Consider the following 144,179-nt stretch of genomic DNA (forward strand, 5'->3'; position numbering starts at 1 on the left):
GATGTAAAACCTTTTTATTATTTAATAACTATTTTCTTAATTTTATTATTTAATCTCTTTCAAGCATTGCAACTAAAATTAATGCACTTTTATTATTTTGTCATGACAATTATTTTTGTTCGTTGCAACTGTAAAATTCTATAGTAGCTTATCAACACTTACCTTCTTTTAGGAAAATGTACTTGTCTTTCTTCAGTGTAATTATTGTGGTTCATAAAAACTGTGTTATTATGTTGGCTTAGTATAATGTGCTTTTTACATAAAAATAACTTACAGTTATTCTCTCCTCCATTGGTAATTATAACCCAACTCCACTGCAGTAGTAAACTTGGCCTGAGTACTTGATGAACCACTTTATTTTATTCTAACTACCCTTTTTTATTACAACTATTTATTATGTCTTCATAAATGTGATACACAGCGATAGTAAAGTGCAAAGAAACTGACACATCTAACTCTTTTCCTGAGGTGTGCTTTTTTTTTCTTTTATTCCGTTAGTCCAAGGTCCCAAGTTGTTATTCATTTGAAACATTGGAAAGTATTCCAAAGCGATATTCTCTCAGGTGTTTTCACCATGACAAAGAGCTGTGTGAACACGTATTATTATTGAACAGCACCAACATTCCCAGTGACACATGGCATTGATGACTGTGGTGGCTTCCCTCCTACCTTTGCTGAAATGATGAAAAAATAAGCAGTGAGATTGAACACAAAGAAATTACTTGAATAGGTGGAAATAAACCTAGTGGTGTTTGTTACTGGGGTTGCGAAAAGCTGGGAAATAAGACAGTAAATTTTCTTTCTTTTACTGACAATGGAAAGGATGAAATATATTCATTATACTTTTATATCTCAAATGTCCCCTTCTTTCCACTCCGAAAAGTGTTGTTGCTTATTTCCCCCCCATTTTTGGTATATTTTATAACTGTATAAAATATAAAAATTTATTTGCAGAGATACAGCATTTCTTGTAACTGAAATTGCACTAAACATTTGTGAAGTCTTCTAAAAGGCTTGTGATAATCTCTCTGCCACGACCTCAAGTCATAATTTTACATAAAGGACACAAAAATGCTCTTCAACTATATTGTGCTGCTATCTCCAGTTTATAAGCCCATTGTGTGGCAAATTTAGTGAAACAAATTCTAGATCTAACTAATAATATTGTTATCCAGATGTTTTACCTATTATGATAAGGCCTAATTTGATTTAAACCTATGTTTATTTGTCCTTTCCTCAATAAAAAAACTGCTCATTAAATATATAAAAATGTTTACATTATCCTCTCTCTTTTGCCAAGGTTGAATTTAACTTTTTATGCTATACCTAAATGATTTGTTGTATGTGAGTGTTTGTTATGCTTTCCACGTATGTCCTGTGCTCCTTGCAGCCCTATCATTCTAGGAGCTATGGCCTTACTTATGTTGGAAAAACACCAAACCAAACCAAAATAAATGAAAAAAAATAAGACCTCATTTTATTTGTATAAATTTATTCAGCTGGATCCATGATCTACCCATTCACATTCAGAACAAGAGATATGTTAGTCTTTATTTCAACTCTCTTTAGTGGTAAGGCACCCTTTCTCTAAGCTGACCCTTCTATTTTGGGACAACTGAAATTATTAAATATATATATGTATATATATATACATATATACATATATAAACATACATATATATTTTATATTTACAAATATAATATAGATATATAATACACATAATTTCTGATAAAAATAAGCTGTCATTCATTGAAAGAAATACATATTTTTTAAAAATCTGGCTGTTTATAAATTTTACTCCTTGTCTTTCTTCTATACTTTCACTTAATGTACCCTATGGTGTGTGTGTGTGTGTGTGTGTGTGTGTGTGTGATTTATTCTTTTTTTTCATTTACTGAGGTGTCATTTGTTAATAAAATTATATAGGTTTCAAGTGTACATTTCTGTACTACATCATATGTATTGCACTGTGTGTTCACCAACCAGAGTCAGTTCTTCCATCACCATATATTTGATCCCCTTTACCCTCTTCTAATTCTTCCTCTTACCCTCTGGTAACCACTAAACTGTTGTCTGTGTCTATGAGTTTTTGTTTCTTTGTCTTGTTCATTTGTTGCTTTCAGTTTTATACCTCACATGAGTGAAGTCATACGGTTCTTGACTTATTTTGCTTAGCATGATAATCTCAGGATCCACCTATGTTGTCACAAAGGGCAGTATTTTATCTTTTCTTAAGGCTGAGTAATATTCCATTATATATATATATACATACATATATATATATATGTATGTATGTATGTATATATATACGTATATATACATATATATGTATATATATAAATATACATACATACATATGTGTGTGTGTGTGTGTGTCACATCTTTATCCAATTATAGGTTGAAGGGCACTTTTGTTGTTCTATGTCTTAGCCACTGTGAATAATGCTGCAGTGAACATAGGGGTACATGTATCTTTACAGATAAATGTTTGCAGAATTGGGGTGTAGATACCAAAAAGAGGAGTTGCTGGGTCACATGGTAATTCTATTCTTAATTTTTGGAGGAAACTCCATACTGTTTTCCATAGTAACGGTACCGATTTACATTCTCACCAGTAGTGTATGAGGGTTTCTTTTTCTCCACAGCCTCTCCAACGCGTGTTATTTCTTGTCTTGTTCAATGATATCCATTCTAACTGGTGCAAGGTAGTATCTCATTTTGGTTTTGGTTTGCATTTCCCTACTAGCTAGTGAAGTTGAGCATGTTTTCATGTATCTGTTACCGTTTATTTCTCTTCTTGGGAGAACTGTCTGTTTAGTTCCTCTGCCCTTTTTTTCTTAATTGGATTGTTTGTTTTTTTGTTGTTGTTGAGTTGTGCATGTTCTTAATATACAAATATTTTGGACACTAGCCCCTTATCGGAGGCGTTGTTTGCAAATGTCTCCTCCCATTCAGTTGGTTGCCTCTTTGTTTTATTGTTGGTTTCTTTTGCTATGCAAAGCTCTTTAGTTTGGTATAGTCCCATTCATTTATTTTGTGCTTGGCATTTGTATGACCTTTTGAATTTTTCATCAATTTTGGTAAGTTCTCTTCCATTATCTATTCAAATATTGCTTGTGATACTACATGTCTTACATATGTGTTTAGAATTTCAATCACCTATATTAGAACTTTCATTGTATTCAATAATCACTTTACATTACTTTTTGTATTTTTCTTCTTTTTCCCTTTTATTCTTCATTTTGAATAATTTGTCCTGATCTAGAAATATTCTGGTCTTCTACTGTTTTTCTTCTGTAATGTACATCAATTGAGTTTTTAATTTTAGTGATTATATTTTTGTTTTAGGACTTCCATCTGTTTCTGTTTTATAGATAGAGACTCTGGTGAGAAGCTCTAAATTCAATCTATTTCTTAAACATATTAACCACAGTTATCAGAATGTCCATGTCTGGTAACTATAAAGTCTGAATCTATTTCTGGTGCCTTTACATTGTATTTTGTTTTCTATTGGATTTTGATCATAATGTATTGTTACGTGACATACCTGCCATTTGTTTATATTTAATTTTGGATACTGTGTATGGTAATTTGCTGAGCCTCTGAATGACGCCACATGTCTCTGAAAAGGAGTTAGTTGCTGCGATGGAGCACATTGAGAACACGGTGATAAGCAATCACCCCAAGAGCAATTGTATTTATTTCAAGTCCGTTCGGTAAGAAGGAAGAGGAGAGGAGTCATGTCTAATGCGAGTTGACCCTCACTCCTAAGTTATAGCTCATCAATTGAAATACTAGCATGTTGATCAAGTACACAATTCCTTATTAAACCCATATATTCCATTGTTTTTCTTCCTTAGCTCTGTGAGACAGATTTATGGCTCCTTGCTATGTCTCTTGCTCTCTTAGAATTTGGCAATAAATTGTGGTCTAACTTCACATAAAGGTCAGACGTATTAGGTCTGTAGTTTCCTTTTCTCCTAACATCTGCTTCTCTAGTTTTTATCCCAAGTTTCAGCAACATTAGTTGACCTGGATTCCAATGTACTTTTCCCTAGACCTTTTAGACTTTTGAGAAACCTCTAGGTTATTGCTTTTGACTAGGCTGCAAATTTTTGCATCAAGAATCAACAAATAACCTGAAAGAGGAAAAGATACAGGGAAGGAGGCTTCCTTCTTTCCCTCTCAGGTCTTGGATTTATTGCTTGCTCTCGTATGCCTTCAAACTTTTGGAGTTTTTATTTTATTCATATATTTTATTTAGTTTTATATTTCTTCTCAGGAGAATTGGTCTGATACAAGTGAAGTTATCATAGTAAATAGTAGAAGTCTATTTCATTTAGTTATAATTCCTTCTTATCAAGTACTATAAACATTTGAAAACATATATTTACCTTACAGCTCTTCTATAGTCAAATAGCATAGCTTCTGATATGTTTTTTATTTTCTAGATTACGAAATTTTAGTTTAACTAAAGGGAGTATTTTAAAGGGAGTTTACAATTTTCCAGTTATCAGAGTGATTTGTCGTATATTTTATTATCCATTTATAATTTTATTGGGTTTCCGTAAGAGAATGCCTTGTTATTTATATTTTTATAAATTTATTAAATCTGATAAAATCAAATATATGACGACGTAAAAGTTCTGATGGCATCTGAAATATTACATTTTTTATATGTCTGTATAACTTACAAATTGAAAGATTCTTGAGGGTACTCCATAATTTAGTCTTCACCTCTGTATCTATAATGCCTGACAAAAGAAAGGTGCCCAATGAATTGTGCTGATTGGAATGCTGAAATAAACACCGTTGCCCATAATTGAAACACTCCTTTGGATTTATTAGAGAAAAAGCCCCTTTAGAGAAGATAAAGAGTAGTATTAAAATATATTAATACCTCCAAAAAATACATTTCCCTGTCAGAGGAGGCAGCATTCTTATATTATAGTTCCTTAATTAACCTATACCAAAATAATTAGACATATTCTTTTAAAATGATTTTGGTTTTGAATTAATCATATAATTAATTATTTTTCTCTTTTTCATTTTCTTAATTTTGGACACTTTCAAATTTCATCCACATAGTGTAGAGAATTTTTTTAAAACACACAAAATAGGCATTAAATAGTGCATAAGATTTAAAAATTATGATCTTGTCAGAGGACTCAATTAATTCAGAGGAGTTTGCCTCTTATTGTTTCTTCCCAAAGTAAGAATTATAAAGAATTTGCTTATTGCAAAGCAAAGTCACAAAATTGTCATGGGGATATGAAATACAGCATGGGGATAATAGTCAATAATGTTGTAAAAACTGTGTATGGTGTCAGATGGGTACTACTAGGCTTATGGAGGGGATCACTTCATAAATTATATAAATACCCAACCACTGCACTGTACACGTAAAACTAATATAAAATAATATTGAATGTCATCTATAATTTTATAGATGACATTCAATATTATTAAAATTATATATTTAGGGAATACATTATACTCCCACTTCCTGAGATGGGAATACACACACACACACACACACACACACACACACATATATGATGTCAAGCACAGCACAGGGAATATAGTCAGTGGTATTGTAATAGCTACGTATGGTGTCAGAGGGGTAGTAGACTTGGGGTTATCACTTTGTGAGGGGTGTAAATGTCTAATCATTATGTTGTTTTGTACACCTGAAACTAATGAAAAAAGAAAAGAAAGAGAGAGAAGGAGAGAGAGAGAGAGAGAGAGAGAGAGAGAGAGAGAGAGAGAGAGAGAGAAAAGAAAAGATCCTGATGACAATAGGGCAATCAGTAATATTGCTAGTAATGTTTTGGAACTATCTATCATCTACCTGTTGATCAGTCCAGCTACCTACCTATCCATATATCATATGGACCTCTGCAAGTGCATAATTGAGTATTTTTAATATACAGATTTATTTATATATACTTATTGAGTTTCCTTGGATGTGTTATTAATTAGTATAATAAAAACTTTATGCTGTTTCTAAATTTCTTGAAGCAGAGTAGGGGAGAAAAGCTATTGAAAAGTTTGTTTTAATTCCCATTGTTCTTATAAAGAAGACTGCTGTTTAGCATCTCATACACAATAGGAAATGTTCTTGTTTTTATGTAAGTTCAGAATTTTAAAATCTCACTACCTTTCAACATATTAGTAGTGAACAATAATAAGCAGTAATCTTGAATAGTAGGTGATACAATGAAATGACTGCTTTTATTACATGTATTTGAATACTCTTAGTGACAAATTCAAAATAAAACTGTGCCCTGACCCATAGATTTAAAAAAAAGATATTATAAGTTTAACTGTTACTTCTTATAAATGTGCTACCTCAAGAGTGGTATAAATGGTTCTGTTTTCCTTAGTGACAAAGTCAAAAGCAATAACAGCAATAAAGGTACAGAGAATATTCCATTTTAATATTTAGGTATTTGTTTATTTATCAGCCCAAAAGCAGCTGAAGTAAAATGACAGGATAAAACAACTAATCATACATTATATGCTCAATACTCTACCTTTATAAATTAACACACTCCTATTAATACAATAGTAGTAATTTAATAAATCTTTCTGATACACTGATTAATTACTATTTAGGGAATACATTATGCCCCCACTTCCTGAGATGGGAATAAACACACACACACACACACACACACACACACACACACTCACACACTCACACAGTACTATTTTAATAGTAAACATTTAACAACTGAAAGATGCATTCAGTTTGAAAGTTCATTAGCATATATTAAGCCCCCACAATAGGATAAATAATTTCAGAAAGGTATAAAATTTAAAAATCATAAAAAAGAATTACAATGTAAAGTAATATATTTATTTTTAGAAAGATAATTACTTAATGGGAAATCATTCAAATGACTTCTCAATGTCACACAGCTGGTAAATGGTGAATTTTGAATTCCAGCTCTAGCCTGTGTACCTTCAAAATGTATGTCACTATTTTCCGGCTTAAATCTAAAAAGAAGTACCATTGAATACATTGGGATGGAAAAACAGATCATGGCCTTGAAGACCAAGTAGGGGAGATTGTAAAATATAGGACAGAATGATAGATGGATATGGTGCTTGGAAAATTTGATTCCATTATTTGTTCATAGGATGCATAGAAGCAGATAGAGACAAAACAAGCAAGGAGCTACACATACCTACGGTGGTTCTGTTCTAATTGGTTAAGAATAAGCCAATGAGCTTTAGAAAAAAATGTCATTGGCCATTGTTGAAAAAGTAAAAAAGGGAGAGCATGGAAAATGCTAGGAAGAAAGAAATTAGGATAAATTGCATCCAGGAATAAAAAGATAGGAAATTTAGACTGAGGAAATTTAGACTGCTTCATAGGGAAATTAGAGACAGTTTGAATATTAATAATAACTAACTTCAAAATGCATGTGAAAAATGTTAGGGGATTATATTTAATCCTTCACTTATGATCAATATCATTCTTTTAAAAAACATATGTGTGCAAGTGTTAGTGTATATTTTGTAAATAAAATAGAATATTTGTAGGATTTATTGTCAGGCAATCCACAATGTAAAACATGTTTCCTTATTTTCATTTGTGGTCATTAGGAGAAAACTTTATTTTTGTCAGCTTTTCTTACTAAACTGTAAAACAGAAATATAAATATGTATTTGGTATTATTATTGCGCATGTTATAAAAGATGGATGCAACTTATGCCCTGGGTAGTGTAGGCATTCAGTGAAGAATTCTTGTGGCTTATTACTGTATTATTATTTTGGCAGTGTAGATCATTTCTTTTCAAAATACATTTAAATATTTGGTTTTGTTTTTATAACCAGATTCAAAGGAATTATTTAGACATCACTCCTCAGCATTTATTAAGTTTATACATCACTAGCTTATATGTTTTCCTTCTACAGTTGTTTTCTAATTGCTGAAAGAAACATACATTAAAATGAAACTTTTTGAATACACTGAAGGAGTTTATTTCTTTTTAAAAACAAACATATATAGGAATATCTTTGCAAATATATAGAACTAGTTGGAGTAAATGTTTTGAAGTTCATTCAGAAAACAATAGCATTGTATCAAGAAATCAAAAGTTAATTTGATTGTCTTTTCTCTACTGTTAAAATTATCAAACTTTGCAAAAATAAATTTGGATTTTTTTTTTAATTGATTGTATTTGTCCAGGAATGAGTCACGACAAAATTCATATAAGACCTTCCTTAGTAAAAATAAGTAAAGATTTATTCATTATATCATTCATTATAACTTGTCATTTTGTTCTTGTCATCAATTCATCAATTTTCCCTTCATATCTGTTACCTTAACTTTTTGTCCATTAAAAATGTGAATACAGGAAAAATCTCCTTCTTTGGCACTATTAAATCAGTCTTTTACTACTGCATATGTAGGTTCTGTAAATTTAGCTTAATTTTCACATATTTTATAGCATGCATATTTATTTCTTCTTTCCCCATTGACTGTTTCTTTCTAAGACTTTATTTCTTTTTGACTTTTTTGTTACTAATTTACAGAAGCTATATGTTCTTACATTCTAGAGGATATATAAGTGTTTATCCCGAATCTCGTATCACATACTTTCAAAGACATTCTTCTCTTTCTTTGTGATTTTCAACGTTTCCAACATGGGCAGATGTACAGTCAAGAGAAATAAGGAGACTGCATTGCAATTGGCCTTATTTACTATTTATTTCTTAGTATTAAGATCAAACATTTCTTCGATCAACAGAGGAAGTAAATGTTAATATGTAGAATCCAAGTCAAGTTATAGGTTTAAAGATCAATCTTTACCAAATGCTGTTACCTGATTTCTTTTAACATCTTCCTCTTTCCTATAATTTTACTCAAGTTGATCAAATTAGAAATTATAATATCAATATGCTTGGCAGACTATAAAAATACTTTGAAAATTTAAGGGATTATTATTTTAATTTTTTCATCTTACAGTGTCTTGTTTCTTTTACTATGCCTTAAAACAAAGATAGCATCTGGATTGTCGTAGTGATGTTGCATAGAAAACAGACTCAAATTTCTATGCATGCAGTAATTATCAGGGAGAGCTTTGAGGAAAAATGCACCTGAGACAATAAGGAAAGCAGGATTGGTTAGAGGAAATATTTTATTATGATTCAACTGCCAAAGAGTAGGAAATTAATCTGGCTCCCAAATCCCTATTCCAACTGTCATAGGTCAGGTCTTCTGCAAAACAGACTCAGAAATGGAGATTCACTTGCAGGCACTTTATTGAGAAGAGCTCTCAGAAACACCACCTGTACGAAATGGGAGAAGCAGGGTTCCGCAGAGGGGAGGTTGAAACCTAAAAGGACAGGGTTCAGAGAACTTCCAGGTTGCTGAACATGTGGAGATTCTGAAAGAGTAGTGCTCTAGGAGAGGGCATGGAAGCTCTGTGCCCTTTCCCTATATCTTGCCCTGTGCATCGCTTCTATTAGGCTGTTAATGAGTTATATTCGTCTGTAATAAACCAGTAATCGAGAAAGTAAAATGCTTCTCCAAGTTCTGTGAGCCACTCTAATAAATTAATCAAACTCAATGAGTGGGTCCTTGAGACATCGGATTAATAGCCAGTTAGTCAGAAGCACAGGTAACAATCTGGATTTGCAACTATCTTTTAAAATGGGGGTGGAGGCAGTCGTATGAGACTAAAACCCAAACCTGCTGGATCTGACATTATTTCCAGATGGATAGTGTCATAATCGAGTTGAACTGTAGAACACACAGCTGGTGCCTGAGAATTGTTTGGTGGTGTGGGGAAAACACACACACACACACACACACACACACTGATAATTGGAATTAGAATCATTTTAGTCTCTCTTAAGGAGGGTTCATAACTTTAGTGAGACTGCTCTGGTCAACCAAGATCAGCTGATGCAGAGGGACCCAGTCTTACACCACCAACAGGGAATATTCCTGGCAGGTGAGGAGAATGAGTACCCCTATCTTAAAGGGTATCACTGTGTCTACTACAAGGATGTAAGTCATTAAAATGTGTGGAATGGTAAGGCATATTGTTTTTAATGTAGACTCATTTAATCTATGATTCTGTATACCTTTTTGCCTTATAATTCCATGCTGACTCTATCAACAGATAGGTGATACACCTAGAAATAAAATGTAATTAGTTACCTACAAGTCTCAAACACCTTTTGTGTGATCACAACAATACGATTATTTTAAGTATCATTCTTTCTTGAGAGAAAAGAGCAGCTTCTAAATTCTTTGACATGCCAGTAACATAACAGGAACAAGAATGCCAGGGCTTCATCTCAGGGCTTCGTGGAATGGAAGTCTACTTATAAAAGGGAAAAAATAATATGAAGAAAGCAGATGATTTCCACAACAGAGGGCTACAGTTAAGACAAGAGACAGACGTGCCCATCTTTGCTTATTTTTCCTCCATTTCTCCCTTGCACAGAACTTCAAGGAGAGAGAAAATTTTAGACAGTCCCAATAAATCAGGCAACCAAGGACAAGTAATGCCACACTTGGATTGGGAGGCATAGCTTGAGATATTCCAAGCCTCTGAGCCACATTCAGTATGTCCCGAGAGATAATGTATCATTTGCTGTGAAATGTGGCCTAAATTAATGGCCTTTCTGAGCAGTATAGGCTCGACAAGTTCTGTACAATGTATGCACACATTCCAAACATTCAAGAAAATACAATAAGAGCACTTGCAAGGGCTGAGAGGGATGGACAAGAGGAAGCAGGCTGGGGTAGAAATAACAAATGAAGAGTGTGGGTACTTTTATTCCAGTGCACATTTCTGAGGGCACAGACTATGGCAGTAGGTACTGTTATGATGCCCCAAAGACTATATTGAAGTGGTTGCCCGTTAGAGGTCATGAGTTGCGTAACCAGATTGGCACAACCAGCACACACCAGAAAAACCACTTTGCAGCCAGGATTCTGAGACCTTCTTAGCTATCCCAAACACTCAGAAAGTCATCCAGGAAATGAGCAGGCAGTATAGGGAATCTGAGCACTCACCTGGAAAAGACTGAGTCATCAAAAAGAGACTATTTAACCAAGCTCAAAAAAGGACTATGAATCTGAATTGATTGCAAATTTCAGTGACAGTTCAAACAGGAGGACATTATGAGATCATTAATTAGCAAGTTACTACAGTTCCCCAGATAGGAGAGGACAATGGAAATGATCATTCGGTTATGGGATATAAAGATGCTACATGTTGAGTAGCATAAGTACTTTGAATTTGTAATGCTCTTTCAAATGTGCAGGTGAATTGAGTGCAATTCAGAAACTTCATTTAACACCCTGCCTTTCTTTCATTTACTTCCTATAGTTAGCACGTAAAGGCCAACAGAGTTTTAAAATAATTTCCTCGACTGAGACACATACTGATCAAAATCCACAAATATTTATCAGTAAAAAAGGAAAAGATCTTCTGAAACTCAATAAATCCAGGGCAAATTTGCAGAAAAGTGAAAATGAATATAAAAGTCATTTTATATTGTTGCAAATGTAGTTAAGAATTATTGTGTCAGAAAGAGGAGCCAATTTTAATCCTAAATAAAGAATCCAAAAATCAGAAACTGATCTTTTTCATCCTTCATTTTCTGGCAGATTTGAGAATCTCTGTCATAAGTAAAGAATAATCTACTTGAGGTCAAAAGGTATATTTATGCATTTATTCAATCAATGAATTCTTGAGGGCTTACAATAATTGAGGCCCTGTGCTATGCATGAGGCACTCCAAAATGTGGACACAGGCCCTGTCTCTAAAAACTTCAGTCTTCTGAAAATGGTTGACAAAAAAAAAAAACAGCAAGTATCACATCAAGGGTATTACATTACATAATAGAGGTTTATGGAGAGATATAGGAAACATCTGGCTGACAATGGTGATGAGGGACTTCTCGGAGGATGTGGTACCTCATGTTCAAGTTAAGACGCGACAAAATCATAAACAATTGAGCGAAGTTATTGGCAACACTATTTCTAGCAGGAAGAATAAAATGTAAATGGTGGAAAGGTTTGGATAGCGTATAGCACATTTAAAGAAGGATAGATCTTTTACATACGAGTAAAATAGCATGTGTTATGCTGAAGTTTAAGGTATTAATCTGAATTGTAGATAAAGACTAATTTATAAGGAACATTTAATATGTAATAAAACATTTGAATTGTATCCATAAATAAAGGGAAATTGTTTCTAAATCTAAAGCAGGAGCATGGTCTGATCATATTTCTTTAGTAAAAGTGACATTCTGGCATATGGTAGAGAATGGTTTGAATAAAAACAAGATCAGATCATGGGCAAATATTAGGGTAATATTCTTCGTTTTGAAAATACAAATATGATGAATTAATCTGAATAATTTAGACAAAGAGTAAGGAAAACCATGTAAAAGTTATTTAAGTTATTGACCAAATTGGATTTGCTGATTGAATATCGGGAAATAAAGAGAAATGACAAATCAAATCTGAGGCTTCTGCCTTATCGACTAGATAACTGTTAGCGCCCCTACTTGAATGTAGAATATAGGCGGAGAAGGAGCTGTTTGTCTGATTGGTTGTTTGCTTTCTGGGTCAGAGATGGTGAGAAGGTGAGTTCAGTTTCCATTTGATCCACCCTGAATATTATATGCTTAGGAGATACTCATATTGATCAAAATGCATAAAAGATTACCAGCTGTACATGTCAAAGCTCACGAGAACATTTAGTAGTAAAAATGTTGATTCTGCTATTCTTCAGATGGTCAGTGATATGTGAAGCAACGTGTGTGAGTTAGAACAACCTGAGGAAATGCTTAGAATTAAAACTCAAGAGGGTCTAGAAGGGAAAACTAAAACAGAATTGGTGACTTTTAAATGGGGACTGAAGGGGAGCTGTATGAGAAAAAGAATAGAAGTGGATGGATATTAAGAGGAGTGGATGGGGGGAGGAGGGTTAACACAGTGTGAGGGATATAAATGATAAACGTCTAAGTATTACTTTGTCTTGTGCACCTGAAACTAATAAAAAAAGAAAAGAAGGAGAAATCCAAAGGCAAAACAACAACAAAAAAACAACAACAACAAAAAAGAGAAGATGAAATAGTCTCCATTTTAGAGCAGTGCTTTAAAGACAAAGAGGAGGCATAATTCTAAAATAAAAATACTTATTAGTACCATTCTACATCTCAGAGAAGGTAAGTCAAAATTGAAATGTGCCAAATGAATGCATGGGCATCCTGAAATTGGTGAAATTATTGAAAAATAAGAAAAATACACAGGATAATTTAATTTTTCAAATAATTTAACTACAAATTAGGGAATTGTACTTTAAGTTACACAGACAGCATCGTACTGAATTTCATTCTTTTTAAGATGGAAAAAAAATGAGGGGGAAAGCCTGTTCATGAAGAAGAAGTTGTGATATTTAAGATAATGAGGAATTATTGACCAAGAATAATTAGCAGATTATGGATTTACTGGCTTGTGTACAATAGGGTATAGATTTGATAGAAGATGGGGTGAGTAGGGAGACTTAAAAGAGGTTTACGTTTAATGACTTTCTCTACCACAAAAGACTGTTGTCCTCTGTTGAGAGTATAAAGAGAATACAAGGGTGGGGCTTGAAGACAGTGGAAAACATTTGGGAAAAAAATTTTTGAAAAATGGGAAAGTCAGCACACTGAAAACTTGCGAGTCAGCAGGGAGGACCAAACTAATATCGTGGATTTTGAATTTTTATTGGATCCAATTCACATGAAATTCCTTCACAGCAGTGCTGGGTAAATTGGTTGCAAAGGCAGATCTACAGAGTTTTGGATTAATACAAAGTGGGGTGAGGGCAACATGGAGGACACTAGCTTACTGGATTAAGTATTTAGGAAAAAGTAGAGGTCACAGGGGCTTTGAGTAAGTAGGAAAATAATAAATTCATACCAGATATACTAAGTAGGAAAAAATGGAGATGTCAGGAGACAAGAGGTCTTATCCCATAAGAAAAGAGCAATACTGGGAGGAAGAAAAAGAAAGTGGGCAGATTCTAGGGATTCAGGGTGTCAGATAGTCTTCAAAATGTGAGAAATAGACTTTCCTAGAAATCCTACACTTTAAAACAATTTCATTTGCCTTAGTCTAACACGGTGAGGATGGTACGTCTGATTCAAACAATCAAACCAAAGAGCTGACACATTTTAAGTTTCTGAATCCACTTAGCCTACCTTTTCAGTATCACATTCTGGTGTAAATATTGTGTTTTTGTTTTTGATTTTTTTTTAACGTTGGACAATCCACAAATATCCTTTGCTTCAGTTTCTTATTCATACAACTTGAATTCATACAATTCTTGAAAATTGTAATAACCCAATATTACTGAATATTAAACATTTGTAAATCTTTCACCCTCACTAGAGTTCAGAAGATGAGTAAATGTTGCCATTTCAGCTCTTAAATATGTAAAATTAAATTGACTTTTCTTAAATATTACCTAACATGTGGTATATAAAATATAGTAAATATCAATAAGCAATAATTCATTCAAATGATCATATTACCAGAGCTTAGAACCTCATAGTTTGCAAATATAACCAGAAAATCTGGTTCCATATTTTAATGCAAGTAGGGTCATTTAAGGGTAATGGAAACAAATACTGACAGTGTTTTCAAGCTAATTTGAGAAGTATTGCCTATTTAAAAGGTATCCGTAAGATAATAGCCTCCTGTTATTCATTTGAAGTTTCATATAATTAGTTGTTACTGTGGAAGTGAACAAAACATACAAGAAAAAATTCACATGGGTATTCTTGGAGAGGCTTTTGTATTGGATTAATTGGAAGCTTCCAGGGTAATACAAGCCTAAGTATTTTTCTTTAAAAGGAAAGAGAAATTACGGAACATGTAGCTTCACTTAGTTTTTTAGTTCCTTATTGCTACCAGCATCCTGATGTTACATTCAATTCTTAATCTTTTTATGCCTTTTGTCTAATTTAATGGATCCTGTTTAGATTTCAAGCATTAATCTTAAAACTTCATGAATTACTTCCTTTTCATCAATAAAATCATCTGGGGATAAGCTTATAGTATTTATTAGGGAGTTTAAAAAAACACACACTAATGCAATGCCTTAATTAAAATCCTATAAATTTATAGTGATAAGAATCATATTAATTTATTATATTTTACAAATGCTCTGTCTAAAAATCTTTTGTGTCAAACCAGCTTGAAAACTGAAATTTTTTTGTACATCTAAATTTCAGAATTGAAATTACAACAATCAGTGATTGAAGCATATCTAATGGGCTAGATATTAGATAATGGATAGTGGGTAGTGTCTTCACGGCATCTCATAAACACTACCTTTTATTTTTAATATTCTCTTGTTTTCCATTATGAAAGTAATTCCAAAATTGTTACTAAAATTAGGAAAATAAAAATAGAAAACACACAAATTATGCAGTTTTATCACCCTAACACACAGTGTAAATTTCTGTATTTATATTTGATAAGAAAAGCTCCCTCATTATTGTCTAAGCAGTTCACTGAAGAAAGATAATCTTCAAGTACTACTGTAGGAATTGAACATCCATAAACAAAAAACAAACAAAAAAAAACAAAAAAATCAACTTAAACCTCACATCTTATAAAATTCACTAAAAATGGACGATAGATTTAGATGTAAATCTTAAAACTTTAGAAGCCACCATAAAAGAAAATGTTAGGCACCTGGGGCTAGTTGAAGACTTCTCAGACATGGTACACATGCATAATCCATAAAAGAAAAAAAAAATGAATAAAGTAGACTCCATCAAAATAAAAAGGAAAGATTTGCTATGTGCAAACTGAAAAGCTAAAGATAGTTAAAGATATGCAAACCACACATCTCACAAAGGATTTATATCTAGAACATATAAAAGAATCTCCCAAAACTCAACAGAAAGAAATGGGAAAAAGACATAAACAGACATTTCACTAACAATTAGATAGGAATGTCAAAGACGCACATGAAAATATATTACATATTATTAACCACTAAATGTGGGTTAAAACTGTAAAAAAACAATAAATGCTGGCAAGAATTTGAAGAAAATAGTTCTTTCATATATTCCTAGTAAGAATGTAAAATGGTACAACCACTCTAGAAATTATTTGAAAGTTATTTAAAAAAAAAATAACCTGTACTTTTTATATGACCCAGTAAGTGCAATCTTGGCCACTTATCACAGAGAAATGCAAACCTATGTTTACAGCAAAACTTGTACATGGATGTTCATAGAAGCTTTATTTGTCATAGCCAAAATTGGAAATCAACTTTTCTCTGAGTGCGTGAATGTCCAAATGACATATGACACACATATAACGTGACATATTTGTGAACCATTAAAACAAACAAACAAAAACTGTTGATACAGGTAACAACTTGAACATCCAATGGATGGATTGGATCTCAAGGGCACTGTCTTTAGTGAAAAAAGCCACACGAAGCACAGAAGGTTATACGCTTCGTAATTCTATTTACATAATAGTGTTTAAAAGAAAAAAAAAACTATAGTGAACAACAACAGATTAGAGATTTCCAATATGACAGTAAGGTGAGGAGAATGGGTACAACTATAAACAGTAGGAAAAAGGAAATTTCTTTGTGGTGAGAGAACAGTTCTTTACCTTGGTTGTGGTAAATATTACATAAATCGTTCTGTATATGATAAAATTGTGTCAAACTACACACACACACACACACACACACACACACACACAGAGAAGTACACATAAAGCCTGATGCAAATTGAATAAGACCTGTAGTCTAGTTAACATAATACACCAATGTTAATTTCCTGGTTTTGTTATTATATTACAATTATATTAAGTTACCGTTGGGGAAAGTTTAGTCAGACTGCACAATGTTTTATACTATTTTATAATATCCTCAAAATTATAATATTTTCAAAATAAACAAGTTTAAAAATCAAATAAGTAGAATAAAAGAAATAATAAACAATGTGGAAAGAAATTAATTAATTGAAAACAGATACATTAAGAAGTTAATAATACAAAATGTTGTTTAATTCAAAAAAAAGTAAAATAGCCATATATCTGACAAATAAGAAAGTAAAAAATTAAATAGATTTTATTCTGGAATTAAGGAGGCAGTGTAGAATATTTTCTAAATTGTAAGTCTGGGGCCTTTTTGGAGGGGCTCCAGTGCAGGCCCAGGTCACCCACTGCCCGTGACTGTTCAGGGGCTACTTGGTAGGAGCTACAAAGTGACCCATAGTTGCTTGCTGCCTGTGCTAAATCTGAAGGCATGTGGGCTATGAAATGAGTATGTCTGCAGTAGCTCTGCCAAAAACCAGGACACCCTGAGGCTTGCTGCCACCTGCCAACCCATTAAGGTTCAGCCACTGATAGAGTCTCCTGTGGTATGCAAGTTGGGTGAAGCAGCGTCTCAGGGAGTCATTAGAGTGGGAAGAGTTGTGGTCACCAGGTTAATGTAAATTCTGGTTTGGTGCCAGTTTTGATCCTGGAGCTACTCAGTGAAAGTCTCAGAGTACACAGAGGCCAATTGCCCCCTGTTTGTGCCTGCTGGACTCCAGTAGTTTTCCAAGAAAGAGTGCAGTGCATGCTGGGCTTTCTGCTGGTGAGAAAGTGCCTCCAGTGTTGGGGGAGTTGGGTGCGCATGGTCCCAGTGAGTCAGCAGAGTGGAGCAGGAGAGCTCAACAGACCAATCAGATTCAGATTTGGCAAGAGGGGTTGGGCTTAACGTAGAAAAGATGGTGCCTGCCTGCTGAATGGGAGGAGCTCACACAGGGAAAATGCTGACTGTCCTCCAGTCCTCCCCTCAAAGCCACACACCTCAGGCTGCCCCCGCCCCCCATACGTCTCCAACACCTCCTGAGTCACAGTCCCTCTGCTGGAATCCAAGGTGAGTGCCTACGAGAGAGGGAATCTGTGCGTGGGCTGTTTTAAAGGACTTCTGGGTTTCCTGCCACCTTCTGTCCCACCTGTATGGTCAGAATCCCCACTGTTTTCACAGCCAGATATTGTGGGGGCTCCTCTTCCCAGCTCTGGTACTCCTGGTTGGGATTCCTGGTGTGGGGGGCTGGGGTCTCTCACTCTGCCGGGGAAATCTCTGTGGCCGAAATATTCCTCCTGATTCTGAATGACTACACCAAGTTTTGAGGCCTTTTCCACATCTTTGCCCTTCTACCAGTCTCACCGTGGCTTCTTCTTTATATTTTTTTAGTCATAGGACTTCTATTTGGCTAGACTTCAGATGGTTCTCCAGGTTGACTGTTCTATAATTTAGTTGCAATTTCGATATGTTCATGGAAGGACACAGGCACAGTGTTTATCTACTCTGCCATCTTGGATTGCCCTCTAGTTATCTGGGTTTTTTAAGTTATTATTAGTTTATTTCACAATATGGGGTTTCGTTTTAAGTCCGTAGAATTTAGGTAGAGAGGAATATAAATACATTTGCCTTGACTTCTATTTTTAATCAAAAGTGTTTTTAATTTTAAGTTATTTTTTAATTTAAAGATTTATTTAAATGACTATTTCTTTAGTAGAAAGATTGCAAGAAGGAAAACAAAGAAACTAGGTCCTATTAATTATAATAATGGCTAATAGTTTGAAGCAATTAATGTTTGCTATGTATAATGTTAAATGCACCTATGAAAACTTATTTAATCCCCACAATAGTCATGTGAGGTATATATAATTTTGCTAATTATTTTTCTAAGAAAGAAACTAAGGCTAAGAAAGTTTAAGCAATTTACTCTTGATCCCACAGCTAATATATAGTAAATGAGAAAAACTATATCTGGCTCTAAAAAACTTTCTTTTTATCTGTGCAATAATTTGATATAGTTAGCTGGGGCATTTTAGCCTAACATGGATTTGGAAATATTGTTGTTGGTTTTTTGTGTGTGTGCATTTCAAGCAATAGCCATATACGTCTTTAAATAGGAAACATATAGAAAACCCAAAATAAAATGGCTGCGGATACAGAAAATGAAAGTGGAGGGAAGAAGGAGAGGGTAACCAGCATTTTGGTGAAATAAGAGAATGACCATGGATTTCTGTTTTCTAAGAAAGCTTCACAGAAGTTCACTATTACTAGTAAAAATGAAAACTACACACACACACACACACACACACACACACACACACACACACACACACCGATACAAGGGTTCCCTGATCTCTTAAACCACGTGTAATTGCACTTGTTCTGATCTCTGTTGATTTCTGCAAACTGGTTAAAAACGTCTTCATAAAATTGGAATAGCCAATAGGTGTCTGTCCGTAATCACAGGAGACAATGTATCCAGCACAAGTCTGAACTGCTTTACATGCACCATTGATGTTCAATGTAATTTTGTGATTAAATCCAGATGCTTCTTTCCACTTGTAAAATCATACTAAAGAAAGTATAGTGTACAACATCAATCATGTCATTTTACTTGATAAAACATAAGGGGTTCTTCTAAATAATTAAAGCCACTAAATAATCTAAAAACATAAATGTCATTAAGAGAGGGTAAGTGAAATTTTCCCTTGGCTTAACAGTTCAATTAAAATGGATATGCTTCATCAACACCTGAAATTTTCAAGACAGGTAGATTCGGTAACACCATCCATAAAGTAATGGGAAAAAAAACGTCCGGGGAGCAGTATCAGCGTAAGGGGTTTAGAGATGGATGCTAAAATTTCAAATATCCGAGCTTAATGTAGAGCAAGCTCTCTTTATTTAAAAAAACTTTAGGGTATAATTCCAGTGATGCAAAGTTTTTTATTTAATTCCTACCTAGCATGTGGTGTTGAATGAAAGAAGTGTCATATTACAAGTCCATATGTACAGAAACCTCTTTGTTCACAATCTAATTGGGAAAATAAATATGTAAATGAACATGTAAGTTAAAACACAAATCTTAAATTACGTTATAGACACATGAACAAGATTATACTTAAGCACAATTGCTGGATAAACTCACCTGTGCTTGAGGCAGCAGATGCTTTACAAAGAGTTTTCTGGGTTTTAAAAGAAGCATGGAATTTTGTGAATTCTATTCCTTTGAGTTCATGTCTACCACAATTAGTAAATGTCTACTATTTTCAGGGCCCCTTCAAGAGAAAAGGATAATGCTACAAATTATTTTGGGGTACACATACATTTGTGAGAGTGAGATAGAGAAACACATTCTCCCAAATATAATATGGTATTTTGAGATGTTAATATAGCGGTGTTTATAGATGGGATTATGAGGGATGGCAGGAAAAGAGAAGGGGGGCATTAGAGGTTTACGGAGCAGTGTTTGCGAAATCATGGAGGCATGAATGAGCAACTCGTTCTACTCCCAGCCCCAAATAGTCAACATGGTGGGCACCGTGAGTGCATCTAAAAAGGGTGGCTTCATGAAGTCTGGACTTTTTCTGTGACGATTAGAAACCATGGATTTTAAGGAGAAGAGTGGTAGAGTCGACATTGTATTTCAAAGGCTGATAAGGATGTCATGGAGGAGAGGAGGTTGGTGGCAGGGAGTTAAAGCTGCGCTCATGCCAGAAAGAGTGTCTATAGAGGAAAGCCAGGATTTTTAAGACATTTTGCAATACAATTAACGAAGGCTGGGGCAGAAATGGATGTAAATGGGGGAGGGTCAGAGAGAAAAAAGTAAAAAATAATTTTGAGTTCATAGCATTGGTCTCAGTGTCATAGCTGGATAGCATCACTCAAAATATAGTACTGCTAGGCAGTGACCTTAGAGGGTGGGGGCTGGGGATTTTACAAGGTCTAAACTGTATGCCATTTGTGGATAAAAAAAAAAAAGTTTGAGATATCTGTGAAATATATAAGTGGAAATATCCTGTAGGCAACTGAAATTCTGCAAATAAATGACAGGTTGAAAAATTAGAGTCATCACCATTTAGATACTAGGAGAAGCTGTAGAAATATTTCAATCAGTCAGGTAGAAATTATGAATCAGTAATAGGATGTCTCTTCTATTATTTATAGGGTTATGAATATATACTCAAGATATCAGTTTAAATATGTTGAACAACTTGAATCCTCATGATCAATTTGAATCAAATAGCAAGTGTTTTCCTTTGTAGATTACAAAGTGGGAAAATGTTTTTCTGTATTAAAACATGTAGATAATATTCCACATTCAGTTTACCAGAAGAGTTTCCCCTCAAGACCTAATCTATCAGAGATCAGGAAAAGAAAGCAGTAAAATTGTTTGCCATTTATTTTATTTAGGGACTAGCATTTAGGCAGAAGCTGGCTATATAGTTTTCATTGTTTGTTATTATGAGAGAAGTGAAGAAAAAAAGAAGAAGAAGGAGAAGAAGGAGAAGAAGGGGAGAGGGAGGGGAAGGATGAGGGAGAGGGGGAGGGGAAGGAGGAGGAGGAGGAGGAGGAAAAAGGGAGAGGGAGAAGGAGAGGGAGAAGAAGAGGAGGAAGAGGAAGAGGAAGAGGAAGAGGAAGAGGAAGAGGAAGAAGAAGAAGAAGAAGAAGAAGAAGAAGAAGAAGAAGAAGAAGAAGAAGAAGAAGAAGAAGAAGAAGAAGTTGACCATTACAAACTCAGGGTGATATCAAGGCCCAAATTAGAACTGATGTGAATAAAGTGTCGTTTGCAGAGAAATGTTAATTCCCTAGATAGGAGTACCTTTGCTTTGGCTCTCTCCTGGTTTCTAAAGAGAAAAGGAAATAACAAAGGAGAAATCTTCTAAGTTTATGTCATGTCATTTCATAGAGATGTGTAAAGGGAAAAAACATTGATAGAGTACAAAATGGCATTTCAACTATTTGCTTCTCCGACGGGCTAACTGTATCTAGCTTCTTATTCACAGTCTATATGCCCATCCCTCTTCTCCCAACTCACCAGTTGTCTGGGCTTCTAAATAAACAATGTGTGCTTTTTGACATGTAAACTTTGATTCAAATGCTGCTTAATTTTCAGAATCTTTTCAGGCCCCTACAGCTTACTTAGATAATGATCCTTTAGCTTGAATTTAGCCATGTTCCATTCATTGATTATTTACTTGTTTGCTCCTGGAGTTTAATTTAATCCTTCTAGTTTAGTTCAAAAGGACAAATAGTTTTCCACACAGTGTCTGGGTAAGAGATCTATTTGATTATGCCCTTACTCATCACTATTCCCTTTACAAGTTCTGCTCTTCTTACTCCTCTCTCTCTAACATCATTCTAGGGAAATTCCATTAAGCCCACATTTCCCCAGCATCACCCCGCCCCCACCGTCAGAAGCACACATATGCACTTAGCCATCACTCCCTCCCATGTGTTAAATGCTAGGCTCATGCTGCTATTGTATGCAGTGCTATTGTAACACTCTCCATAGTAGGGGACTTCCTTTAGGGACACTAACCAACTTGGTTAAGGTACATCCTTCCTCCTTGATACTATGACGCCCTTAACCTTTGCAAGACTTAGATGCTATATCATCAGGTACATATATTTTGATATTTTACATGTAGACCCTTAATGCCACAGGAGATATTATTATAAATTCCCACAAATATGAGAAAGGGAGAAAGGGAGCCTCTGACATTGGGAGATAACCAAACCTCTGACAGAGAGAGAACAAACAATGAAACAAATATAAAGCAATGCAAATGTTTAAGGCTTCACAGAGTTGTGCAGGGTTTTGAGGCTAAGAGTACAATGGACAGGTCAACACTTATTGATTGCCCAGGGACGTAGAGCACATTTTCAAAGCCATTTTTGCATGGCTGATTTCAATATGTGAGACAACAGCTGATACTGGTTGGTGTTCCTGATCTCAGCACACAAGCCACTAATTCTGCTGATGAGAAAAATAGTCTTCCATTCTCACATTTATATTACATTTTCAATTGTTCTAATTTTCCCTCCCTATTCCCTTGCATATAAAGTTACTTTGATTTGTAGGTCATATTTGTTAATCAGCTGCGTTAACTTACACACCTTTGCAACTACTTAAATATTAACAATTGTTTAGTAGTTGGATTTAGTTTTCATATTGCCTCATAAGTTGAGTATATAATTCAGTATTTATCAGTGCCTTTTGAAAATGAAGAATGACTGCTTTCTAGTCCATCGCTAATGATATATATTAATGTTTCCTATTAAGCCTCTCTTGCCTTGCCCTTCACCTTCATTTTCATGAATTCTGTTCTTTCATTCCCCTGCAACTTGTTTGGTGATGACAAAAGACCTATGGTTCTTTCATTTTGTGAATTGTTGTTCAAACGATTTGCAGAATATTATTTTTCTATAAATAATGATATTGATTTGTCCTATTCAGCACGGGCTGCCGTAACAAAATGTCATAGACTAGGTGACTAAACCACAGAAATTCATTTCCTCACAGTTTTGGAGCCTGGAAGTCCAAGAGCAGGTTGCTGGCCAATTTGATTCCTACTGAAAGCTCTCTTCCAGTCTTGTGGATGGCCATCTTCTCCCTTACATCCTGACATGATAGGGACAGGGAGGGAGGGAGAGTCCTCTCTGGTGTCTCTTCTTATAAGGACACTAATCCTATCGTGAGGGCCCCAACCTCATGACTTCATCTATCCCTAATTACCTCCCAAAGACCTCATCTCCAAATACCATCACATTGGAGATTAGTGCTTCGACATATAAATACAGAAACACAAACATCAGCCTATGCAATATCTGTATTCAATTTTGTAGTAAATCACATAAATTTAATTTCATCACTCTTTTAACTATTTCCAGAATTCTCTGTCACACTTGTTTATAGCATGACTTTGCATGAATATGAGCAAATAGTTCTTACTTATCTTTTAGCTATTTCTTACATATCTTCTCAGGATTCTATTCAATAAGGTGTATGAGCACTATTTATGAGTCATTTCTTATTTGAGATATTTTCTGGTTTGCATCCATGTGAGCAACAATTTAATTTGCTTTGGTATAAGGTTTTCCAAACACACTTACTCCCAAAGGTTTCTCCATTGTTTCTTGGCTTTTGCTGAAAGAACTGTTAACAAGAAAGAACTGTTAACTTAATCTGAATTATGTGTGGAATTTCACCTTTGCTTTTAAGTGTCTCAGTGCCTTTAGGACCTTAATTTGTGCCTCTATGACCACCATGAGCTACAACAACACACTCAAAAAAAAAAAAAAAAAAAAAAACCTCTTGGGAAGAAAGAATATCTTTTGAATACTTTGCCTGAGATATTTTAAATACTTGCAGTGGACATACATAAGCTAATTTCAACTCAGAAAATACTTCCTCATGCTTAGTTCTTGAGAAAATACTTCCTTATGCTTAGTTCTTGAGTTACTCCTCTCTATTTGTTCTTCGGCTCTTTAGAACCACCTGTTCTGTCAGTGGTGGCTCTGAGTCCTTGATTCTCCACATATATCAACTTCTTTTTCTTGCTGTAATCCTTCTGTTTTTATATTCTGTGAAGAGTTTTGTGTTTGTCCACATCTAGATTTGATTTTGGAGAGCAATATTTATTTACTGCCTAGTGTTCTTCAGAGTTTTGCTATTGTGTTTTATTTTCTGGAAAGTTCTTCCTCATCTCATGAGTCTCACTCTTATCTCATTATTTGGTATTTTTATCCCTGGGCATCTGTTCATCTCCACTTCTCTTGTTCTCTGCTCATGCCTTTCTTCCCTTGATTTATCAAGGTCATTCTATTGGAGTTTTACAATCTCTTAAGGTCAAGTGATTTTCCTGAGAATTTTCCCCCTGAATTTGCAGTACTTCACTTGTATTGTTATGCAATGCCTGTCAGTCTTAAAATAAAAGTTTACTTTACCCCTCCCCACCTGCATCCATTGGCAGCTGAAGTGCAATGAAACATTTTCTTTTAAAAAAATTAGTTAGAGACATGACCAGGTATTGTTCTGGATGGTGGTGGTTGGGTGGCACTAAATCCATTTCTAGAATCCAAGTTGATTTTCTTGTCCTCTTACTAGTTTCTAGTGTGTATTACCTTGCTATAGACTTACTCTTCATTTCTCACTTTCTTTTATTTCCTTTATTGCAGATTAATTTCATCTAGTTAAATTTAATGATCTACTCCCTTGAGCTACTTTTAATTGTTAAATGGACCTGGCACTTTCCTCTATCCAAGTAATTTCGTGTACCTGAAATTCTCATCTTTCTCCCTTCATTCTGAAAATTCTGCTCATTATTGACTCTATCTCTTCCAGCAACACACTTTGCATGTGTGTACTAGCTTTACTTCCCAGAAGGGATTGTGCCATCCTGGTCTGTCTCCCTGTTTGTTCCCCATTGGTGTTTTGTGATGCAGTTTTAGTGTGGTGGAATCACAGTGCCTACCTAGACTACCATTTCCTAACGTGTGCCTTACGCAAGTTTTTTCACCACTCATGTAACCTCTTTAAGTCTTGAGTTCCTTGCATGCAAAGTTAGTATTTTAATACTACTTCCCCATTGGTTGGGTTTTAAGAGCAAATGAACAAATTGTGCAAAGCTGCTTACATATAGTACCTGACATATGATATAAGCTTAGCATGAGTTAAGCTAGTATCATTCCTGTGAGTTGCTGACTTTCAGGGACTATGGAAAAGGGTGCCAAATACTTCAGTGAACTGATGATCACAGGAACAGAAACAATTAGCTTGGAGCAGAGCCTCCCTTTCTGAGTTTAGACACAAACAACAGAGTAGAGGAGGTAAGTCCTCTTACTATGAAATAGTAACATGGTTTAAATACAGCTCAAAAATATCAGTGTGCAGGTAGTTCGTCCAAATTAAAGTATAAACACCTCACAGTTAATATAAATTTTCCTCAATTAAAATTGGGATTAGTGGTCTGTCTTTTTTTCCTTTTTGTATGTGTTTTTATAAAAAATGATTTTACATTTCAAAGATAAGCTGAATTAGAGGTTCCTGTTTTGCTTTTAGTCCTCAAAACCCGCCCTTTGTGCTCACCAGCTCTTACCATCTACCAGTCCTCATTCTTCTCTTTTATGTTTCCTTCCTTAATCCTTCAATTTACCTTATATAGTTTTTTGTAAGTAACCTTTTCCTTAACGCGCTCCCTCTTTAGACTTTGAGACTCACTTATATAAGGCTGTGTTAAGCATATTTCTTCAGTTGCAAGGGATAGTAAAACTGAGACACAAATATGTACATGCACAGACATTCCACACTCATATTTGATTGAAAGGACATGAATGATCTAGATAGATGTGTCATGCCAGTCTGCAGTAAACAGGAGGGTTTTTAGAGAGTTGATGTTTAAAGGAAGAGAAGAAGAAACAATTTCCTATTTTTAAAACAGCTTTTTTGTTAAACTAAACTAAAATTGTCCATGAGTTATCTCTTCAAATTGCATGTTAGTTTTTGTTTTTGTTTTATTTTAAGAATTTTAATATTTTACTGAAACAAACAGCAGGGCTGTTGAACTTACTTTACTATAAATTCATCAGTTAACATGCAGTTAGTATCCAAAACAAATAGAATATGTAAGATTACACTAAAAAGTGAGTAAATGCTTAATATATTGCTATTGATATTCTTAGTATATAAAAAATTTTATTATAGTAGGTATACTTTTAGCTAAGTCTTCATGCTAACCTCTCTGTTTCTGGTTCTTAGCACAGTGGCTAACACGGAATAGTTATTCAAATTCAACTGATGATTCTTGAATGACTGAATTAATAAACAGCTAGATAGGCATTATAAGTATTAATTGTCTTATCTAAAAATATTCACCTGGTTCTATGATTAGAAAAGGTGAATTCTCTTTTATAATTTTTTGAATAATTTGGTCCTGAGATGATATTAATCAATGTCTAGTATGGTGCTAATCAGAAATCATAAACTTATTGAAGACCATCAATTGTTGGTGCTCAACAAGTGTCCTTCAGACACTTCTGGCAAATGAACTAAGACTACGTGTACAATGAAAACAGAGAGGCAAAACATATATAAACTATATTTGCCTCAGACCAAATTAATAAACTCATATTTTGCAATATTATTTTGCAATATTATTTATGCTTCCACCATAAAATACGCATTTCATTTAAAAATAAGTTAAAAATTAAAATCAATATTGAGAATGTGTAAGTAGATTTTTTGGGATAAATGACTTTTGAATAAACCAGAAAAAAAATTACAACATATCTCAAAAAAATATATGCTTCTGAAACAACAAAGATACAAGTCAATTGATCTCACATTCACTTGTTCAACAAACATTCCTTGTAAACCTACTATGTGCCAGGTATTCATCTAGTTGCTAGGAACACATCAAAGTCCATATCTCACAGAGTGAGCAAAGCTAATAAATATGTAAATAAATAAATAAAATTGTGATATAGATGATAAAAATATAAAGTAATGAAGCAGAATGTTTCCTTTACTTTAGTGAGGAAATTTCTGAGGAAGAGAGTTGAGTTCTGGTCTAATTATCAGATACTGTGCTTGGAAAAATCCATGTTTTATACATAGAAAGCAAGTATCTGTGGAGCATAAAATATACATTACTCTGGAGTTACAAAGTTACAAGAAATAGTCTCTTCCTTCTAGGAACTTGCAATACAGTAGCAGAGACCTGGCACTTCCACACAGGTCTAATATAAGGAAATATGCTTAAATAAAGTCACTCATTTAGGTCATGCTCGCTGATGTTCTGGTCCTGTTCTGAAATTTTTGCCTTATTATAATAGCTAGAATTTCCAGTTCTAAACGATAATGGGCATTGTTTTTCTATATTCCTCTTTTAGAGTGAAAATATTAAATATTTCTCAACATTAAACATAATATTAGCACTATATTTCTTTACATACCTTTATTGAGTTGAGGTAATTTTCCTCTATTCATAACTTGCTAAGTTTTTTTTATTATTATTATGAATAGATGCTCCTGGAATTCAGTGAGTGATTTTTCTGCATCAATTGATATGATCATATAATTTGTCTTTTTAACCTATTGATATGTTGAATTACATTGATTAATTTTCAAAAGTGAGATCAGCCTTGCATACTTGCAATAAATCCCACTTCGTCAGGTATATAATACTCTCTATACATCGGTAGATTCATCTTCTTAATATGTCATTGAGTAATATGTCAAAGATCATGAGAGATATTGGTGTGTAGTTTGAGGTATTTTGTTTTGTGTCGGTTTTTTACTGTCTGCCTTTTGGGTTATGGTAATTTTGTCCTGATAAAATGAATTGCTAAGTGTTTTCTCCTCTTTTTTCTAACTTGTTCATTTTTCCTAAATTGTCAAATTTAGGAGCATAATGTTATTTGTAGTATACTCTTATTATTCTTACAATGGTGCAGTATTTGCAGTGACACACCTTTTACTCCTGATACTGGTGGTTGGTACCTTCTTGCTTTTGCTTTTTCTCAGTCTTGCTAGAGATTTATGAATTGCATTGATTTTTTTTTTTTTTTTTTTTTTTTTTTTTTTTTTTTTTAAGAATCAGTCTTGTGTCATTTATTTCCTCTATTAATTTCCTCTTTTCAGTTTATTTGATCTGGTCTTATCTTTACTATTTCCTTTCTTCTGCTTTCTTTTGGTTAAAATAAAAGCTACATAAAACAGCTTGTCCTTTTCTAGAGACTTTAGGAAACTAGATGGCTGATTTCAGACTTTTCCTTTTATTCCCCCTAGATATTTAATGCTAAAATTTTCCATCTCAATACTGATGTAGCTGCATCTTACATATTTTGATATGCTACATTTGCCATTTTAATTCCATTTAAGTATTTTTTGACTTCTGTTTTTTTCTGTTATAATTTCTTTTTTTTTTTAATGTTCAGAGAATATACACTGCATGACTTCAGTTATTTAATTTTGTTAATGATCATTCTCTTGTCCAGGATATGGACTATCTTTGTGATTATTCCATAGTGTTTGAAAGAAAATATGTATTTTAATGTTGTTGAGTAGAGCGTTCTACAGATATCTCCAATTAGAATCTCTTAGTTGATTGTGTTTTTTAGAACTTTCAGATGTTTGCTATTTGTTGTAGTTCTATCAGTAGCCAAGGAGGGGTTGTTGAAGTCACAAACTATTATTGTGAACTTGTCTATTACTCCTTTTCTCTCTATCAATTTTTGCTTCAGGTATTTTGAGGCTCTATTGTTTTGAGCACACATATTTTGGATCCTTATGATTTCTTAGTGGATGAACCTGTGTTTGTTGCATAGCCTCTCTCTTTGTCTCTAGTAAATATTTTTTTCTGAAGTGCATTTTATCTGAGATTAAAATACCCACTACTACTTTTTCTTTCAAATTAATGTTTGTATGGCATACGAGTATATTTTTCTATCCTTTTAGTTAAAAAATACATACTAATTTTAAGTAAGAACTGGGCATTTTATAAACAACATAGAATTGTGTTGTGATTATTTATTCCCAACTCTACCAATGTTTGACTTTAATTGCTGTTTTTTTAACCTTTTACATTTAAGGTGATTATTGATACGTTATGGCTTAAGCCTGCCATTTAATACTTGTTTTCTATTTATTTATTTATTCTGTCTTAATCCTCTGTATCTCTTGTCTTGCCTTTAGAATAAAGTGCTAATTCTTTAATATTGTTTTAGTTATTAACCATTTGTTTACTATCTTTCCAATCTCATTTCTCAATTTTTTTATACATGTTCTGTTAAGAACATAAAATTACATTTACCTCCTTATCTGTCATGTCTTTTTATCTGATTTAGCAAATGTTGTTCTCTTTGCCTAGAAAATCCTTCCCCAAACTTCCCTCTTGGCCACATTCTATCAATTCTTCAAGATTTAGTTTACATCTTCTTTTATGGGACGTGTGCCCGTTCTCCCCAACCCCACAACCTTACCCTCATGTTTATATATCCTTGGCTAAGAATCACTTATCTAAATTTCTATCTCATTCTATGTTTTCCACAGTTTGGGCACATGTTGTATTTTATAATTATTGGTTTACTTTTTCCTCTCCCCACCAGATATTGGGGTTTTTGAACTCTTTGTTTACATTATACTCCTTTCTGTGTCTGTCACTGAGCACTGTACCTGACATATACAACTCATATGTTAAGTTCTGATTATATGAATACATTAAAACAACTCACATATACTTGTAACTAGTAAAATATGTAAACAAAGATTATTTTTATTATTAATTTTAGCTGCCATATTTAGAAGAGAAAATGGTTAATCAACAAGTATTATTAAAGGATTTCTAACTGTGTGTCCAGTACTGAATTAGGAAGAGTTAGAAATACATAAGGTTAGCTCCCTGTCCTCAGGTTCAGAATAATTTGTTTGATAAGGCATGCTTGTGCTACAAAATAGAATAAACTATCCAAAAACCCACTAAGGTTCTATGGAAAGGTGAGTCAATGAGCTTTTGCAATAATCAAGAAAGCAAGGATAGAAAATATAAGTCTCAAAGCAATGCTTTCTAAACTATAATTTGAAATCCATTACTAGGTTACAATTCTATTCTTTTCAATACAGTTTATTTATGGTTAGGACCAACAATAAAATAGGCTAGAGGAGCAGGAGAGAAGAAAGAGAGTTATACAAAAGTGAGTTATACAAAAGTTAGCTAAACTTCTGTGCCTGACTTTTGTTTCCTCCTTTACAAACAAAGGGCATTGGATAAAATTATATCCATGACTTCATGTTTAACAGGAAATTAGTCAATGCTATTTATGTAAACATGTGTATTATAAAATTTTTGATCTTTGAAATGCAAGCAGAAAAATTATCAATCTGCTTACTACACTGAAAAAAATTGGTGATGGAAAACACTGTACATTTTTTATTCAATATATTTTTCATGAACACATATGTCTGAGCAATACCCTCCCCAAAGCTCATAAATGCTTCTGAAATACTCTCATATTAATGAGCTTTAATGGTGTATGTGAATAATACCTAGATTACTACAGCACTACTTAGAAAAAAAAAAATATATATATATATATACATACCTCTCAAACTAATTAGAGTTCTTGAATGACATTGAAAGAGGCAGCTGGTCAAATCATTTTTTTCTGGCACTAGCTTTAATTGACATAGATATAATGCCAGTGATAGTTTTATGCAATTGCAAGATCATGAGTTTAATATATCTGGCAGTAAGGCAGGGATTATCTTTCTCTGACAGTGTTGAATAAACCTCTGTAATCCTTTTCCTTTAGCATTTCCTGATTTCTGGGCTTAAGTTTAATAAAAGGCTAAAAAAAAAAAATCAAGATTCCACTAGGCTTCTCAAAGCTCAAGGATAGAGAGAAAAAAGATGTTATCTCAGAAAGGTCGTGGCTCAGAATCATTAAAAAGACTAATGGCAGGCTCATAGGACTACTTTTACAATTCCCTTATGTATCGCAGAGGTACCCTCTCTCATAGTAAACACTTTATCTACTTTTATCTTGATGCCAAATCACCAAAACAGAGGAAGGAGTTCAAGAGGGATTGGATGATTATTGTTTACAAGGTGCTGCAAAATATTTCGTTGGATGTTCCATTTGTCTTACATGTGATGCTCGTTTACTCATTTACAAGCTATTCTAAAGCCTGCTGTATAGAAATAAGTTATTTTGACATAGTGAACTTCTGCAACATGTTTTCTATAACAGGCAATGCTCTGAGGTTTAAAATTGTGATGATCTGCGTGGGCCATTCGGCAGAGGTTACGAGAAGCACAATGATTATTAAAGCCTCTGAAGTAGGCCAAATGATTTTCAGTGAAACAGTCCTTTTTCACTTTCTCTTAATTATAAATTACAGACTGCAAAACTCAGGCAGGTCTGAAGTCTGGACCTTTATACCCTTGGGAAATTTCTGCTCTCCATAAGTTTATTTTTTGCTTTTCTTTTTAACTCCTGGAATAAAATGCCTAGTTCATGATTTTCTTTCTTTCTTGACTGTTGTTCAATATTGTAAGTGTGGATATACAACATTCTCATGTTTATTGTTTTCTAAGTCTTCTGTAATTAAGGTTTTTATTAACACTTATACCCAAGAATTATTTGATTGACTACTTTTTATTTTGCTGTGGCTATTTTTCTCCTTTATACTTTTTCAAATAACATTTTAGTTTGAATGTATAATAACCATGGAATGTAGTCTCTGAATCATCTCCTTTTAAAAATTTATTGAGGTTTTCTTTGTAGTCTGAAGTATAATATATTTTTTAAATAAACAGGCTATGGGAATTAAAAGGACACATTGTAAAGTATAATTTAATATATACTTATAAAGTCTTCTCAAGTCAAAGAATGTAATCTGTAATATGTTTATTTGTAAAAATTTTAACAGCATGATTTTAATAACAAAAATAGAAAACCAACACCAGAAAATTGTTAATTAGAGAAATGTGATTTTATACAATAAAGTAATATATAACCATTATAATCCATGATATAACAATATTATTTTATACATTATTAAGTGAGAAAAGCAGGTTATAAGTGTGTACAAATTATGCTTTAATGATTCATCTTGGTTTTCTCCATAATTCCCCAAAGGATAGGTAACAGATGTAATTACATTAACTCAAGTTTTAATTTGAGAACAGTACCTAACAGCAACAATGAAGAATAGAATGTGATATAATCTCATGAAATAAGAGGCGATTCTGTTTCTTCTACTTTTTCTCTTCCCCTTCCTCACTCTCCCCCCCATCCATCTTTGTTACTAATGAAGGAATGAAGACTTGTTTGAGCATAACAATGTCAAACAAGTAGGACACTGTTACCACCTTCAGGTCCCGTGGAAGAGAGCTACGGTAAGTAGAGTTAACCAAGACCCTTACTGTGAAGTTCAATGTCCCTTACAGCAATATTTGAAGGAAATATTTGGAATGCATGATGAAAGTACAAGATATGTAGCTGATAATGGACCATGAATTTCAGAGGGCATAGGAGAATGGTTTTAGGATTTGAGGAAGGATGGAAAAGGAGACAAAATAGTAGTTATGTACAAAAGCATATGATTAATGAGAAGGATATAAGATATTACCGGTGAGTGAGAGAGCTTTCTTCAGACTAAAGCAACAGGATCAAATACATTAAAATGTTAATTCTGTTATGTTCAAGGCAGACTGTAATATTGGGTCAGGGCATGGAGGTGTGGATGATGTCTCTAGAGCTTTCATTATCACAGTGATTGTGTAGATAACCAGCAAAAATGGTCTTAGGCCCCATGTGTCAGTTCACTCTGACTCCCTGCTGCAGTAGGAGAAATCATTATTCTAAGTGTGTGCTCACTGTCTTGATGGCTTGTGCAATTCTGGAGAAGCTAGGTGTTATACCAATTACACAGAACACACTTTATTGTAGTTAAGTTGTGGCTGCATGTTTTTGTATATGTGCGTATGTGAAAATATCTATAGACTTGCACTCCTTCTTACTGTCTGTTTTGTTAAATTCTGAATGTGATGCATTGAATGCCTCTGCTATGTTTTTATAGAAATTTCTCAGTTTATTTCTTGTCTTTTCTTCCAGATGCCTTGTTTTCTTTTCTTTTAACTTTGTCAAGCAAACCAATATTAATAATTTTATTGTAATTGTTGAGTTTGAATAATCTGTAGGCCATGTAACCTCATATATATGTAGAATTAATATATCAGAGAAATCATTACTTTTTGCACTCCTTTAAAGCCCTACCTTTATAAGATTTTTTCATATTAAAATACTTCTGTGTATTCAGCCCCTGTGTATTAAGAGGGATAATTTGCCATCTCTTACTTTTGTCCTCCATTATTATGCCCAAATTTATTGCTTGCGTATCTTAGTGAATTTTTTGTGGATATGGAGGTTAAATTTTGGTTGGGCATCATTGGATTATTATTTTATGTTGTGGTTTTATGGAATGTATGTATACATTCACAAATCCTTTATAGTTAAAGATTTTTGTTTTGTTCTATTTTCTTTTTTTTTTTAATTTATTTTTCATTTATTTTTTATTTTAGGGTGTTTTTCTCCTTTATGAAGGTAACATTTTCACTGTACTTCATTCCTGGTTTGAGATATCAATTGGGAAACATCAGATTGACAACCATTGTATCCTTTAAACTAATATAGAAAAACATTTAGTTATGCTCATGCCAGACATTATATTTTTTCTTGTTAAATAGTATGATGTCTTCATCAATTCACCAATTATGTATTGTTTATACTATGTGCTAGGCAGAGTTTTCAGCCTCTGGAATGCAGTAATACACAAAACAAATTATAATTCTTGCTAAATACATGCTTTAAATTAAAATAGGTGAGGTAGGGTGAAATGAGGGAAGGAGATTTCTATCTAAATAAAATAACACAAAATAAGCTTAAAACAATTACATTTAATGGTGTGCTAGAATGTGACAAATGTTATGGAAAAAATACAGTAGATTGAAAGGAATCAGGAGTGTTTGTAAAAAGTGGGTTGCAATTTTACACAAGGCTTTTGGGACAGGTCTCACTAATCAAGGGGTACACATGCAAATATTGGGGAAAAGAGCAAAACAGACAAAGGGAAAACCCAGTGCAAAATACCTGAGGTGGGATATGAGTTGTGTGTCTGAGGAACAACAGGGAGGTCATTATGGCAGAAGCTGCATCAGCAAGCTAGAAAGAAATGAGGTAAGAGAGGTAATAAGGATGAAGTAATCTAGGGCCCCCGGTCTATTTTAAGGACTTCCATTTTTATTCTGACTAAAAAGTGAGAGTATTGAATGATTTGAATAACAAAGTAACATGATCTGCCATATGTTAAAATGGATCACTCTGACCTCTGTTTTGATAATAAATGTTGGGGTCAAGGGTGAAAACAGAGAGATGAATTTGGTGGCTATTGTATAAATTGATAAGAGACAAGAATGGCTTTGATCCGAGTTGTGTTAATGTACATAATGGCTGCATCATAATGTACTTTTAAAGTAAGTCCAACAGAAATTCTTGACAGATTAGATATGATACAAAAAAAGTAGAAGAGTCAAAGATAACTGCAATACTTTGTCCTGAGCCATTAAAGGAAAGAGTTGCCATTAACTGAAGTGAAGAAGACTGTGTGTGTGTGTGTGTGTGTGTGTGTGTGTGTGTGTGTGTGTGTTTGGGTATTTATCAGATATCTTAGTGAAGATGTAAGTAGGCAGTTGGACATAGGTATTTGAAGTTATGGAGACAGATCCGACATAAAGATAACTTTGAGATTCTTGGCAAATATATGACTATAAAGCCATCCTACTAAATAAAATGATGATCTACTGACTGAGGAAAGAAAAGACAAGAAGATCAAGGACTGAATTCTAACATACATAATATTAAGAGATTCGTAACAGGAAAATGAATAAACAAATATCCCTGACTAGTAAATCAAGAGGACAACAGATTTATGCAATACCTTGGATGCCAACTGAAAGTGAATGAAGAGAATTGTGATTATATTTGTACTTATAAAGGTATATTAAAGAAGATCCAAGGCTGACAGTAACAGTCAGAAAATAATATTAGGATAGTGCACAGATACCTTAGAGTAGAAGGTACAGAGAGGAGGACTTTGGAAAGAAAAGGATGCCCATTATGCCATTTCTTTGGGACCAGCCTGCTGATGCTCAAATACTCTGCCCCAAATCAACACTCTTAGGTTAAGTTAGACCTTTGGCTGCCAACCATCTCCATTTTGGTGGTTCTTGTTTGTTTGTTTGATGTAGGTAGACTTATGTGTCTGCCTCCCAACTCTCTTTGGGCAGTGGATAACTAATTTTCTTGAGATACTTTGGAAGAAAAAACATTACAAAAAATGTTATTTGTTTGCTGTGGTTAGCACCCAAAATTCTCCATGTTCATCTTATTTCTGAAAACAGAATGCATTGCATGATGTAATTTAATAGAAATCTTGACATTTCATTAATGAATTTTCTAAAATTCTTGCTGTTTCCTTTCAACAAATGGAACTTGATCTTTGAGGTGAATCAACCTCTCTTGAATCTTACTTTATAAACAAATAAAACTGAGTTACATGAAACAAAAACTAGCATGTGACACAGTACCTTTCAGCAACTTTTAAGACTCAGGACATAGCAAATCAATTGATGTGTATCATCACATCAACAGATAAAAAGAAAAATCATACAATCACATCATTTTATATAGAAACATTTGACAAAACACAACACCCATTTGTAACATATTAAAAAAAAAAACCTCAAGAATTTATAAATAGAATATAACAATCATGATGTAATTTTAAAAGCTACCATATATATATATATATATATATATATATATATATATATATATATATATATATACACACACACACACACACACACATACATAATGGTGAGAACCAGGATGCTTTCTCCCTAACATTTGGAAGAAACTAAGGATATCCTCTTTACCACTCTTGTTAAACATTATACTGGAAGTTCTAGCACATGCATGTTGAAAACAGAAAAGAAAGTTATAAAGATTGAAAGGACAAAATAAAATTGTAGACATTCACAGATGACATAATGGTCAATGTAGGAAATCCCAAAGAATCTTCATTAACAACAACAGAAACTCCTGGAACCAATAATCAATTAGAATAAGGTTGTAGGATATAAGGATAACATACAAAAGTCAATTGCTTTCTCATATACCAGCAATGAACAACTGGGATTTGAAATTAAAAGCACAGCACCATTCACACATTTACACATTTTACCAAAAACAAAACAAATAACTACTTAGTTATAAATCTAACAAAATGTATATATAATCTATTTGCAGAAAATTATAAAACACTAGTGAAAAACAAAGCAAAAAAGATGTAAATAAGTGGATATTCTATGATCATGAATTAAAATATTAAGATATCAATTATTTGATTAAAAGCAAACCCAGCTGAAATTGCAGCAAGCTGTCTTGTAGATATCAACACTGATTCTGAAATTTGTTTGAAAAAGCAAAAGAAATAGAATAACCAGCACTGATGCAGAAGAACAACGTTGGGTAACTGAGGCATCCAATTTAAAGACTTAAATTAAGGCTACCATAATCAAAAGAGTATGGTGTTGGTGCAAGATTAGAAATACAGGTCAACAGAATAGAATAGAGGGAGGATACACCTACAAAAATATAGTTAATTAATCCTTGAACAAGGAGCAAAGTGAATTCAATAAACAAATTCTTTTCAACAAAACATGCTAGAATACTTGGATATCCAGATGCAAAGAAACAAACCTAGACACAGACCTTACACTTTACAAAAAAGTAACTCAAATTTGGTAATAGACCTAAACATAAAATACAAACAGATAAAGCTTCTTGAAAACAACATAGTCTAAAATCTACATGACCTTGGGTTTGATGAAGAGTTTTTTAATACTAAAATAAAAAAAAGACGGTAAGCAGATTAACTGTTAGTAGTTATGGAAGGGGGGCGGTCTGCAGGATTGAGTTGGTAAAGCACAATGAAGGTTTTAGGGTGGTAAATCTATTTGATATAATAGTGTATTTAAGCATTTATAAAAAACTCAGAGACTATTGCCACACAGAGTGTAAGCTTAATCTATGCAAAAAACTTAAACAGTACAGGATTTGAGAGGATCCTAGGATGAAAGAATTCAAAGAATCTAAATGTATTTGAAAAACATTAACTAAAATCAGTAAAGGAGTTGGGGGAATAAGGTGCTGATCTAAATAAATTTGGAAATAGTTTAGGTCTTGAAGACTAAAGCAGAAAGAACTGTACGTAAGCATTATATCTAGTTAAAAAGTTGTATCCCATGAGGTATGGATTAAAAATTCTGAAACAATTCCACATGTATACTGGGATTGAATAATTAAGCCAACAAATATTAGATGGTGGGAGCCATGTTTCTTATAGTTGAGATGGTTACAGATAAATAAGGTGTAGGGCCTAGAATAATCTATGTGATAATGGTTATAGTTGGAAACATTAATATGAACATGTGTTTAGTTTAATATCTATAGAGATGGTTTACATACAGCAATATTTATAGAGGTTTAAAGGTCTGACAATTCAGTTTGCAAACACATCCTAGAAAAAGTGCTACATACCTCATTGCTGAACATCATTACAGTCACCTTTGAAGTGCTCCCCTTGGGAAGCTATGCACCAATGCCAGTACTTAGCCCACCCTTCAAAGCAATTTTGGAACTTTTTCTGGAATGACCATCACAGCTGTCATTGTATTACCCTTGATTTCCTGAATGTCATCAAAATGTCTTCCTTTCAATATTTCCTTTATCTTCAGGTAAAGAAAGAAGTTATTGGGGGCCAGATAAGGTGAGTAGGGAGGGTGTTCCAATACAGTTATTTGTTTACTGGTTAAAAACCTCCTCACAGACAGTGCTGTGTGAGCTTGTGCATTGTTGTGATGCAAATGCCATGAATTATTGGCGGAAACTTCAGGTTGTTTCATCCAACTTTCGCAGCCTTTTCAGCACTTCCAAATAGTAAACTGTATTAACTGTTTGTCCAGTTGGTACGAATTCATAATGAACAATGCCTTGATATCAAAAAAGGCTAGCCACATATTTGTAACAAGTTCACAAACTTAACTGTCAGACCTTGTATATACATTGGTTAGTATACACACATACATATATTTCCTTGCTGTGTCAGCTGCAATTACCTAGAAGCAACAACATTTCAGCAGCAAGGAGAATACCTTGCACCCATAACTTGGTTTCTAATGCCACTCTTCTATAAAAGAAACCAGGGGTTTTGGGTGAATAACTCATTCTAGAACTAAGGAGGGGAATATACAAGATGAGCCTGGATCATCTTGTGTTTTATAGTGTCAGAAAGTAAGAAACTACTCAAAACACACACAACACACACACACACACACACACACACACACATACACACAAAATGATGAGTTGTGTCAAAGAGACCCAGGAGCAAATTTCAGCAACAAAATTAATTAGTATTAGTTTATAACCAAAGTATAAAATATATAAAATAAATAGTCATGGTATAAATAAAATAGTCAAGGTGAAAATACATAAATAAATGAAGAAGAGATAAATCTCTCATATAGGATAATTCCAAGTAATTTATAAAGATACTATGTCCTTAAGAATGTGGAACATAACTCCCCCATTTTAAAGGTTGACTTCACATAGTGCCTTTCTTCTAGAGATATACTGTATGAAAAGGAATTTTTTTTTTATAAGGAGTTAATTTATAGTGGATAAAAACAACAAACAATAACTCAAGTCAGGCACTCAAGGTTAACATTAACAGTGGCAAGTCATATTAGCAGTATGTACCCTTGATGTGATGTGATGTAAATGGCACTTTACCATAGTCGTCTTAATCTCCCAAACCCATCATTTCTATCTAATCAGGAGAACACATAAGATACATCACAATAAAGGACATTCTGCAAAATACCAGAACCAGTAATCCTCCAAACAGTCAGGGTCATCACAAACAAATAAAATCTGAGAACTATCATAGCCATTCGGTCATGACATGGCTACACAACATAATGTCCTACTATAGATGAGCTACTGGAACAGAAAGGACATAAGGGAAAGTCAAAGAAAACGTGAAGCATGTATGGACTTGTGTTAATAATAATGTCTCAATATCGGCTTACTAATTGCAGCAAATACAGTTGACACTTGAACAACGTGGGTTTGAACTGCCTGGATCCACTTATACACGGATTTGTTCGATTGACCCACTTAGTTCAATTCAAACCCACACTGTTTAAGTCTCAACAGTTGGTTGGGAATCCATGTATGCTGAGGGCCGACTTAAGTTACACATGGGTTTTTTATCGCACAGGAGCTCAGCACCCCTAACCCCAGCACCGTTCAAAGGTCAACTGTGTAGTATATCCATATAAGATGTTTGTGGTAGACCGAAAATAATTCCCCCAAAATGCCCACATCCTTTCTCCAGAATATGTGAATATCTTATGTTGCATGGAAGTAGAAATTGTACAGATAAAGTTTAGGAATGTCAGTAATACAAGAATCATTATATGAAGGAGGTTGGAGGGTCAGAGATGTGGTGATGGAAATAGAGATATGTGTGTGTGTCTGTGTGTGTGTGAGAGAGAGAGAGAGAGAGAGAGAGAGAGAGAGAGAGAGAGAGAGAGAGAGAGAGAGAGAGAGAAAGACAAAGAGAGACAGAGAGAGAAAGAGGTGGGGGAGGGTGAAGGGAAAGAGATTTGAAAATGCTGTTGTATTGACCTTGAAGATGGAGGAAGGAGACCATGAGCTGAGAAATGGAGGTAGACTCTACATGCTGGAAAAGGCAAGGAAACCAATTATCGGGGGTCTCCAGAAGGAACACAGCCCTGCCAGAACCTTGATTTTTGGATTTCCGACCTATGCAACCGTAAAACAATAAATTTGTGTTTTAAGTCACTAAGGTTGTTCTTTGAACAGCAATAGGAAACTAAGGTAATTTTAATAATAGGGGAAATTGGAGGAATTTCTGTACTATCTTTGCAATAATACTGTTAATCTAACACTGTTCTAAAATAAATAATTTATTAAAAACAAATTAAATAACTGAGCTTTATGAGATACAAACTAGTACCAGGGGAGAACTTACAGGCCTCTGACATATTCTGATGCTTAGAGCATATAATTAGCTTTGTACTACTTGTCTTCTCTCTGTCTTTACTTGTTTCGCTCCTACTGGGTCCTCAGCTCTCTGCTCAGGCATTACTTACTTAAAAATTTCCCCTTTTTTCACATCTAAAATTAGAATGTATTTATCCTTTGTATATTTAAGCTATAATTTTCTGTAACAATAATGTTTTAAAAATAGGACACAAATAATTGTTGAAAATTTGGAAAGAGTATATTATGCCAATCATGATTTTTAAAAATGATTTATGATGAGTCCACTTGATAGGATATTATGCAGCCTTTGAAAACATGACAAACCAAAGAATGCTTTAGAAAAATAAAAAATAATAATAATGGTGGTAGTCACAAAGAAATATGAAATTATGATTTTTAACTTAATATATAAAACTTTTGTGGTCATGAGTTCTTCATAATTTTTAGTTCTCCATTTCTTTTTTCTATGATTTTTTTTCTCAGTAGATGAAATTTAGTCAATAAAGTAAATCTTTAATTTCCACTTAACATCACTGCAGTATGTGTTTTCTTGGTTTAGAGAGGTGTGGGGGCTAGAATAACCCATGTGGTAATGTAGTATAGTTTGAGACATCGGTCTGAACTTGTGTTTACCTTAAAATCTATAGAATGTGAGAGCATGCTAGTAATATTTTCCCAAATCAAACTTTTTGTTTTATTCCATTGCTTCATTTATTTTATCTATTTCACTATTTTAACTATGTCAATTTATTTCATTTAATCAATAATGCTATAGTTCCCTTTAAATGCAAACCATCTTTCAGTACTTACTTCACCACTCCTATCCTAACCATAGTTACCATTCAACCCAATGGAAAAACTCCTACAAAACAAGAGTTAGTCACTATTTATCAAGTAGGACTCACTTTTATCCTGACAATAAGACTGGTTGTTCCATTCTAGTAATGTTCCACTTGTCCTAATCATATACTCTCTTAAAGGACCACATGTTATTCAAACATTTCTGAGACTTTTGCTAACTACACCATTTCACAGTACTACCTGACATCCTATAGAACATATTTTCCCCACTAAATTGTTAATTTAATATTTTTTATTACAGACACCTCTGCTCTGACACTTGTGGGAACCAGGACTAAGTCACGATTTGCAGGGCCTGTCTTCCTTTTTCCTCCATCACTGTAGGTAACATGGTTTCTACTGGCTCAAAATGACAATGCCAGATTATCCCATAACAGTGGTCATGATAAATAGTTTTAAATTATTGGTGGAATTTTCCCCAACAAATACATTATAATATTAAAGTAGATTCTATAAAACAGACACAATTATTTATGGTATAAAACTAAGTAGAGTTGAAGAAAACCAGGAAGATCTATTTTCCCCCTTCCTTTGTGTCTCCGTTCAAGGAGTTATTTAATGTCTTTGGAATTCCTAACAACAAAGTATAAAATCACTAGACTAGACCATAAGTATCATGAAGTCTAACCCACTGTATTAACAGACCCAACATGATTGTATATCTTTTCAGTTAAAAAAAAAAAGTCTTACTTCCAATATATTTCTACTTATTTGTTTATAAATTACATTCATGTGCTACTATAGTTGAGTATTTTACATTGTGCACAATACAAATGTTGGATCGGAAACATTCAAAGTTTTAAATTTTAAAACTACGTACCAATTCAAGTTCTAATATTTTTCTGAACACACTGATGCATTTCCTTGCATACCATTTAGTTGTCTTACATGAGACTTCAGAAACCATTTACTCTAGATAAGTGATCTTTTACATCCTGTTTCAGAAATAGATGTTCTGTCTATGATAAAAAAGTATGCATTCAAATAATAATTGTGTTTACATTCTGAATAGATCTTCACCAAGTGATAAGATAGTATCACATCTGTTCTACATGGTAACTATAAAACTTGGAAAATGAGGCCTGTTTATGGAAGTTTCCCCAGGAGACAACTTACGAGTAACATTTCATGAGTCCTCTTCCACCTGAAATGGAAAGGAAACTATTAGAAACGCATGAAAAATACATCTTACTAGGAAAGGTATACCTCTCTTGAGTACTTTTGTAAAGAACAAATGCAACTACAGTAGATACCACCAAACTTGAGGATAATCAATTGACTATAATCTTAATTCAGATGTAAAACTGAAAATCAAAACCCAGAAAGTACATGCAACAGTAATGTCAACTGAAAATTAAAGATTTATTTTATTGGCTACATTTTATCTACTTTGGAAGAATTATAAAAAAAAGAAAAATAGAAATTAACATTATGAAGAACTCATCAAGAGCAAAAGGAAAATATAACGTTTTAATAGCCTAAAATTGAAAACAATAATGAAATACTTGTCACATATATTATAAATTTAGCTTAGAATTTATTTTTATTTATTTGATTATTTTACTTATTTAACTTAAAAAAATGTGACTAACAAATAATATCTAAGTTTGATTAATGGAAATAGTATTTAAAAATTATTTTATAAAAGAAAATATGTGTTGCCTTTAATATGTAGAATAAAGCTTTATTTTTGCATATAAAAAAGTAGATACATAATTTTGTCCCTTAAGTGAAAATCTGTTTTCTCAGGTCCCAAGAAATATCTGGACAAAAATATTTTATAAATATCTTATTAATAGGGACCCAGTGTTTTAGCCCACCCACCGCACAAAACTCCAATGTGAAAAATAAAGGCAGAAGCTGCTTTTTAAAAGTGGGTATATGGTCCAGACTCCTGCTCACAAGTCATGTCTTGCAAACTTTTTTTTAATTCAATTTTATTGGGGTGACAATGGTTAGGTAGTCTCTGAACCTTAAATAGTTCATTAAGAATCACTGATCTAGTTCAATCATAAATGTGCTTTCCTTTGAAATATCAACTTGTTCAAAAGTTTTTTTTTCCGATATAAAATTCTTGTTTTTCCAACACTAACATGCAGTTCTATTCTTCATTTGATACATTTAATTTTCAGTAAATGCCTAAATACATACCCAATACCAAAAGAAAACATAAAAATTATTTAGGACCAAATCTGTTTTCCATTGTAGAATCTACATGTTCTGGTACAAGAGGATTTAGGAGACAAGGAAAATATATAATTGGGTTGATACCTGCTAACAGATAAGCATGGAGAGATATAAAGAATTAAAAATGAGTTATTTAAGAATTTAAGGTATTATTTTGTATATGCATAATCAACCTCCCAACTATACACATATAATCTATGAAAAGTAGAAAAAAGTGGCTACATAATAAATGTTATATGATTCAGAAAAGAGTTATCAGAATACAGAAAAGGTGAAGTGGAAGGCAGTAGAGAAGTTTTCCTAGAGGAAGTACGACTTAAAAGCAACACAGAGAAAGAGGGTCAGTTTTCAAAGTGTGCCCTACTTTGATCCCCAGTCTAGCAAGCTTTGCAGTAACTTTGGCAACACAGTGTTAGAAGACATGGCTGAAGCTTAATTATGTTATGAATAGAGTTTTTCTCAGGAACTGTACCATCTATACTTTAAATACTCTCTTCCTTTTCAACACATCACAAAAGATTGGCCCTTCTTTGTGAGGGAACAGTGATACTCTCAAGAACTTTAAAAGAAAGATGTCAAACTCATAGGAGTCTATATTTAAAGAGACCATCTCTTTCCTGAATAGCTGCCTAGCATCAATAAGTTTTCGTGAAGAGAAAGTGACATTGTCTCCCCCTTGCGGACCTGAACAATTTGTGGAAGATTTTTCTATGAAACTTTGCAGCAGGAAGTGTGTGTGTGTGTGTGTGTGTGTGTGTGTGTGTGTGTGTGTGTGTTTGTGTGTGATTGGTTTTCTAGTCTGATGTTGGATAAATGAGCTTGTTACTAAAATATACAAACCAACATCCTAGTAATTCACAGTGTCATGATTGAATTTTAATTAAAGTATTTAAATTAGATTACCATGGTTGTATTTTAAAAATAATATAAATTGTAAAGATTTTCTAGTACAGTTATCATGAAAGACAAATTTATGTAATATTTAGTATAGACCATTTTGAAGTAGTTGCTTAGAGATTCATAGCGAAAATGAATATGAAGAAGGAAAGACTACATTTATTTACATGCAATAAGAACTAAAAGATACCTTTATGTGGAGATTGCATCAGAGTTAGTTCTTCAAGGAAAGTAAAATTTCCCCTTTTGTTAGTGGCCTATCCAGAAATAAGACTTGAAAGACATTATCAGAGATTAGGAAACAGAATACTGATTTTACAAAACAAATCAAAATGAAACCTTCAAAGGTATAAAGAAAGTAAAACAGTTTCCCAGGGCCACATAGTTAAAAATGTATCTTTAGAGTTCAGGCTGACACTTTAAGTTCAGAAATAGCAATTTAGGCTATCTTTGAGCATGTTGTACACTTACTCAGCTATGTTAGCCATTCAGAGTTGTTATACTTTCATAGTTGTTGAAAGTCTTCTTGGTCCTTTGAATATCTGTATGAGTTTTACAATTCATACAGATGAATTCAAAGCTTATCAATGTCAACTAGTAAGCTTTTGGGATTTTTCACGGAAATTTCATTGAATCTATAGATCAATTTGGAAAGAATCGCTGTCTTAACACTGTTGAGTCCTCTTACACATGAAAAGGGTACATTTCTACACTTATTTAGGTCCACTTTAATTTCACTTAGCTTAGTTTTTTTTTTTTAATCTTTCAGTTTTCAGATCTTTCCCACTATTTCTCAGATTGACGCTTATTTTCCATTTTTGATACAAAGTCAATTTAACAGGTAGGAACAAATGAAGATACACTGACAATAGAATTTATGCACCTTGGAGAATATAGCTAATAAACAAGTAAAGAAAAAAAGATATTTAGAAATTTTGAAAGGGCAATAAGGAAACAAGTATAGAGAAAAAAGGCAACGTGTAATAGTATCTGTACTTAGAAATAAAAATCGAACTAAGAAGGTATTGTAAGGACAAATTAAATTTAAAAATAAGAGGCATAATTCCTCCAGCTGAAAATAAAGGAAGAGTTTCCTTTCACTTTTGTCAAAGCATTTATCTTAGAAAACATGTAAATGTAATGTTAACCTAAAAATAAAAGGCCAAAGTGAAAGGCAAAAACATTAATTTCAAATCCAAAAGAATAGCTATTTGGGAAGCACTGATTCAGGCAGAAGTCCAAATACTGTTCTGATTAGGAGTTGTTTTTTTTGTTTGTTTTTTTTTGGTTTTTTTTGTTTTTTTTTGTTTTTTTTTTGAGAAAGGGAAGGGATATGATTGCATGAATAGAGAGAAGGTATTTCTATTGATGTTAATGTCAAGGAAGTAATGTCAAGGAAGGAATTTCTGTAGATGTAAACAAACTGTTACTCTTTAGCTGTACATGGTGGTGCTAATTCTACGGAATGTCTTTAATTTTCAGTTCAGAAGTCAGAATATCTGCTTTTCTGTTAGCTTTGTAAACAATTTTTTGAAATACAATGTTGATTTGGCCCAGTCCAAAGGTTATTTTGACTATTTAAACATTCCCAAGTTTTGAGGAGTAAGACATGCAAGGCAGGTCCTGTGGGAAAGATAGTCGATTCAGATTCCTTTTTTGAAGTGGCTTTGTTCATACTCATATTGATTTTCATAGTAAGTACCTTTCCTTTCTGTTTACAGTGTATCTTTTAGAAAATAAATAAGCCTTTTTCAACTTCAGGACATTGGAATAGCTTCCTCCAGGACCTAGGAGTGATCTCTTCAAAGTGTAAAGATCTCCCAATCTCCCAGTTTCTGTGGGATGACAGGAACTTAATGTTAGTGGGTGTCTTGCTGTACATTGTAAAATACCTTCACTCATAAAGGTATGAGTGTCTTTTTGTATGTTGGTTGTCACTCTGGTTAAATTTCATTAATTAGCACGGATTGTTACCCCAAGTACAAGATAAAGTTAGGATGAACTACATGTGACCAGGGAGGCTGTCAATTCCTCTTGAGGACTGGTATGGTTTACCTTGAGAACACATATGTAATCTGGTCTATCTTCTTGCTTATATAAAAGGGTGAGATGATTTTCTGTCTTTCAGTCACTGAGAGGATTGCCTGTGATGCTTATTTAATAATAAAAATGTTCTCTCTCTCTATTACCAGTGTGGATACAATTTCTGCGTGATGAGAAGTTTTTCTTTTTTCTTTTTTTAAATTATATTTCCCCAACACATAAAGACAAAAAACAAGATAAAAAAATACTGGAGAACTGTATTCCAATGGAATAGTACTTATAAAGCCTCAAAGTGTAGAAAGAGCTTGATATACTTGAAAACTGTAAAAGAAATCAGTGAAGTTGATTGGTGTGAGTTAGAGAATAAGAGATGATGTCGGAGAGGAAAGAGTTATGCATCAACTTACATTATGTAAGAATAGTGTGCTACAATCAGGAGTTTAAATTTGATTCCAGTTTCAATGAGTGGATGCTGACGTGGTTGAGGTTATTTCTAATTTGCATTTACAAATGATTAAACCAGCTGTGGTGCTGAAAAATAATTTAAGAGTTAAGAATGCAAAACCAGTTGGTGTTACCGTATCCTTGGAAAGAGACGTAATGATTTCATGAATAGGAAATACAAATACAGAAAAAAAATTGCCAAATATATTTCTTCATTAAAGCACAGAATAAAGGTTTGAACAAGATGTAGGGGGAAAAAAGGAAATATAATCATCCATAGTTTTTGATTAAAGTAACAAGGTAGGTATTAATGAGCTTTACAGAAATGGGCAAAATTTGAGAGAGACAGATTTGGGTGGAGTGAAAGGCAAGAATTATTTTGAGTATGTTTCGCCCCCTTTGAGCATAGTACAATATATTTTATTTTTAATACTTGCTTTTTATGATGTTATGGTATTCCACCCTATGAATATGCTAATTCAAGTGAACATCCCTCTGTTGCATAATATTTGTTTTTCTATTGTAAACAGTTTTGCAATTAACATTCTTATAATAAATATGTGTATGGACTAAACTTGGATTCTTTTCTAAGAATCAATTTGTAGAAATAACATCTTTGGTTCTATGTACTGTATCAAATGCTCTGACACTGTTGAATGTTGACCTTCCAAAAGACCAACAGAAAAAACTGTTAATTAAGCAAAGCTAAGTTTATTAGAGTAAACTACAATACGAGGGACCACCAATTTCACATAGTTTAAATAGTGTTTCAGGAGGGAGAAATGAGGAGAGTATATTTATAAAGTTTGAGTACCTGAGTTGTATGATATTAAGGTGACGCTTGCAATGTGTGGAACTGGTTGAGATTAGAATTTATGATAATCTGGCTTTGTACTGAAGTATAAAGTGAGTTTAGTGTCTTGAAATAAGTCTTAAGCTCTCTAGCATCAGTCTTGATAAGAAAGCCATTTTAGTTAGTTTGCTGTCACATCTTCTGGAAGCAGATATTTGCTTGTCCTTAGCATTTTAAGATAAGGACTAGTATTAGTCAGTACAGAAGCAGGGAATTATACTGATTTCAGTCCTTGATATATATATGGTCAAATTACTCATAATGAAGTTTGCATCGTCTTATATTTTTTATATTAACTCTTTGGAATTTTATTGTTGTTACTGATTATATTTTTAGTTGAATTTAGTGTATAATTATCTGAAAGATTGTTTATTGCTAATCATATTTTAATGTGCTATATACTGCCACATCTGATTCATGATGCATATTTTATTCTTAATATAGATCTATACACTAATAAAGTGAAAGATAAACAATAGTTGATCATTAATTTGTTTATAAATAGAATTATTAAAAATATGCATATGCAAAAAAAAGAAAGCACATTAGTCTTCTAAGAAGAATTATTAAATGAGAGAAAGGTGTTGAAAATTAGTCATCCTAAACTTCAGGGAAAATATATGAATTTCTCTTATTAGAGTCACTTTTGTAATATTTCCACTATCGCATTTCAACTGCCCACAGGGGTTAGTGAGCAAAGATGCCTGTGGCATATTTCCAAAATGAGCTCAGTATTGAATCCTTCATTTAAGAATCTACATTAATGTTAGACAGATGATGATGGAGTCTCTTCTCAGCAGAAAGACTTGGGTTGCATCTCTCACTTATCATTCTTGTGCATAGGGACTATCAGAAGTAGCTGTAGGAGATTAGCCACTTTGGCCTGTTCAATCCAGGCTATGCTTTCTTGGCAGGTGTCAACAGAAAGACACTTAATACTTTGAATCCTTGTGAAATATAATCTAATGGGGAGAAATACCATTTTTATATACAAACTTTTGCACGGAAATGTTTTATAAAGCAACAAGCATTTCAATACAATCTTATTATTTTTCTATTAACAAGTTTGACCTTTCTGAATTAAAAAAAAAGAAAAAACAAAAGTGTCTTCCTTAGAACTAAAAATAGTCACAAAAAAGTGTCCAATCTACATTCTTAAAAATTGCAAATCAATATACATACATAATCTTTTTGATGCAAAAAACAACAAAAAATAAAAGATATTGACATTCTTGTATTTTTTTAATATTTTGAGTATATATAACTGTGAATTTAATGATTGCATATTATAATTTCATTAACTTTTGAATTTTAAATTGATAGCATTTATCTAATATTTTACTCAAGTTTTCCACATATGAGTTTATCATATCGATATTTTAATTATTTTATTAATTTATTTTTACTAGTTTCAGGTGTACACAGCAATGTAATAGACTTTTACACCCATCACAAAGTGATAATCCCCCCAAACTACTACCCCTCTGACATCGTATACATTAGGTCAGTGCAAAAATAATTGAGATTTAAAAAGTTTCAAATAATTGCAAAAATCACAATTACTTTTGCACCAACCTACTAGCTGTTACAATATCATTAATTATATTCCCTATGCTGTACTTCACATCCTGTGACTATATATAAATATATATATATATATATATATATATATATATATATATATATATATATATATATAGAGAGAGAGAGAGAGAGAGAGAGAGAGAGAGAGAGAGAGAGACACAAAAATGTATACACATTTTAGGAAAGGAAAACTGTATTAAAATTGTAATACTTAGTATATACCAATAACAAAAGTTGAACACAAGTCACGTTTGACTTCTGCAATGACAAGGGGTGCTCAAAGTGGTTACCATCAGCATCCAGACACTTCATATTATGGCGAATTACTGCTTGAGCAATGTTGATCAAAGTGGCCACTTGTATACATTTTCTGGCACCCCCGGTGTGTGTGTGTGTGTGTGTGTGTGTGTGTGTGTGTGTGTGTGTATTTAATTAGAGTGGGCATTCAATATTATTCAACTTCAGCTTCAAGCATACAGTGCAGTGGTCAAGCATCTACACAATCTATGAAGTCATCTCCCTGATAAGTCCAGCACCCCTCTGGCACCCACATAATCCCCTACATAGTCTTTACAACAGTATTGATTGTTTTCCCCATACTGCATTTCATATCCACATGACTATATTGTGACTACTGATCTGTACTTTCTAATCCCTGCACCTTCTCCCCGATCCCTACATCCCTCCTATCTAGCTTATTGAGCACTACATAATAAGTTTAGATTCTTAGACAAAAATAGCTATAAACCCAAAGAAGAAATATCATTTAAAATTATACCATCAGAAAGTAATTTTAATATATATATACAATTAATATTCAGAAATTTATATTGTGCAGTAAATATTATTTTGCAATTTTTCAACAACTTAAAAGGACATTTTTATGTATGAGAAAAAACTGAACTGTTTAAACTGCTTGATAGAACTAGAAGATAAGATTAAATTACAGAACTATAGGAGAGGAGAATATATCAAACGGAATCTAATGCAATGCACAAATGCTGTAGACAAGAAATGGAAATAGGGAAAGAAAATATGATTGCTTGGAGTCGCACTCTTAGGTCACGAAACACATAGACGTACCCTTAGGGCCTCTGACTCTCAGTTCCAGGCATGACTCTCATTTCCAAGCATCACTCCCCCCATTCCTGCTGCATACCAAACCATGTCATAGTGACCATTTTTATTACTCTAGGAAAACGAAATTATATACATATACGTATGTATGTATATATGCATGTATATGTATATACGTGCGTATATACATATGCACGTATATACATAAATATGTGTGTGTATTATATATTTATATATATATGTGTATATATATATATATATATATATATATATATATATATATGGTGCCCAAAAAAGTATACATATTTTAAAAAAGGAGAAAACTGTATTAAAACTGTAATACTCAATATATACTGATAACAAAAGATGAATACAAGTCACGTTTGACTTCTGCAACTATAAGAGGTGCTCAAAGTGGTTACCATCAGCTTAATTTTAATACAGTTTTTTCCTTTCTTAAAATGTGTATACATTTTTGGGATATATATATATATACACACACACACACACACACACACACACACACACACACACACACACACACACACATATATATTCCTAAGTAGAATTTTTTGTTGTGTCACTTATTCCTCAATAAGTCTACCTCCAAAAAGTTTTATTTTCTAAAAAGAAACAGTGGAAATTGTGTTGACATATAATTATATAAGATTTGAACTTTTTTTCCAATAACTGGATTTTGTGCTTTTTTTCCTGTCTGCTAAAAAACAGCATGGTAAAAGATTTCTGATCCCTGTCCAATTATCACACTGATTTTTGCTATAACCACATATAATAGCCTTGTGAACATATATACTTTTCTTGTTTATAAAATGCAATAAATCTTGATATTTTTATAAAATAGATGGTTTACTAATTGAACACAAGAAAATGTATTGTTAAACTACATCATTATTCTATTTAACTTGGACATTTACTAATTTCTATTTTTGTGAGTTTTGACTATGCATATAGTGGAATTTTTGCTGAGTGATTTTAATTTTCTTTAGGCTTACCTGTGATTTTTAAAGTATCTATAATTAACATGCATTACATTTTGATTAAAAGCTAGATGTTATTAAAATAAAAAAACAAACATTTTTAAGGCTAAAGTAGAGTATTAAGTGGATTTTTTGTCATTATTTCTTGAACATCATTATTTATCTCCTTTAGAAGATACGAGTTGAGTAGCTCCTTTTATTAACGTACCACAATTTTTTTTTGTCTCGTTTTCCTGCTTTTTGTAATTTAAAACCTTTAATTTCTTTGTTTTTCTTTCCAGCTTTATTGAGATATAATTGACATATAATATTGTATAAGTTTAAGGTATGTCATATGAGATATTGCAAAGTAATTATTCTGGTAGGATTAGTTAACACCTGTATCATGTAATAACCATTTGTTTTTAGTGGTGAGGACATTTCAGATCTATTCTTTTAGTAACTTTCAAGTATATAATACAGCATTGTTAATTACAGTCACTAATTCTGTATATTAGATCTCCAGAACTCATGTCATCTTATGCCTGGAAAGGTGCACACTTTAATCAACACCCCCCCCAATTTCAACCTTTCACTGTTGAGTATATTAGCAGTTGGCTTGTCACATGCGGCCTTAATATTTCAAGGTATGTTACTTCTACATCCAATTTGTGAGTTTTTATCATGCATGGATGTTATATTTTGTTAAATGCTTTTTCTGCATCTACTGAAATTATCATGTGATTTTCCTACATTCTACTAATTTGCTGTATCACATTTGTTGCTTTGTGTATATTGAGCCATCCTTTCATATCAGGGATAGATCCCAATTGATCATGATGTATGATCCTTTTAACAGATTGTTGAATTCAATTTGCTAATATTGGGTTGAGAATTTTTTCCATCTATGTGTATCAGGGATATTGGTCTGCAGTTTTCTTTTTCTGTATTGTCCTTATTTGGCTTAGAACCGAGATAACCCTGGCCTCATGAAATGAGTTTGGGAGTGTTTTTTCCCCTTCAACTTTTTAGAAGAGATTGGGAAGGATTGGCATCGATTATTATTTAAATGTTTGTTAGAATTCACCAGGGAAACCATCTGATCCTGAACTATTATTTGTTGTGAGGTTTTTGAATACTGATTCAATGTCCTTACTTATTATTCATCTGTTCAAATTTTCAGTATCTTCATCGATCAATCTTTGTAGGTGTATGTTTCTAGGAATTTATCAATTTCTTCTAGGTTACATAATTTGTGTATGTATAATTGTTCATAGTAGTCTCTTGTAACACTTTTTATTGCTGTGGTATCAGTTGTAATGTCTCCTCTTTCATTTCTGATTTTATTTATTTATTTATTTTATTACTCTAGCTAATCTAAAAAAAACAAACAAAAAAAACACCTTTTAGTTTCATTGATCTTTCCTAATGACAGTCTGGTCGTTATTTGACTCATTTCCACTCTGATCTTTGCTATTTCCTTCCTTCTGTTAAGTTTGGGTATAACTTTCTTCTTTCTCTATTCTCTTAGTACATAAACTTAGAATGCTTATTTGAGATTTTTTTCTTAATGTTGGCATTTATCACTATAAGATTTCCCCTTAGAACTGCTTTGGCTATATCCCATATATTTGGTATATTGTATCTGCATTTTTACTTGTTTCAAGATTTTTCTTTTTTTTTCCTTTGACTTCTTTGACCTTTTGTTTGTTCAAATTTTTCTCTTATTATTGATTTTGGGTTTTATAACATTGTGGTCCAAAAGATATTTTTATTTTTATTTTCTTAAATTCACTAGGCCTTGTTTCGTGATTTATCATATGATTTGTCTTGAATAGTTTTCCATGTGTACTGAGGAGATTATATATCCTGATGCTATTGGATGGACTTTTCTGTATATGTCTGTAAGGTCCCTTTGATCCATGTGGCAGAATTCTTAAGCTTGCATGCCTTCTGTCAATCCTGCAACACATCAGACCACGTGCTGACAGCCTTTCTTTTGCTTTCCTAAGGACAATTCTAAAGCTCAAGTTGGTGATCTTTCTCTGGCTTGCAGATTCAAGCTGGCTTCCTGTGTCTGCTCACTAGTGGTCTGTCAAAGCTAACTCTTGCCACCATTAGGAGTGCATACAAGATGCTAGCCACAGGGTGGGACATGTGTGGTTAGGTGTGCAGAGTGCTGGGGTGCTGGGGTAATTTTTAAATTCACTTTTAAGATTTATTTTTAAAATGAGAGAATTGTCCTTGCTAACATATATTGTAGATTTCTCGTACCATCAATCCTTTCATAATTTGTGCGATTTTTGTTTTAGCAGGTTTTTTTTTTTTAAATGGTCAGTCTGTTTTGATGTTTTATGACGTTCTTTTAGTTTACCTCATATCAAATATTTAATCTACCTGTAACTGTTTCTGTGTAAAATAGGAGGTAGTGATTATATTTGTCTTTTACAAATATTAATCTAGTCTTTAATATTGATTTAAAATATTTATTATGTTCCATTTATCCATCTGTCTGCTATAATAATTTTTACAAATTATAATTGGAAAACCTTTTCTGTGCCTAATTTTTTTTCAAAATTTCCAACTTATTTCTAAATAAATATATATAAGTGTTAGGCACCTTTCATCAACTTTATAAATAAAGATTTTAAAATGATTATGCACATTAAGTTATAAAGAATTACTATCTTATAGACATTGAAAGCCTGATTTAGTACCGTTGCTGAGTATTTCTATATCCACATTCATAAGTAAAATTAGTCTGTAATTGTGTTGTATTTGTTCAACATTTATACTGGTATACCAGTGTTTGGTGTAAATACTGAATTTATTTCAAAAATGACACTTCTTTTCTCTTAGGGCAGGAATATTTCAAAAACATAACAATTATCTGTTAATTCAATTTGGTTAGTTACTTGTACTTTTGGCTCACTGGGAGGATATTTAAGAAGCAGCACAATAGCTAAAGAAAGCAGTAATGTGTGTAAGAAAAAAGTGACAGAGTAAGAAAAAAGTGACAGAGTTCAGACTTTAAGCGGGTTAATTGGGCATAGTAATATTGCCTGACTTATGTAGGTAGTTTGGAGTCTTGACTACGCTTAGTACATAACAAAGTTTTTTCATTATTATTATTAAAATACTAATTTTATATAGTACCTAAATAATAACAGGCTATTATAAAAAAGGACTATAATAAAAACAATGTTTATCTAATACTATTAAATTAATTCATATAATCAATAACATCAATATAAAAGGAGGGAAAAAAATGGCTATTACCTCAACAGACAAAAAAAGCTTTCTTCTGAAAAACATGCAGCATTCATTTTACATATAAATTTAAACTCAATTAAAATTGCAAATATACTTTCTTTACATAATGAAGAATATCTATTTTAAGCAACCACCAAAATTATTTAAACCAACAACTAAACTATAAAACACTCAAGGGAAATTTCCATCTGATGGCTAATTCCAAAGCAACAGATTTTCTTTACACCAACTATAATCGGTTAGAAAATGTAATTGAAAACTAATCAGTATTGAAAACAGCAATAAAATATTAACTACTTAAGAATATGTGCGAACAAACATAAATAAAATTGTAGAAAAATTGTTAAATTTTGCTAAAGAAAATGCATTGCTTGAATAAATGGGATAACCATGGTATTAAATACTTTGTTTTTCCCAAATTATTTTCAACTCAAAAGCAAAGTTAATTGAGCTTCTGGGTAATGGTGAGGCACTACTCCCTGTCCTCAACCTCTTCTTATGGAACTTGACACATCCACAGCTCCTCTAGTGGTGTATAAATGCACAGGGTATAAAAAGGCCATTTAATAGAGAGAAAAAGGAAAAACTAAAGACACTGTATAGTGGGGTTAAGAGTCTCTTTTACTGGTGGTTGGAAGTGAAAAAAAGTGAGACAACACAAAAAAAGTGAAAAGTAATAGAGTGAGAAGCTAAACAGCTTTAATATTAATTATGTTGCAAATGACTACTGCTGAAGAATTCATGGTTAGTCATATACAGCTGTGAAATGGTGACATAACCCAATAAAATTATTTGGATTTCTTTGGGATTCTTGTCTTTCTTAATGCTACATAAATCCTTATAAAAATTCACTCTAATTCATAAGTCAGTGTATATTTCTTACAAATAAAACATCCTAAAACCTCTCTATACTTGCAGAAACTAGGTAGAAAAAACAAGAGAAAAGCTTGTCTTATTCAACACATCAACAATATCTATTTGAGTGTTATGTGTGTGTGTGAGAAAGAGAGAGAGAGAGAGAGAGAGAGAGGGTGAGAGAGAGAGAAGGGGAAGTCAGTTTATCTATCTATCTATCTATCTATCTATCTATCTATCTATCTATCTATCTATCTATCTATTATCTATTTATCTATCTATCTTCTTCCAGAAATGTCCATGATTACCAATAACCTAACACACTCTACCAGGAAACATTGGCAAGGGTTATTGTAAAATGAAATGAGAGTTGCAGGTACAGTTGAGAGACCATGATTCTGGATAGTACTACTCAAATCTTTTAGAAATCAGTTCCTGATTTTAAATCAATTAGTATAAAACTCTATATGCATGATAGATTATATTGTTATGTTTCAATAAATAATACCTTACAATTCTTAAGATTCCTGGAAGAATTTTTCCTGTAATCAAAATAAGAAAAGTATTATATTTTTTTCTCACAACTGTCCATGTTTTCCTTTTGTTATAAATTTGCTTTGATATAATTTCAAACTTAAAAAATTTAGAAGTATAATACGATATAAGGAGATACCAGGTAACTTTAACACAGATTCTCCAAATATAACCCATTTGTTTTGTTTACATTTCGCCTCATTTTTCTTTTTTTCATTCTCTCCATATATGAATATCTAAAAATTATTTGCATGTACATATGTATGTGTGTATAACGCTTATGTTTTTCTGACTTTTTTTCTACTTTAATCACATAACTTTCTAGTGTAAATATAATAAACTCACATGCATTTTACTTTTACATACTCATAACAAGATAATTATAGAGACCAACGTTGCACTGTTTTCCCAAGTGAATCTTCTTTTTAACCAAACTTATAAAGCATTTATTGGAATTCACATTCTGGCAGAGCCCCAGACTTGAGTCAAGCATCAATGCTGTAGTATAAAAAAAGTGAATGAAAAACTCAAGATGTAGAAGCAGTAGCCATATCAGCAACTCCTTTTCTGGGGAAAGATCCACATACATACTCCTTCGCCCAAGTACCATGATGCTACACCTCTTAAGAGTGTAAGGACTGCACAGAGCGCTTGTATCACACAAGGAAAGACTCTCACAGAGGAAAAGTGCCATAGAAATACATTATTACTTCTTTTTTTATTTCTCTTTAAGGATACTGCAATAGAAATATATTAACGATGACCTCAAATATTCACCATTTTTATATCTTACATTTCAAATCAAAGTTGTAGGAACCTACAGGTCTTCATAAAGAATCTGTTCATAGCACAGCTATAGCGCAGTTCACTGCAAAAATGACCCTTTTACACTATATCCTTACAAATAAACCTACATGTAAATGAAAAGTTCAGATCCTGCATCACCCATTGTGCAATCTTGCCCTCTGATGTAAACCCAGATATAGTCAAATTTATAAAGCATTCACTTAATATTTTAGTTGAAGCAAAAGCAAAAGGGCTTTCAGCAAAGGAAACCTTTATGAATTTCAGTGGTGTCCCTGGCACTCAGAGGTTCAGCTGCAGTCTCAATTGGTGAGGACAAGTGGTGCCATAAGGGTCCCAGCATAAAGGAGGAGGACAACCCAGCTGGAGCTGATATTGACCTACACAGCTGGCAATTTGCTCGTCACACTCTGGAACTCTGCATCAGGGCAGTACCAGCAGGACACAGTCCTCATAATGTACGAGGGAGCCAAGCAGAGCAAGAAGTGGAAGACAGAGAAGCTGTACTGAGCTCCTCTTTCTCATTGTCCACAGCCTGCCGAGGCTGTCGTTCTTCTTCATCACTGGCACCATCAGTAACTGTATGACAGGAGATCACGTTTTCACTTCCTGACAGGGTCAGCTTACTTAATTGGCTATTGTTGGAAGTAGAGATGTTAGAACACAACAAGCAGAAAACAAAGATTGGCAGCCCAATAAAATTCTCTGTATCCAGAAAATGCCCACTCTGTGATGGTGGAGCAGAGGTAGGGACTAGAGCAGTTGAATTTCCAGGAGCCAGTGTTGGTATAGTCATGTGTGTGATAATGCTCCAGAGGCCTGGGTTGCCAGAACGATCACATTCATTGGTCGTGGTGGACCGTGAGAGGTGTATGTATGGTGTAGAAGGTGATGACAGAGGATTGCAGGAGGCCAGAACAAGGTTGGTGTTCCTGAATTTTTGGATGGATTGATATAACAGAAACCACAATGCAAAGGATCACATTAGTACTGATGAAGAACTTGTTTTCTGTGCTTCCATTTGGTTTGGTGTAGTATGTGTAGAGCAAATGACCAAAGATGATTGGGTGCTTGTGAGAGACAATAAAATTGTGGTGAAACAGCCCCCAGGGATGTGGAAAGGTCCAATAACGATAACAATGGCAGCAGTTTTGAAGAAACAAAACCCATTGTGGGTTGCTGCTCTGGGATCTTTACCCATTTTTACTTTTAGCATGAGCACAGAAGAGGCTAAGAAAAAGATGGCCAAGGCAAAGCTGATTCAATACACAGCTGTATAAACGACATGCACACCCCACTCTTTATCTGCCTTTATATCAGCCTCCTTGATTTTAAATTCCTCTTCATAGAATCCAGGAATCTTTTTCAGCTCAGTTTCCTTCCTTTTGTCCACATGATACAGAACACAATAGTGCCCAGGAAGAGAATAAAAGCATAGATGAGAGTCACAGTGAAATTCTTACTGTTGGGACAGCAGCTACTCCGCAAACATGGTGCACCACCAGCTGGCCAGGGAGAAAATGCCTAGCACAGCCCCTATAGTGGTGCCGGTGATGGAAATGACAGATACAAAGGCTTCTAACTGTCTTTTTGAAGAGGGGACCCATTTGTCCTGTCCCCCATTACCACCAAATAATTGAATGTTTATATCACAAGAAAAAGAAGCATTTCTTAAATAACCACAATACAGTTGTCAAAATGAGGAACTGAAACATAAATACAATAATATCTAAAAATTCATATCATATTCAAATTTTTTAAGCGGTATCAATAATTAATAGCTGTTTTTCCTTAGCCAGAGTCAACAATGCATTTAGTTGTCATGTATTTCTAGTCTACTTAAATCTCAAGGAGTTCTTGAGCCTTTTTGTTTCTTCACCTGGAGTTTTTCTGTATTTTAATTCTAGTAAGAGTTTTGAAATATGTATGTATAAAAGCAGATTTAATATCAAAATCTCAGCAAACTTTACCTGTGTGATTTAAATGAAAAAATATATGTAAAACACAAAAATAGTAGAATGAATTTTGATGGAAAGGTGTAGGAGTATTTCTATCAAATAAAGTTTCAGAATATAAAAGAAAAAAAGGATATGTATTTTTTATGTGTGTGAACTTTCTATTGATATCTGTTTTTGCTTTAGAAAAAAGTGCATACATTCTTGGTTTTTAACGTTGTGAAATTAAGTAACATGTATATTTAAATTGCGTAGAACTTTCCTTACATGAGTTATATTTACAATGTATAACTCTCTCCTCTATGTTCCCGCCAGAAATAGTCTACCTGAATGGGATAATTATAAATATATTCATATTTTTATGTGCTTTAAAACTATAGAAAGTTTAAGCAGTAAATCACTATTTTTGAGTGCCAAGTATATGGGGAAATTTTAATTAAATAGGTTATTACCATGCTAAAGAGAAACTGCTGCAGCTATAGTTGTGCTTTTCCAGTGCACAACTCTTTTGTTATTTGTTCTTCATAGTTTTATCCCCAAAGCCTGGCACAGAGCCCTGCATATAGAGTGCTCAATTCTTTGTTGAATGTATATATAGAAATCCTAATCCAGTTGAAAAACTGTAGTCGACGAGAAAAGATACTATTTGAAGTAAGTAAATGATGGATATATAAATTATTTTGGAGGAAAAAAAAGAGAACATGTTACAAGTCCTTAAACTTTAAATTGCAAAATAATTGCCATGAATGACAATTCTTGGTTGGACCTCAGCTTTTTCATTTTAGAGACACAATATTCCGCAGGTACTTAAAGATTAAGCAATATTCGAATGAACTCTCCTGAGGGGGGGAGAAGAAATTTCAATTAGCCCTGTTTTTCTCTATATATTCCTCAAGTGAATGGCCTTCTCCCACCCTTGTCCTTCGCCACCACAGCCTGTAAAGAACTGAATAGAATTCAATAGCTTTTTCTTTTTTCTTATAAAAAGGCCTTTCTGATCTCAAAGGAGATGTGTTCTGCAGGCATTCTCATACCTTGTTTGCAGCTGGTGAAGACTCTTAGCATTACAATACAAGGGAGGAGCAGAGTGTTCCCTTTCCCTTTTAATATGTGAAATGGATGCTATCTAAGATATTTGATGTAATGTTGCTGGGTCCTATAAGATCTTAAATATTCCTTACACTATGGGAAGTTTAAAGCCTAGATATCCGAATTTACATTGCATAGATTGGTACCTTCCGAGATATATAGAAATCTAGGAGACATTAAATTAAAATATTAAAAACGGCAACCTGGAAAGTCTGCACTAATGTTTTCTTTTGTTCCTCAGTTGGTGTAGTTATGTTGATAGGGAGATTAACAATGAGTGGAAAAAAGATAGACTTGTTGGTGAAAGTGTTCTTGTCTGAGACCTAAGTAAAACTGGCTCATTCTGGGCTTCAGCTGGCATCCTGTAGTCCGTTTCAGTCTCTCTTCCTCATTCCCCACCCTCACTTCAGAGATAGCTGAAGTTGGAGGTTTAAGGCTCAGTCCTCCAGAACACCACATCTGTCTCAGATTTTTGACCCCAACTGCAAAGAATTAGGTTCAGGCTGCAGTGTTAAAGGGAAGAATTCACAAAGATGTCCCTCTTTTCTGACACCAACTTCAAATTGGTGGTTTCCCAAAACCACTCTCAGATTTGATCATTTGCTAAAAAGACTCAAAGAACATACTGAAAGCTACTATATTTGTGGATAAAGCTTGTGACAGGGAAAGGATACAAATTGGAACCATGCAAAGGAAGAACCCAGAGTGAAGGGGCATTCCAAGTGTGAGTTTTCCATTGTTGTCAGGAAGTGTTACCCTCCCAGCATTCATAAATGACAATATGCATGGAGTACTGACCATGTGGGATGTTCACCTGACCTTCAGTGTTTAGAGAATTTTCTAGGCTTCATTCTGTAAGCATGATTAATTTATTGTCTACATGGTTGAACTCAGTTTCTATGTCAAGTGAAATATCTGACCTAAAGCTCTAGCCTAAATCACAGGGTTAGTCTTTCTGGCAGGGCCAGCCCACATCCTAAGACTATTAGGTGTGGCTGTTCAGACTCTGAGTCATCCATTAGTATAAACTATTAGCTGTGGTCAGAGGGGCGCACCATGAATAAAAGGCATTTCTATCACTCAGAAATTCCAAAGGTTTAGAGGTTACCACTTAGGAACCTTGGACAAAGGCCAGATTTAATTTTGGGCAAGGTCAAATTGTTTACTTCTCTGTCTCTCCTCTCTCTCTCTCTCTCTCTCTCTCTCTCTCTCTCTCTCTCTCTCTCTCTCTCTCTCTCTGTTTTTTTCCCATATATGTTTCTATTAATACCCTGTAAGGGAGTCAGATCTCTTTATTCTACACCAATGGTTCTCAAAGTGCTATTTCTGGTGCAGGAGCAGCATCACTTAGAAACTTATTAGGTAGGAATTCAAATTCTTGAGCCTCATCCAGACCTATTGAATTGGAATCTCTGACAGAGGCCCAGCAGTCTGCTTTTAACAAGCTCTCCAGTTGATTCTCATTCATGTTCAAATTTGAAATCCACTATTCCAGTCCTGAGACCCTTCGTAGTAATGGAATAAGGAAAAAGTAGGAAGAGAATTTAGGAGCCTTTTCTGAGGAGGAATATCACCAGAAAACTGAGTAGTATTTGAATAATCAGACGCCTATTCACTTGCTTCTTAAAACTTGAGTCAAGTTCTCCACCTTTGTGTCAATCGAAATTCACATGAGACACCTCATTCATCTTCCATTTTTATTTTCAATTTTCTTCTATTTTAAAATAGTTACTTAATATGTAGGTTAGTAGTAACCATCAGGGAAGTGTGCAGAACTATCTTTCATAAAATAAAAATTGTGACTTTGTTGTCAGTGTCCGGTTTGTATTGGGTGTTTTTGTTCTCCCAATTGACAACAAAGATCATTCTCTCATAAATGGAACTTCTATCATATTCTGAAACATGGGAAAACTACTTTTCTTTAAATAGCTCAGCTATAAACCACTCGACACAGGGTTCCATGATATGAAGGCCCACAGTTTGTAGTATAGGGTTTAATTAAATTGGGCACTGCTATAATTAAAGAGTTTGAGTTATTAACACATCACTCTAATAAGCATTTAATTTTTATCTCACTGTTGAAACCCTTATTAAAATAGGATATTAGGACCACTAAATAGAATTTGCTGCAGAAATGGTTTGGAATTTTAGATGTAATTCAGCACAATACACTTCAGTGATTGTTTTCTTTTTAAATTAAAAAAAAAGAAAGAAAAAAAATAGAAAAAGAGGACTTGTAGAAGCACCAGAAAATGAGCCCAGTCCGAGATAAGAGAGCAAGTCCATTTTACAAAATCATAAATCAGGTATAGTGAAACTAACTAGAAAAATAATTGCTATAAATGTTCAGTGTTGGAAATCTATCTGTGTTCACGCTAAAGCACCCTGGTATTTGGGGTTCTCAATATTGAGTCTGAAGTTTCGGGCTATATCAGTGTCACTTGTACTATTTAAATAAATATTTTACATTTTCATTTGCGTCAGCAAAAGGCAGAAGGGCAGATGCATCATTGACCTATTGATTCCATTTCTTCTTACAGCTAATATTAATTTATACATCTCCTGTATTTATCCATCATGGATTCCAGATGATTCTCCTAAGTAGAGGTATTTTTCCTAGCCAGAATTCCCATGCAGATTCAGTGATACTGTCCCTTCTCTGACACTTGGAATCTAAACAACAAAGTTCGGAAACACAAAGGCCAATATTTTTCAGGAAGAATTTTAAGGAACCCTAGTCCCTGGGTTCAGTCTGCTACAGAGCAAACCCAAAGTTAAATTAAGTTGGTAAATTTTAGAATCTATATCCCCCTTTGCAAAATTCAAATTATGTGATAATATAATACATTGCAAAGTATGAGGAGTTTTATATTTAAGAAATACAGGAGCATTTGTTTATTTCAACATTTGTCAAACTTCATTTACCATGAGGCCTCTCCCTTCACCTGACCATAATACTTTTCCACAGAACACACATTGGAAAATGTGGTTGTAATGAAAGGAGAGCTGGTTTAGGCATTAAGAAACACCCAACTCAATCCTGCTTCTATTATTTGCTGTGTGAGCTTAGAGAAATTAATTAAATGCATGAAGGTTCCATTTCTCATCTCTAAAGTAAAGTTGATAATATAGAATAGGCTTATTGTAAGAATTAAATGCATGTGTAGGTTCAGAAACTTGGTAAACTTTAAAAGTTTGAAAAGTTCAATTGAAAAGTTCATTTTAATTTCTGCCTCTCTTACTTATTCAGAAATTTGTCATTAAGCCTGTGAGTTTCCCAGCCACTTTTTTCTCCTTCTGTTATTCTATGTATTCCACTGGACATCACTCACTCCATAGGTGATTGGGGTGGGGGGTGGGGGGTAGGAGAAATGCTCAGAGTTCATTGAGCATGATTGGGTACCTCAACTTTGCTAAATATTTACCCTCTGGATTTGTTCTGGCAGTACTTATTAGAACATTGTACAGAAAATACTGTACAAGGTTAATTAATGTCAGATTCTTCCTTATTCAAAGATACTTTGATTTGAAAAATGCATTAGTGCTGATAATGTAAATAATCCATTAACTTTATCATACCATGAATAAATAATATCAAAGCATGCAGGAGAACGTGTTCAGATATAATAAAAGGGGCGTAAATTCAGATTCATGTAAGTCCCTACTATTAGGTTGGTACAAAAGTAATTGTGGTTTAAAAGGTTAAAAATAATTGCAAAAACTGCAATTACTTTTGCACCAAACCAATAGCTAGTAATAGTAATTACTTTAAGAAAAAGGGTGTATATATATATATATATACATATATATATATATATAATTATATATTATATATATATATAATCAGGAAAGAAAGTAAAGTCTATGTCGGATATGTAACATGAACTATTCTTTCGGGACTTTAAGGAATAAGTATGACTGTAGTGTAGATATTTGCAAAGATAGAATATATATATATATATATATACACATATATAAATTGAGGGGCTTTATGATCAGTTTAAGGGTAGATGTGGGAAGTAAAGTTATGACAGCAAGCCCACAATTCTCTTTTTGGACATGAAAATCTTTGAAAAGATGGAATAGAAATGAATGGCCTCCAATAGAGTTTCTGAAGGTCCCTATTTAAAAAAAATGATTTTTAGTAGGATATATTTTGTCTCTATAGATTGTTCATTATAAATAACCCTAGAATTTTAGATTTTAAGAACAAGCATGTCTGGATAATGGGAAGTAATCAAATAAACTGTTTGCATTTAAGTGACTAATAAAGTATAAAACTGGGAAGCATCCAAATTCAAAAGGCTTCTTTTGTGAATTATGTTTTTTACATACATCATTCAGAATTTGTCTGTTAATACAATACCAAACAAGGTCTTAATGCAAGAGAAAGAAATTTCTTGGGAAACGTGATTGATTGTTATCAATTCCTCCAAAGGAAAATCCTACCTTTGTGTTTGGTTCTTGTTCCAATTATTATTATTATTATTATTATTATTATTATTATTATTAATCAAGGTTAGTGTCAGGTAAGAATTAAGATTACATGAACCTATTTTAATCATTTAACCTCTACGTCAACACAAGACGAATATAACGTCTTTGTTATTTAGCATCATCCACTACCACCCACCATTTCTGTTTCTGTGAACAATAGGTATTGATTGGGGTGCTCTGTCAATGCCACTGAAATCAGAATTAGAATCTTTGGATTTATAATTTTTTTTTTTGTAAACTCACGTACAATTGTTAAGCTTCGTAAATTTTAGAATCACTGTCATAGTCTGCATTTTTTATTCACCTCAGTTGGATAGTAATGGTTTCACCCAAGATATAGTTTGTGTCAGAAACTTTATCTTTGAGATATTGCAGAGTAATAGTCGGCTGAGAGAGAAACTCATAAATTTTTATACCCTAGGAGATGACTGACAGTAAATGATTTTAGTACAGGATAGTCTCATCTAGGATTTAATTGATTTTTGCATAGTGAAAAATCTAACTATACCATATAATGTTTTAAACTTTTAAACAAATTCAATATTGAAAAGTGCCTCTGTTATTTATGGAGAACATAGTGTAGATAAAAATTCCTGAATAAAGAGATTGTACATGTTTAAGGTTGTTAACATGGGAAATAGTCTTTTGCTCCTTAAATCCTCTCCAAAAAAATCTGTGATAGTGACAGTATTTATCAAACTTATTAAAATCATATACTTTAAAACTCTAGTGCAGTATCTTACTTGAATAGTCTCTATTTAAATGCAAATTTTAGCTTCCTTCTGCCATAAAATGAGTTTTCAATAAAAAAGAGGTATGTATTTTTTTATGGTAATGGCCTGTTTATCCTATTACGTGACTTGGCATTAATATCCAAGTCCAGGAATTTTGTCTTTGGGAGAGATACAAAAGATAGATATACAGGAAAATTACATAAATCTTCTTTGGGGTGGAGGAAAGATTTACTAATGTAATATGAAAAAGTTTCTAAAGAATGATTATGAAAATGGCCTCAGACAACCAAATTCTATTTTACAACAAAATATAAAATAAAATCATCTTAATGACTGCAGATTACTGTAGGGGAAAAGATTTGCAGTTTAAAAAATCTTCTTACTTCAGTGTACAGAAGAGTGGTTTGGTTGGTTGGTGGAGTTCAAAATTTAAACTCTGTATTATTTTATTTCTCTTAATGACTTACATTTTTAAAATGAATATTTAATGTTGAACATGTACTGAAGAAATATTTTGAAGGCCCCTTATGCACAAGGTGTGCTGATAGTCAATGTGAAGGGACAGTGATTCCCAGCTTTGCAATTTTTAGTTTGACTCACTAGGATAAAACCTCCACATTTTCAGACATTCTTTGATTTCATACACTGATTCTAACTGAGCAGGAAATTGGATGAGTGTTCCAGTCTCTCTGCTTTAACTATAGTATGAAAGATATGACATATATAATCCATACCTACAATTACAATATGTGTTACACATATAATTGGATTATTATAATTATATAATGATTATAATTATAGCATAATTATACTATATTATTTTGGTATATATTAATAATATACAATAATATGTATGACATATGTAATAACATACATAGAAAGAAAATGTTATGCAAAGAAATAGTTATACGGGACTTAAAGTAAATAAAAACAATACGCAGAGCTGGGTAAAGGGGCAAAGAGTAGGGAGAGGGAAAAAAACCAAATGGGCTTCAGAAACTTGTATTATATAAATCTTCAAGAGGGCAAAGTTATATGTGAGGAAATGATGAAAAAAAAAATAAACTTTCCATTGGGAGAAAATAAATAAATGAAAAGACATGAAATTAAATTTTAAGAATTTGTACTTTGTAATTTTACAGCGCCAGATGATAATGATATAATAAAGGAAATGTGTGGTTGGGGTGAAATTGAGGAGGTCCTTGAATGGCAAGGAACTTAAGTGTAATTTGGGAGACAACCATAAAATTAGGAAAGGCTTCTAAAGAGAAAATTCAGATATCAGAACTACATCACTGCAAAACTTTGTAATTCATTCAAAATAAATAATTGCATTATTTAATGTATATTGGTCCTGTTCTCTAATGTTGGTTGGGTATATGAATATGTGTAAAAGAAGAGGATTGTCTCTCTCTTATTCTAACTCCAAGAGAGAAAATCACCAGATTCAAGAAAAGGCTAACAAAATGAGTTTGTGAATCAAAAGGTGGACTTCTCAAATATTGTAGAGTTGTGTTCTTGAATTCATTTGCCTCAATGACATCAGCTTAGCTCCCATTCCTGTAGAATGCTTCTTCCCAATGATAGGTGTGGTAAAATAGATTTGGCTGAAGTTCTTCATTGGGAATTTCTAGGAATTAGCAGTTTAGGTTAGCTTTTCTGTGGGCCTTGGTCACAAACCTCTCTTTTCCTTTTTATCTCTTTCTCTCTTCGTCTGTTGGATTTGTTATTGTTTGCCTCATCTCACATCAGAATAAATAAGTGATGTAATGTCAACAGATTGACATTAGATTATGCAATGAGAAAAGGGTTCTGAGAGGCGAATCATATTAGACCCTTGACCTAAAAGCTAACTTTATTTCCAACTACACTTGTGTGGATAAAATCTTTAGAGCAAAATCATACACTCTGTATCAGGAGAAAATTTGGATATAGAATCTAGATGACAGGAATTATTTGTGGGGCTTGACAGAGCAAGTTACATCTCAGAAGAAACTAGTAGGTTCTCAGTTTTGACCTTTATCCCCTATTCTCCCACTTTCTCATCTCCATCCAAGAAGTGGTCTGTTTTCTGGAGGCAGAGCAAAGCCATCTGAAAAATAGAAATGATTTTATGGCAAAGTCTTGAGTATCTTCCACAAGCTTTACAGTAAAGTAGTTATTTCATATTGTGAAATTTCAAGATTCAGCTATAGAACACTTGTCTGCATTATGTCTAGCAGGCCATACAATGTTAATGGATGTCACTTTTCTTTAGTTTTAATTGCTGGTGCAGGTTTTTTTCTTTTTTAATGTTTGTATATTTCTGGATTCTTTTCATTGAGAAACGTGAGGGAATTTAAGGGAGGTGGTCTTAGAAGCATGACCACAAATACTTTCTTCATGTAAGAGAAGAGGCTTTTGAATGGTTCTTGGAGAATACTGTTGAGATGCTTCAAAATTAGCCATATTTCATACTGAAAAACAAACAAATGAAAAACAAACAAACACAAACAAAAGCAATGGTAATTTAAAAACTCACTCCTTCGGTCACTATTTTCTTTTTCTTTAAGATTAACAATGCTTTTAAAACCGAAATCAAAATCTTGAGAAACATGGACAAAAGTTCAGGATTTTAAGTGAGTCAAAGGATCATTGTAGGGCTTTTTCTTATCTATTATTCTAACAAAAGAGGATATACTTTCCACAAAGAAGTGAGAATTACACTTCTAACGGTACCTATTGAAGGCAGAAACAGGCAGAAAAAATGTTGCTTATACTCATTCTCTTTTTAAAAACAAAATTATTAAACTTATTGGGGGGACATTAATTATTAAAATTGTATAGGTTTCAAGCCTACATTTGTGTAATACATCATTTATATATTGCATTGTGTGTTCAGCACCCAGGGTCAATTCTCCTTCCATCTCAAGGGAGTTGATCCCTTTTACCCTCTTCTACCACTGTTCCCTGTCCCTCCCCTTTTACCCTCTTGTAACCACTAAACCATTGCCTGCATTTATGAGTTTTTGTTTCTTTGTTTGTCTTGTTCATTAATTGCTTTCAGTTTTATATCCCACATATGATATGAGTGAAGTCATATGGTTCTCTACTTTTGGCTGTCTGACTTGTTTTGCTTAGCATGTAACGTCAAGATCCATCCGTGTTGTCGTGAATGCCAATACTTCGTATTTTTTATGACCGAGTAGTACATTGTGTATATGTACCACATCTTCTTTATCCAGTCATCTATCAAAGGACATTTTGGTTGTTTCCATGTGTTAGCCACTGTGAATTATGTTGCTATGAACATAGGGATACATATATCTTTATAGTTTATATATATTTATATGTAGTTTGTATTATATATAGTTTATATTATATATGCATAGTTTATATAATCATATAAATATATAAACTATATATAACATAAAGTTTATTGCATGAATGTCTGTGTATTCTTGCAGTCTCGATGTGGCCTCTTCTTTAAATCCTTAGTTATAGGGGTTCTGTTCAGCTAGTCTTCAGATGATTCTTGAGGTTGATTGTTCTATAATTTACTTGTACTTTTGGTGTGATCCTGGGAAGCAGCAGGTAGTGTTTACCTAATCTGCTATCTTGGACCTTCTCATGGACTCATTCTTAATAAATTGTTACTGGAGATCATCCGATTCACATAACTCAGAGACTTAAATATGAAGTGTTGCCTTCAGAACTTAAATTAATAATAACAGTCCTGGAAACTAGAAGAGAAAAAAGGGTGGTTATCTAAAATAGAAATTGCTGCTGAGAGCCCTACAATGTCTGCAATGACTAGTAAAAATTAGATTCCAATGAAACAATCACGATGATGAGAAGAAACTTGCAGGCCATCAGAGCTGAAGGGCTTCTGTCCGAGCTATGTAAAACTAATTTTTTTCTGGGATGAACTCATGTGAACTCACTATCCACTTGTGTTGTTGACATATAAACTAAATTCAGCAGCGCAGGAAAGAATCTCTTATAATTGTAGCCATTATAGACTAACTGAAGGAAATCTAAAAATGATAGGACATCGCTAAAAGGAAGCTGTCTATATTTTTAAACTATAGGTCCAGATTCTAACCATTTTTATATTTCTTACTCTACTGATGGTGAGAGCAAGTGACTTAGGGAACTTGAATAATTGATTTTACTTACTCATTCATGAAAATCAATCCAGTGTATGAATAATGAGTACTTACTGTGCTCTCTGATAGTCTCCAAAGTACATATGCATAAAGTATATAAAAATAAAGGTAGTTCTAATAATTATTTTATGACCATTATTTCTATATATTCTACTCAGATTTCTTCAACTACTTAGTCTTAAATTTTCTCCCATTGTTCTATATTTTAAGTCTCCTGAGCTTCATTGTTTTCTAAGTGTATTGGTCTCTATTGTACTTAGAATTATACTGCCATTATTTCCATTGAAATTTATATATACCCTAAATGCTTGACTTTTATTTCTATTATATAAACCAAACTACAAAGAATGTGCCCTTACTTTCTTAGCCTTCTAAACAAATAAATTATATCGTCACATTTATTTCTTATCCACAAATCAGTGCCACTATAAGGCTAGAATATGTTTCAATCTCATTATCAAAGGCTTGTTGAAAGACATACTTTTAATTTCCTCAATATCTGGAGTACTGTGTGAGTGGAATTACTCAGGATCAAAACAGGATGGTTGTAAAGTTAATTTCATTAAACCAGTGCTCAATTTCAATTTGATAGCATTCTGTGTTATGTGGGGAAAGGGCAGAAGGTCAGTCTACATGAAGTCTAAAGGTAAATATAAAAATAAAAGAAAACAAAATGGGCCCAAAATTATCATGTGCATCAAGTTAATGTGTTTCCTGTTGAAGAAGATGCTAAGTAAAATTGCTCAATCGCTCTATAAAGAGAAATAACAATCTGCTTAGCATGTTGTTCTGGCTTTAAAAAGGAAATTATCATTAAAATAAAAGGGAAATTATTCTTTCCTCACACATTGAAATAAAATAATCAATATATTCTTTAAATTTAAGTATTAAAGGTTAAAAAAAAAACACCTTGATCTTGGTCTATAAAAACAAAACAAGAATTATTTTGTTATTTGTTTTCTAATTAGTATATTGTAGGAAAAGAAAATGCAATTATTGTTTCATTGTATTTCCCCATGTCTGATGAAGAAAGAAGTGCACTTAACTGAAAAACAAAATCAATTACACATCTCAAAGTCCAAAATAATAGAGTATTAAAATGTGAATATTATATATTGTGTATTTCATTAAATTATAGGTTAACACATACCAATTGGCATAGGTAAGTCTTATATTAGGCACCATAAACAGGGCTGCATTATGCATTATCCCAGATGAGGTCAGCCTCACCTGCCCTCTACATCTCTGCTACTTACCTCGGCTCTGGGCTACAGCTGCCTCAGCGATGGCTCAGTCATTCTCAAAGTAAAAAAACCTGGCTTCTGTGCTTGTGACTTAACATGAGGATGTCATTAGTGAGCAGACCACAACATTCATCTGAAAAAGAAGCAAGAGAAGGGGCAAGAAAAACAGGTCTTAAACTCAGGTCCAATAAAATGAGAACCACCAAAGTTCCAGCTTCTCTGTGGCTACCTGGACGGGCCAGGTACTATAAGCAGAAGTTCCAATGAAAAGCAGGAGACAGGAAAAATCCAACAGATAAATAGCTTGTCCTTCCTCTTGACTGTTATAAGAAGCAAGGGCTCTATTGGAAACGTTGTACGTTAATTATATCATCTGTGTTCTTAAGAATTGTGCCCAATCTATACTGCATCTCTTTGTGTTTGCTTACCTTCTTCACTCTCTTCAACCCTCCACCATTTCCTTTTCTTCCTCAGTCTCTTCCCTGGGATTGCATCTCCTGACAAAGTGTTAGTTTGAAATCATGCTTTAAGATTTGTTTCCTGGAAAACCTATTTTCTTCTCTCGGATATCCTCTTGATGCGAAGTTCAAGGTTTCCACAGAATGCTTCATTATTTTATTGTAATTTATATAGTAAATTACAATTTCCTCACTGATTTTGACACCTTTATTTATGTCACCTTTGAGGGATCAGAAGAGCAATTGTCAGCCTGTGAATGGGGAATTTTCTAAAGAATACTACTATGGTTATTTCTCTGTGAAAATATAAGTAAAACAACATTTTCGGGAGATTTGCTTTTAATATAAATGAATTAGAGATAACGTTGTACTGCTCAGCATTAAGCTCAGAAATATTTTAAAGCTCAATTATTGTTTAAACTCTGATCTTTCAGAAAAAGCCATTGAGGCAAGAGCAATTACGCCTCTAATACTTTATATGACGTTAGGTGAATATAAGCCAGTGGAAAATTAACTCCCAGTGCTGACAGAAACACATACTGGAGGATGTTCATTAACATACTGCCCTTTGTAGACAATGGAGACATAATAAAGTACCTCTTCAAAGTCTTTCTCCCAAGTGGTATTAAATTACCTCACATTAGCAAAAATTCTGTGTAATGCCATATCATCATGATTACCTGAAGACAGAGAATGCCAAAACTACAAAATAACTATGAGGGGAAAGAGAGGGGGGAAAAAAGAATGTCAGTATCAAGTTCTCATATGCTTCTAACTGCCTCCTCCTACCTTGCCACAGAGCTTAGTGACAGAACAAGAAAACTGTGAGAAATACATAGCGTTGGGACACTTAAGGAAGAGGCCTGAGAGTGAGGTGAAACTAGAAAGATTAATTCCTTCCTAAATATGAAAACCGAAAAAAAAAAAAAAAAGTAATCAAGACTATCAGACCATGAACTATGTTAAAAGGATTCAAAGTATTCAATTCTTAAAGGGACAAACATAAAAATTGCCAAGCATATGATTGTGATTTAAAGGAACATGTTCTGTTTAATGAAGCAAGCTGGTTTAAAAGTACAAGCACAATTTAAGGAACAGTCCTAACCTATAAATTCTGGAGAAGAGAAAAAAGCCAAAGGGAAGAAAAAATTCCTGTTGGTAATTAGATGGTAAAGGAAAAAGAATAGGGAGATTTAGGGTACTATGAACCAAAATAAAACCACTACTCCCACCACTAGCGCAAAAAGCAAATGAACTGTGCTAAGGTTTCTTTGATTTGCTAACCTGACAGAAAAGTGTCATAAAAATAGGAATCGTGTAAAACACCTCAATATAATAAAAGTTAACCAAAGTTAAAGACCGTAGAGAACTGTTGCAGAAAAGCAGGGAAATTAAATTAAAACAGGAAAAAAAATCATGAAGCAGAAGAAAACTGTAATCTACATTTCAAACAGAATTCAATATACTCAAACAAATGTTTTAGAATATGAAAATGACCTTGAAACAAAAACAAAAACAAAACGTATAACTACTGGAGATAAATAAAGGAGTTATTTGAACTCAGTGTTGAAATAGACGAAAATAGACAAAATTATCTTGGGTTTGAACAATAAAATGTAAGGTTCCCAAGAAAGAATATACTGAAATAAAATTTTAGTCAGAGACCTGGAAGGCAGTTAAACACCAATAGAATGAAAAGTACCATAAAGTAAAAAGCAAAAATCAGATCAACAGAGAAAATTGTGAAAATGGAAGGCCAAAAAGTAATATTATCTGTATTATTGAAATCCTTTACGGAAAAAATGAAACAAAACTAATGTTTAAAACTCTATCCCAAGAAAGCATACCATAAATTTAAAATGACCAGTATGTATAAAATTGAAAGGTCTCACATGGTATTTGGACAAATTACTGAAAATGATAAACTTCAAAACATATCTTAGTGAGTCTATTAGATTTCAAAGATAATGATATAGTCCTCAAGAACTTGAAGCAAAAAGATCAAATAACTGACAATGGCAAAGAAAAAATAGACTATCAAAATGCATTTCAAAACACAGAAGCATGCAAAAATAGAGAAGCATTTATTAAAAGAAAAAATTAATGAGCAAGTGTGACGCAAAGATTCTATATCCATCTATGTTTTTCTTCCAATATCAAGGCGAGTTTTCAACACGTAAGAACTTAGAGAATTCTACATCCATCAACCCTGTTTGAGGAAAACACTATGCCAAGAATCAGTAAATATTTTCTGCGAATCGCCAGATAGTAAATAGTTTAGGATTTGTGAATCTCTTTTAGAAGTACTCAACTATACCATTGCAGTGCAAAGGAAGCCATATATAATACATAAACAAATAATTGTGCCTGTGTTCCAATAAAGCTTTATTTCTTAAAACAGTAAGACAAACAAATTTGATCTGTATTTGTTAGATTATTAACCTGTACAAGATGAAGAGCTTTAGCAAATTAATTAATGACTCAATATTTCATCAAAATAACTAAAATATTAAAAAATAATAGCAAGTAGTTTTAAAATATACAAGTACACATCTCACACTAAAGCAAAGTTAGGGAGGAGAGTGGAAGACTATTTTTCAAATATTATGTATTGTGATCAAGTAGAAATAATGCAACTAATGATGGGAGGAGTAGAAAAAAGGAAAGAATTAAAAAGAAAACCTCCAGGATTCTAAAAGAGAATTCCTGATAAACAAGACAATAAATGGAAAGTTGTCAGCTAAAACAAAAATATAAACCATGCTAAAAACCAAAAGAAAGCAAAAAATGGCATCTTATAGAGAAAGGCACACAGGAAATACAACAAAAAACCTAATATAAATTATGATTGATTTGAAACCAAACATACTTATAAAAACAAATGTGAGCAATCTTAACTTATAATTAAATGAAATTGATTTTCAATTTGCCTTATGATACAAAATTTAAATATTTGTCACTTATAAGAATACACGTGAAACAAAATTATGCAGAAACTGAAAAAATATATGAATGGATAAATATACACCAAATGGTAGGCAAAAGAGAGCAGGCCTAGTAATCTAGATATAAGGCAATTAAGGTATAATTCAATTCTAAAGCACAGGACACTTTTTAATACTAAAAACCAAGATACACAATAAACATATAACACTAATGAATATGTATACAACAAATAACATAGTGGCCACCTTATAAACAATAAAAAAAAAACATAGGAAATGCAAGTAGACATATATAGTAACATACAAATAATTGAAGAATTTGCCACATTAATTTTAGTACCAGGCAGAATAAGTGGAAAAATACATAAGAGAATACAAGATTTAAACAACATAATAAATGGAATATGTCTTATATACCTATCAAAATTGTCACCATGACAGTAAGGGATGCACACTCTTTGTAAGTGCCCTACACTTTCACAAAAATGGTTGATTTATTAAATCACACACACAAAAATACTGGTTTCATAAAATAGCACTATTACAGAATACAATTTTTGATCATAAAATAACTAGCAAAAGACAGAAAGATTCATTCACATGGAGATAAAAAACACATTTCTATTAGTCAACTTCTAATTGACACAGAACTTACGAACTAAAATTACAGATTAAAATAAAAACATATAAAACTGAACATACAGATACATGTAAAGCAATGAGGAAAGGAAATTCATTGTACTGAACACTTACGTTGACGTAAATAAAATACCAAAATGAAAGCAATTAAATTTCAGATTTCAAACACTAGAAAATAACAACAGAATAAAAGAGAGCAATTTTATTTCTCCTTAAGTTAATTTATAAATGAAATTCAATCTCAACACAAATGCTAACAAACTATTTTATATGGCTAGGCAAGTTCATACAAAAGGTTAGAGGAAACAAATATGCGAGAATAGCCAGAAAATTACTGAAAGAGAAACTACAAAGCATGACTAGTCCTACCAGATTGAAACATACTATAAAACCTCTATAATTAAAATAGGATGATGATAGAATAGACTAAACGCCAGTAAAATAGAAAAGAAAGTCCAGATTTAGAGGCAAATAACTGTTGGAGAAATAAATTACTACAATTCTATAATACATCATCTATGTATTGCATTATGGGTTCACCACCTTGACACTTGAAACCTATGTAGTTTTGTTGACCATTGTCACCCCAATAACTTTTAATTTAAAAAAAAAAAAACCCATTAGCACAGACAACAGTTTAATGGTTACCAGAGGGTAAGGCGGGGGTGAGTAAGTAGAAGAGGATAAAGGAGATCAAACATATATGGTGATGGAAGGAGAACTGACTGGGTGGTGAACACACAATGTGAGATATAGATGATGTATTATAGAATTGTTCACTTGAAACCTATGCAATTTTACTAACCAATGTCACTCCAATAAATTTAATTAAAAATAATAATAAAATTAAAAAAAAAAGGAAAGAGCACTCGCTAAAATGAACCTAATAGCATTGAATTGGAATCCAATATATCAGTATAAATGAATGATTTTTAATATGTTCATGCACAAATAATGACATTTTGGTCAATGATGGAACAAGTATATGATTGTGGTCCCATGAGATTATAACAGAGCTGAATTTCCTATAAGAAATTGAAGGATATTTGGTGCAGGAGTAATTTTTGTTTTTTTTTCTCTCTCTGATGGGAGCAGTATCTGGGGCTTGACAGTGGATTCCCTCTCACTCACAGCATCTCAATTTTGAAAGCACAGATTATATCTCAATCAGCCAGCCACTAATCTGTTTTAGGACAGAGAAGCCTGTGCCCACAGTGCTACATAGTCAGAGGGCGCTACAGCCCTCCCAGATCTAGCTTGAGTTCACAGTACATTGATGTAAATTTTTTGTTGAGGATTTAAATCCTATACATCCTATACAGGTCCACAGGAGATACCTTTACACATTTTAAGTGCCCCTTCCACTTTAGTGAAAGCTTTCTGTGGTGGTGTGAAGCCAGCCTATCCCTGTACTTTGAAAATATTTTCAGATTATAACGATGAAAACTATTGTATCTTCCATTAATCCAATGCTAAAGACAGCCCTTTTTGCCAGGTAGAGTCAGTGGAACCCAAAACAAATTTCCAGTGTCAAAACATTGGATTCTCAGTTCTAAACCCTCTTCATGTTCAACACCCTTTTTATGAAAACCACAGGATCCTTTAATCTGACCACTCCAACATGCAATAACTAAAATCACATTGTCATGAAAATATCCCGTGTTCTTTCATCTTTCCATTGTGATTTCTTATTCCTACTGGTCCTCAGGCTACTTTTCACTCTCTCCTGAAAGTCATTATTATGGTGATCTACGCTTTACCCAGCCGATTTCCCTCAATATTTCCCATTAATCCAGCCTACATCTCTGTTCATGGAGTAGCACTGACAGCTTCAAGGTTCTATTTCTGACACTGTTGGAAGGAAGCAAGGGCAGGGCTTGTGGGACAGTGTTTATAAAGTCTACAGCCATGTACAGTAATGTTCTAGGCCTTGCCATTCACTCACCACTCACTCACTGACTCACCCAAGGCAACTTCCCGTCCTATAAGCACCATTCGTGGTAAGTGCCCTATAGAGCTGTAGCATTTTTCACCTTTTATACCATAGTTTTATTGTAACTTTTCTATGGTTAGATATGTTCAGATCCACAAATACTTACCACTGTGCTACAATTATCTTACAGCATTCAGTGCAATAACTTGCTATACAGGAAATTCTCTACTATTTCTGTAATTTTTCTGTAAGTCTAAAATTAGTGCCCAAAAAAAGTTTTTAAAAATTCGGAAAAGAAACTGTCCTTCCTCTGATGGACAGAGAATGGTGGCTTGTTGCTGTGCTATATCCCTCTTGTTCGGTTGAAACCCTAAGATGCAACCGGAATAATACAGCTTTCCTAAAATAGGAAAATAGAAGAGGGTCTCAGATGAAACATAGTTCAGACTGTATAAAAACTATGGCCCCAGTTGTTCACTACATGTATCTGGAGAAGCAAAAATATCCAGAACAAAAGGACAGGTTGCACTAAGACCAAATATGAAAGACAAAATATAGTTATGATATGCCCTTTTCTAACATGTCCATTAACTATGGATTTCTTACAAAACGTTTTTTGTTGTTGTTGTTGTTGTTGTTTCATCCTTTTATAAACTTTTACTCAATTTAGAATAATCATGTGTGGATAATAAATAAATTAAAGATGCTATTTCAATAATCTTCAAATTTAGAATACTCAAACAGTTTCTACGTCTTTATGGTACAATTCTGGGTTCCTATAGGTTTGGATAAATATTCCATTTTTGGTTGCTTTATTTCTCTCTCTGTTTTTTAAAAAATTAGGAAATGGCATAATTAGGATAGACATGAGGAAGGCTGAATATCTTGGATAAGTACATTGAAGTTGCCGCTGCATTGTAGAAGTACAAATGTACTCGCTTAACCTAGATGTTTCCAAAATGAAAGTCATGTACCCCTGCAGCAGGTACCATGTTTCCCTGAAAATAAGACCGGATCTTATATTAATTTTTGCTCCAAAACACACATTAGGGCTTATGTTCAGGGGATGTCATCCAAAAAAATCATGCTAGGGCTTATTTTCCGGTTAGATCTTATTTCGGGGGAAACACGGTAGAAGCTGCATCAAAAAGAACTTAATTAGTTGCCAATAAAAACCATCGTTTAATCATCCAGGAAGGAGATCTAAGAACAAGTGAATATTACCAGGAACTAGATGAGAAGAAAAGTCATGAAATCTGTATCACTTTTGCAACTCTGTGGTGAGAAATGCATTACAAAGGTGTGGAGTTAATTGTGAAATATTAAACATATCAAAGGCACTGGAGAACAAACTCTTACAAGAATGTGGAGTGTATAAACAGTAAAATCATCAAATTCAAGACTAATTATTATAATCAAAAGAAATTTAAAATAAGTTAAATTTGTCTCTGGATTTCATTTGGGTTCTATTCAAACATCTATGATAACACTAATTTAATTGTATTATTATTTTCCTTATTCTTTGCCCTCTGCACTTAGTCATGAGTACCTAACTTAACACAATTCCTAGCACAAAGCAGATACTCTATGTGTGCTTTAAAGCAATAAGCAAAAATAGTATATTAGTCATTTCGGGAGATGTTTCGCAGTAGAGTTCCTATCTCTTAAATTTATTATTTTCAAAAATTAGGGACGTTTCTTAATGTAAAAGCTTTGCATATTCTTTGGACTAGTTTGGAAAATTTAAAAAAGAAACAAAAACAAAAATCATCTCAGGTTAACCATTATTAATGTTTCAAAACTTATGCTTTCAGTATTTTGTTTTCTATGAATAGCCATGCTTATGCGTGTATGTATGTTTACCTCTTTATCTTTATATACACATTAAGTACGTTCAAAGTTGCTTTTGCATTTATATGCATATCGTGACTATTTCTATATATTTTCCTGTGAAGTTACTGTTAAATATAGCACAGTAATCGATTTCAAAGAAGTACTGTATTCAAGAACATATTTTGATTGTTTACCTTCTTATAAATTTTTAGCTGTCATATGTAAGAGTGCAATAAATATTTTTGAGGCGAAATCTGAGCGCAATTTTAGTTATATATTTTGTATCCCTCAAAGAAGCATTACTCTGTTCAGCATATGCACATTTTAACATTTATTCATTGTCAAATTGTCCTCCAGACAAGTTGTACCTTCTCATCATCATGAATGAAAATATGTTTCCCAACAACATAGTTTCTTTAATATTACTTGGAATGAATTGCTTCAATCCAAACAAATATTAATTATTTTAAATTGTATCATAGAGGCAGGCCATGGATAATATGAGCTGTTTAAAGAATTCAGAATAAATATGAAGGGATAAAAAGAGAGAATTTATCTGGTCCCTAAAGCTCGCCTGCATTATACAACCCAGTATTTAAGAGTCACTTGCATATTCTTAGTAAGAGGCATCTGTACTCATCTGTCTCTTTGTGGTAAAAACCAAGAGTCCAATATCTGCGCAAATGCATGAAACGAAAACCACCCATTAAAGCTCCGAAAACCAAAAAAGAAAGATGGTAGCCCAAAGGAAATTTAAAATTGTTCCCTCAAACAATTCATTAACTATTATTACTTTTTCAAGTTGTTTAACTAAGGATACAGAAACTAAGGGGAAGGGAGGTGGCCATAGGAAGCAGAAGGAGTTGTAGCTTTTCCATGTGCAGTTACAAATTCTGCACTTGGAGCGCAAATCTGTTGGTGTCACTGGCAAAGTAAAGAGACTTATTGAAACCATGGAAGGAGCTTAACAGTACACATCACATTTTATCACACACACACACACACACACACACACACACACACACGTTATAAAAGATATCTATTATAAAAGGTTTTCCATACACTATAAAACATATCTATATATGTATAGTATAAAAGGGGCTAGATACATGACAAAATGTCTATATACATTATATATATATATAATTTTCAAATATATATATATTTATAAAGTATATATATATGTAAAGTATATATATATATATATATGAAAAGGTATCTACATATATACATATAGAAAGAATGCCAAAAACTTAAAATTACACTGATAGTAACCACTTTGAGCACCTCTTGTAATAGCAGAAGTCAAATGTGGCTTGTATTTATTTATCTTTTGTTATTGGTATATATTGAGTATTACAATTTTAATACCGTTTTTTCCTTTAAAATGTGAATACATTTTTTGGCACCTCTGTATATTATAAAAGGTTTATCAACATTTCAGGAACTGCTTTCACATATAAATGTCCCTAACAGGAAATGATTACACACCTTCTACAAGCATTTTTCTAAACACACTAACATCAACCCCATTCAACCTCAAACAGACCCCATCATATGTTGATGGGAAAATCCTTGCCATTGCCCTGGGGGATTCCTGAGCAGTTTCCTTGCCTCCAGAGTTCAGGGTTACAGGAGCTCACTTCATCAGAGTATTCAATCTATTCCTTTCACTTTAGGACATGGATTAAAATTGTAAAAGAGTAATGGATAAAATTATGTAGAAATAATGACATTTTTCTAGATATTATCAACAGACAAAAATATATTTTTTTAATTTCTGGAATTATAGAGCATCCTTTATTAATGTATTTTAATTTTTTTTTCTTCATGATAGTTCATTTCCTGGAACAAAAACTATGTACTCACTACATATATGAAGCTCTTTTATGGTGAAAATGTTATAAGCCTTGTTATCAAGAAATTAAATATATTAGGGGTATCTACAATATAAACAATTAACTGTATAATTAGGCAACAGTTGAAAAGTGTAATTAGACACAGTGCTAATATATAGCACTATAATATAGCATATAGATATATAACATCAAGACGACTCCACAGAAAAGTTTTATGGAGAAGATTTCATGCGGATTTCATCAGCCCCATAATATTGCTATAAGCAGTCATATATGCTTTAAGAGAAATTCAAAGACAAAGTTAGTCTCTTAGATTTATCCACATAAGTAGCAATTCCAATATACTTCATTCTTTCTTGAAAGTTTGACTTTCATTTGACATCACTTCTCTTATTTCTGAAAAATATCCCTAAACATTTATTTTGTATTGACAGCTAATATCAAATTTTCTAATTTTTTAAGTCTGACAATGCCTTTACTTAGTATTCTTGAGGAATATTTTCACTGAATATAGAATTCCAGGTTGACTTTTTTTTGTTCTTGAGCATTTAAAACATTTTGGACCACCAAATTCCAGCCATCTTTGTTTCTAACAGGGAAAATGTTATATAGTATATGAATATGTGCACAATAAAATTATCAGTTCGTAAATATTCATATGTTGTATACTATATAGATACATCTAACTATAATGTTAATTAGTAGGATCACAAATACAATTTAGTATCTTCTTACTTTTCTCTTTAACTGCAGTGAGTATAATTGCCTTATAATTAGAAAAATAGAACATTTCATTTATTTTAAAAATTTGGGGAGGTGTGGCTGCAGCATACTGATTTTGTAAATTTTAATCCTCTTCCACTCATCAAAATTTAACTTTTTTATGTTATATTACTCATGACTCACAGGTCTATTAAAATAAATCAATAAGCAAAAATAAACAAAAATATTTTAAGATTTTTTCCCTGAAATGTAAATAGATAATTATGGCTTAATGTTTCATGTTACTAAAGAGTTCAACTTCCTTCTGGAATCATACCATAATGACTTAAATGAATCAGTCCATGGAGTGAGAAAAGAGGAATTGGAATCCTTCTGTGTTAGACCTTGAGTAATGTCTTTTATTACTTTGATTTTGAGCAATTAATGAAACACTTTGAAGCTTGGCTTTCTTGCCTGTCAAATAGAAATAACAACTATATAGAGTGTAATGTGTAGTAAATTTCCCTAAATTATCATTGGAATATTCCTCAATATTAACCTGAAAATAAAATAACATTGCATATGCTAAACTGTTTTGTAAACTGCCTGAAACTACATAACATTCAGTTGTAAAACTTAGTATTTCAGCATAAATATATTATAATGACATAAAACATTAGAGAATTTCAAGGGAATTGTCCCAGTTCAAGGGAAGTGGGACAAATGTAGCATTTTTTATTTCACTGATTCATCCATCAACTCGTATCAATACAGTTTAAAATATATATTGGATCTGTGCCATTTGCCAAATATTGGCCTGAGATTCAAAAGAAAACTAGGCACAATTCTTGTCTTGGATAGGTTCACATATGGTGTGGTCGATGAAACAGAAATAAAAAAGAAAACGTTTTAATATGGTCATAGAGATGTGAAAATCAGGAGGAGATTGCCAACCAGGTAGCTAAAAAAAAAAAAAAAAAAAAAAAAAAAACGATTAGCCAAAATATGGGAGCTCATTGAAAACTCAGAGGGAGCTCTACCTCGCCCTCTCTGTTGAGATTATGCCTATGCTGAGCTCCTGGCTCCTAGAAGAGACTTGGCCATGTATTATACAACTTAATCCTCGTATTTCAACTTGGAAACTTGAGAGTGTTTCAGACTTTGCCCACTTTTAGCCTTTTTTCTAACGTTTTCATAATTTGTCACTTTTGCTAGATTGTGACAAAAGATTGTGTGCATTTATTGTTGAACATGCTACAGCATTCACTTTTTACATAGTAGGTGTTTGGTATATTCCTGTTTAATATATAAATAAGTCATATAAACAAAACTTTTTTCAAAGGTTAAAATTACATCAACGAACTTATATGATGGCAAAGTAAAGCACTTATATTTAACATTTTGCTAACTTAATCCATTTGACTTTTTGTTATATGTGCTGATTCACTGAACAGCACACCAGTAGTATGAAAGCTGTAGCTTGGGATCTATGGCCAATTCCTTTTCTGACATTGGGCATGACAGGTCAGATAGTTTGTATCCTATTTTCCTCCTTATAAAGTGTGTTCTATTGGTGGTGGTACTAATGATTTTCAAGAAGATCCAGGTAAAATTACCTGCCATCTGTAAACATATCTGCAGGTATGATAAAATAAAACCTACTCCCCTCTACTTTACTAACTCAGTATCTCCATCCTTTGGTGCCAAAAAGTAACTTCAAGCAATGAAAGTTGCAGAAAAAAATATGTTTTGCTTCCATGTTCATCATTCTTGTATTCAGGAAAATATTATGGCAAAACTTATTATCGATTGCTCACAAACAGCATAATGAAATTAATTTTTTAGTTTCTAAATTATGATGTACAATATTACACTAAATGAGATGATCATAATATTTTGTACAGGACTGAAGAAAAACAGAATTCTTCACTAATCACATCGTAAGGCATATAAATGTCAAATCACTATGTTGTACATCTAGAACTAATATAATATTCTATGCCAAATGTACCTTAATAAAACATGGAAACAACAAACAAATAAATAAGAAACATGGTCAGAAAATTAGATATTTGGAGCAGATTCCCTAACTGAAAATGGTAAAATATTTATTCTCCATTTTATATACGTTAAGACTTGTCTCTTGGTACAGAAAGAAAGCATGAATGCAAAAAAGAAGATATTAATTATAACGATTTTACTAAAGATATAATGGTGTTGAATTTTGGCAATAACTTGCAATGATTGTAAGTTAGTGTAAGTATTAAAGGAAACATCCAATACTGTTTTTTCTCTCAATTCTTGACAGATTTCAAAAAATAGCACCTTTTGTTGTTTAAATGTTCCTTTACTCCTTAAAAAAACACCCAACAGTAGTCAAAATTTCTACCTCTGACAACAAGCATGGTTACTATGGAAATAATTATGACTCTTGGTGTGAAAGGATGAAAAAGCTGAAGAATTTGAAATGTTAAGAAATAAATAACACTATTATCATGCAAAACAGCCTGGAAAAAAGAGATATTTTAAAAGTATATACTGAATTAATCAGAACTTTTCTAAAGAGAGCATTTTCCAAAATCTTTAAAGTTTTGGCAGCTTCAAAACTTCAATAAAATGCAGTAAGGAGATGGGAGCTATGCATGTGAAGATTCCACAGTAGCTCATGAGTTACTTATAATTAGAAGGAAGACATTTTTAAAAGTCAATTTATTTTTCCAGCACAAAGCTAAAAACTGAGATTACCTGGCACCATTAATACATTAATACACCTAATAATATAGGTGTGCATATTATTTTCCACTCTAGATTATGATATTACCTTGTCACTTCATCAGTGCCATGTTCTTCTTTCCCTTCTCACTTCACTTGCAATAATGAGATGAGTAATAACTTACCCATGAAATAATGTCAATTTAATAATTTTTAAAAATTTATCTGCATTCAGTTATAAAAAAGTAAATGAAACCCCTTTTCATACCCTTCCAATAGGCAACACCTATTAAATATATTTTGCAAAATTATCCATGTATAGAGAGAAAATACTCATGGGTATATACATAGAACTATTCTAAGTTTTTTACTTTACAGGGAATGTTTACACTCATTTTTTTCTTAATTATATATCATACATCTTTCCATGTTAGTACATAAGCATTTATGGTACTCTTTAAAATGGCTATGTAGTATTAAAACTATGGATGCATTATAGTTAATTAATCAATACATGTTTGATACATATTGAGATTTTAAAAGTAAAATGGTATTATAAAATGCATATATCACATAAGAAAATATGTATAAATGTGCAATACCAAACACATTTTCTATTCTTTACACCAATTTTGTAAAATCTATGTTTATACACATAATTTTTGGACATATCAAATATATTTTATAAGTTAAATTCTTAGCTATTAAATCACATAGGTGAAATAAATATATTTTTGAAATTTTTATAAAAGTTGTGAAGTTGACCTTCAAAAAGACTGAAGGAGTTAATAATGCCATTTACTTTTAGTAGTGAGAAATTTCAATATTTTGGTACTTTAATTTATTCAGTAAATATCTGTAGACTGATTACTATAAGAGGCATTTCGTCAGATCCCTAGCTTGAAGTAGTTAATAAATCACATGCAAAATGTACATTTTAGGGGTAGGTAGCTTTTCAAAACATATCAAATACTTTGATGAAAGTTATGATGTAAAAATACTATTTCATATTGATTTGTACTAGGGATTCTGGATACAAATTGAGATGGATCTGAGGAAATACACTTTAAATATCCCATTAATGTAGTCTGTTTTGCTTATCATTTTTCTTTATATCACATGAAGTTCTTCATTGAGTAATGCTTAATTTACTGGAATACCTGGAAGTAACTTTTCTGAGAATATGGATTAATTGTAAAATTTTTTAAAATTTATAATTTGATACCCACAAGCATTGTAATAATAGCCTCCAATAAATCAGTGACAGAGCGTATTAAAGGAAAAGACTAAGCTGCCCTGTGTTTCTGCCAAAGTTAGAAGAGAGAGCTTTCATGTTCTGTCTTTATTGGTTAAGTTTCTTCACATTGTAGTATGGCTTACAATTAGCCAGCCTATTACAATGAAACCCATCCAATGATAAGAAAATCAATCCAATCAAGGGCAATGGTAGATACAAGTCTGAAATGTCACCTTTACTTCAGTGTAGAGGTACTGATACTTAGTAGTTTCATATAAATGACCATTAATGTGAGTTGTCAGCAGGAAAAGCATGGGTGGAGCATGAAGAATGAGTGTCCCTCAACCAGTTTCTCGGATGAAAAGCAAGTAACACAAATATGCTTGTCAGAAATTTGATAAGCACATAGAATCAGATACGTTATCCATTGAAAATCAGTCATTATTTTTATTATTCCTCAAATGATACAAATAAACAAGTTTTATACCAAACTAAAAGAAAAACACTAACATTTAGAGTGACAGCACTTAGCAAGATCTACTGCTTCCAGTCCAAGGCGTCTGTGATTCAGGAATTATTTTAGTTTCTGTATTTTACCAATGAGTGTTTTTTAAAAAAGTTTTTTGTCAAAATATAGCAAACATGCGATATTATGTTAGTTTCGGGAGTACACCATAGTTATTCAACATTTATATACCTTAAGAAGTGATCACCATAAGTCAAGCAAACCATTGTTTACACAGTACAATGCTATCACAAGATTATTATTGACTATATTCCCCATGCCGTACATTACATCCCCATGGCTTATTTGTTTTATGCCTGAAAATCTGGACCTCTTATTCCCCTTCACCTTTTCCCTTTTTAAAATTTTCAATTACAGTTGACATTCAATATTATTTTGTATTAATTTCAGGTGTACAGCATAGTGGTTAGACATTTAAATAACTTAAGAAGTGATCCCCAACTAGTCTAGCACCCACCTACCACTATACATAGTTATTGCTGTATTATTGACTATATTCCTTATGCTTTACTTCACATTATCATGACTATTTTGTAACTACCAATTTGTACTCTTAATGCCTCCACCTTTTTCACCCTGCTCCCCAAACCCTTCCCATCTACCATCCCAACAAATCCAGTATATACCTGACACCATACAGTTATTACAATATTATTGACTATATTCCTTAGCTATTCCCTATGTCCCCATGACTACTATGTAAAAATCAATTTATCCTTCTTAATCCCTTCCTCTTTTTCAGTCACGCACAATACCCTCCCATGTGGCAACCATCAATATGTTCTCTGTATCTATGAGTTTGTTTCTGTTTTGTTTGTTTGGTCTGTTCTTTAGATTCTACATATAAGCAAAATCATATGGCATCTGTTTTGCTCTGTCCAACAAACTCCATTCAGCACAATACCATCCAGGTCCATGCATGCCGCCTCAGATGGTGAAAACCCATTCCCTTCCATGGCCGAGCAATATTCCATTGTAAATATGTACCACCAACTTTTTATCCATTCTTCCTTTGATGGACATCCAGGCTGCCTCCACATCTTGGCCATTGTAAACAATGCTGCAATGAACATACGGATGCCACATGTCCCTTCATTGTAGCATTTGGGTTTTTTCAGATAATTACCCTGAGTGGGATTACTGAGTTCTTCTTTGTCTCTTGTTATAGCCTTTGTTTTAAAGTTTATTTTATCTGGTATAAGTATTGCTACCACAACCACAGCTTTTTTTGTTTGTTTGTTTGTTTATATTTTCATGAAATACATTTTTCCATTCTCTTACTTTCCATCTGTGTGTGTATTTCAATCTGAAGTGATTATCTTTTAGACAGCATATGTAAGGGTTTTGTTTTCGTATCTATTCAGCTCTCCTATGTTTTTTTAATTAGAGCAATTAATCCATTTACATTGAAATTAATTTTTGATAGATATGTAACTATTGCCATTATTATTCATATATTTCTTTCCTGTCTTAAAGAAGTCCCTCTGGCATTTCTGGTAATACTGGTTTGGTGGTGATGAACTCCTTTAGCTTTTCCTTGTCTGAAAAGCTCTTTATCTGTCCTTCAATTCTAAATGATAACTTTTCTGGGTAGAGTAATCTTGGTTGTAGACTAGATAAAGCAGAGGATCAAATCAGCGATTTGGAAGACAAGGTGGCAGGAAACACCTAATCAGAACAGAAAAAAAAAATCTTCAATAAAATAAAGATAGTTTAAGAGTCCCCTGGGACAACATCACATGTAACAATATTTGCGTCATAGGGGTATCAGAAGGAGAAGAGAGAAAGCAAGAGATTGAGAATCTATTTAAAGAAATAATGACTGAAAATTGTCCTAACCTGGCAAAGGAAAGGGACATACAAGTCCAGGAAGCACACAGAGTACCAGTCAAGATGAACCCAAACAGGCTCACACCATGACACATTATAATTAGGATGGCAAATGTTAAAGACAAAAAGAATCCTAAAAGCACTAAGTGAAAGGCAACTAGTAAATAGTAAGGACACTCCCATCAGACTGTCAGTTGATTTCTCAACAGAAACTGCAGGCCAGGACAGAGTAGCATAAAATATTCAACGTGATGAAAATTAAGACTAAGGGAGAATTTAATCTGTAGTTTTGGAGCCTCCACTCACTAAAAGTTTTTCAAGAAAGAGTGCAATGTGGGTGGGGCTGGCTGCTCTTAGAGAAAGTGCTTCTGGTGTTCTAGGAGTTGGGTGGGGCAAAGTCCCAGGGAGTCAGCTGGGTAGAGCAGAAAAGCTCACCAAGCCAATCAGATTCAGATTTAGCTTGTGGGGGAGGGCTCAACACAGGAAAGGTGGCAACTGCCTGCTGGTTGCAGGGAAGCAGGACCCCACACAAGGAAAATAGCACTCGTCCTCCAGTCCTTGCTCGGACACTCCCCAAGTTACTGTCCCTCTGCCAGAGCCCAAGGTTAGTGCTTGTGAGTGCGTCTTTGCATGAGCTATTTAAGAGGACATCTAGGTTTCCCACAGCCATCAGTCCCACCCAGATGGTCAGAATCCCTACTGTTTTTCACAGCCAGATGTCATGGGGTTCCTCTTCCCGGCACCAGTACTCTCAGCTGGAAAGCCTGGTGTGGGGGGCTGGGGGCTCTCGCTCCTCCAGGAGCAATCTCCATGGCTGAGATATCTCTCCTGGTTCTCAACTGCCACACAGAGGTTTGGGACCAGCCTGTTTCACGTCTCCATCCCTCCTACGAGTCCTAAGGTGGCCTCCTCTTTATATGTACTTAGTTATAAAACTTCTGTTCAACCAGACTACAGATGGTTCTCCAGGTTGACTGTTCTACAATTTTGTTGTAATTTTAATGTGTTCACAGAAGGAAGCAGGCACAGTGTTTATGTACTCTGCCATCTTGGATCTCCCTTATTAATGCCTTTTGAATGATTCATATTTAAAACTATTTGGTGGTTGTGAAGCTTTCAAAATCTTGGTGACATGGGAAATGGTCAAAATTTCTAATGAACTTCTCAATATTTTGTATCAATAAATATGATTATGTAGCCCTAATTTAGCCATTTAAAAAAGTTGAATGATCCGATTTCTTACTGAGTCAATTCAGTCACACAGTAGGACAGCAAAATGAGATTGCAGAATGTCTCTATTTACTCTCAATCATGATGATAACATTAGCAATTATTTAAGAAAGATTATAACAACAACTAACATTGCTTAAATGTTTTCAGATCTTATATGAAATGCTGTCTAAATCAGGAAGAATAGGTTTATGTTGAATTAGGTAAACACACACACACACACACACACAGAGTTAATTCTTGCTTACACAAAATCCTCTGTAGTTCTGATAAATCTAGAAAGCAGCTGACCTTCATGGAGTGGTGAGCAGCTGCCGGTCTGCGTGCTGGTGTCTCAACACGTGGACCCTGAAAGGGAAGAGGGAGAGGAAAAGACTCTTGTCACTTCTGTTCTCAGGCAATTGGCTGTATGACTCTGCCATGTCTCCACGAGAAGGGAGCAGGGAATATCTGATGAGAAGGACGATCTCAGCCACAAGCACAATCTGTAAGTTATCATATTCAATATACATAAGAGCCCTATATAAGAGAGGAAAGTTACTCAAATGATCAGGAAGGCTTATGTTTAGAGACATCTACTGTCCTTTGTTAATGTCTTCAACTTGAAGAAAAGGCTCAATGTAAGTGTCACGCGGGAGACCCTGCTCGCTGCTCCATTTGTCATACAGGGTGTCATGCGGGGTCTCTGGTCCTGCTCCCCGCATAAGAACGCAGGATATGGTGAGGCCAAAAAGGAACACCCACGGAGCCATAGATAGGGGAGTCATACCACTATATTCTTGCTGGCGGCTGGGTTGGAGACACAGGAAGCAGAAGCCACACTGTCCGCAACCCGCCATCCTAACTGCAATCCGTGCTTGCCAGCCACCATCTTCTTACTAGCCCCAATTTTCTGCTAGCGTAGCCATGGCAGTTATATTAGTGTCCAATTGCTCACTGGTTACAGCTGACAGCCAACTAGCCACATCTGATGGCCATTTGATCACAGTTGATGGCCATTTACTCCCTGAGCCAGCACCTTTTCATGTGAGGGCGAGAGCCTGGAAACTGCACTCCTGGCTCTGTCCCCACAGTAAGCAATTGCTATAAAAGAAATATTGTAAAGCAAAACCACTCATTTGGACTGTGGGAATACGTGGGACACATTTATATGCCTTACTCTGAACTTTTAAAAATAGTAATAATGTAAAAGCTTTTAATATATCGGTAGTAAATGACAGCTTAGATTAAATAATATTCAGTATACCCACCCATAGTCTAGGGATTTATAATGCAATAAAACAATATTATAAATAATTACTGAAAACTACCAGTTGAATAGCAGTTTACCGAGTACCTTCACACCGTGCTTTCATTTGATGAAAAGCAGCTGAGCACAATGATTAACAGCACAGGGAGTCTGATTGCCTGGGGTGCATTTGATAAATGCCAAACTCCATACTTCTTTATCCTGTCTGTAAAACATCAGTGATGATAGGACCTAGCTTATGAGGTTGTGGGCAAATTAAATGAGTGAATACATACAATGTTTTTAGAATCATGCCTGAAATATAGCAAACATGCAATAAGTGTTGGCTGTCTTATAGCTATTATGCAAGCCCTCCAGTTGCTTGGGGGTCAATATCTTCAGCCAGACTCTTATACTAGTACTGATAGTAAAAGTCCAGCTTAGGAAGTGGAGTAATTTGTCCAAATAGCACACAGCTGGGAAGTAGTAAACCAATAACTAAGCCTCAGAGGTTACTTTGGCTTCAATGCAGCTTTCGAATACTTCCTCTATTCAAGTCATAAAAATCAGTAAAATTTCCATTCATGCTTTTAGTGTTTAGGTGGTGATGATTTGGGACCTATGTTTTAATATAAAAGGCTCATGAATGAATGAAAATTAGCTGTCCACTTTCCTAATGCCTTATATTTTATTCACATAATTAAATTTGTAGGTTATGCAATGTTAAACAATACATAATGTGTCTCAGTGTAAAAATCTTTACTTTTCCTCTCCTGTTACGTTCATGCTCTGAGTTCAAGTACATGAGTGGAATGTGTAGAGAGTTATTGATATATTTCAGTAAAAATAGAATATTTTCTTAGTCATACAGACTAGATGCAAAATAAACTTTGGTCATTAACCAGCAAACTACAATAGAAATGTCTTTTTAAATTTCAGGCCTTTAATGCAGAAAAAGAATCAATGTAGCTTTCTTGTATGTTATTGTGGACATTAAAAGGTAGTTTAAAAAAATAGTTTAAGTTTCCCTTGGCAATTTAATGATTCAATGTGAGTATTTTCTGTTGGAACACAGATTTTCATGGATTTATAAAATGGACAAGTAAACGTCAGACCCATTAAAGGAAATAAACCCCTGCCATTATTGAAACAATGGTATCCTCAGAGCTGGGAGTTGTTTAGGGCTTTGGCATGGCTTGCCCTTTGAAGAAACTAGTCTAAGTTCAGATGAAGGAAAAATAGTAGTTGGCTTTCTTTGCTTTTATATTTAATGAACATAGAAAGCTCTTAAAACATCAGAGTGAATTTCTGCCAAAAAAGAGTAACTAGCAATTACCTAATGCAATCTATCCCAATTTCAAACTAAAATGTCCATGGAGAACCAGGAATTATGAAAAGGCAAAAAAACAAAAAAAAAAAACAACAAAAACACAAAAGCACACACACACACACACACAAAAGCAAAACAAACAAACAAAAAAACCTGAAAATGAAGGCTAAGGGAGAATTTAATCTGCAGTTTTGGAGTCTCCACTCACTAAAAGACATACAGCACTGAATTGAAAACAAAACAAAACATGTGCAGAAGCCTGATTAACAGAGATCATTGTGGTGGAGGGAGGGAGGATCAGGAAAATATTCTATACTTATCCCATTTCTAACTGTGCTGGGGGCTGTGGGACCTATGTTATCCTTCCTCCCACTAATTAGCAGGTGGACTTGCAGATACCACCTTCCTACATCTCTTAAGTATTTCAGAAAACAATAGGGCAAAAGTGTAACAGTTAATGGTGCATCGCAATCTAAACATTGTGACCTATGGATTAAAAATACTGTCTGTGAAATGAGCTCTTCGACAAGATGTTATATGTAATCTATAAAATATAATACCATACTTACCCAGTAGGATTGATGTAAAAATTAAATGAGAAGAAAAAATTAAATGAGATAATACTTTTAAAATTAACAAGCACATTGTAAGTATCTGAGTAATGTTAGCTAAAAGCAATATTAGTTCACACAAGTAATCACTGTTATGTGGAATTGGAGATAAAATTATGTCTCATTTCAGGTTAGATTCCCCCCCGCCCAACATACTCTTTAAGAGGCTATCAGAGAACTAGACAGCCCAACAAAGTCTCACCTCACTAGAGTAGAGCTGAACTAGATAAAAGCCTGAGAGAAATGGTAGTTGGATAATAGTTTTCTTTTGAACCCTTCATTAATGCACTTAGTGCACCAGAGTGTGCTAATGCACATACTTACCTCTGTGTGTTTATAGGTGACATTCTCTCCTAATACAAAGGATATATTGGCTCTGCTTTTTTCTAGCAGTAGAAAGTCACCCCTATCTTGTTCTCCAGGTTTTCTTTCTTTCCCCTATTCAAGGAAACTACTCCAGCCACTTTGCACTGTCCCTCACTCCTGCTTTGTCATTTTTTTCCCAATTTTTGTTCAACCGTTACTGCCTTTATCTGTTAGCTTCGAGTTTACTCAATTTACTTAATTCCCCCTCCACCTTGCTGGTTCGTTGTGGTGTTACCTTCTCTTTGCCATGGCCCATGAAGCTCTCAATCTCTGGGATCCCTGACTTGCTCTTCCCCTCTTCTTCCCCTTACATATCTGATCAAATATACTGGCCTCCTTTCCGTTCCTAGAACAAAACTGGCATTCTCTTGCTCCAGAAACTTTATACATATCCCCAATGTTTAAAATGTTTTTCACAAGGACATCTGCATGATTCTACCTTTGTATCTTATACATCTAAAATTATCATCATTGAAATGTTTGGCCACAGTATTTATGATTGCAAATACACACACACACACACACACACACACACACACACATACACACATACACACATTTTCTTTGTCATAATTTACCCCTTAGTCCTTATTATCATTATGTAACATATTACATATTTCTTTTATATTCTACTTATTTAATTCTATTTATGTATTCTATTTATATAAAATAAAATAAAACATTACAGAATTATAATAGACATTTAGAGACAAGATGCAGAAAATAAAATAGTGCTGTAAAAAATCAGATTAGTGAGGTACCAAGCAACTGTGCATGGGCTTCTAAAATTAATATAACTTTCCCTTGAGGGTTTATTATGACAGGTACCTGACTGAAAATTTTATACATTTTGACATATTTAGTCCCCTCAATAATCCTTCAAGAGATGTGATATTATCATCCCACTTTACAAGAGAGCAAACTGAGGCCTTTGAGTATTTAATCAGTTTGAGTAAAGTCACACTTTTAGAGAGTTATGGCAATGCTGAGGAAAATACCTGGCAGTCTGTCTTCAGAGCCTGAGCTTTATAAAAGCATCTAGTTCATAGTTAAAAGGGAGAATTAAATGAGTTAGTACATATAGAACTCCAAGGTAATTTCTATGCATAATTTGTGCTCAATACAGGTTGTCTACTTTGGTTCATACCGTGTTTCCCCAAAAATTAGACCTAGCCAGACAAACAGCTCTAATGCGTCTTTTGGAGCAAAAGTTAATGTAAGACCGGGTCTTATTTTACTATAATATAAGACTGGGTCTTTATAATATAATGTAATATAATATAATATAATATAATATAATATAATATAATATAATATAATACAATATAATACTGGGTATAATATAATATAACACCAGGTATAATATAATATAATGTAATACCGGGTCTTATATTAATTTTTGCTCCAAAAGACACATTAGAGCTGTTTGTCCAGCTAAGTCTTATTTTTGGGGAAACACAATAATTTATATTTTTATGTTTGTGCTTTCTTATGGTTTATTTGCTGTATTTTAATTTATCATATTGATTTTTCTTCTTTTCTTTTACGCGTAGGCATGTGAATGTGTTGTTTGTTTTCCTCTAATAAATTAGGAAATATATAGTTAGTCATCTATGGTCACTTTTCAGTGTACAAATTTATATGAGTAAGGCATATAATTTCTCTACTAATCAACTTTAAGGATATACCATAGCAGCACTTCTTTAGTGCCGCTGTGTAATCACAGGAGATGCACATTTTGACTTTCCCCCTTTATCTTGTCTCTTAGATTCATTGCAATCACCTAGAATTCATTTTATCATGTGCAGTCTTCTTAAACAATAATAATCTTTTACTAAAAAATAAATAACTAAAACCTGGATACAACAATTTTATACATCTTTAATCCTGAATTCCTACAAATGGGAGAATGACAGCCTGCTAACATAGATCAAAGGCACTTTTGCTTCCTGTCAAATTCACAGTTGACAAAATTTAGGTTCAAAATTACATGCTTTATTCTGTTGTCATACAGTGTAGTGATGTGCAGAAACCTGATTTTGAGATTCAATAATAAAAATTATTCTGAAATTCGGGTATCTAAACCCTTGATTTTTTTTTCTTTTTGTGAATTCAAAACTCAATAGGCAATGGGATAGAAAGGATCTGCTACTAAAGGTTCACACATTATGTCTAGACAAATAAATTTGTGCAAATAGATGGATGAAATTTTAATGTGAACCAAAATCCCTAAAATTTTCCTTATCTTTTCATTCATTCATTCCATAGCTGTCATTTATTACTAAGGATATATTTAAAAAATGCAGAAATATATAAGAGAAAGGATTTTTTTATAATAGTGAAAAACTGGAAATATGTTTTCAATAATGAAGAATAAATAGTTATATAATAGAATAATATTCAGACACTAAAACAATTATATACACAGAACAAATAGATACATAGAAAATAACACCATATGTTAAAAGCACATTCCTTAAAATAGTGTTTAAAATATTTTACATGTATTATTTGCTTTAAAAACACTAAAATGGTATGTGCAATGTTAACCTAATTTTTCTAGATATTGACTTTTAGTTTATTTTCTTACATTTGATATCCTCTGTTTGCTATAATTATTTTTGAGACTGAGAACACCTAATAAAATAATTCAGGAAAAATAAAACTAATTTTTAAAATCCAACCAGACAGGATATTTTTGGATATTTTGTGTTGCTTCTGGTATTTTGGGACAAACTGATATTTTTTTCCTCTCCAAATTAAAAAAAAAAAAAATAAAGGTATACCTTGGAGATATTGTAGATTCATTTCCAGACCACCACAATAAAGCAAATATCGCAACAAAGCAAATCACACACATTTTTTTTTGGTTTCCCAGTGCATATAAAAATTATATTTACACTATACTACAGTCTATTAAGTTTGAAGTAGCATTATATCTAAAAAACAATGTACATACCTTAACTAAAAGTACTTTATTGCTAAAAAATGCTAACCATCATCTGAGCTTTCAGCGAGTCATAATCTTTTTCCTGTCAAAGGATGTTACCCTCAACGTTGTTGACCCATTAGGGTAGTAGTTGCTGAAGGCTGGGATGGCTGTTGCAATTTATGAAAATAAGACAATGAAGCTAGCTGCATCAATTGATTCTTCCTTTCATGGAGGACTTCTCTGTAGCATATAATGCTGTTTGATAGAATTTTACCCACAGTAGAATTTCCTTCAAAATTGGAGTCTGTCCTCTCAAACCCTGCCACTGCTTTGTCAACTAAGTTTATGCAATATTCTAAATACTTTGTTTAAATTGGACTAGATTCCATCTCAAGAAACCACTTTCTTTGCTCATCCTTAAAAAGCAACTCCTCATCTTTTAAAGTGTTATCATGAAATTACAGCAATTCAATCACACCTAATTCTAGTTCTCTTGTTATTTGCACTACATCTGCAGTTACTTCCTCCATGAAAGTCTTGAACCCCTCAAAGTCATCCATGAGGGTTGGAATCAATTTCCTGTAAACTCCTGTTAATATTAATATTTTGACCTCTTCCCATGAATCACAAATGTTGTTAATGATATCTAGAATGGTGAATACTTTTCCAGAAGGTTTTCAAATTACTTTGGCCAGATTCATTAGAGGAATCACTATCTATATTAGCTATAATCTTACAAAATGTATTTCTTAATTAATAAGACTTGAAATTCATAATTGCTCCTTGATCTGTGGGCTGCAGAGTGGATATTGTGTTAATGGACTTACAAATAACATTAATTTCATTGTTCATCTCCTTCAGAGCTCTTGGGTGAACAGGTGCATTGACAATAAGCAATGGTACTTTGAAAGGATATTTATTTACTTGTTTATTTGTTTATTTATTTATTTATTTCTGAATAGCAGATCTCAACAGTGAGCTTAAACTATTTAGTAAACCACGTTGTAAACAGCTGCTCTGTCATTCAGGTTTTGTTTTTCCATTTGTAGAAAAATGTGTACAAAGTATATTTAGCATTATTCTTAAGGGCCCTGGGATTTTTTTGAACGGTGAATGAGCTTTGGCTTGAACTTAAAGTCATTGACTGCATTAACTCTTAATAAGAGAGTCAGCCTGTCATTTGAAGCTTTGAAGCCAGGTACTCATTTCTCCTGTCTGGCTATGAAAATCCTAGAAGACATCTTCTTCCAATATAAAGTTGTTTTATCTGTATGAAAAATGTGTTTGGTTAGTGTAGGCATCTTCATTAATTATCATTGCTAGATCTTCCTGATAACTTGCGACAGCTTCTACAGCAGCACTCGTCACTTCACCTTACACTTTCACGTTGTGGCAATTGTTTCTTTCCTTAAATCTTATGAAGCAACCTCTGTTAGCTTCAAACGCTTCTTCTGCAGCTTTCTCATCTCTCGTAGCCTTCACAGAATTGAAGAGACGTAGGGCCTCTCTCTGGGTTAAGCTTTGGCTTCAGGAAATGTTGTGGCTGGTTTGATCTTCTGTCCAAACCACTAAAACTGCCTCCATATCAGCAATACGGCTGTTTTGTTTTCCTATTATTTATGTGTTTTTTGGAGTAATATATTTTATTTCAAGTTATTTTCCTTTGCATTCACAAACTTGGCTAACTGCTTGGCACGAGAGGCCTAGCAATTGGCCTGTCTCAGCTTTTGACATGTTTTCCTCACAAAGCTTAATCATTTCTAGTTTTGTATTTAAATTGAGAGACGTAAGTCTATTACTTTTCACTTGAACACTTAGAGGCTCTTGTATGGTTAGTAATTGGCCTAATTTCAATATTTTTGCATCTCAGGGAATAGGGGGGCCCAAGTAGAGGGAGAGAGATTGGGGAATGACAGGTCAGTATAGCTGTCGGGACACGAACAACATTTACCTGTTAAGTTAGTTGTCTTATGACACCCCACAACAATTACAATAGTAACATCAAAGATCACTGGTCTCAGATCAAAATAAGAAAGTCTCCAGGCATGATTTTGTGGCCAGTGGATATGGGAAATATTGTGGTTCTGATTGACTTTGATAGTTAGGGAGGAAATTGATGAGAGGTATTCTAGCAACAGAGAATTCCTCTTCTATGCATAAAGATTTATTTCTTTAGTATTTTGGGACAAACCTTGTAAGAAACCTACTGCAAGATGTCCTTGCTTTATTTAGCATGTGTTCCAAAGAAATCTGCAAGGGAAAAGGAAAAGATTGTTTAGTGGTTGGACTAGTCATTCAGTTTGCTGGCAAAATTCTTTCGCATACAGACTATTTGGCCGCCTTTGCCTTTATTCCCTGCTACTTTATTATCAGGATGATAGTTACAAATACAACTCCATCAGTAAGTAGAGGGGGAGTGACCAATATCCCTTCCTTTAGTCTGGATTTGGAAATTTGCAGTATTTGTTGGTTATTTCCTCAGGGAAACAAGCCAGTTACATTTGAGATGGTCATGTTATTTACGTGTTTTGAATCAAGTACTTCCCGTCTAACGTGCAAACTTTCCATAGTATGTAATTTTGAAATACATTGTAACTTGAGTCTATGACACACGTCTCTGTTTTTTAGAAATGATTCAAATATTATTTTCTCTAAGTTAATTGTTTGGATCAATTCTATGAAAATTTGAAAGCAGATATATTTAAATATTTGCATTTAAATGAACTTGAAAACAAAGCAATAGGTTTATATTTTTTATAATTTTTACAATAAACATATATCACTTTAATCATGAAAATAACCCAATTCTTTTAAAATTAAATCATTGTTTTGTTCCCTTTGCCTAACACTATTCCCTGAATACCATGGATAATTTGTATATCAGCTGAAAAGCACAAAAGAGTAAAGAAGATTTTGTGGTTTTGCAGTTCTTGCCCTTTAAGAAAAATACTGTGGTTTTTTTTTTTTGGTTTGTTGTTGTTGTTTTTTTAGATGGACATAAAAACTGTAAGTTTCAGGAAGCATAATCACATTTTTTAAGTTAAAGGTATGCCTTTTTACAACTTTGACCTTTCTAATAGTCAAGACAAGATATGTAATTGATGTTTATTCTTTAATGGCTCTAAAGGAATAAGTAAAAGTGACCTTTTGATAGCATCTCTACTTAGTGATTATTCCAAGGCTGCAATTGGCATAATAGAATTTACCAAGTGGGGCCCAGATGTGTGAGTGTGTACGAATGTGTGTGCTCTTTAAATATCCATAATGAAATTGAAACACTAACTTAACATAGGCTTTTTGCCAGCTGGCCTTAGACAAGTAACATTCAGCTCTTTTATGATTCACTGTCAGGTGATAGACATTTACCTTGCAAGGTTTTGTTTTTATTTTTTTAATTTTATTTAACCCTGCATTTATTATAGCAGTATAACAGGACAAATATTAGGTAATAATATCAATTATATAGTGGTTCTCTGTTTATAAAACACTTTGCCAATCATTATCCCATTTACTTCTTTCAGCACAGAAGGTAGATATTAATGTAGCATCATTTTTCACAGAGGAAGAAAGAAAACAAAATGGAGGCTAACTCAACATAGAGATGGGATTCAAGCCCAAATCTGATGATTATACATTTTGTGTTCTTTTCATCACAATATACACATTTATAAAAATAGGAATACTACAGAATACTTTGTAAAGCAACAATTCTGCAAAAGAATGCATATGAGAAAACTTTCAGAGACGCTTATACATTTTGATTGAATTTTACTTTATTAGAATTTGTGCTTGGGTAAAATCCATCAGAAATATAATCAATACACAATTAGCACATTAGACAGGCAAATGAATGCATGCCCTTTTTAGTTTATTCTAACTGCATGATTAGTCTACAATAAAGGATATATATTTAAAAATAAGGAAGGATAAAAGGAAAGGCCTGAAATTTTCTCATTTTTTAGTGCCAGACACTGAGAAAAGAAAAGAAAATCAAAGGCAAACTCATAGATATTGTTCCACTTTTGAAGAAACAAATGAGTGATATTCTTTAAGAGAAAGTAGAGGAACAGATATATTAAATAAGTCTTTTGGAAGTCAAATTGTTACTTTATTTCTTAAAGAAGCACAGTTTCTATTTAAGATCTACAAAGAATTTATATTTATTAGAGAAAATTTAAAAATAAAAAAAATGTGTTAGGAATGTTAAAAATCACCTATAGAGAGTTACTTCTTGTTATGATATAAAAGGATTTGTAAGAACTTTACTTCCATGGAAACACTCAGAAAATCTGGATAAAAGGCTTAGCAAAGAGCATTGTTTACAAGGAGCAAAGATGAACTTAATTCCAGGCAATTTATATATGAACAGAGAGTGGTAGTAGGTTCACTGGGACAAATACATGGTATAAGTACAAACAGGCAGACAGTAAGGCCTCTTGAAAAATTATCTAGGTTGAGGAGAGTCCAGCTGAATTATTAGCAAATGTGGGCAGCAAGTAGAACCTAATAAATTCTGGAAGACTCCACAATTCAACAGTAATTAACTCATCCTGATGACTTTTCTTGCCCTGGCAAGAAAATTGAGGAAATACCCAGAAGTTAAGTGTTAATTATTTGAATAATTAAGAAAATTGGTAAATCCCTAACAAGATTTATCAAGGAAAAAAGAGAGTAGGAAAAACAAATTATTAATATTGGGGTTAATAGAGAGATATCACCACATATTCACAGAATTTAAAAGATATTAAGAGAATAATATAAACAATGTTATGCTGACAAAGTCAACAACAAATGAAAGGGACATATATTTGAAAAAAATCAACTTAAAAAACTGATACAAAATGAAGTAGAAAACTTCATAAGCCATATATGTGTCAAATAAACTTATAGTACATTTTTTTTAAAGACACAGAAACATCCTGGTCCCAAAGCATCCCTGGTAAATATTATCAAATATTTAATGAAATCAATGAAATCAATTATGTACAACTATGTCAGAAAATGGCAGATGAGAAAACATCCCATCATGTTTCATGACCTACTATAAACTCTGATACAATATTCTCTTAAGAACATTATAAAAAAATTGAAATTTACCAAGTGATAACACAACATAGATTCCAAAATCCTCAATAAAATTATCAAATTGATTCCACAAAAATTAAAATAATAAAGACATTATAATCAAGTGGGTGTTATCTTAGAAATGTAAAGCTGATTCAACATTTCAAAATCAAACCATCTATTAATTACATTAACATAATGTACTTGAAGAAAATATTTTTATCTCAGTGATGCTGAAAAAAAAATAACAAAACCATTACCTGTTCATGATAAAACTTATTAGAAAAGTAGAAACAAAGGGGGCTTTCTAAAACTGAGAAAAGCATCTAGGGAAACCTACAGTTATCATTATACTTAATGGTAAAATAGGAACTGATTTCCTCCTAATGTTAAAAAATTGTCAGTGGTATCTTCTCTTACTTCTATTCAGCATTGACTGGTGGTCCTTCACACAGCACAATAAGGCAAAAAATTTAATAGCATAAATAGCAGAAGGGGAATGGTACATTGTCCGGTAATAGAAGACATGATTGTTTAAATAAAAATGTAAAGAAATATACCTCATACTTAGTAGATCTAGTGAAATCAACAAGGGCACAGAAAAAAATTATTATGCAAAAGTACGTTTTTATTTACAAACAAAAAATATCAACTGATAAAAACTTCTAGCTACAACAGTAGGAAAATATATAAAATAATGAGAAATATAACAAAACGTGAAAAATTTGCTTATTTCAAACAATAAAACATTAGTGATCAAAAATTAACAGTGATCTAAATAAATAGATATACAATGATCATAGCTGTGATATTCAGCTATATTGTAGAAGTATCTATTACTATTATTATTTTTTTCTTTTACAAATGATCTAGAGAAGTCATTCAATACATTTAGGAGGCTCACACTACCTTATTTTAAGTCTTACTATACAACTATAATAATTAAAATATGGTGTTTATGCAAGACTAGACAATAGTTGATGGAAAAGAGGGCAGAATTAAATATACATATATACAGTAAAATAATTTTTACAAGGATGCAAATGAATGAAAAAGGAATAGATCTTCATATATATTACTACAACAGGATCCATTGAAGAGAAAAAAAACTCAATCTCTACCTCACACCATATACACATTGATAGGAATCAATCGTAGATCTAAATTTGTAAGTGAAAACTATAAAGTGTCTAAAAGAAAACATAGAAAGTATTAATAATTTGGAGTAAGAATTGTTACTTGAGACAAAACACACAAACACTAAGCATAAAAGAAAACTGACTGAGATCATTACAATTAAAAGTCTCTATCAAAAGAACAGGCCAACGTCAGACATACAGAAAATATTAATAATATGTACACAGAGCTGGGAAAGGTCTCATAATCTAGAATATATCAAAAAGCTCCTACATCCATTAAAAAAATTAGTCCAATACTTGGAGAGACACTCCACAAAAAAAAAAAAAGAGAGATACACAATTAACTGATAAGAATGTGAAAAGATGCCCAACACCACTAGTCATCCATGAACTGCAATTAAACCAAAATGGTTTAGAATGGCTAAAAACCTCCTAGATTGGCTAAAATTAAAAAGACTAAACCAGTGTCAACTATAATTTAATATGTGTACATATTAAATTATATTTTATATATATGTATATGTGTACATATATATGTGTACATATATATGTGTGTGTGTATATATGTGTGTGTGTGTGTGTGTGTGTATATATATATATATATATATACACACATATATATATAGTCACAGGATGTGGAATACAGCATAGGGAACAGAGTCAATGCAATTGTAACAGCTACTGTGTTTCCCTGAAAATAAGACCTAGCCAGACAATCAGCTCTAATGAGTCTTTTGGAGCAAAAATTAATATAAGACCTGGTCTTCTTTTACTATAATATAAGACCGGGTCTTATATAATATAGTATAAGATAATATAATATATAATATAATATAAGACCCAGTCTTATATTAATTTTTGCTCCAAAAGATGCATTAGAGCTGATGGTCTGGCTAGGTCTTATTTTCTGGGAAACATGGTATATATGATGTCAGAGGGGTAGTAGATTGGGGGAAAGGGGGTTATCACTCTGTGATTGGTGTAAATGTCTATTAGGTACATTGTTTTGTACACATGAAACTAAAAAAAAAAAAAAAAAAAAAAAGACTAAACCAAAAGTTGAAGAAGATACCTAACAACTGGAACTCTAATACATTGCTGGTATTACTCCTTGGCAATTTTATAAAAATTCAACATATAGTTAGCATATGACCCATAATTTCGTGTCTCTTGGGATACTTATAGGACTGTAAATTAAAGATTGATTTCACCTTGGGGAGGGTAGTGATTCACTGTAAAGGAGTGTAAATGGTAATCATTGGAATTTTGGTTACACAAGTGTGTATACTTGTCAATAATCATTATTCATCTAGTGTTTAATCATACCTCAATTAATTTTTAAATGTAACACTAATTTCTCAAGAACAAAATAATCACCTCTCATCTTTGGATTAAAATTCAAGCTTCTTGCTCTTTTAGTGTATATGTTTTTTGTAGTTTTCCTATGCATATTTTGAGAGTGGAGGATGTAATAGATATAAAACATAGTAGCTGGCCTTTCTTTTTCAATTAACATTCAACCAATACTTTTTCTGTGACATTTTAATGTTAGTATCTGCTTTTACCTCATTCATATATATATATATATATATATATATATATAATATAAATATACATGACAAAATATATTGTGTCTATAGAATCCATGCCTATTAACTATAACTTCATAGAAGTGAAATTAATGAGTCAAAGTTATGAGCATTTTAAAATCTACTCATAAATGTTGGCAAGTATCTTGCAATAGAAGAGAAAAGTGGCCAGCAAGGAACATTTATTTCAGTTATTCTTAGGAATGTATCCATGCTGCTGTTAAGCATACAAATATGGACATTTGTATGTATATAATTTCATGTTATACATGTTGTTTTTGAACATATCTGAAACAATACAAGAAAATTATATATATATATTTATTAATACATAAAATTATATATATATAATGCAAAGCTGATTATCTCAGAGAAGTCTGAACTCTAATGTAAGCATCCATTTGTTTGAAATACTAAAGGATAATTATGCCATTTAGATATGTTCTTTGTCTATAGGACTGAAGTCTAAACAAGATGTGTAAGTGAACCCAGAAACAGATTTAGTGAGGACAGTATTTAGTTAAATTGTGTAAAATGCTTGAAATCATATATAAATATGAATTCAAAATTGGAAATGTTTAAGACATTTATATTTGCTAAACCCTTTCCCTGTAAATTTCTCCTAGAATGCACATGGCAAGGTCCTTAATTTCCTGCACTCTCTGTCCTCCTTCTCCTGCCTTATTTTTCTTCACAGCACCAGATCACTCTGTGGTGTGTGTGTGTGTGTGTGTGTGTGTGTGTGTGTGTGTGTGAGCATGTGTATGTGTGTGTGAAAGACAGAGAGACAGAGAGAGAGCGTGAGAGAGAGATATGAAATTTCATAATTTTTATCGCTTCTTAGGATTTGTATATTTATCAAGATGTCGCCTTTTCTTTCAACTCTACATATGTGTTTTCCTTTAAACGATACTGATATTGCTACTAGAGACATTTATTTTATTTATCATTTGCATACTATAACTGCTTCCACCTATTAAATTGATTCAGCCTATTTTCATATGTGCATGTATGTGTGCATCTTTTGATACAAGAAACAAAAAATAACTATTTTTAAAGCTAATATGATCATTATTTTTTAAAGGTTAAGTTTTATTCACTTACACTTATTGTAATTGGCATTAATTTATGTCATCTTGATTTGCAGTTTCTGTTTACTCTTCTTTTTTTCCATTTCTTTGCCTTTTGTTTGAATAAGTCAAATTTCCAAAATCACTTTTCCACTTTGATTAAAAAATATAGATTAAATTTCTATTCTGATGGTGTTTGTAGATTTTAAGTTCTGGATATAATTATACTCCTTTTATAACAAAGCCTGCGTTTATTGGATATTTTTTTTTCTCTTTCTGACAATGATAAGCAACTTCACCTATCTCCACATCTAGTTAAAAGTTTTTGGAGATTTACTATTATATTTTAATCAGAAAAGGTATAGTTATATGTATTTTTAGTAAATGTTTTAATTTACAAACTTTCATTTGTTTACTTTCCGAATTAAATAACATCGCCCCCATACCTCTCTCTGGGTTCAATTTTATTCTCTCTGAAACACATTTTTTTACTGAGCATATGTATGTAAATCACTGAGTTTAAGGAACATTTTTAAACAATTTCTCCTCAAACAGTACTTCTCCTCAATTCCTTCAAAATTGTTCACTTTCCTATTAAACAAAATTAGAGTTTCTTCATCTGTCTTCCATCTCTATTAATATATTCAATTTTTAACCTTATCTCTATAAACTGTGTTTTGCATGAATGTATTGCTTTTCAATCCACTATTCTATTTTTGAATTGGTGCTACCTAGAGATCACTTAATTTACAGAATTTTGCATTTCAATCACAATGTTTCATGTCCATCTTGTTCTATTTATTTTATTTTATAGTTATCAATCATCATTTCAACTTTTTTGTGTTATGATTTATCATTTAAATAAAATAAGGCCTTTGATTTATTTTATGCTCCTGCAAATATTTATTTTAATGTCTTCTGACTATCTTATAAATTGTGTGTCCTATGAAACAATTGTTAATTAAATTTATCGGGGTGACAATGGTTAGTAAAATTACATAGGTTTCAAGTGTACAATTCTATAATATATCATCTGTATTTCACATTGTGTGTTCAACACCCAAAGTCGATTCTCCTTCCATCACCATATATTTGACCCCCTTCACCCTCTTCTACTACCTCCCTCCCCTCTTACCCTCTGGTAACCTCTAAACTATTGTCTGTGTCTATGAGTTTTTGTGAAACAAATTCTTGATTTGATTGTCTATTTTATTGGTTGTATTTATTAGCCTTAGATTGTCTGATGCATTTTGGAAGTTTTGTATGCAATTCTTTGTTGTTTGTTGGTGATAGTGATGGTAGTTTTTTTGTTGTTGTTATTGTTTTATTTGTTTTGTTTTTCTTCTCTCCCACTGGACAAACATTCTGTTCACCAGTTTTGCTGCTACCTTCACCTAGTGTTTTGGGCCTCCCATCCAAACCATGAATTATTTTCCGTTTTTAGAATACTGTGCCCTTAGAAATATTGGGGATATTGCAAATTCCAAACAGAATACTAGGGGACTTGGCTCATTTCTGATAATAAGGTATGTTTGTCCCTCTACCCACAATCCCCAACCAATTGAGGCATACGTCTAAAGAAAGACAAATATCAAACTCCCAGATTGCTGAAACTTTTTTGCAGCTACTCTTCTGGGATGGGAGCTCTTCATACTAATTCCTGGGTTTTAGCAATGAATTTAGTTCTAGTATCCTATTTCATAAGAAACAGCTTTAATATTCTTCTTTTCCTTCTCCTTCTCCTTCTGCTTCTTCTTCTTCTTCCCCAAGGGTAAATGATCCTGGGCTTGGATATTCCCTTTCTCCAGATAGATGTAGCTTATCTTAACTACATGTATCATGCTCTTCTACAATTCGGTCTTTATTTTCCATCCTTGGAATGGCAGGCACCAGTTTCACTTTATTTTTATCCCAAGCCCTAGGTTAAATTAGTCACAAACAGAACTTTGAGAACTAGTCATTATTATGAAAATATTAAGTTGAACATTTGTAGGGATATTTCCTATTCCTCCCATATTATTTTCCTTAAAAATAAATTTGTAGATGAGGATTTGTTCACTCAAAAGTTATACAAATGGAAAAAATATACAAACATTTTCTGCTGGTTCAAATTTAGTTCCTTGCTTCAATCTGATATTTCTTAAATGTATGTTAAATGTGATTTTGTAGGGGTGAGAAGTGCTAGCTTTTAATTAAAAATTGTAAATTGAAACCAATTTCTATACTAATTCACTTCCTTAGGTCAAGGTTCCAAAGAAAATCTACACATTTCCTATGTAACTGGATGTAGTCAAATTCAATTTCCTTTTGACATTTCCCAACCAGAAACTTCTAGGGGTGTGTTAGTTTTTATCACATAGGTAATTAAAAAACAGCATTGATTTCTACTAAACAGCCCATCATGATCGATTTTGTTATATCTTCTGCCTGAGATTATCAATTATCTCCTAGTTTATGACTATATGTGCATATCATAATATATTAAAGAGAAATATATATTTATGACTGGAATCAAATTTCATATTTGCTTGTTTTGTTATTTGATTAGTTTTGAGTGTGTGTGTGTGAGTGTGTTTGACTTTTATTAGAGAACACAATAAATGAAAACAGAAGCGATTCCTATGTTTCCAAATTGTTCCACTTTGAAAATACTGTATTTTAATATTTTTTATAAAGTCTCCTGGGCAATTTACCCGCTGGCCAATCCTTAATTTGGTTCGTGCTATGTGTAATGAGATAACTTCGTGTCATAGAATACAGTGGATTGGTTTCCTCTATTATATTCTCCAAACTTCTTTCCCATGATATCTTTCTACTTCAGGGCTTTTTATGTCCTTTAATTTGGGCAATTATAATACTAATGATATTTTCAAGTGTGAATACTTTCCAGCAACCAAGACAACATAAGTCTTCAGACTTGATTCTGACCTCATACTGTAAATGCTTCATATGTTCACTTTTATTCTTTTTCCCTTGAGCTATTATTTATATAATATACTGAGTTTTCAATGTCATTTACACTGTGCATTTCTGTCAGATGCATATATATGTCACTGAATGGTTGCAAGGTTAATGTTGTTGCTGTTTTATGCAGTAAATATGTCATATGTATCATGATATCAGTTATCAGATTTCATGTCATTTACAATGTTTGTATTGTTATATTTTCATTTTTTCCTCTTTACCTCAAATTAAAACCCACTTCAGTTAATGTTATGGAACGAGTACTGAGGATTTTGAAAAACATTTTCCTAGGTCCTATTCATTACACGCATATTATTGCAGCTTACTGATATACTGTCTCACACATCACTCCTTTCATTCTAAATAAGTGTGTAATTGAGTAGTGGAACTACACTGACATGTCTTTGCAACAAACACATGAAAGGAATTAACAGTGATATTTGTAAGCAAGATGTATAATTTGGCAATTTTCAGGATTTCATAAAAGCATGCTGTACACATAAACACATTGACATGTTTTGTTTTCCTTTAAAATCAATCTGTTACTATCAACTTGAAAATTATCTGTTGAGTGAAAAATCTTGTAATACGATGAAGCTGCTCTTGTATCTGATTCCAGAGGTTATATGGAACATTGCTGGAGCTTAAAGGTTTGACAACTTTTTCTGTATAGTAAATGCTTTAGATTTTACTGGCCCCACAGACTTTGTTGTAACTGCTCAACATTGCTGTTATAGCCCAAAGTAGCTGTAGAGAATATGGAAACAAACAAATATGTTTTCCAATAAAACTTACTTACATAAATATGTGGAGCCCTAGATTTTACCTATATATTGTATTTATTGACCTCTGCTTTTTATCGAGCATTGGGGGGGAAATTATAGTAGACTTTTAAACTATGCGACCAATATTAATTTGTATTATATTAAAAGTATTAAAATGCTGATATAATTTATGATGTATACCAAGGATATGCACAAATGGATATATTTATTTATTCATAATAATTATAAAGGTAATAGTACTCAAGGACTCAAGGGCTATATTCAGAAGCAGTTTTATGTTTTACTATCACTGTATAGTTGTTCTGTGTGAATGATGCTTTGCTGTTTGTGGATGAAAATTAGGGTGAGTGCCATGATTTTTTTGTGCCATTGCCATGAAACACAACAGTCTCAATTAATAAGTAATATGTCCTGTCAGTCTAGCACAATGATAACATCTTTAGACTTCACTCATAGTTGTAGCTGCCTGTATTGGAAGCAGGTTTGTTTCAGCATTGATAAAGGGATGGATAATTGCCATCTCTATTTCCCACCTAGTTTACTCATCATGATTTTTAAGCCATCCAGATGAGCTCAATGGAGAGAAAGTTGAGAAAAAAAGGCAGAAAAGTTTCTATTTGGTTAACATTCTCATTAGGTAGCATCATATTCTTTGTCTATATTAACTTAGTATTTAATACTAATTCCTTTTTGATGGGGCCCTTCATGGGAACTTATGGAAACCTAACCCATTAGCTGGAGCTCTTCAGCTCTAAGTTTCTGTGAAGTGGAAGGAGGAACATTGTTTCAGTTTTGTTGGTTACACTGCTACTTAATCCCTAATTATCATAAATGCATCCACTCTCATTTTGCTGAGATATTTCCCCCATCCAGGTGACAATCACACCCTGGACCTCATCCCACCGTGGCCCACATCTTGTCCATGGAAATCATTCCCATTATTTCTGAAATACTTTGGAAGATCAGCAGAATCCCAGTACATCCACCTCTCCTTGGCTCCATTGTCAAAGCCGCTCAGCTGACAAACTCTTACCTTTCAGATTCTCAAGACAGAAGTATGCAAAGTCCATTATTTCCCCCAAATTGTAGAGATCATTTATGAAGTTTTCCAAGTGACAGGAGATCTCTTTGAAACATATCATTTTCACCAAGGGTAAAGAGGAAACACGAACAAATTTGAAAATATTAAAATATTCTCTCTAGTCTCCAACAACTTCCAACTCATTGTAGTCTTGTGAGTGAAGATTTAAGAGTTTTATTAACCATCTCAATTACACTCTTTTTAAATCCTGCATCATGGCTTCTCTACTTACTTTGGAGTGTGGCATCTATTGCTTTAGAGACCCAGGGACAGGGCTGAACTTCTGATGGCAATGAAGTTTGTACAAAGCAAAACTTAGAGTCTGTGTGACTGGAACTTCTGAGGGCTGTTGTATAGGCAGCACTTAACCACCAAAAATGAAATTGAAAAAAATTATGCTTAATATGCAGTAGCATATATAACATTTAGTATAAGTAGTAGTTTGATGAATGAATTTGTGTCTTAATTGCATATTTGGTCATACATTGAATCTAACATATTTTAAAACCCATCATGTTTGATAAGGCATTCCATACTTGGACAATTCCTGTCTTTTTGATAAACTGTGTTTCTTTAACAGCCTGTCATTTTACTCTTCTGAAATTTCTTCTTCTTTCCTGGTTTCTTCTTAGCCTCATTTGCAAGTTTCTCCTCTTTTCTCTGTCTTTAAATATTGGAGTTCCTCAAAAACCCAATCCTGGACACTCTTTTTCTGACAGTGTACGTTTTCTCTACAGAATCTCATCCAATTTACTGAATTACTATTTACATACTGATGTGTTCATGATTTATAACTTCAGGCCAAACATTGCCTTTATAAATCTAACAGCCTACTTTTGTCTTCTTAGGGTATCTTAAAGGCATTTCAAATTCAGCACGCCAATAACTGAAGTCATAGCTGATACCCCCACAGCCCAATCTCCTCCATTGCTTCTTAACTTAGCAGTCAGCTTTTCAATTCACTGCAAGATACTCAAGTAACATAAAAAGCAAATCTGATCACATACATTTTCTCCATAAAACTCTTCCAAACTTTCCCATTGCTCTTTGCAGCTCTCCTAATTGTCATGGCCTACACACTCCCTCTCCCTTTTAACTTCTCTAAACTCGTTGCCTGACATTGCATCCTTGTTATGTGTCCTCATTCAACCTGACATCCCTTTGTTTCTATGAATGTAATATGATGCATCCATTACAGGCAATTCCCACATGATTTTGCCTCTATCTGGACCACTGTCCTCCCTCCTCCTGTATCTACTTATAAGAGAATTACTTATTAAAACCAGATCTCATCTCAAACACTACAACCTTGGGAAATAATTTCTTAGGCTTTGAAACATGATCAGGTCTTATTTTATATATTTATCATCTAGCTTTTCATTAACTTTTAAAATTAATTTCAAGTGCACAGAACAATATTAGACATTTAAATACCTCACAGAGTAATATCCCCACCAAGTTACTAGTCATCTGATACAATACATATCAGATGCTATTACACGACCATTGGCTGCACTTTACATTCTGTGACTATATATGTGTGTGTATATATATATATATATATATATATATATATATATATATATATAGCAAATATATATATCAAAACAGCTGTGGGTTTATTATATATGGCTTTTACTATGTGGAGCTATGTTCCCACTATTCCCACTTTGCTGAAAGTTTTAATCATAAATAGATGCTGGATTTTGTCAAATGCTTTTTCTGCATCTGTTGATATGATCTTATGATTTTATTTTCATTTTGTTTATGTAGTGTATTACATTAATTAATTTGTGAATATTGAACCAAACTTGCATCCCAAGAATGAATCCCACTTGATCGTGGTGTATGATCTTTTGAATGTATTGCTGAATTAGTTTTGCTAATATATATTAGAGTTGACATTCAATATTATTTTATATTAGTTTCTGGTGTACAGCATTTATATAATTTATGTGTGGTTAGGCATTTATATAATTTATGATGTGATCTCCCTGATAAATCTAGTACCCATGTGACACCGTATATAGATTTTACAACATTACTGACTATATTCTCCATACTATGTTTCACATCCCGGTGACTATTTTGTGACTACCAATTTGTACTTGCTCATACCTTCAGCATTCTCACCCATCCTCTCATCCCCACTCCCATCCAGCAGCCATCAGTTTGCTTTCTGTATCTATGAGTCTATTTCTGTTTACTTTGTTCATTTATTCTGTTCTTTAGATTCCACATGTAAGAGAGATCATATAGGATTTGTCTTTCTCAATTATTTCGCTTAGTGTAATATACTTCAGATCCATCCATGTTGCTGAAAAATAGTAACATTTCATTTTTTTATAGCAGAGTAATACGCTATTGTATAAATGTGCCACAATTTCTTTTTTTAATTAAAATTTATTTGGGTGACAATTGTTGTTAAAATTATATAGGTTTCAAGAGCCACAATTTCTTTATCCAATCGTCTATTGATGGGCGTTTTGGTTGTTTCCATTATCTTGGCTATTGTGAATAGTGCTGCAGTGAACATAGGGGTGCATATATTTTTTTGAGCTATGGTTTTGGATTATTTTGGATACATACTTAGGAGTAGAATTGCTGAGTCATAATATTGTTCTATTTTTAATTTTGTGAGGAACATCTATACTGTTTTCCACAATGGCTGCATCAATTTGCAGTCCCACCAACAATACACAAGGGTTCTCTTTTCTCTACATCCTCACCAGCACTTGTTTGTTGATCTATTGATGATAACCATCTGACAAGTGTGAGGTGTTATCTCATTGTGGTGTTTATTTGCTTTTCTCTGATGATTAATAACTTTGAGTATCTTTTCATATGCTTATTGGCCATCTGCATGTCCTCTTTGGAGAAATGTTTATTCAGGTCCTCTGCACATTTATTTAATTGGATTTTTTTTTCTTTTTTGATGTTTGGTTTTATGAGTTTTTTAATAAATTTTGAATATTAACCCCTTATCTGATGTATCATTGGTAAATATCTTCTCACATTCAGTAGGATGTCTTTTTGTTTTGTTGATGGTTTCCTTTGCTATGAAAAAACCTTTTAGCTTGATGTAGTCTCATTTTACTTTGTTTTGTTTCCCTCGCCCAAGGAGATATATCAATAAAAATATTACTAAGAATAATGTCTGAGAGTTTACTTCCTATATTTTCTTCTTGGAGTTTTATGGTTTTGGGTCTTATATTTAAGTCTTTAATCCATTTTGAGTTTATTCTTATGTATGGTGTCAGAAAGTCATCCAGTTTCTTTCTTTCTTCTTACTTCTTTCCTTCTTTCCTTCCTTGCTTCCTTCCATTCTTTCCTTCCTTCCTTCCTTCCTTCCTTCCTTCCTTCCTTCCTTCCTTCCTTCCTTCTTTCTTTCTTTCTTTTTTTTTTTTTTTGCATGTATCTGTCCAGTGTTCCCAGCACCATTTATTGAATAGACTGTCTTTACCCCAGTGTAAATTCTTGCTTCCTTTGTTAAATGACCATGTAAGAATGGATTTATTTCTGGGTTCTCTATTCTGTCCCATTGATCTATCTGTCTGTTTTTATGCCAATGCCATGTTGTTTTGATTACTATGGCCTTATAGTATAGTTTGATATCAGGTAGTGAGATATCTCGAGCTTTGTTCTTCTTTCTGAGGATTGCCAAGGCTATTGAGGTTCCTTTATGATTCCATATAAATTTTAAGATTATTTGTTCTAGTTCTGTGAAAAATGCCATTGGTATTTTGATAGGAATTGCATTGAATCTATATATTGTTATGGGTAGCATGGACTTTTTAACTATATTAATTCTTCCCATCCATGAATATGGTATATATTTCCATTTATTTGACCTTCTTTAATTTCTCTCTTCAATGGCTTACAATTTTCTCCCTACCAGTCTTTTACTTAGTGGTTAAATTTACTCCTACGTATTTTACTTTTTTTGACAAAATTATAAATGGCATTATGTTCTTAATTGTCTTTCTGATAGTTTATTATTAGTGTATCAAAATGCAACCGATTTCTGAATATTGGTTTTGTAACCTCCTACTTTGCTATATTCATTTATCAATTCTAATAGTTTTTTAGTGGAATATTTTGGGTTCTCTCTATATGCTATCGTGTAATCTGCAAAGAATGACTATTTTATTTCTTCCCTTCCCTTTTTGATGCTTTTTATTTCTTTTTCTTCTCTGATTGTTGTGGCTAGAACTTCCACAACTATGTTGAATAAAAATGGTGAAAGTAGGCATCCTTGTCTACTTCCAATCTTAAGGAGAATGGTTTAAGCTTTCCCCCATTAAGCACGATACTAGGTGTGGGTCTGTTATATGGGCTTTTATTATGTGGAGATATATTCCCACTATTCCCACTTTGCTGAGAAATTTAATCATAAATAGATGCTGTTTTTTGTCAAATGCTTTTTCTGTATCTGTTGATATGATCATATGATTTTATTTTCATTTTGTTTATGTGATCTATTATGTTAATTGATTTGTGAATATTAAACCAAACTTGCATTCCAGGAATGAATCCCACTGGATCGTGGTGTATGATCTTTTTGATGTATTGCTGAATTAGTTTTGCTAATATTTTGCCTCAATGTTCATCAGGAATATTGGCCTATAGTATTCTTTTTTTGTAATATCTTTGCCTGGTTTTTGAATCAGAGTAATGGTGGCCTTGTAAAATGATCTTGGGAGCCTTCCCTACTCTTGAAGTTTTTGGAATCATTTGAGAAGGATATGGGTTAATTCTTTCTTGAATGTTTGGTAATATTCACCTGTGAAGCCATCTGGTCCAGGACTTTTGTTTCATGGGAGCTTGTTTATTAGTGATTTGATTTCAGTAGTTGCAATTGGTGTGTTCATATTTTCTGTTTCTTTTTTATTCAGCTGTGGAAGATTGTATGCTTCTAGGAATTTATCCTTTTCTTCCAGATTGTCAAATTTGTTGGCATATAGTTGCTCATCGTATTTTCTTAATTTTTCTATATGTCTATGGTGTCTGTTTTCACTTCTCTTTTATTTCTGATTTTATTTATTTGGGTCCTCTCTCTTTTTTTTTTCATGAGTCCAGTTTTCCAAATTTGTTTATATTTTAGAAAACTAGCTCTTGGTTTCATTGATCTTTTGTGGGTTTCTTTAGCCTCTATTTTGTTTATTTCCACTCTGATCTTTATTATGCCTTCCTTCTACTCACTTTGGGCTTTGTTTGCTATTCTTTTACCAGATCCTTTAGATGTAAATTTAGACTGTTTATTTGAGATTTTTCTTGTTTCTTTAGGTAGGCCTACATTGCTATGAATTTCCCTGTGAGGACTGCTTTGGCAGTGTCCCATAGATTTTGGGGTCATTATGCTTTCATTTTAATTTGTCTCAAGGTATCTTTAGATTTCTTCCTTGATCTCATTGTTGACCCATTATTTAGTAGCATATTATTTAACCTTTATGTGTTTGTGTGTTTTTCACTTTTTTTCTTGTAATTGATTTCTAGTTTCTGGTCAGAGAAGATGTTTGATATGACTCTAATCTTTTTAAATTTATGGAGACTTGTTTTGTGAACTAACACATGGTCTATCTTGAAAAATCTTCCATGTACTTTTGAAAAAATGTATATTCTGCTGCTTTGGGATGGAATGCTCTAAAAATATCAATTAAATCCATCTGATCTAGTGTGTCATTTAAGGCCAAAGCCACAGTTTCTGTATTGATTTTCTGTCAGGAAGAGCTCTCTAGGGGAGTCAATAGGGGGTGTTAAAATCCCCTTCTATGATTGTGCTACTTTTGATCTCTGCCTTTATGTCAGTCAATATTTGTTTTATATATTTTGGTGCTTCTGTGTTGGGTGCATACATGTTTACTAGGGTTATGTCCTGCTGTTGTATTGATCCCTTTATTATTATGTAATATGCTTCTTTGTCTTGTATTAGAGTCTTCATTTTAAAGTCTATTTTGTTCAGTATAAGTATTGCTACCCCAGATTTTTTCTCATTTCCATTTGCGTGAAATATTTTTTTCCATCCCTTTCAGTCTATGTGTGTCTTTTTATCTGAGGTGGGTCTCTCATAGACAGCATATGCATGGGTCTTGGTTATAAAAATGCTTAAGGAACTTAGTGAGAATTTCAACGCCACCAAAATTTCCCTGAGCCACCATGGGCCTTCTGCTGCTGCAAAAGGCTTCCACAACTTGTGGAGCAGAAGGCTGCTCAGCAGCCAAAAGTGCCCCCTGACAATGTAACACCAGCTGTGGGGATCCAGGCCATCACCAAAGTGGGGCTCATGCGTGGATTTTACCATACCAATGCAGTCTCAGATTTGGTCCTTTGGGGTAGGGTTCAACCCAGAATATATGGTGCCCTTCTGTAGGCTACACATGAAGCAGGCTCTGCACAGGGACAATGGCTGGTTCCCCTAGCCCTCCCACTGAAGCCACAAAATGCCGTCTTTTCCTGTACATTTCTGGCACCTCTCAAGGTGCTGTGCCTCCACTGGAGACCAGCTGAGTGTTTCCAAGTGAGTGAGGCTGTGTGCAGTCCCCTCAAGAGGGCATCTGCATTTCTAGCCACCTTCTATCTCACTGGGTCAGATAGATAGAGTCCTAGCTGGTCATCACTGCTGGATGTTGTGGGAATTTCTCCTCCTGGCATAGGACCCCAAGTGTGAGGAGCCTGGTATAAGGCTGGGAACCCTCCCTCCTTTGGGGGAGACCTCTGCCAAGGCGGCATTCCCTCCCGGTATTCAACCATTATCTATGTGTTTGGGGTCATCCTGTTTTGTGTCTCTGCCCCTTCTACCAGTCTCTGTGTGGCCTCTTTCCCCAATCCCCAGTTATAGGAGTCCTGTTCAGCTAGTCTTCAGGTGATTCTTGAGTTTGATTGTTCTATAATTTGTAATTTTGGTGTGATTTTGAGAAGTAGTAGGCATAGCATGTACTTAATCTGCCTTCTTGGACCTTCTCTGATTAACTTTTTCGTACCACCTACCAAAATGCCTTCAAGTGATTTTTATCATAATTCTTTTCATATCTATAGGTTCTATTAGGACAGGATCTCTCAATTTTTGTTTACTATTGCAACACTAACACCTGACCAATCAATCATTGATTAGTAAGTAGTAGACTATTTCTCAATGAATAAATAAACATATGTTCCTACAGTGTATTGTGATATTTATGAAAAATAATGGAAAATGTGTGAGTTTTACGCTTCTGTTCTGTAGACAAATTATGTAAAAATAATAAACAGTAACATGGAAAAGTGAATGCCCTTCATGTTTTCTAGCAAAGAATAAAACGATATAATATGAAAAGGAAATACAGAATGGGAGAAAATACTTGCAAATCATATATCTCATAATGTATTAATATCCAAAATATATAAAGAACTCATACAACTCAATAACAAAAGCAAACAAATAAACAAACAAACAATCTGATTTAAAAAAAAAATGAGCAGATGAACTGAATGGACACTTTTTTCCAAAGAAGCCATGCAAATTGCCCACAGGTACATGAAGAGATGCTCAAAATTGATAATCATCGGGGAAATGTAAATCAAGACCACAATGAGATGTCACCTCACATCTGTTTTAATGGCTATAATCAAGAAGACAAAAGATAACAAATGTTGGCAAAGATATGGAAAAAGGAAATCCCTTGTGCACTCTTGGTGAAAATATAAATTGGTGCAGCCATTACGGAAAACAGTGAATTGGTTTCTCAAAAAACTAAAATAGAACTACCATATGATCCAGTAATCCCACTTCTGTGTAGATACCCAAAGGAAATGAAAACAGGATATTGAATTCCCATGTTTATTGCAGCTTTATTCATAGTAGTCCAAGATATCAAAAAACCTGTCAGTGACAGAATGGATAGAAAAAAAAAAAGATGTGAAATACACACACATAATGGAAAATTATTCAGCCAGGGGAAAGAGAAAAATCCTGCCATTTGTAGCAACATGAATAAACCTTAAGGGCATTATGCTTAATAAGATAAGCTAGAGAGAACAAAAGAAGAAACAAAAAGAGAAAAAAAAGCAAACAATAAAAAAGATAAGCTAAAGAGAGAAAGACAACTATTGTATAATATAACCTATATGTGGAATCTAAAAGTCCAAACTCACAGAAACAGAGAGTCAAATAGTGGTTACCAGGGTTGGGAGGGTGGGGAGATTGGGGAGATGTTGTTAAAGTGTACAAACCTGCAACTAGAAAATGAATAATTTCTAGAGATCTAATGCACAACATAATGTTTACAGTCAACAATAGTGTATTATATAGTTTCTAAGAGACTAAATCTTACATGTTCTCACCATGAAAAAGAAACGATAGTTATATGATACGATAGATATGTTACCTAAAGCTACAGTGATAGTTATATTGCAATATATAAATGTGTTAAATCAACCTGTTGTGCATCTTAAACTTACACAATGTTGTATGTCAATTTTATCTCAATTTAAAAAAGGGTGACATTTAATTAATAATTAATTTTTTAAATATTTGGTACAATTCACCAGTGAAGCCATGTTGGCCTGGGCTTCCTTTTAATGAATATTTTATGATCATTAATTCTAATTTTTTCTTCAGTGAATATGTATTGCTTTATTAATGACATTAAAAAACCACTAGTAATAAAGCTCAATTAATACGCTAGGAACATATTTATAGCAAATATAAGGTACATACCTTTTATAAATAGAATCCCTTACTAAAACATCCTAATGCATCAGTGAAAAAAAAGATAAATGAAAAACTGCATAAGAACTGGCAAAGTTAAAGGGAGAGAAGGCCAGTCACATAATGTTATAATTCCAGGTGGGAATATTGCATGCTGCAACCTTTCTCAAGTTCTATTTGCAATTGTGTGTTAAAAAACAAAACAAAACAAAACAAAACAAAACAAAACAAAAACAAACAAAAAACATGTTTAGTCATGACATCTCCCTTCTAGTAATTTCTCTTAAGGATTTATTCAATTATTTTTGGCAACCTGATAAGATTTTCTCCTTTCCAGTGTTGTTCATGATTTCTTGTTGGAGATCTCAGTTATAGAGAGTCATTTGCCTATTTTGACATCACTATCTTACCCCACACCTCATCTCACTTATTTTATCTGGGGGATGTATCAGTTAGGATATATTACTTATTGTAGCATGCAGCTCAAAAACTGTATAATGGCTCATATGTGATGGAAGTTTACTTTTCACTAGAGCCTAAATGGATGTTTCCGATTGATGTTTCTCAAAGTGGCAGTGATAGATGTACCAAGGCTTGCTCCATCCTGAGGCTCTGCCATCCTCAACAGGAGCCTTCCAAGGTCTCAGTGCTCATCATCAAATAAGTGAAACTAGAAAGAGTTTTCAGGGAAATATACGGAAGATTTTATGGATAGACTTGGAAGTGATGCACATAATTTCTGATCACCTTTGCTGCCTGAACCTTGGCTGTACATCCTCCCTCCTCCCTCCACACAGAGATCTATGGTAGGTTAATAAATGTGTTTTAGCAATCTTGGTGAATACCCTGCCTGTCTCTGTTATAGGGTAAAAAGGGAATTATGCTCCCAGAAAAATGTTTTCAGCAACACATATTAGTATTTTATTTTGTGTGTTATGAATTTAAATGTATACTATGTAGCACTCATGAAATACTGTAATTCATTTCAAAACCTAAATGTTTAAATTATTCATGCTCGATTTAAAGTTTTCCCTTTCTTTGCTCTGCTTTGTTTTGCCTCTGCTCTGTAACCGACATCGACTTTTTAAAAAGCAACCTTATTTTACCTATTCCCTGTTAATTTTTTCCACTCCTCCCAAAAGTGTTTTGCCTCATTACTGCTTTATCTTTTGATTTTTTCCTTTCATCCCAAAGTCATTTTACGTAAGCTCTATAAAAAGAGTTTAATATCTACCTAATAATAGGTCTTATCCAAATAATAAATTCACTCGTACAGTTATGTGTGTTCCTTTTGAGAGAATATGCATGGTTTTATGGACAATCAATTAAGACCAGCTATTAATGAAGGGAAGAACTAGGAAATTACCTAGTATTTGTCTTTTCTACCCCACAGTATATCTCTGAATCCTTAAATGTTACTTATTTTCAAATGACCCTTATTGTTTGTCAAAGTAATATAAGCCCACGTTTTTTTAAAACAGTGAAATAAAGCCTAAAAACACTTGTAATGAAAAACGACATGCACATGGCTCTATTTCTGCCCTAACTCACGATTCTCAGACTTAACTCCTCTATATTGTTTAGCTGTTTCTTCCTGCAGTTACTTTCTCTTTATTTTTTCTAAACAATGTTTCTACTGCTGTTTTAGTCAACATGCTCAAATAGATCTGTCATATACCTATCAAAACTTTTTCCGAAGTTAAACCCACTAGACATCAAGCTGCTCAATTTTCCCTACCATGCTCTCCCACCCATCCGTGGAGATCTCCTCTCAGTACTCCGTCCTCAGACATCTACTTCAACTTGCACTGGTGTCAAGTTTACTTGTTTTAGACTGGTGTCTAGTTGTGAATTGGGAATTCCTTCTGCCTCTCTCTAACTCACAGGGTGAAATATACCCACTGGTGTTATAGAAGCTGGACTCAAAAAAGAGTGGATATGCCACAATTGATGAGCAGGTTTTTAATTAACTCTCCAGTTTGCAATAGGCAACTTACTCCAGCCTTCAAAAGTGGCTCGTGCACCTGTACTTGGAGTCTCTCAGGTTCAGTTTACCTACTGAATAAACGTTGTGTGCCCTGTGAGTGTAAGAACAGGTTGTTGTCGGACGGCTTGCAATGGAACAGAGGACCTGGAGATTCCAACCCTCTATACTTAGACTTTTGGCAAGTCTTTCTTTTCAATCCCAGCCTTCTGCAGTATTTGCTTCCTTCACATAATGGGTCTTCAAGGGTTCTGTGGGGTACTTGATCTTCTAGCTCTTGATACTTGACACTGCAGTCACCCAGATAATAAATTTGCTTCCTAAACCAGTTACCCCTCCTTCGCTTTTCTTCTTGTCTTCAAATTTTGTCAAAATATCAGATTTACTGTTGCCTTTTCTCCAGTTCTCTTTGTCCTTGGGAAATAGTCTCTTTTATTTTTTTATTCAATTGAAAATATATGTGTATGTCAACCTCTAATCAGTCGTTCAATTCCTTTTTAATTCAGTTTTAGGGTGATAGCAGAGAGGGTATCCTATATACCTGAGCTGTTGGGTTTTTTTGGTCCTATTTATTCCTGAAATCTGTGTTTTAATTATCTCAAGATCTAGGCCAGGGGTGTCCAAACTTTTTTCAACGTTTTTTACCAAGCGCCATATGCGGTAAAATACACAAACAGCCGGGCCACTCACTCGAGGTGAAGTATGTATTGCCTCACCTGGTTTATTTAAGTAAACTAAATATGTTTTTGGAATTTGCTGTAGGCCAATTAAAAACGGATTGCGGGCCACAGTTGGCCCGCGGGCCGCAGTTTGGACACCACTGATCTAGGCTAATCAATCTAGAAATATCAAAAATTACTTTCAACTTTTAAGCCTAGACCCAAGCTGGACATATATAACATTGCCCACTTCTTTGTCCTAGGAACTATCTTGTCCTCCACATAATCCTGTATCACCGGAGGGGCATATTCCATTGAAAAGGCAAATGCAGCTCCCTTTTGTCAGTTCAGGTCCAGAAAAAGAGGACAAAAGGTTATAAGGAGAAGGAGAAAGTCAAAAAATTTCAGAAAGAAAACTTCTTTATACTCTACTCACTTTTAACACTAAAAGATGATACTGCACTTTTTTAAATATTATTTTGCCTTTATATGAAATGCATGACATTAAAATCCCTCAATTATGTCTACAAAGCTATACATTTCACTTAAATCTCATAATATGGGGATATTTCCATTTTGTCAGAAATATTAATGAAATTATTTAGATCTTATAATAAATTAGTTAGAAAAATTGTATACAAACATCCAAAAGGGGCTAAGATATTTTCTTAATGGCAAGCAGTAAGTTGCTGAACAGTTTTTATAGAATGACCTCATTTCTGAAAAGTAAATGATAAAAACAATGGATGATAACATACTAACAGGAAACTATATTGAAAGTAATATATTCAACTGTTCATAGATGATTACTCTGACGAGTGGGCTTTCTAAATTTGATGCCTCTATAATGTTTCTATTTCCTTACACTAAATACATGGAACTGGTTTAATGACTAAAAATGAATTATGTCATATTTATTGAATATATGCTATTTGCCCAGAATGCTGCCAGGAATCAAAGGGGTTATGAAGAATAAGATGCTGACTCTAAGTTCATGTAACTTGTATTATCAAGACAAGATACATAGACATAAACCACATAATTACACAAGATGTGAATAATTGTCAAAATTAGTGGTTCTGTTTTAGCTTAATGAGCCACAAGTTCAGACTAAGGTAGAATAGGTACATGGTTATACTTGAGGTGGATATTAATAGAGGAATTCTATTTGTATAAGCCAACTAGAGTAGTAGAGTACATTAAAACAGAAGTTATTCAGGCTACAAAAACTTAAGTATTTAAGGAGAAAAATTAATATTAGCAAATTATTTTAATACCTATTATTCGGAAAATATTTAGATTGGTGGGTAAGATAGTATTAGAACCATGTCAATGATAATGTGTACAGCAAAGAAGGGTGTAAGTAGAGGAAAAGTAGTTCTTACCCCAGAAAATATGGAGGGCATATGAAGAAAGAAAATTGTATTTGTCTCTTTTTCCCCCATTGATAGTCGGCATAGAACTTAGCACCTATTAGGTACTTGTATTATTTAGGATATGGGTAAGGCAGTTATGAAACAAGACCACAAATTGTAGATTATGTAAGCTTTATGTTTATTTTTTAATTGAAAAATCCATTTTTTCAGGTATATGATCCAGAGGTAATAATGTTTTTAGGGTTTTAATTCTTTCCATTTGTGGTTCTGTAGGTTCTTAGTGTTAGTCTTCTCACATTTGATGTAATAGTCCTGCTTCAGTTTCTACTGTTATGATTGCTTTTCACTGAATAGATGGTGGGAAGAAGGGTATCCCAAGCCATAATCAAGCAAAAAATCATCCAAGTAGTACAGTAGTTGAAATCGGTCTTGACTGACCATTAAAATCACCCCGGGTCTACCCAGGACAATTCAATCAGAACATCTGGGAATCAGTCATCAATAGTTTCCAGATCTCCACCAGTGATTCTAATGTGCAGCCAAGGTTGACTAGAGTAAGTCCTCACTTAATGTTGGTAGGTTCTGCAACTTTAAGCAAAACTATGTTTAAGGAAACCAAGTTCACCACAGGCTAATTAATAGAAACAAAAGTTAAGTTCCTAAGGCATCTCATCAACATTATAATGACAGGATTTTAAAGAAACAACATTATTTGAGATCCTGCTGTAACGATATTCTTTGGTAAATTCAGATCACTGAGTGAAAAGGGACTAAAATATTATATAAAGAATAGGGAGTAGAACTCCCTATTCCTCTGAAGTAGAACTCCCTACTCCCCTGAAGTAGAACTTATGAAAAATCAACATGGGAAATTTTAAATGCAAAATGAGGTTTTAAAGGGAGTAAATGAAATAGATAAAATATTTCCATACACTACTATCAAGGATTTTGAATTTGGAAATTTAGTAGACAAAGTAGAATTGAGATGGTCACTATTCAGAACCAACTAAGTCTTCTGATATTTAAGTGGAAGAAATGTCTTAAAATTCATAGAAAAAGTAGAAAAATGAGTGAAAAAGATAACTGATTTGGTGTAAATAAACATGAGCTATAATGTGGGACATATAAGCCTTCCATTAAAAAACAAAGAGAAATATAGTTTGACTCAATTAGTACAGAAAAAAATGTTCATTATGTATTAATATATAATAAATTGACTGCAGATCGGAAGGATTCCATAAAGCTCAGGAGAGACGAATGTAAAAAGAAGTAAAAATTAAAATGAAATGTAAATATTTATGATTATCTATAAGGAAATATTTGAATTCTAGATTAAAGAATGATCCTACACGTTGAGAACAAATATCTTGACAAGGAAGAAAATTTAACAACAGACTTATCCTTTGCAAGCAGAGGAGACTATATGTGAACAGCACCATATAGGATATAAATTGAAGGACAGAGACCCAAGAATCCTATTCCCAATTAAAATATTATTCACTTGTTAGGGAAAAACAATTTGCAATTATGCAAGAATTTAAAAAAGGTAACATCTACATAATAAGGTGAGGGAAGTGCTTGAGAAAATTTTCTAAAAAACAAATAAAAACATTTTTTGAAAAGAGTAATATGCGAAAAGCAAACAGGAAAAATATTTTTAAATATTCAATGTAACATTGTAAACAAATTTTATATAAATATATATGTACATATGTAGAAGTTTCAAAGTGTATTATCTAAACACAGTAGTTGAAAAACATGATTAAAAAAAGAGAATAAGAATGTACTAAAATAGAATAGGTGTATGTTTTTCATAAATTGCACAATAGCAAATATTTTAGGCTTTGTCACTACTCATCTCTGCGATTATAACACAAAGGCAGTAAAGGCAGATGTGGACAATATATAAACAAACGGGTATTGACTGTGTTCCAATAAAAGTTTATCTACAAAATCAGGCAGTGGGACAAATTTACTTTATGGAAAGCAGTTTAATAATCTCTGCTCTAAAGGATTTATTTTGGAGGAGGAGTAGACAGTTTACCAAAAATATAAAAGTATAAATGAAAGGGAAGAAAAATAGGGAAGCAACTTCATGAATGACAGTGTGAAGAGCTTTGTGGTTATGCTCCCCACTGAAACAACCATAACTTCTAAAAGTTATATATAAAATAAAGTCTTTGTAAATTGTCTTAAGGGCGTACACCAAATGAAGAAACATTTATCCAGGAAATTCTATTAAATCTCAGTAAGAAGAGTGAGATTCCATGGCACTTGAGCCATGATCCACTTCTCATCCCCTATCCTCAGGTTGATGTGACCAAAGCTCCACTCTGAATGGATATGGAGAATGTTAGTCACCCTCATCCCTTTGCTCCCAATCAAGGGTTATGTCCCTCCAAAGACAAACCATCAATATTTCTCATCCCACAGCTCCATGTTACAGAGGGTGAATTCCAGATGAGTAGGGCCAAGATGATGGAGCTTCTGCTGTTTCCTCAAGGATTCTGGGACATTTACCCCACTCACCCCAACTCACCCATAGGGATGATGTTTCACACCTAGAGAGACAAGCCAAAAAGATGGGCACACTGCTTCTGCTTGGGTGTTGTCCCAAGAAAAGCAAGCTACAGTTTTGTGTGGTGATTAAAGATTCTGAAAAGCACAAAGATAATCATTATTGCATTATTTCTTGCTTAAAAATAAATCAGAAATAAAAATGAGTCCAAATTAAAGAAATTTAAATATTAAGAGTTAAAGATTAAAGAAAATGTATGCCATAGCCTCACAACATTAAAAAAGAAAAAGTAGTCGAGAAAGTTCCTCAAAAGTTTGAAGAAAGAAAGAAAAACAGTGAGAGATATAATTAATGAACTATAAACCAAGAACATGACAGAGGATTGAAAAGCTAAAATTAGTTCCAAAAGATGCCCACATTAGTAAAATAAGTGGCTAGAATGATCACAAAAAAGCAAATAATAAATGAAAAGAATTAAAATAAAGGATATATAATTAATTCCTACATATATTAAAGAGACGGAAAACATATTATGAAAATATTTTATAACAATATAATTGAAAATGTAGATGAAATGACAATATCCCAGTACAATTTACTAATACTAACACAATGAAGAATAGGAACTAAGACCTGAAAAAGATATTAAATTTGTACTTAAAGATCTTCACTCAAAGAACATCTCCGGTCCTTCAGTGAATTTTACCCAAGACAGAGGAAGATAACCACTACTCTATCGTGAACACTTCCAGAGGTTAGAAAGGGAGTGACATTCCCCAGCTTATATTGTGAGGCCAGTTGATATCCAATGATAAGAAGAATAATACCAAAAGGGAAATTACAATCTAATCTTAATCATGAACATCAATAAAAATTATTTAAATTTTTTATCAAAAGTTGTCCATCTTTTTACATAAAGGACTACTTATGAAAAATTTGGGTTTATTTGGATATTATCGGTTGATCTAATACTTTAAAAATATCAATGTAATTTAGCAAGTTATGGAATAATTGGAAATATATAATATACACTTGTAAATTTTTAGATTCTACCTTCGTGTCATATCATACCATTTCACATACAGAATAGCAGCCTTATAATAGTATGCTCTCATTTTTCTTCTCCTGTCTTTTGTGCTAATTTGTCATACATATTACTTACACTTCGTACTTCACTTATATGTTATAAACTCCATACTACATTTTTATTTACTTTTTTTAAAGAATCAGTTATCTTTTAGGTATATTTAATATGAAAAAAGTTTACATATTTACTTAAGTAGCTACCACTTCCCCTATTCTTCATTCATTTGTGTAGATCAGTATTTTAATCTGTTGTTGTTTTCCATCTGTTTTAAAGCCTTCCTTTATCACTACACGTGATGCAGTTCTCTTGGTGATAGGTACTCATCTTCCTGGTAATAGTCTTATATTTCTGTTCTTGGAATTTGTTCTGATATGCTGTTAAGTTACTTCAAAATAATTGGATTCTTTGGGTTTGGGCTTTAAGATTTATTGGACCCAGAGCCAGTGTCAATCTATTATTGAGGCACAACCAGTCCACTCATTCTACACAATGTCTTGTGAATCATGAGGTTTTACATCTATTCTGAAAAGAGTCACTATTGTTAGGACCTATATGAGTGCTGTGCACAGTTATCTTTCATCTTTTCTGGTGGTTCTTTTCCAAGACTTGAGTAATTTCCTCACTTACTTGCTTTGATTAGTAGTGAACTAAATATGCAAAGGGTACCATCTACAGATCTCTGGAGTTATCTCTCAGTGCATCTCTATTCTATTCAGCACTCTGTCCTCTGAATTCTAACCAGCCAGATCTTTTGGACTCTCAGGAAGTCCGTCAGTCCTTCCTTACCTGGGCGCCCTATTCCCCAGCCTAGAAACTTTCTCTCTAGCTGGGTCAATCATAAGTTCACTCTGTTTTTCATCTCGTAGGGTTCACTGCCCTACATTGCCTGATGTCTCTTGAAAGCCACTGTTTCATAAATTGTGTCGGTTTTCAGTGATTTCAGGCAATAGGGTAAATCTATTTTGTTATTCTATCTTGGCAGGTTTGTAATTGCCTGAGGATGGCAGTTGCCTGAGGAGGTAGTTAAAAATGACAATTTAATGCTTTGAAAAAGAAAGTCAAGTAATTAAAACTAAGCTTTACTTTTTAAAAAGTTTCCGCTTGGTAGTAGGGAAATATTAGCCTATTATTGAAAACAGAAATAGCCTTATGAATTTCAATGATTATTTCTAAACCATCTAAAAAAAAAAAGCTGGATTCGTTATGTTTTTTACCATTTTTCAGGAAATATTTGCATAATGCTATATCAGCATATGATGATTAACATCACCAGCAAACCAATTCAGCATTTACTAAATTCATAAAGATTAAATTTGTAGATTGCTGGATTTTCTCCAAATTGATTCCTGAAATCTGTACCATATTAATTTGCGAATGGTTTTTATGTGAATTTTAGAAAATTTAAAGAATATAGGAGATATGTTGGAAAAATTTAGGGCCTGATCTTTTATCTTCAAGTCAAAACAAATACTTTACATTCACACAGCTCATCTTGGTGACTGAAGAGAACTTGACACTCCATGTAAGTGCATTTTTCCATTTTTTTTTAATATTTGCTAATTTATTGTATGTCATATGGCATTTACAATATAGACATGTCTTCTTGAATAAATATTCAGTGGCAACATGACTTATTTTTATGGTCTCTCAGAACATCACTATGAGAGCCTAGTACACAGAATCTGAAAATAAAAATTGTAAATTTGTAAGATTGAGGGGGAAAAAAATAAGTTTACAATGTCTTCCAGTAATTGTTCTTACCGTGGACTTATGACTGAAGTGACCATCCATTATTTGCAACTATCCCAATAAGAAGCCTTACCATAGGAGCAAATGTCACCTACCAATAAAGATAACTTTGAAGTAAACAAAAAAAAACTTAAAATTTAACCAAACTATGTGACTTAAATGGGCAATGTGAACAACAAAGGCATATATTCAAAAGCAAAATGCGTTGATATAGATTCTAGAGCTCCCTAGCTCCATACTTGTGATATATTAGATATCATAGGGTGAATATTTGAAATGGTAAATTTCCATGAGCTTTTTCATTACAGTTGAGATTTTTAGTCTTAAAGTTTTTCAGAAGGACATAATTTTTATTCTAACTATAATTAAAAGGAACATCTATTTATACTATATTATGTTTTTTTTGAAATGTGTGGAATTGAAGATTTATGTTACCTTAGATTATAAATGGAATTGTTATTAAATGTTAAAAGACCTTGTGTACCGAGAGGAATTTTGGTGTTGTTTCTTTTATTGTTAAGTGCTGAGAAATTTATAAGATAATTTTTTTTTCTCAATTTGAAATTGGAGAGAAAATTTAACTCGTAAAAAAAGATTAAATGACCTTGAATTATGCTTATATCAGGGATCTTAATTTTTCTGATCCTAATAATTATTAATATAAATGAAAATAGTAGGTTCTCAATAAAAATTGTCTAACTGAATTTGAATCAATTTGAGGACACCAGAAAAACTTTACAAAAACAAAACAAAACAACAACAAAAAAACAACTAAAAACTAAAAACAGCATACACACAAAAGAGAAAAGAAAATGGAGTTCTTCCAAAAATGTCTCTATTTATTTGCACAAAGAAAAACAAAATAAAACAAAAACACTTTATAACACTGTTTATATATCCTGTTTATTTCTAAAATGCAGCACTTCAGCAACCATCTTTAGAATAACATAATAGCCTTTTTAAAAGTGATTAGACAAGGAGGCCTTTATACTGGGCTGACTCTAACACCTTGACAGCCCAGGAAGCAAACCAAAACCTAAGCCACAGTCAATGCACTTGAATCAGAGAAAATGAATATTAAGAATAACCAATCACAAATAGCCTACTAGGCTTTTCCAAATAAGGCAAACACTTAAACTCTAGCCGATTTCATACTTTAAAGCTGCTAAGAGAGATCTTAAATGTTCTCACCACAAAAAAAATGAAATGGTAATAATGTATCCATGATGCAAGTGTTATGTAACAATTATTATAATCATTTCCCAATACGTAAATGTATCAAATCAAAATGTGCACCTTAAAATTATACAATGTTATATGTCAATTATATGTTCAATATACAAAGAGCTGTAAATTCTGCTTACAGTTGTTTTTATAACATTAATGACACTGATGTCATCAGCTGGCCCTAAAACAATAATAAAAGCCATAATATACTGGAAATAAATTCTAGTTATAAATTGTCACAAGTGTTATAAAGGAAAGAATAGAGCAGTATGACAGACTATAATGGGGCAAGCTAATCTTCCAGTGGACAATGTCACTAGAATTGTGATGTGACATATGGATTAGATTTAATTAGATCCAGGGATGGGAGCAAGGATTCTAATAAGAGGGACTGTACAAGCAAGCCTCCGGGTAGGAAGGGACACGGTATGCTCAAGGAACTGCGAGAGTGTTGGAATGGTTAAAGAATAATGAGGACAGGAAAATGAGTTTGAAATGAGTGGTGAGAGTAGGAAGGGATCCCCTCCAGCCAATCCTTGCTGGCCATGAATGTAGATATGATCCAAAATGCAATGGAATATGATTGCAGAATTTGAAGCTGTGTCATATGAGAAATTACCTTCAACAAAATAGTATTCGGGCTGCTATGTATAGAACAAATTGGGTAGATCAAAGGCAGGAAGTAAAAGACCACTTGGTTAGCAAAAGTTTAGAGAAAAACTGACGTGCATTAAGTGGGTTGGGTAGATCAAGAAAGAGTTGGGATGCAGAATTCATTTTGCATGTGGATTTTAATGTAGCAGAGTAAAGGAAAATGATGTGTCAAGAACATTCCGAGGTGTAAGGAGTAACATTTACTATATGGGAGTAACACAGAGGAAGAAAAAATTTTGTGATGAGAGAATAAAAGTTAATTCTGGACTTTCTAAGTTTGAGAAAAATGTGAAACATACATAGGGAGATGTCAATAAGGTAGTTGAATATGTGCAGTTTAGAAGAAAGATCTGGGTTGATATGAAAACTTGAGAAATATGTGCATTTGGTCATTTTTGCAAAAATGTTGAAATAAATGAAACTATGTGCAGAGAGAGTGGAGAGCAGTAGGGGACAAAAGAGGATCACTGGAATATTAACTTAGTTGTCAACTAGAGATTAATAAAATTTGACCATAATGTAAAAATCAGTGAAGTATTAACAAATTAAATGCTATTAATGTGGTCACTCCTATCCATTAGACTTAATAATTTCATTAGTGATGTAGTGTGAAGACATTTTGTATAGTGTTGGCAGAGATGGCATGCCACAGTGAGTCAAAGAGCACATTCATGGTGGAGAAAGATAGATAGAAATGAGATATTTCTATTTTACTAAAAATCTTGCCTATTCAGAGGTGGTAAGAGGTAGAAACATCTGGCATGGCTTGCAAGGTCAAGAATGGTATAGTTGTTTGAGTTTTTGAGCATCATTTATTTTTCATTTGTATTTATTACTTTGAACATACAATTAAGAACGGGCAAACATAGTTTATATGTAAGTATCCACCACTGGAATGAAAGTAATGTTAACATTTGCATCCAATCACTTTCTGTTAAAAAATGTATATATATATTGCTACTTCTCCACTCCACCTCATATTTTCTCTGCCCTATCTCCAAAGAGGCAACACCTAACATAAGGTAGGAGTGAATCATTCCAGTGTAAAAGTTTTGCATTTGTACTTTATATAAATTTGTAAATAAATAATATGGAACTTTGTTGTATGCTTTAATGTTTGTATAATTGTCTCATTCTCAGAGTGTTTCATACTTTGGCAACTGTCTTTTTAAACTTGTATTTATAAATTTGACGTTTATCCAGAAATACATGTAGATAGAGCTCATTTTAATTACTATATACTATTCCGCTGTTAGAATAAACTAAAATATAATTAATTTATTTACCTTTGACAGACAGTTAAGATTTCCACATTTTTTAGTCCTAATAAACAGATACAAGAAACTTCCTAATATGTCTCCTTTTGAAAGCATATGAGATTATTTAGAGTAGGCACTTACAAGTAGAATTGATGAGATGTAGGTTAGATGCCTTTTCTTCTTTACTTGGTAATTTTAAATTATTTTGACATATAGTCATCAATTTTGCCATTTTCAAAATATGTGAATTTCTCTCTCCCTATGTTTTCCAAACCTTAGACATCGGTTTTCATTAATTTGTTCAGCAAGTAATGCTAATTTACTATTATATTACACTTGTTAATAATTATAGTGGTAAAGTTGAGCATTTATTTATTTGATTATTGGTCTTTTGGGTGTCTTCCTCTGTGAACTGCATATTTTTATGTCTTTTATCTTATGTGAGGATTTCTTTTGAGTTGTAGGTGATCTAAGACATGAACAATTGGCGATGCTGGGTGCCAGGGTATATATAGGAAATCTTCCATCATCATCTTGAGAGTCTTGAAAACCTAAAACTTGTCAAAAGTAGAGAACATTTATTAAATGTTAGCTTTAGTTCTGTTTCCCCATCTTGCCAAAGATCTTTAGCTAAGTTTCTATGTGCTTTGCTGTGTAAATTGGGAACTTAATTTAGTCTTGCCAAATATATCTGTGGTCTCTTTCTACCAATCTGAAGCTCTGCTATGATGTTCCAAAAATCTTAAAGAAACAAGAGTATAAGATAAGCATGTTGGTGTTTATTTAAAGAAAACCATTACCATTTTATTTTTTATTACTTTTTAAAAACTTTTTAAAGCATTATTCTAATTAAGAAAATTAATGCTTCCAAAACAATCTGTCTCATGTATAATGAAAAGAGGCAATGCTGTCAAAAAAAAAAAAAAAAAGCTGTTTGATTCTAACTCCCATAGAGCCAAGCTTAACTAAAGCTTAAATGGGAGGACTAACATCAGTAGATTTGTGTGAATTGTGAATTGTGTTTCTGTTTTTGCTACACTGCTGAGAATGTTGATGAGCCTGGAAGACTCCTTAAATAAAATAAAAAATAATAACAATAAAAATGATAATCATATTAACAACAAAGCTTGCCTGCCAAAGATTCTTTTTGCATACTCTGATTTCTCTACTAGAAAAATCAAGATATGCAAATATATTTTCCATTGATAAAAACTGTAAAATCTTAGTCTATGAACTGTTCAGTTCAATCAGTGAAGCATGTACCTCAATCAAATACAGTAAGTTGGGAAAAACATGCAATTATATTACATCAGTAAAGTTTGTTTCTTGAGTTGCAAAGCAATCTAAAATTTTGAGTAAATCATGGAAACTATGAAATTATGCAACATTTTCTTCAATTATGTCCTGAAGTGCCTTGAAAAGAGAGTAGTCAAATCATTACAATCTGCAGCTATTCATAGAATAATGCATATCGATCATCGCATTATAGTACCTATCACTAATGGACTACTTGGAAATTCATCGTATTTATTTCCAAATTTGTATCTCTTTAAAATCCAAAGCTGACAATCATACCTATAAATGATCATATTCTATGTATACTTTCCCTACCTACACAAACTTGATACATCCCAGAGTTCATCATTAACTACCTCTGGGACCCAGATAACACAGTAACAAATATTCAAGTAAATATATACTAAGTGTAAATTTAGCCTTAAATTCTGCAAACACCCTATTAAGTCTGAAGCAAGGTAAACTGCACTTTTTAGGTGTGTCAACCGCAATTCAATTTCCAGGCTCTATTCTTTAGCTGAATCCACAAATGACTTCACCATGAACCCACCAATTTGCAGAGAAGAGACTCAAGGTTGTCTGGAGATTTTTTTTCCTTTAAAGTTCGAAAAAAAGAGGCTCTTCTTCATTGGTTTAGATGAAGCACTTAGGGGATGACACTAACTTTCTTCCTTTTGTAATGTAAAGTCAAGCATTTTATTCAGTTAAAGCCTTTATAACAGAAAACTTACCAATCGGGGGAGAACTCCACTATTCTTTCTTCACTCTGGCTGCTTATTGTTTCTCCATTCTGGCTAACAATTTAAATCACTGTTCTTTTATTTTCAGTTCTCCATATTTCTAATTTAAATGATAATCATAGATTGCTCTCCCAGACTTATGATTCATCACATAAGTACATAATTCACAAATATGCACCCACATGCATGAATACACACTTTTTCTGGTGGATCACTTCCAAATATGTCAACAATTTGATTAAAACTATGAATCACAGCATATGTCCAAGGACCTTTAATATTAATATAACATGCACTGCATGTTCTGGTTTGGTGCCGAGCCTCCCACAGCCTCTCATTCAAAAAGTTTAAAAAGAAGACGCAAGTATAAAAGAACAAGTAAATGCACAATGATAATAATAAGAACAAAGTGTGGGAGTGAGGGATGTGGTAGGGAGGAGTAAACAAAAATGTTTAAAATCATATGCAAGCACTATATAAGACATGTAGACCTAAACCATCGAGGACTACTGAATGTCTCCATAAATCTTGCCTTCCCAAACGATCTAGAAATTAATTATCAGGTTAAATTGAGCTTTATAGGATGACCTCATACCCTGCAGCTCTGGAAATACATCAAAATGAAGCATCACTTATTTTTAAATATTGAAGGTGGAATGGGGTGGCATAGATGACAAAAAAGCAACGCAATAAACCTCCTGAATTTCCTGACTATGAGTCGTGAAAATTTTAGCAGGGATAGTATATGAAGCAGAAAGGGTGCCTACATCCTTTTTACTATTCTTTGTTATTTACACTGTGTGTCAGGTCCTCGGGATTTAAGATGTTTGGTACAGGCCAGCATAGTTTATCAGAGAATGTCTATCTCTAAGCAAAGACTGATATACGCATACAAGGTGCAACTATGATCGGGTACTTAGAAGCAAATTGTTTTCTTGAGCTGAAGGATTTGAGAGAAAGTTAGTGGGAATCATGAAACATACTTTGAGAACACTAAAGAAGGCTCTAATTCAGTTCAAGCAGAGAATGACATTTGCAAAGCGCAAATTGTGAAATTATGTGGTATGCTGAAGGAACAGAGATTTGATTCGTGTGGCTGGACATTGATTATAATAGACATGCTGTATAGAAGCTTAATATGAAAAGTTCTGTATGTCATATCTGAAGGCCCTAAAATTGGGGGGGGGAAATTCATGCATTCAAGATTCTGAAAATAAGGGCAGAGTGCCTGTGATATTGTGCCTCCAGTTATCAAGGTCCACCTGATTTCTTACATTTGTTTAAGGAAGTTTCTTTTTATTATTAATTTTAGGTAGGTGTTTATCATAAATGCTTATCAATATTTACCAATCTTGTTACCTATCTAAGTATCATTTGTTTATTTTTCCTGCATTAGTGGTTTAAAATAGTGACTTGTATTGATAAATTTTCAAATGTTAAATAATCCTCCCATTTCTGAGAGAAACTTTAATTGGTCATGACATTTTCATCTAGACTCAGTATGCTAATTATTTATTGTGGATGCTAAACCTATTGCAGAAAAGAGTGTGCTTTTTTAAATCTATTTTTTTCATTTTCACATTATTCTGTTTAGTAATAAAATCAAACACTTTAGCTGAGAACATGGCACAAGACTGAACACTACATTTCTCAGACTTCTTCATAACTAATAAAGGTCATGGGGTTGTGTTGTAGCCAATGATAGATGAGCAGAGGTATGTGCAACTTGCAAGTCACATCTTTTAGATAAAGCAAGATGCTAAATCTCCATGATTTATTTCAAATTGTCCTAGTTTAGAACTTGGATACGGTCGTTGTAGTGACTCATTATTGACTATGGATTCAAGGAAATTTAGCGGACAGGCAAGTAAGGAAAAAAGAAACCTGAGTCCCTTGGAAAACCTAGAGTGAATCAGAATCATCCTATTCCTTTTCACAGCCTACATACTGAAACACGTTTTTCTAGGTTAAACATTCCGTGTATTTATTTTTTAAAGTTTTTTAATAAAATATAGGTAACATACAATATTACATTAGTTTCAGGTGTACTCCATAGTTATTCAACATTTATATACCTAAAGAAGTGATCACCATGGTAAGTCCAGCAACCATCTGAAACTTTGCAATGCTATCACAATATTATTGACTATATTCCCTGTGCTGTACATTACATCCCCATGACTTACTTGTTTTAAACCTGAAAGTTTGAGTCTCTTATCCCTCTTCACCTTTCCCCACCGTTTTTAAAAATTTTCAATTACACTTGACATTCAATATTATTTTACATTAATTTCAGGTGTACAGCATAGTGGTTAGACATTTATATAATATAAGAAGTGATCCCCCTGACTAGTCTAGTACCCACCTGGCACTATGCATAGTTATCACCATATTATTGACTATATTCCCTATGCTATACTTAACATCCCCATGATATTTTGTAACTACCAATTTATACTTCTTAATCCTTCACCTTTTTCATGCTGCCCCCCAACCCCTTCCAAACTATCACCCTGATATATGTAGTAGCCATCTGATAACCATATGTAGTTATTCCAATATTTTGACTATATTCCTTATGCTATACCCCGCATATGCATAACTACTAGTAACAACCGATTTGTACTTCTCAATCCCTACCCCTTTTTCAGCCCCATGGCCCCCTCCCATCTGGCAACCATCCAAATGTTTTCTGTATGAGTTTTTTCTGCTTTGTTTGTTTATTTTGTTCTTTAGATTCCATATATAAGTGAAATCAAATAGCATATGTCTTTCTTTGTCTGATATACTTTATTCAGCACAATACCCTCCAGGTCCAAGCATGTCTCCACAGATGGCAAAAACCCATTCCCTTTACATGGCCAAAGTGGCCATTGTATATATGGACCACTTCCTTTTTATCTATTCATCAATGGACAGACACCCATGCTGCCTCCACATCTTGGCTATTGTAAGTAATGCTGCAATGAACATATGGATGCACACATCCCCTAAAAGTGGCATTTTGGGTTTCTTAAGATAAATGTCCAGAAGTGAAATAACTGGGTCCTTCTTTTTTCCTTGTCATAGGATTTATTTCAAAGTTTGTTTTGTCTGGTATAAGTATTGCTACCCTAGCTTTTATGTTTGTTTCCATTTTTATGAAATACCTTTTCCAACACTTTACTTTTAGGCTGTGGGTGTCTTTCAATCTGAAATGAGTCTCTTGTAGGCAGCATATGTAAGGGTTTTGGTTTGTTATCTATGAAGCACCCTATCATTTGATTGGAGCATTTAATTCATTTACATTTAAAGTAGTTGTTGATATATATGTAGGTATTACCACTTTATTTTTCACAATTTTTATCTGTTTAAAATTGTCCTCTTAAAGAAGTACCTATAACATTCCACTGGTTAGGTAGTGATGAACTCCATTAGCTTTATCTTTTCTGGGAAGCTCTTTATCTGTCCTTCAAATATAAATGATAGCTTTGCTGGGTAGAGTAATCTTGATTGTAGTTCCTTGCTTTTTGTCACTTTAAATATTTTGTGCCAATCCATTCTGGCCTGAAAATTTTCTGTTGAGAAATCAGCTGAAAGTCTTATGGGAGATCCCTTATAGCTAACTAATTGTTTTTCTCTTGCTGCTTTTAAGATTCTCTTTGTCTTTAACCTTTGGCATTTTAGTTATGTGTCTTCGTGTGGGCCTCTTTGGGTTCGTCTTGTTTGAGATTCTCTGTGCTTTCTGAGCCTATATTGTATTTTCTTTGCCTTGTTAGGGAAGATTTCTGTCATTGTTTCTTTAAATAGGTTTTCAATTCCTTGCTGTAGCTCTTTTCCTTTTGGTACCCCCTATCATACAATGGTTGATATGCTTGAAGTTGTCCTAGAGGCCCCTTACACTTTCCTTATTTGGGGGACTTTTTTTTTTTTTCCTTTTTGCTGTCCTGATTAGGCATTTTCTGCTGCCATATTTTCTAAATCACTGATTTGATCCTCTAGTTCATCTAATGTACTGTCGATTCCCTGTAATGTATTCTTTGTATCAATTATTGTATTCTTTATATTTGACTGTTTTTTAAAATGTTTTCTGTCTCCATTTTTATGTTACCTATCTCTTTCTTACAGTTTTCTTTGAGATCACTGAGCATCCTTATAATCAGTGTTTTGAACACTGCATCTGGTAGATTACTTGTCTCCATTTTGTATGGTTCTTTTTCTGGAGCTTTGTTCTGTTCTTTTATTTGGGACATGTCTCTTTGTCTCCCCATTTTGGCTGCCTCCCTGTGTTTGTTTTTTATGTATTAGGTAGGGCTGCTACGTCTCCCATTCTTCGTAGAGTGGTCTTATGTTTTAAGGGTTCTATGGGACTCAATGGCACAGTCTCCCTAGTCACCTGTGACGGGTGCTCCAGATGTGTCCCCTGTGTGGATTGTATGTGTTCTCCTGTTGTCATTGAGCATTGGTTGCTATTTGCACATCAATGAGAGAGCTTGACCCTTGGCCTGATTGGTTGTGAGTACTGGCCCTGAAAACAGTGGAGGAGCTGTCATACAGGGGCTGACCCTATGGAGCAAGATTTACTTTAATAGGGCTCTGGTGCCTACCCAAGCAGCTCTTTGAGTGTTTCATCTTTGAAGGCAGCTCTGAATTATCCATAGCTAGCCACCAGAGATACCAGCCCTTGGCATCCTGGGAGGGGCCCTATCGAAGGTCAGGTTCAGTCACAGCCTGTGCCCTGCCTGGGACCACCTGGCATGAGACACAAAGCAATTTTCAGATGACTGCCATCCACACTGGGCTTGGAGGTGTCTCAAGAGGCTAAGCTACAAACTGAAGGCTGGCTTCCATTTAGGTCAGGCTTGGGACTGCTCAGCAAGGGGAATGGGACGTGCTGAAATAAGATGCTGCGTGTTTGGGTTTTGTGAACATTTGAGAGATTTTAGGAAAGTCTGCAGCATGAACCAAGACATGTCTTTTGTATGGAGAAATACTGGAAGTGGCTTGGGTATACTTAAAATTTGGGTAGAGCAGGGTCTCAGAGAATCACTAGAGTGGGGCAGATGAAAGGTATTCACCAGGTTGATGGAGACAAAGATATGGTGGCTACCTGTGTCTACATGCTGGGAGGTGGGAGGGTTTGACAAAGAAACAATGGATTCAGCCAGTACTTCTGTCAGGGAGAAAGCTGCCCCTCTGGCTCTCTCCCTGCTGTTAGACAACTCAGTTCCTCCCCATATGTCCCTGGTGTCTTTCAAGCTTCTGTGCTAGGCCTGGAGCTCAGAGTAAGTGAGTCCATCAGTGAGTAAGTTTATGCATGGGCCCTTTAAGAGGAGCACCTGGGACTCCAGCAGCCCTCTGTTTCACTCAGCCACATTCTCTGCTAGTTTTTGCAGCCAGAAGTTATGGGGACTTCTCTCCCTGGCAGTGGAACCCTGGCTTAGGGAGCCTAGTGAGGATCTGGGACTCCACACTTCCACAGCCGAGATCTCTCCTGGTTTTAACTGTCACACATGGGTGTAGGACCAACCCATTTCACATCTCTGTCTGTCCTACCAGTCTTGAAGTGGCTTCTCCTGTATGTCTTTAGTTGTAGGGCTTTGGTTCAGCTAGCCTTAAGGTGATTCTCAATGATAGTTGTTCAGTAGTTTAGTATTCATTTGATGTGGTTGCGAGAGGATGCAAGCACAGAGTTTATCTACTCCACCATCTTGACCAGAAATCTCATACTGAAACTTTTATGTAACAGGGAAGGAAAAATGAAAGACCTGTTTTCCACTCTATCTACTTTATAGTAATTTATATGCCACACAAATTATCTGACCTGTAAAAGTTTGATAAAATTCAGCTGTAAAATAACCTAGAGCTAACTTAGAAATAGATGTTCATTCATTTTCCTTTAAATCATTTTTTTAAAGTCGAATTGCTAAAAGGAATATTTATAACACATGTGCATTTCATAATAAATAACAGCAATTACAAATCTACGGCTTAATTCTAGAAGTCCACCCCTCCATTTTGTTTCCATTCATATCTCCTCTTGACTTCCCCCATACTCATGCCAAAAATAATCCTACCTGAAATTACTTGTCATTCTCCTCTTTTTCCTTGAGTGTTCAAATACTACGTGTATTGTTTCAAAATGTGTACCATTTAATTTTGCATGCTTTGGAAATTTATATAAATTAAACCTGACTCAGTGGATGCTATAACTTGGTATCTTTTTATTATTTATTTATATTTATTCTATTTTATTATTCATATAAATGTGCTCATACTTTATTAGGTACTTATTATATTATTATTGAAGTTCACATGAGATTATGTGTGCCACTATATTTCCTTCAATTTTAATGCTAGCCTGTGTGAAAATCCCACAATTTAGAATTTTTTCCCCACACATTTGCTTTTATAGATATTGTTGTTACAAAAATTTTGTATGCACAATTCAAAAATTTCTAAAGAATATATTGGTAAAAGTGACATTTTTGAGTCATAGAATATGCACATATTTGATTTTATTAAATAATGCTCAATTATTTCCCAAATGGTTATAGAGCAATTTACAGTCCCATCAGTCATATAGCACATATATAAACACCAGTGCTTGACATTCATTATAAAACGTTTTAATGTTTGTCCATCCAGTGAGTACAAATAGTATCTACTGTGTTTTCCTGAAAATAAAACCTAGACAGACAGCCAGCTCTAATGCATCTTTTGGAGCAAAAATTAATATAAGACCCAGTATTATATTATATTATATTATATTATATTATATTATATTATATTATATTATGTTATATTATATTATATTATAAAGACCGGGCCTTATAGTAAAATAAGACCAGGTCTTATATTAATTTTTGCTCCAAAAATGCATTAGAGCTGATTGTCTGCTTAGGACTTATTTTGGAGAAACACGGTATGTATTATTTGTATTTCTCTAAATTCTGATGGTTAATTTTTTTAATGCATTTAATGTCATTTCATGCTTCTTCCTGTAAAACATACATTGAAATCTTTTGTTCTCTTTGCAATCATTTCAAAAAATATTCTGAGCGTATATCCTCTGTTGTGTTTATGCATTGTTAAGCTCTCTCAGTTTGTGACTTTCTTTTTTTAAAATTCTTCTAATATCAAAAACCTGAATTTTAATTTAGTTTTATTTACCAGTCATTTTCTTTATACTCTGAACTTATTAAATATTTTATAGGAAAATTCAGACCCTTCTCCTTTTTGAGGACTGAACCATTTTGCCTCCAGCTTCTGAAAATATTGACAGGTGACATGTAACACAGCTGAATCTCCCTGCCCCCACTCCACCCACACACACATTGCCTGGAGTTTGCTGTTGGCTGAAGAAAGACACCTGCACAAAGGCTTTCTTCTCTTCCCCAGAGGTATATTGTATACAATGACTAATCAATGTGGAATATAGAAATGCATGGCTCTCGTCCCACATTAGGACAATATAGTAGGGCCATTCCTTTCCCAAAGCTCCCACGTTGCTGGCTGAATCCTATGTTGTGCCTGCATCATGATAAAATTCCTTCCTCTGACCAATCATGCTTCCTTTATGGGTAACCAACAAGAGTTTTCCTCAATCTATACAGTTTTTATTTTTTTAAAGTAAAAGTAAGTGATCAGAAGGCTGTCAACCACACCAATTAAAAATGAATTAAATTCCCTGCCTTGAGCTAAATCTCAAACCCTAAAACCATTGACTAAAGTAGAGGCCAGGACCCCAGTGAGAAGGTAGGATGTGTTTCCACCACAACACTATCACATGGGTACATAGTAATGATTTCTTTCTCAAATAGTCTTAATCAGGTAGCTACTAGAGAAAGGAGATGTTCAGACATTTTGAGAATTGTTAAACCCAGGATATGTGTTGACATTGATATGTGAGAACCTAAAGTACCATCATAGTTCCTTAATAAAGTAGGAGTATATGAGGCAGATAACAGATGGAGTTCTGGCCAAGGTGTGATTTACGATGGTTGTTTTGGGTCCATAGACCCACTAGGGATCATTTCATCAGTCTTGAATTCTGTACTTGGAACTGAGTACTTGGCAGCTGACGCAATAACCACATTGACCTCTTGACATGTAAGAGCCACCATAGTGAGAAAAGCCAGACCGAATCCTCTGACATGATGATGCCCTCCCCATCCCCAGTAAAGATAGTGTATCAGAATCAATGGTACATAGGGGAGGAATGTTAGAGAATAGTGACATTCTTAAAGACCCAAATGATATAGGGGCCATGGTCTGTACCACATGTTAATTTTTTTTTACTCCTGTAAAGATCAGGTGGATTCTGGCAGAAACAGTAAACTACTGCAAACTTGACCAAGAATTAGCCTAATTATACCCATTGTGGCAGATATGTTACTTTTAGTAGATTAGGTAAGAAAACAAAGGCTAAGGATAATTGAATTATTGTTTAATACCACACAAACATAAGGTTGAGAAATTGACTTATGAAAAAAGATCTTGCTGATACAAACTTTCATGTTCTTAATAAGTTTGAAATACAATATGACTTTCCTTCTTTTTCTACCATCACCTTTTACTGTCTCGTCGTCATTTATGCCATGAAGCTACCTTATTGGTGAGAGCAAATTTTGATGGTATTTGGTGCAAGGGAGAAGTCTAATTACTAAATATCTTTAAAAGGGAGTTAAATGAACATAAACTAGACATTTGTCATTTTCCAACCTTTTACTCTTGGGGAAATGTAATTACAAAACAAGCCAGGGGTAGAGACTGTCCTATCTACATAAAAGTAGTTGTGGGTAAGATTTTCTTTCACCTCACCCCTTGAGAATGCTGGTTAGAAATCAATTGTTGTGGCTGTGATAGACTGGAGGGCCCAGTAGTATGGCAGTAAATTGGTATTGGCAGATTGGACAGTGGACAAGATCTAGGTAATCCTTCCTGTGATATGATTTTGACTTTGCTTTGCTTCTCTTGGTGCCCACATTCACCAGTTTTCAAATATTTTTTGATTTACTCATAGTAAAATTATATATATATGTGTGTATATATATAATCAAATTAACTGAAATTGACTTTTTTGCATATAAAAAATTATTAAGTCAACTAGAATAAAGTTCCCATTGAAGGCTAGGCTTTTGGAGATACATGCAACTGAATGTAAACAAGAACAACAACAACAAAAAAACACAACAATTCAATACTCTATGTAAGGACAGAATACTTTTGTTACTACTAACATAGTTATCAAGTTCTGATTGAATATTTTAGTTGTTTTTCCCAACAAATGAACTTTAAACTATTGTTCATGATATTACAAGAGAAAAAAAAAGGCCAATACTTTGGTAACAGGATGCTGTAGATAATTTATCATATTACAACCACGCAGCAGTATTACCCAAAAGGATACAAAAGACACCTTTAACAATTTCCTCAGAAACATTGTGAGAGTGATCTCCAGACCTCTTAACAGCATTTTAATGATTATTCTCTGCAATTGACAATGAAAATAGTCTCCTTGATTTTAAGGAGGATAGAAAGATTTGAGAAAGAGAGCGATGAGTAGCATTTAACTCATAGAGATAAAGTTAGGTTGAAATGATCATTGGAATGGTTTAGTCTATAGATATATTCAGTAACGGCTAATATAAAGTGAAAATATTATGGCAGTCTATCAAGGACATTTTTATAAAAAATTTAAAAAACTCATTATGTCTCTTTAACAGATATTTGACTTGAACCCCAACAATATGAGTTGGCTTTGATTTATTAGCCAATGTCACCACAATAAATTTAATAATAAAAATAAAGTTCTCACTTAAAAAAAGAAAGTTGGTTTTGGAATGCAGGTGGTATTACAAATGTAGGTAAAATGTGTAAGGTAACCTTGAATCTCTATGAGGACTCTCTAAAGGATCCCTATTTCTTTTATTCTCCAGAAGTCTCTCTAAATAACTGTACACCATTCTTGCCCCACCAGGGCAGTCTTCATCCCAAATGTAGAAATCAGACAAGGGCCCGCCATAATACTCACATTGTCCTTCCACAAAAGAGAACATTGGGGTGGCAGATAGTACAAATGTATTTCATTATTAAATGTTTAGTTGGTTTCTACCACTGTCAGTCTGCTGAATTGCTTTGCACTGGTCACATGTTTTGGATGACCCTACACGACAAACGCCTCGCTTGCTACACAAGGGAAATTAAGAATGTGGTCACAGTGTGCTTTTCTTTCATTACAAATGCTTGCATTGATTCGATTTTTTTCTGGTTTCTATTTTCTGCTTCTGGTCAGAATAAACTTTTCATTAACCCTCACTGCTTAACTCTCTCTGATGTCCCTCAGCTGAACTCCTTTTCCTAATTCAAAACTGAAATAAGACATTTCTTTGCAACAAATAGTCTTGTTCTCGATTCTTTACCTCTCTAAGTTTCAATAGAATTTCACTTAGTGGAATTAACCCAGAACAATTACAACGTGTTTCTTAGTGCCAATAAATACTGTTTGTTATTATTCATCCTGCTTTAGTTATCTCTCTCTCTAGCCCCCTTTCCATATTCTGATGCTTGGTTTTCTTATCTGTAAAATATCATGTATCTTCTTCCTACCTTACAGTATAGTTGGGAACTGAATATGCTAATTATGATATTGCTTTGTATTCCTTAAAGCCAAAAACTCATGAAATATGCTGCCTGCTTTTATACTAACGTGATATTTGTTATAAACACAAATATTTCTTGAATTTTTCTTTATTATTTAATTCCTGAATCCCACTCTCTCATTCATTTAGTGTTTCTATACCTCTATTTCGTAAGAAAATAAAAGAAATACTTTGACCTGTGCCAAAAGTGCTAATGAAATTAGTATGAAAATAGTCACCATGTTCAGAATCAGTGGAACAAATCATTCCCCAGTTCTTGAACACTTTTTTTTTCCAGTCTGCCTTCCCATATCATCTTCACCCTGTTCTCCTTCACCCACCATAGGAGTCAATGGCTCCAGTCTAACTGAATTGTCCCTATGCTATAAATGTAGTCTAGATTTCCCTATCTGAGAAAATTTGCTCAACATAACTCTCACCATGTTAACACCCTGCCGTTCTCCATGGGCATCCCCACTGTCTATTTCTGACACATTTTGCCAAATGTGATCTCTTCCCAATTCTCTAGGTCTTTGCATTTTTTTTAAGGGGCTGCTCACTTTCTACCTTATTTTAGGACTGTGGTTTCACCTGTCTTCTTTCCACATTCTGGTAAGTTCTCTAAGAGCAGGTTCTACATTCACATACATCTACATTCTCTACAAAGTTTACCATGCTTACAGCAAGAACAATTAACATTTTGAACTGAATAAAATTGAAGTGATTTAGAGTAATATACTATAATGAACCTTTTAGAAAAGCTATTTAAAAGTTTATAACTCAGCCAAGAAAACTCTTAAGCCTAAATTATCAATGTGAGATTGAATGTATTAGATCAAGAGCAGAATTTCTCACTGAGGGTTGAAAGACATTAAGTGTTCTCTAGATACCATCACAATCAGGAAATTTTGCCACTAAGCTATGGCCATTCTGAAATTTAGGTGGCAATATCATTCCTGTATAGGCATATTTCCTTCTACTCTCCGTTATCATGTGGTTGCCCACTATCTTCCTCCTCCCAGATATTCATGATTTAAGCAACTCTAAATCTTTAGATTGAAAGTTTGTGGTTATTTTTCCCCAAGAATGTTTTTACTTTTTGCTTGACAATCAGAACAACACAGATCATGGTTATAACTGTTCCTTTTGGTGACTTATGAAAGGCATTTCCCAAATACTGATTAGGCAATGCAGTACAATTTTACCTTTTAGTGGAAAGTTCCAGAAATTTACAGAACCTCAAGCCTTTTTTATTCCCTGCACCTGAAAATAGCTCTATGATATAATCACATCTTTGCATATACTTAAAATATATATGTGTGTGTATACATATATATATACATATATATAATATATATGTATATATATATGTATATATATATACACACATACACATACACATACATATATACATATATACATATATATATATATATATATATATATATATTTAAATTTTTTTATTGGGGAATATTGGGGAACAGTGTGTTTCTCCAGGTTGCATCAGCTCCAAGTCATTGTCGTTCAACAGTTGTGGAGGGCGTAGCTCAGCTCCAAGTCCAGTTGCTGTTTTCAATCTTTAGTTGTAAGGGGCACAGCCCACCATCCCATGTGGGAATTGAACCAGCAACCCTGCTGTTCAGAT

General features: G+C 33.4%; 1 pseudogene; it reads right to left on the minus strand.

Annotated features, from left to right (window-relative positions):
- Window positions 1-57,249: 57,249 nt before the first annotated feature.
- On the minus strand, window positions 57,250-115,427 carry LOC117033336 (serine incorporator 3-like; annotated as a pseudogene).
- Window positions 115,428-144,179: the final 28,752 nt, after the last annotated feature.

This window comes from Rhinolophus ferrumequinum, chromosome 13, assembly GCF_004115265.2.
Source record: "Rhinolophus ferrumequinum isolate MPI-CBG mRhiFer1 chromosome 13, mRhiFer1_v1.p, whole genome shotgun sequence".
Lineage (NCBI taxonomy): Eukaryota > Metazoa > Chordata > Mammalia > Chiroptera > Rhinolophidae > Rhinolophus > Rhinolophus ferrumequinum.